This window comes from Arvicanthis niloticus, chromosome 7 (genome assembly GCF_011762505.2).
Source record: "Arvicanthis niloticus isolate mArvNil1 chromosome 7, mArvNil1.pat.X, whole genome shotgun sequence".
Taxonomy (NCBI): Eukaryota; Metazoa; Chordata; class Mammalia; order Rodentia; family Muridae; genus Arvicanthis; species Arvicanthis niloticus.
Genome location: NC_047664.1, coordinates 69,404,886 through 69,549,064, shown reverse-complemented (window position 1 = coordinate 69,549,064; position 144,179 = coordinate 69,404,886). Strand labels below are relative to the sequence as shown.

Sequence of the window (144,179 nt, the reverse complement as noted above, 5' to 3'; positions counted from 1 at the left end):
TGGGGGTCTTTGTGTTAGTTTCCACTTACTGCAAGGAGAAGCTTCTTTGATGAAGACTGAGGGATGTTCCAACATATTGGTATAGCAATATGTCATTAGGGGTTATTTTGATACTATGTGCAGTTAGCAGAATAATAATATTGGGTTTTTCCCAATGATCTTTGACCTATCAAGCTATAGGTCTGTGGTGCTTAAATAGTGTCAGATATTAATTCTCTTTTATGGAACAGGCCTTTGATCCAATCAGAAAGTGGTTGATTACCCCTATAATACTGTGCCCCTTGAAGTAATAATCCGGTAAAAGAGTTTGGGGATTTATTGTTTTTAAAATTCTAATTCAAAAAATAAGTTTAGTAAATATAAGCACTAGTACTTTTTCCTTACTTCTTTCCTTTCTATCTATCTTTCTTTCTCTTTTCTTTCTATTTTTTCTCTACTTTTTTGAAAACATTATCTATCAAGAGGAGATAACTCGCCAGAGCTGGTACCATTGGCCTGACATAGACTATTAAAGCTCCAACAAAATAAGAACAATGACTGTGCATTGGTAGCTGTTTGTGAAAGTTGTTTGCAGAAACTGAGCACAATAAGAACAGAGCCACATAGTGAGAGAGCTAGTGATTGTAGTCAAAGTGGGACTCTGAAGCATGTGAGAAGAATGTGTTTATTGAGTAGATTGAGATTGAAGACTACAGAACCCGTCTCTCCAGAGAAGAGAATAAAACAATGCAAAGGGAAAAACTTGGAGGAGACACTGCTGCCAAACTGGAACAGAGCATAATGAATGAATTCATGGTTTTATATATTCACATGCATGTATACATGAGCATATATACACGTGTGTTATAAGACAATGTTATATACCTAAATACATATATGCATACCTATGGGATAATAACACCCTCACTCCTTAATAACAATAATCATACTCAGTATCTAGATCTAAGTTTCTAAAAACCATTATCCACTAAAAGCAAAGAGGGATTCCTTGGTTGAATAGCTAATGTTAGAACTAGGAACAGGGGTTGGGAGGAGCGAACCAGACACAAGAAAGTGCTCAAAGAGTAAATGAGATGGCTAAAAAAAAGTATTTCTTAGAAGAATTCTGACTATAGGACAATTTATTCCATGACTCCATAGAGATATAGATAAGCAAGCAGGCACAGATAAGAGAAAGCTCTTTTGATCTTTGTAATGTTAACTAATAAGTATAAAATGAACAGAATTTAAAAACCACATTAGAATTAATGGTAGAATTAGAAAACAAATTGGTATAGTCTTTATTTCACTAAAACATATCAATTAATGCTAAAGAAAAAAAATTGGATGAGTCATGGGAATATACAAGACTGACAATGAATCTACATAAACATTTATTAAATGTGAAAAAGAAGTTGGGAGATTCTGCAGGGAGAAGGGTAGCAGGTGTCATTTCAGTCAAGCGCTCTGAGATAACATCACCTGTAATAATCTGTTCTGTTGCAAAATCTGTGCACTGCATACTAGGGTGAAATGAAAAGACTACAGTGCTTCGCTGACACTCTTGCTTGTAATGTGTAATGGAAATCTATTTTAAAAAAAATAAGAGAAGCACTAAACTCAGGTTTGACAGAAAGGTTGGTGAATGTGACAGCCACAAACAGAAGTTCAAAGCAGCTGGCACTTGGATATCTTTCAACATTTCCAAAGAGAAAGCAAAGTGAAAAACAGAAGAAAAGTATGTATACACACCCACAAACACACACATACAAACACATTGGTTACAATCGGAACTTCGCCTTGTTAAACCTGGTTCAATAGTGGGCTCTTTATGGGATGAAGTTTGGCTGCCATGACTGGCTATAACTTCCTTGCTGCCAGGCAGGTTACATTCTATGCAGTGAGTGTTAAATTATGCTGCAATTCACTGCATATCTAGAAACTTTAAGAGAGACAAACTTATAAATATTTGTGAAGACAGTTTTAGACCAAATTTAATAAAATATAACAAATTTAATCAGAAGAAATTATCAGGCAAATTCCAATCTGGGAGCAATCTACCCAGTAACTTCAAAAGCTGTTAAGACATGTAGACAATAGAAGAGCTAGGAACTGCCTCTGACTCAAAGACATAAAACAAGCTTCTTCAGTGTACAATCGACACTCGAAGGCTGGCACAGCTTAAGAAATGTAAATAATTTGATAATAAATAGTTTGATGATTGTCACATATAAAGTTAACTTGAATAGATGGGCTGGTTATTATAGGAAAATGTCCCTTTTATAAAAATTACATGCCAAAGTATTAATGTTAACAAAACATCATAACATAAGCAAATTAAACCTTCCCCCCTCTTAGCAGCACCCCCACCTACACACGTGCATGTGCGCGCACACACACACACACACAAACACACCTCTTCCTCCTAGCCTGGCTGGCTTTAATCCTGATCCTCCTGCCTTGACCTCTAAGTTCTAAGATGAAAAGCATGTACCATTATGCCTGACACAATTTCAAAATGATTACAGAACAGTGAAATCTTTGTCAAATTTCCCATTAAATAAAATGGCACAAAAGCTAAAAGTAAGTGAAATGTCCATCCAAGAGTAAATGAACAAACAAATTATAGTGTATTTATAAAACATGTATAGTACTTAATAAATAAGTGAAAAGAAATCACCCATGCATGCAGTTAATATGGTGAATCTCATAGATGTGATACTTAAGGAAATAAGACATGTATGAACAAGGTGTGAGGTGTATAAGGAATCTTTGAACAAAGAAAGCTAACTCAATAATAAAAGACAGTGAATCTAAAGAAGTGGCTCTAAAGAAGGAGGGCTGGGCTGTCTGATGAGCTACCAGCAGGGGCACACAGAACTCTCCTGAGTGATAAAGATATTTTCTACAGGAAGATGCTGTTAAGTATATGCATACTGTCAAAAGTCATAAAACTATACCTTTAAAAATGAAAATCCTGCTTTCTGTATTCTGTCCCTCTTTAAAACCAATTTTAAATAAATATTGCTCATAATCAAAAATGACAAAAGAAAAACACAGCAAAATTTTAAGACAATAATTTCTCTAAAGTTGCAGCTCTTCTCCTATGAAGGTATTTTCAGTAAAAAGTACTGAAGTGCCCAGTCATCTGTTTATTTACTAGAAGGTAATCAGCAAGCAAATGTAATAACCTGGTAAGTATTTAGTTTACTTATCTCTTTAATTTCATGTTACATATTTAATAGCATTCCATTGGAAAAAAAAAACCAGTTTCTAAACCAAACCGCTTCATTATGTAAATTTGTGTATTTAATGTGTTTCTTATCCTCATAGCTTTAAATTGTTTTAATTATGCTTTGTTAAAACAATGTTACGTGTTTTGAAACCAAGCAATTCAATTACTGTTATTATTGGCTTGGTCAAAAAAATAAAAAAATAAAAAAAATAAAAAAATAAAAAAATAAAAGAATCCTATAACCTCATGATCTATTATTATTTAAGATATCTTAAATAATTAATGCCAAAAGCTTTATGATAACTGAGCATGCTATTCTATTTCCTAAAACTTAAAGAATTTTAAATTGCTCTGACTATCTTTACAGAGCAATGCACCAAACATCCCAGGGACCAATGTTCCTTCTTTACAAAAGAAACATTTACTAACTTGTTTTTAAAAGGTGGCTCAATTAAGAGCACTGGCTGCTCTTCCCAGGTTTGATGGCACTAACAATCATCAGTAACTCCAATTCTTTGTGACCTCATACCTTCTTCTGGCCTCTACACACATGAGGTATGCAGATGTCCACAGACATGTGATAGCAAAACATTCATTTATTTAAAGAAACAGATACCTCAAAAATAAGCAGAAGGAAGAAGGAGGAGGAGGAAGAGGTAAAGGAGGAGAAGTAGAGGGAGGAGGGGGAGGGAAGGAAGAAGGGGAGGAAAAAATGGATTATGTGACCTTCCAAGGAAAAGACAAGGGCTTGCTTGCTCCCAGTGGGCCTTATATTGGGCAGTAATCTTTGAGTACCTTTCAGAGCACTGATTCTGGAGATCATGGCTCAGAGTTAATATTTTAGGTATAAACAGAGAACCCATACTTTTACATAATTCTTTTTGTCAAATTTATTATGGTGGGATGAAAGAGAAAAGTCTTTTAAGATTTTAAATATCAAACATTATGCGACAAAACTTTGTTTCCAAGTTCATGGGTGAATTCTCTGTGCCCTCAAGTGCCACATCTAAATTATTTAAAGGAAACTCAGCAAACAAAAGGTTTTCTTTTTCTGCAGACTTAATTATTTAGGTGTAAATGTTTCTTGTTGAATGCTTTGTAGCCATATTTTCTGTCTTATTGTATGTGAATAAAATTAGCATTAATAAAATATTACAAAAACAATGACTAGACATTATATGTTAAGGGACTGTCACTCTTTTCATCTTTATGAAATTGATGAGGCAGATATTGGCAATAATATGTATTTAAGTTTTTAAAATAAAAGTCTGCATCAATTATATGTTGTTCATCTGTCTCTCACCTTATATGAAAGCCAATTGCAATAAACGTTCCTCTGCCAAAGTCATCACTTACTTGCTAAATTTGCTGTTGCTAGCACAGGTTTCCATACCTATTACAATGCTTTATGTTGGTGATAATACAGCTACCAGTGTGGCCAATTACCTTGCAGAAGAGAAGACAATCTGTCATTTTATGTGAAATCCAGTGTGTTCTCTCTGGGGTAAAGCTTTGATTGCACTGCTAGAAGTTAATACTATGCTTGATTTGCCCCACAGGTGTAAGAACACACTACTCTGAAGTCTTAATAGAACCTAATTTTTGTCATTAAATTTAATTGCCTATCTTTTACTGGAGATTTTTAACAATTCCAAAACACGTGATCTGAATTTCAGATTTTGTTTCACATCATCTTCCTGTGGGAAAGAAAAGTAGATTAAAGAAGACATAAGGTCAATTGAAAATTTTGAAAACAAAATTTGATCATAAAAAAGACTAAGTAAGAAAAACAAAAGGTGGGGTTATTATCTTTCCGAGAGTTTCTCTGCTGAATTGAGTGAGATACTATGAACTAAACACTTCTATAAAGACAGTGACATTCTGTTATAACTTTATGGTTGTAAGTCAACAACGAACTCAATGTTAGTACTTTAAGGAAGAAATGGAGAAGATGGATAAGAAGCAAGATTTTTCTGTACAAAGTTATGTCATAGGCTCCAAAGGCAGCAACTCCAATGACTCCAGCAAGGATCTGGTGGCTTGCAGAGCTCTCTCTAAATCTTCTGACCTAATTTTCTGTTATTTCCTCTTCACTGTCTTCCCTCAATGTGCATGTAACTCATATTCCTTGGTCAAATTCTGATATAAGCAGGAGAAGCCCAAATTCACATGAAATTACATGTATAAAGAATCTTGTTATACTAATTTCAGTCAAATACCTCCCTATGGAGCCAATCAACTGTCAATAAAGCTCTCCTAGATATCATATGGCTTGAGAGACTACAGATGCCAAAAGTTTTCATGCCAAAGGAACAGTTTATTCACTCGTTAGCTGAACAGATATTAAAAATATGCCATCACATAAACGTGGGCCTAATCAATTTAAAAGTAAATAGTCCTTTCAATTTAGTTTATTTAACAACCTGCAGTCTTTTGTTGATTGAGAAATCCTTGTACACATGTAATGTGTTTTCATCAAACAATACCACTATTACTTCCCTATGATTCTTACTTTACCCATGTTCACCAGTTTTCCCTTGCATCTTCATGTGTTGATTCTTGCTGTTCGAGAGAGAGAGAGAGAGAGAGAGAGAGAGAGAGAGAGAGAGAGAGAGAGAGAGATTCTCTGCCAGAGGTTCTGAGTTCAATCCTCAGTTTCAATTCTCTTCCAGAGGTTCTGAGTTCAATTCCCAGCAACCACACGGTGGCTCACAACCATATATAATGGGGTCTGGTGCCCCCTTCTGGTGTGTCTGAAGAGAGCAATGGTGGTATACTCATATGCATAAAATAAATAAATAAAAATCTTTAAAAAAAAAAATCTTAGGGTAAACATTTCTGTATTGGCTGCCTTAATACCAACTCTTTTCTAATACATCTCCTTCTCAAACATATTTAACTCTGCATCCCTAGAATTTAAGATTGGCCTGTGTTTTTTATCAAGTCATGACTGATAAAAAGTTTACTTAGCCTGTTACCAAAGCTTTCAGTTTTACCAGTTGAAAAGGGAAGAGGTATGATCAGAATATAGTGTATGAAAAATTTCTTTCAACTAAAAGAAAAGTTCTCATTGAAAAAAAATAAAATTATTTGTTCTCTAGAGTCTGTGTTAGAAATAATTCTGTGGTTAAATTCAATGAATATTGTTGGTGTTTCATTTTCACTTCAAACATCCCTTCTGTTTGTGTGCAGTCTGATGACTTGATACCTATATGAAGTCTCCTTTGTTCCCCTAAGAACAAACTTTTCAAAAGTTTTCAAATTTCTACAATTTGTTGGTGATGACTTTTTTTTTTGACAATAATATACTATATTTTGAGCATGTTTCTCTTTAAAATCCCAGAATGTTTTAGACATAACATGTGGTGGTGATTAGAAATTAATTGTGAAGAATGATAATACACATGCGAAAATTAGGTATGATGTCCTGCCCATAACCCCTGAATCCAAAAGTGGAGACTGGAAAATCAAGGATTCTAGGCCAGCTTTGGCCATAGAACAAGATTGTTTCAAAGAAAAAAAATCAAAACCAAAGAATAATATTTACAGATCACAAACAGCTACTATCAAAAGAACTTTCTCTCTTCTCTTCCATTTTAGAAGGATCCTTTGGGAAAATGTATTCATTTTAAAGCCCAAAACATCTTTGCATCCACTTAAACCCTCACTATTCCTTGGGGACTGTATCTTTACGGTACAAAACATAACTCATCTTTATGACGTTCTTGGTAAATTTTGGATTTCATCATATCTGGATTTGGTTGATAGATTTGCCTTAGATATTGAGTTTATATCAAATTCATATTGGAACATTGGGAGAAATAGATACAGTATAAGTAAACCAAATACAATAAATAAGGCAGTTGGTGGGTCGTGCAATTGGGCAGAAGTGTTTGCATGTTGCATGAAATTAGATAGTTGATAAATAGTCTTGGAGAGCACATGCATAACTAAGCAAAGCCTCCCAATGAGTGGTCAACAGCAATAAGTCTTATTCACACTTCAGTAGTTCATCCAGCTTAAATTTGAATGGCCTTTGAATTCTAGCTGTTGAAATCTCTGTTTTCACTTTGAAACCAAAGGATAAAACTATGACTTTCAAACATTTAAATATACATACTCATTAATAGTTTACTATGCTCTTAGCTATAAAAGTGATTAAATCAAATCAACAGTAACTAAAAGTCATTTCAAGGACAGATACATGAATATCCAAGTCTTTCTTCAGGAAATCTTCCTGCAGAATTTTATACCTATCAGCTGCTTATGCTATTTTGTTTCAGCTTTCTTCAGTTTTAAGAGAAATTTTGATTTACACATATTGTAATTTTCTTAACTTGTTTTCTTATGATGATCAATGTCAACACTGAAACAAAGGAGACATCCAGGCTGTGATATCTTGAGTGGTAATGCATAGTTTACTAGCATCCAAAAGTAATCCCCAGCTACGAAAAACTGTTCCCACAGTTCACCTAGACATGCTATGTTGGCATGATTTTGAAAAACAAAAATCTGTTATTTCAGCTACATTTGGCTTCCAGTGTGTTGACATTAATCTTGTTGCTTATTCCTTTGAGAAGCAAAGTTATAAACTAAATCTTAATTTTATTTTAATATTTTTGAATAATAACTAATTCCAAAGCATTTTCATTTTTTAAAAAACCTAAAATGACTTTTTTTTTTTTTAGAAAGTTCAATGTCATCAAACAACTAGATTTTGTAGAAGCCCTGATTCAACTCTTGGATTATTTTCAGACAACTGCTTAAGGGGGAATAAAACAGGAATGAAAAGTAAGGCTTTTGTTTGCATGCTCCAAACTCATCTACAAATACAGAAGAAGAAGAAGGAGGAGGAGGAGGAGGAGGAGGAGGAGGAGGAGGAGGAGGAGGAGGAGGAGGAGAAGGAGAAGGAGAAGGAGAAGGAGAAGGAGAAGGAGAAGGAGAAGGAGAAGGAGAAGGAGAAGGAGAAGGAGAAGGAGAAGGAGAAGGAGAAGGAGAAGGAGAAGAAGAAGAAGAAGAAGAAGAAGAAGAAGAAGAAGAAGAAGAAGAAGAAGAAGAAGAAGAAGAAGAAGAAGAAGAAGAAGAAGAAGAAGAAGAAGAAAGAAGGGGGAGGGGGAGGGGGAGGGGGAGGGGGAGGGGGGAGGGGGAGGGGGAGGGGGAGGGGGAGGGGGAGGGGGAGGGGGAGGGGAGGGGAGGGGAGGGGAGGGGAGGGGAGGGGGGAGGGGAGGGGAGGGGAGGGGAGGGGGAGGAAGGAGGAGAAGGGGGAGGGGGAGAAGAAAGAGACAGAGAGAGAGACAGAGAGAGAGGAGTCACAGGAGGATAGCTGATCAAAAAATAAATTAATAAATAAAACTGAAACTTCCTTCAAAGCTAAAGCAGCACCCTCAACAAGCTGCAAATGTAACAAGTGGTAAAATTCTGAAATGAGGTCCTCTCTGCATATGAAGGCACCTTACTAAAACCTGCATGTTAATTTTATCAAAGCATGCATGTTTCATTCAAAACTCAGATTTCAAGTGTGTACTTCTTTTGCAAGGGAAAATCTTGGAACTATGTAGTATAGCTGTACAAATGCAGTCAGAGAAATCACATGGGGGATAATATCTACACGTGTGAATATTTCCATTATACTTTTTTGGAGCATTTTAGACATATAACAAAACAAAACTAGATGACGTACAAAACAGCAGTTCTCCAGTTTTGTTTCTTTGTTTGTTTGTAAAACTCTGTCTATTCTATTCAAATAATAATGATGGAAGCTGGAGAAGGGTTGGCAGTTAGTTCACAGCCCTTACTACTCCTGCAGAAGACCTGAGCTCAGTTCCCAGAATCCATATGGAGTCTTATAACTATTCGTAACTCTAGTTCCAGAGGAACAAATGCTCTATTCTAGTTTCTACTGAATCCTGTGTGTATGTGATGCACATCAACTCACATATGTAAACATGCATATACATAAAAAAGAATACACAAATGAATCTTTAATTATCTGTACTGTCTCTTACTCTCTGTATTAGAAATTCCTAGTGAAAGGAAAGTATCAATGTGTACTATAGCTATGAAAAAGAGCACTTTTGTTCAGCAATATACTCTGAGCTTAATTTTCATATTTTGTTATTCAACTATACATTTATTTGTGTTTATGACATATACATTTCCAGCTCCAAGAAAATGGAAGAGCTGAAATGTCAATCAATATATTTCAGAATGAAGAAAGTAACAGAAGAGATCTGAAGCCACTATGTACATTATACTCCTGGTAGCAGTTAAGACTTCTATGTGAAAGTCTAGAGTGTTTGTGTCTTTTGTTTTATAATATAAATGTCTTTAAGTCTGTTCTTGAATTGTTCAATAGTGTTCTAAGGGGAGTATTCTAATATTTTTCTCTACCTGCCTCCATTTTGCATCTCAACCAACCAGGTTTAGTATGTAGACTTCATTATTCCTATACAAAGTATCAAGTTGGCAGACAATTTTATTGAGAACAATAAAAACTCAATTTTATAAATGAGCTGTGTTTGGAAAATTCTAAGCAATGTAAAATAAATTCTCATGAGCCTTTGGTACAGAAGATGAGATACCATTGCAGAAGAGGAACAGAAAGCCAAAGGAACAGAAAGTTGAATGTGAGATTATGTCTCCTAAAAATATCAGAGAAACTACATCCATGAAGTCTAACCAACATGGCCAACTAAACAGGACACCCAACAAGAAATACCAATAAAGATGATGGCATGGTGAGGGAATTCTCAGGAGGCCTCCACCCTAGACAAACAACTTCAGGTAAATGAGGAATTCTGAGAGCAGCAGAAATAGTCTTCCCCTGTAATAGTCTCCCAAATAGTTATCTTAATCAACTCATCAATATGAAATTATATACATAGACATATATATGTATATGTGTGTGTGTGTCTATGTGCTGTGTGTCTGTGTGTCCTCTAAAGTAAAGGAGACCATAAATTTGATAGAGATGTGGAGGAAGAAACAGAGGATGGGCTGGAGGGGAAAGGGAGAAGGAAAAATATGATGATATTACATTTTAATTTTTAAAAAATAAAAGAAATATTTTAATGAAAAAGAAAAGCTCACACATACAATCCAAGTGGGGATTAGTCTCTTCTAATATAGGAGAGTAAAGACTTTGCTATCCATGAGGTTGACGTTTGAGTGGCTCTTTCCACTGTATTCTACACGTGCACTTTTTACTTTGTATTATTCTTGCTGCATTTCACTCTATAAAATATATGTGTCATTCTGAGGAAATTAATATACACTGTTATTCGAAGAGATTTCCATTGTTCTGAAGTAAAAAGGACATGGGATTTGGCATGTTCATTATTCTCAGAAGGCTGCACATTTTTAGCTATTTTCTTTTCTTTTTTTCTTTCCATTAATATATTTATTTATTTATTTGCTTTACATATCAATTACTGCCTCTACTCCTGGTTTCACCCTCACACAGTTATTCCCTTTATTTCCCTCTCCCCTTCTTCACTGAGAGGGTGGAGGCCCCTCCTGGGTATCCCTCCTCCACCAACTGGCACATCAAGTCTCTACAGGACTAGGCATGTTCTCTCTCACTGAGGCCAGACAAGAAAGCCAGTTAGAGAAACACATTCCACAAGCAAGCAAGAGTTTAGGGATAGGCCCCCTCTAGTTTTCTCAGGGGGAGGGAATCAACAAGAAGACTGAGCTGCATATCTGCTACATATGTGCAGGGGGCCTAGGTCCCACTCTTGCTCACTCTTCAGTTGTGATTAAGTCTCTGGGATGCCCCAAGGGTTCAATCTAGTTGATTCTGTTGGTCTTCCTGTGGAGTTCCTATTCCCTTAAAGTCCCTCAACCTTTCCCTAACTCTTCCATAAGATACCCTGGGCTTTCTGCAATGTACACAACAGAATACTATTCAGCTATTAAAAACAAGGACATCATGAATTTGCAGGCAAATGAATGGAATTAGAAAATATCATCCTGAGTGTGGTAACCCAGACCCAAAAGGACACGCATGGACATAAATAGTCACTTATAAGTGGATACTAGCCCTAAGCTATTGAATACCCATGCTGCATTCCACAGACCCAAAGAAACTAAACAAGAAGGATGTCCCAAGGATTCGTGAATCCCACTAAGAAGGGGGAATAAAATACTCACAGGAGGGAGATAGAGGGAGAAAACTGAGTAGGAGAGGAGACGGGAAGAGTGATGGGGTAGGGGTTTAGGATCAGGTGTGAGGAAAGACAGGAGAGAGGGCCAGAGAGCCATGAGAATGAATGAAAATCTGAAGCTGCTGAAGGTTAGAGGGAAGCAGAGCACCTCTAGGACATTAGATGGGATGGGAAAGGCTCCTAGGAGTCTATGAGGCTAACTTTAGCTGGAGTCTCATAGCGGTGGGGATATGGAATCTGAAGTGACCACCTCCTGTAGTCAGACAGGACCCTCAGTTGAAGGATAAGGATACCAACCCAACTAAACTTTTGACCCAAAAGAAATGCAGGGCAAAGATAAAGCAGGACTGAGGGAATGACCAACCAATGACTGGCCCAAACTGAGACCCATCCAATGGGAAGCTCCAATCCCTGACACTAATAATGATACTCTGTTATGCTTGCAGACAGGGGCCTAGCATAACTGTCCTGTGAGAGGCTCCACCCAGCAGCTGACTGACAGATGCAGATACTCACTACTTAGTTTCTTGCTTCAAACCTTTCCATGGGTCTAGCTTGTGAGGACAAGGGTCCTTCCTCTCACACTTCAGACTCACTTCCTAATGAGACCTCAGAAGCATTCTCAGTACTGCAAGCCTATTCTTAAAGGACTCAAACTCAGAGCATGTTTTACGGTGCCTTTTCTGATTCTATCGAGGGTTAATTACATGTGGAATGAAGATGAATAACACTGTGTCCATGGGTCTTGTTAATCCTAGTTTTTCTGAGTCATTAAGCTTTCTTCAGAACAAAACTGGAGAGAATGAATGGGGGAAGAAGAGCCTGAAATTCCTCAACTTGACAACAGATTTAATTGTTTGTATATCTGCAGCACATATCGAATAATTCACATTGCCACCTTCTGCTTTGTCATTGGGACTATTTGAATGTGCTAAAACAGAAAACAAAATTGTTTTCAATTTACAGATATTATAACAGATATTATGTAGTCAGAGTCAGTTTTCTTGGGTCTTCTATCTTTGTAGGTCTCCATATTTACCAGCTTTGGGGAATAATAAATGTAAAGATGCATCATGGTGCAATGTTGATTCAGCAAATCCTAGTGAGGAAAATGGTCTGACTCAAGTGTTCTGCCTATCAATTATTATACACAGATAAAAACACATTATTAAAAGAAACAAGGTAGCAGTCTCTTTAGATGTCATGAGTTTTTCTAAATAGTCAACACACAATGATATAAATGTATCTACAAAGTTCAATGTATTTCAAAATAGAATTCTACCTTATTTTGAGTGTTTTGTAATACTATTTCTAGAATCAGAGTCAGAGTTCCAATACTGGTTATATACAAAGCAATTTCACAATCAACTGTGCAAAGCCAAATTGCTTCTAGATCATTCAGAAATACAATTGAAAAAACATAATAATTCATCACAAAAGAACAAAATTGATTGTATAAAGTTAATTCTATCATAATGAGAATAGTAAAGTAGATTATAAGAAAGACTCCTGACAAATGTTTTAATTTCCTACATAAATAAATACAATCTTATTGGCATATATGTAATTTAATAAAGTTATTAATGAATAATTACTTAAATTATACTACACAATTTCCATTTCTTTTGCTTGTAGATGAAAGTGATGACTCAAGTCCTTCATATAAGAGATAACTAAATATATTACAATCCTCAGTACCAATATGGTAAAATAAAGTAGTAATGTTGAATTGTCATATTTCTGTAAGTTTTGAATTTTTGTGATACTCTTTCTTCCTAATTTGTGATTACTGGTATTTTTGGGTTTTTTTGTATTTTCTTTAAATCTGTTGACCCCCCTCACCTTACCACTCCTACTTTCCTCTGTCTCACTGATGCTACATTTGAACCAAACTTGAGAGGAGATAGTTCTGTGTGTCTTGGCTTGAAGACTGGAAAGTAGTGAAAAGGGGTGTGTGTGTGTGTGTGTGTGTGTGTGTGTGTGTACAGAATAGCCCAACTTTATACAATTTGTGCAAACACAAACTTTAGCTCTTGGCTGAAGACACATCCTGCATAGATGATACTTCCAGCATGATCGTAACTTTCTGTAGTTTTCACTTCCTGCTGTGTTGCACTTGCTGCTATGCCACCTGCCACCGTAGAGGAATCGACTCTACACTTCCTGTAAGCACACACTTATGTTTCCAAACTCTCCAAAGCATGATGCTGTATCAGCCAAATGCTAAGACTGTTCTCATCAGTTAAATATTGTGCTGAAAATCCAAATATTGTGCTGAAAACCCAAAGAGTTCTTACACTTTTAAGCTTTTCTCAGATAACCCATAGGTAACAAAGAAATTATAGCTGAACTGAAAAAAGAAAGAGGTTAATAGGGCTTTGATCTGATATAAAGTGAAATGTAGATGTAGGCTTAGAATTTTCAGAACCTACTTTAATTAGTGTTCTTAATTCTGTTGACCTCCCTCTAACCCACCATCCAAAGGCGTGGGAGAAAAGATAGTAGAGAAGACAAGGGAATGTGAGTCTGTTTAGAAATAGTTCTTTGTGGTGATTCCAATCTTTGTCAGGATGCCAGCAGTCCAGTTTAGTAGTGTCAAGATACCTAGAAGACATCTCACCATACCACAAGGACACATGTTCCACCATGTTCATAGCAGCTTTATTTGTAATATCCAGAAGCTGGAAACAACCCAGATGTCCCTCAACAGAGGAATGGATACAGAAAATGTGATTAATTCACACAATGGATTACTATTCAGCTATTAAAAATGAGGACATCAAGAATTTTGCAGGCAAATGGGTGGAACTAGAAAATATCAAACTGAGTGAGGTAACTCAGACTCAAAAGAATATGTATGGTCTGTACTCACTGATAAGTGGATATTAGATTAAAAAAAAAAGTACAGAATAGCTAGGGTACAACCCACAGAATTTAAGAACATTAACAAGCAGAAAGGCCAAATGAGGATGCTTCAATCCCACTTAGAGGGCGGAGGAAATAACCACAGGAGAAAAAGGGAGGCAGGAACCTGGATGGGAGAGAGGACAGGGAAGGGAAAAGGGGAACAGGATCAGATGTGGGGGAGGCAGGCACAGGAAAGAAGCACAGAGAGCCAAGAGAATAAATGAAAATAAGCAGCCTTGAGGAGTAGGAGGTGGGGTACTCTCTAGAAAATACCAGAGATCCGGAAGGTGAGACACTCTCAGGACTCATTGGGGGTGACCTTAGCCAAAATGCCCAAGGTTGGGGAAAGAGAACTCGAAGAGTCCACCTCCAGTTGGTAGGGCCTCAAGTGGAGGGACAGGGTTACTAACTCACAGTCAAAATTTCTGACCCAGAATCATTCCTGTCTAAAAGAACAGCAGGGACAAAAATGGAGAAGAGACTAAAGGAAAGTAGGTCCAATGACTGGACCAACTTGGGATTCATCTCATGGAGGGGTGGGAAGGCATGAAGGCCTGACACTACTATGCTGTGATGTGCTTGCAGACTGGAGCCTGGCATAGCTGTCTTTTGAGAGGCCCTACTAGCAGCTGACTTAGACAGAAGCAGATACTTACACCCAACCATTGAACTCAAGTCAGGGACCTCTATGGTTGAATTAGGGGAAGGACTAAAGAAGCTGAAGGAGAGAGCAAAGTGATCCCACAGGAAGACCAGCAGTCTTAACTTCCCCAGATCCTCAGAGACTGAGCCACCAACCAGGAACATACAGGGGCTGGTCTGAGGGCCCTAGCACAAATATCGCAGAGATCTGCCTGGTCAGGATTCAGTGGGAGAAGATGCACTTAATCCTTGAGAAACTTGAGGCCCCAGGGAAGGGGGGGGCTGAGGGGGAGCACCCTCTCAGAGGCAAGGGGGAGGAGGAATGGGATAGAAACTGTGGGAGGGGAACTGAGATGGGGCAACCACTAGAATGTAAAATAAATTATATTTTAAAAAAAAAGAAAGAAAGAAAAGGCAAGAAACATCTCAAGATCTACAGGTACCAGCAGAGAAATCTCAAGCACCACAAACAGAATCTGGTTTTGAAGAAAAGTGTTTATTGGGGTGTGAAGAAACACCCACATACAGGGGTCACACAGAGAGAAAATCCTCTGCATAGCTGAAACTCCAGTCTCTTCTTGAGGGCTGGGGGTTTTGAAGCCTCTGAAGAATTTTCTGCTCCTCCTCCTCGATTGATTTAGGGTTGGTCAATTTGAAGAGGATAGGATAGTTGATTAGCCCCAAAATTGTCTGTGACTAGTGTGACATGTCCTGATCTGGCCTTGAACTTGTTGGTCTAGTCCATCAACATGGACCTGCTGGTGGGAGACAAAAGCTAACAGGGGCTTTGTTTTAAGCTTCCAGGCTTTTGTCTCAAGCCAAGGAGGTCATGAGGAAGAAACTGGCAATCTGAGAAATTCACCACTTTTATTACCTAGTCATGGCCCCTCTCCTCGTCTGTCTTCTTACCAGGGAGTCTGACTAACTCCTAGTCTCCCAGCATCTTGTGGATGACTGCCCTTACTTATGTCTCTGCAAGAGGTCATGACTTTTGTCTGTATTTGTGACTGCCTTGCCTTACTTCCTGCTATATCTGCTCTCAGTCAGCACCTCAGTGCACTTTTTCTCTTAGTTGACAACCTACCTGCAGAGACCTCAGCCCTTTACCTGTCCAGCTCTTGCTACAGCACAATAGTCTCTCATTACCCTTGATCTCTGAAAAGCTGTCTGTGTTCAAGACTTCTTCCTTCCTGCAATAGTGCTATTTTGTGTTGGCAAGGAGAATCCGTCAGCCAAATAGTGACCTTTTGCCTTTGAGTCTGATGACAACAGAAGCTAAAAATGGGTCTGTGGTGGTTTCAACTTCTCGTTCAATGGAGTCATTGTTATTTTGGTCTTTGATGGAAGGACTCTGGGTCAAATTGCTAAGACAGCTTTAGCAATAGCTCAGTGTGCCAAGGAAGATCTAACCATTCTTCAGTCTCTTCATTATCAGACTTTGGAAAAATCTTTTGCATAAATTCTGCTTATACAAAATATAGTGCCATATGGTTATTTATAAAGATTTTTTTCTCATTTATGTTTATGTGTTTCTGTATTTGTGTGGGTAAAGCTAGGGCTGCATGCTGTGTGCAGGTACCCTGAGAAATATGAAGTGGGTACCAGGTTCTCTGCAGCTGGAATTCTAGCTTCCATTGTGAGCTTCCCAACAAAGGTACTGAAAACAGAACTCAGATCCTCTGGAAAAGCAGCAAGCACTCCTAATTGCCGCAGCATCTCTCAAGAGAACGCTTCCTGGGTTTCCTTTTCCTAAAGAGCACTGTATCTTGATAAGAACATAAACTGCTTCCCAAATCTCAAGTTGTTTCCCAGCTCGCTTGCTTGTTAAGTAGACAATTATTTTCTTTACACAAATTAAAATGTCATAGCAAGAGCAGTTTGATTGTCAATCAAATCAGTTTTCATTGCCTTCATGATGAATATGGACTCCTGTACCTTTGAGCTTTTCACCATCTGAACGAAAATGATTTTAAACTCCATATGGAAAGTATTAAAATACTCTCTATGCATTACTTAGTGATTTCAGTTTTGTGGGTACTATCATTACTTCTAGATGTATAGATAAGAAATGAAGGAAGATAAAGCACAGATGACTCCCTTATAGCTATCTCAACATGCAAATGTTGGCACTGGGGGATCCATATCAGACTTTAGAATCCAGAACCTGTCCTCTTAAGTTCTTTAATGCACTGCCTATCACTTTGATGCACATTTGGATTTGAAGCAAAGGTGAATGTTTGAATTGGCCCAGCCATTCTTGCAAGCACTTTGCTTTCCTCCTACTTGATTTTACAGCAGGCTAGGTCTTGACATCTGCACTTTTGCTACTGATAACCTAGCTATTATCAAAGACACTGCTTCAAGCTACATCAGCCAGCAAGGGCCCTCTATTTTGCTCCTTTGAGCATTCACTCTTAGTATGTCTACCACTTATCTGGCAGTCAATAATTTTACACAATTTATATCCTAGCTATCTGCCACATGCTTTATCTCTTCAATCACTGAGGAAACAAAAGCTGTGTCACATGTATCTTTGTGTCCCTTAAAAATTCTTGGTATGTTTCTTAACTGAGTGTCATATGGTTAAGCTTGATACCAAGAAGCGAAAGAAATTTTCTATAATTGTCACCATAATATTATTAGCAAATTTAAAATGCTTTTTATTCAGATTAGTGTATGTGCACTTTATAAATTGCAAGCCCTTCCTCGACCCCTAGTTGTACACACACAGGCAGAGAAGAATACAAGAAGAGAAATACAGATTACAGAACTACTTGCATATTTATAATAGCTCAAGGAGCCACAGCAACTACTGAAAAATGCAAAGAGCACTTTTACCTGGGGGAGAGAAAAAAAGTTATAAGTCTCTTTTCAAGGAATAAAGCATGATCTAAAAATGCCTAGCTAAAAAACAAAACTGGGATAAAAAAAATAGACAGATAATTCTGTCTCTGGGTAAACTCTATAGGAGACAGAAAACTCAAAACAGACATAGGCTTCAGAGAAATCAAATACCACGTGGTCTTCTGGGGCTAGCCCCTGAGACAGTGTAATACTTCTTCTAGGATGTCTGGCTTTATATCTTTACTTATCAGATGCAAACAACACAGAAAATATGGTAGTAGATGATTGACAATGTAGAAATTTTCTATTAGTTGTAATATTTCTCATCCACAGCAGCATTGTCTGGATTGTAGATAGGACCGTTTGCTTTCTAATCTGTGTGCCTTTGTTTTAGACATAAGGGTAAATATATAGACTAAAAGGTAACAACTTAAGGGCATGGAATTCTAAATGAAGCACACTGAGGAATCAATGTGGATGTTTTTCCTGGGTATCGATTAGCACTGATATTAAATTTCACTGTTATTACCTATAAGCAATGTTTTTCAGAATATCTTATATTCTTCTATGAAAGCTATATTTTTCTTCTCACACACCTTGTCACTAATTTGTGCATTTTTAATTTTCCAGTGTATTCTGTTCTATGCTTAACAAAAAGGTTTTGAAAGTCCAGAATAGAATTAGAACCAGTGTTACCATCACAATGTTCTTTCTTATCCAAGAGGGATGGTGCTTTAATAAATGAAAACTTCACTACAGCTGAAAACATTCTCCATCAGTGAGTTTACACAGTTTGCCAAATGATTTCCAAAGAGGCCAGGATCCTTGAAGAAAAGGATGCCTCCTTATAGTAATCCTTTGCAGTCACTTTCATCAAATGGAAAGCGTGAGCAATGAGACCATCTCTTTCTGAATGGGAAGACGAGATACATCTCTGGGAGAATCCTTGTAATGAAAACCCTATTTCCCAACATAGTTCATCCTCCAACTAAACACTGCCCACATTAGCCTACATTAGCTACATCAGCTGCTTAGAGCCTGAAAGGTGCTGCAGACAGCAGTGATGAATTGCCCTAAGCATTTTACCCACAATACTTTTCACTAATGCTATGACACAAGAGTTAGTTCAAGCTTTGTAAGCAAATTTACACTTCATGTGCTTTCCAAATTTGCAAAAGCAACCCCTCCCCAAGCTCTGGAATGCCTGCAACCAAAAAACCAAGAGAACCACCCTTGTTTGTTTACATGCTTCTGCTACATGAACACTATATATATGTGTGTGTGTGTATATATACATATACATATACATATACATATACATATACATATACATATACATATACATATACATATACATATACATATACATATACATATATGTATGTATGTATATGTGTGTGTGCATGTGCGTGTGTTTGTGTGTGGTGTATGTGTACTATATTGTGTAAAATATATGCATAGAGAGAGAGACAGAGACAGAAACAGAGACAGAAACAGAGACAGAAAAATACAGTTTTCATTCCCTGCAGGGATTTATTTAGATGCAAGAGGAATTAGAAAGTAAACTGTCTAATCTATGAGAACTAGATTCAGTGCACTGAAAATTATTCTGTAAAGTTGGATGTTAAAAGAAAGTTATTTTTGAATTAATAATGAATTAGGAAATAAAGATTTCTGGAGAAAATAAAATAAAATTCTGAAATAATATTGCGATGAGATAGATGACTTGCTAGATCCTCAGTCTTCATTTCTGAGGAAGACCAGATTGGCTTCTGTACCATGTGGGAGTTCTGCTCATGAAAGACAAAATTAAATCAATTTCTTCAACATTTACATAATTGATGCTAAAAATTTTTAGAAGGATCTTTGAAAGAGAAAATAATTTTTAAATAAACATGAAGTTATATTAGATTATTTTTGAAGAGCCTTTCTCAAATCTTTTGTTTTGTTTTGATTTAATTTGATTTGATTTGTTGCTTTTTAACTTAATGGATGAAGTCTAAATTGGATCTCACTATCATAAACCCTTTGGTGGTAACTAGTATTGCCACCCTTTAAAATCACTAGTTACAAAGAAGAGCATATGAAGTTTTAAGAGCAAAGAGACTCAGGATAAAATTCTATTTTTGTTCCAATTCTTTTGGTTGCATAGATGTTTAACAAATTTGCTGTTTGCCTGACGGATTTCCCAATTATGCTAGAAACATATACAGCTTACATGAACACTAAAGACACAGGAAATTAACTTTGATTTCAAGACTTTTCTAAATTAATTAACTCTCTGAAACACTGTTTCAGAATTGCACAATATGGATGGCTGGAGAGAGAGCTTAGCAGCCAAAATACTTGCTACTCATCCAAAAATCCCAAACTCCATTCTGAGCCACAGCTGCCACACCTGCCATACCTGCCACACCCTGCCATACCCACCATACCCACCACACCTGCCACACATGCTCACACACACTTGCCACACGTGCTTTATGCAAATACACACATGTATGCATACACATATATCTACATATATACACACATATATACATATATGCATACACCTATATCCACATACATATATATATACATATATACATGTATGTATATATTTATAAATATATACATGCACATATATATACACATGTATATATATGTATATATACATATATATGTCTATACATAAAATTACATGATGTTATGGAGAATAAGCAAGATACCTTGTAAATGGGTGCATACATGTGCAAGGTAAAGAATAAACATTAGTCCATTTCTTTATCAAACCAAAAATTATACATGTCTAGAGAATGATTTTTGTGTTAATACTGTAATTTATTTATGTATATGTAATGAGCTAGTTTCTGTGGATCCTAATTAATACTACATATAAAAATGTAGTTAAATATAGTAGTTATGATAGTCTTTCATTTCCATGTAATAAAGGAGTTTTAGTTGTCTAAACTAAGATGTCTCAAAAGTCTTATACAGATTGTCTCAGTCTCACACAAATCCCCTTGCTCTTTTCTAATGTTCCATTTTGATTGCCTCTTAGAAGAAGAGAAGGAGATGCTGGTTGTAATTGCAGAAACTGAACCAGTATCCAAAAAGGAAGGAAAAAAACAGGAAGAGAAAGGGAGTGAAGAGACAGAAATGAGAGAAAGGAGAGAGATAAGGGGGGAGCTTCTGCACCCTACTCTATCCCAAAATTCCTTCTGCATACTAGATGACTCACCTTCTATTCTACCCTTTCCTATAGGCTAGGAATTTTTAATAGACAGGTTAAACACACATAAAATGCACAAGATATTCCCTCTATAGAGAGGAAGGGAGGAACAGAGAGAGGGAAGGAGGAGAGCTGAGTAAGAGCTACCATTTCCTAGGAACTCACAGCCACTTCAGACACTGTGACAGAGATGGAAAACACATCCCATCACATCCTGTTCACCTCTTGTCAGAAGATAGCAACTCTCATCTAGCCATGTCTTGTACTCTCTCTTAATTCTGATCATATTTTAGTTCATTATTCTTTCTCATCCCCATGGGACCATTACTCTACAGCTAATTATTTTTTACTTGTTCTGCAACTTCAGGCAAGTAGAGTTCTCACTAATATGCTTTGTAGTGCATTCAACTCAGTGTTCTAGAGATTCATCCATTGTATGTCTAGAAATATAGTTCTGACTTTGTCTTACTAGATAAGTATGTGTGCTTCTACTAATATATTACAAATTGTTAATTAATCTTAGTATCAATAGACATTCTATATAACTCAATGTTCACATATTAAAATTATGTCCCTCTTGGGGATGGAGAGATGCATCCATGGTTAGAAGCCCATCCTGCTCTTCCAGAAGAGCTAGGTTTGGTTCCTAACACGGACAATGGTCTGCACCTCCAGACCCTAGGGATCTAACATCTTCATCTGTTCTTTGCAGGTACCTACACTTATCTACACCAACACATATACACATAATTGAAAAATAATAGAAATAAATATTTTTAAAATATCTCCCATAAAACCCCTGAGCTGTGTAGACTATGTTTTTATTTCTTTCAAATAAACAATGGTTATGATCCTTGAAAATTGAATGAGACTCTGCTTATCTTTGTTAGAGTCTGTCAAGTGTATTCTCTAGGGAGAAAACTCTTCTCAGCATCCATATCCATAGTCATCATTGAACTTCAGCTGCTTTGACTACTACATTGTAATTTTAATTCTTATTAATACAATGAATGGTATGTATTTTCTATGTGAGCTTAATCATTCATGTGCCTTCTTTGGTGAAGTGTCTATTGCAAAATTGTATAGTAGACTATCTTTTTATTTTGGCATTTCAAGGTTCTTTTATACTCTAGCTTTTAATTTGGGACAAATATTTACATCGTAAATATTTTCTCCAAGCTCTGCCTTCAATTTTCATCACTTATATGCCTTGCCAGGAACACGTTTTAACTGTCACTGGTTAAATATTAAGATTATAATACTGAATTAGTGAGCAGATTTGGGGACTTCCATTCTTTTCAGTAATATTATATTTTGGAACCTTTGCTTCATTTTTGAATGCTCTGGCTGCTGCAGTTCACAGACTATTTATCTTTGACTTTGTGGTACTGCAATGCCTTTGTGAGCTGTGTGCAGCATGAACCAAGAAGCTCCAAGATGAAACTTCAGATAAATGTAGGGGTCATTTCCTTTTTCTTCTCAGTAACTGGAACCCCTCTTGTTCATTTCTGCTATTACTTGCTCTTCAAGGCCTTGAACACATGTTTGTGTGTCACAATTTGAGTGTATATGTGGCATTAGCAGGAGGTCAGGTACATATAAACTTTCTCACTATTATAAGATGGTCACTGTCCATATGAGATGTTTAGTGCTGCTTTGAATATAGTTTCTCTGACCTCAGGATGCACATAGCTTAGTAATTTTCCAGAAGCACTGTGTTCTTAGTTTTTGACCAACAAGATTTCCATTGCCCATGCATCAGCTGTTTGACACATTTTTTTTCTGTTTCTGACTCATGCGTGTAGGTCCTCCTGTTGTACACTGCCCAGCACACTCATTGCATTTGTGTTATGGAGCCCATTTCTTTATATTTGTGTCAATTTGTCTTAGGGTTTTATTGCTATGAACATACACCATGACCAATGCAAGTCTTATAAGAACATTTAATTGGGGCTGGCTTACAGGTTCAAAGGTTCAGTTCATTATCATCAAGGAGGAAACATGTCAACATACAGGCAGGCCTGGTGCAAGAGAAGTTGAGAGTTCTACATCTTCACCTGAAGGCTGCTAGCAGAATACTGACTCCTGGGCAGCTAGGACAAGGATATTAAAGCCCACACCCACAAGGCCACACTTACTTCAACAAAGCCACACCTCCCAATAGAGCCACTCCCTGAGCCAAGCATATACAAACAATCACACCTTTGTTCCTTCTTTCTTGGGGTATAAGCTTCATGAAAACAGAATTCCTTTCTATCTTCCCCTACTGATTAGAGAGTACCCCAGAGGCATTTGTTGAAGTTTTGGAGACCAAAGTCTTTTGATGGTTATATCATAGGCACCATGGAGGTTGCAGTGATTTCGATGCAAGTGGCCCCATAGACTCGTATATTTGAATACTCAGTCTCCAGTTACTGAAATTGTTTCTGAAGGCTAAGAAAGAGTGGCCTTTGTTAAAAGAGGTGTGTCACTGGTGGGTTTGGCTTTTCAGAAGCCTATACTAGGTCCCATGTCTCTGTGGATCATATGTGAGCTGTCAGCTGTTGCTCCCGCATCATGACTGACTGACAGCTGTCATGCTCCCCACTACGATGGTCATAGACAAACCCTCTGAGACTGTAAGCAAGCTCCAATTAAATACTTAAACAATAGGTTGCCTTGGTCATGGTGTTTCCTCACAGCAGTAGAACAGTAACTAAGACAGAGGTGATTCCTTAAAATCACTAGTAAGGGAATCCATGGAGATACAAATAAGCAGAAAATAATTCCACAAAAACACATTTTTATCTACTCTTCTCATGTTGTTTTGTTTCATATAGCCACACTTTATGCAGTTCTTCTGTCTACCTCAAGAGCATAAGTTGATGCCCTAACTTTATGAGGGGTATTCCGCAACAGCGACACAAATAAGATGTTTACAAATCAAATATGTTTTTAATTAAACACAAAGTAACTTGAAATGTCTTTTGGCAAGCTGTGTGTATCTGTCTGTCTGACTGTCTGTCTGTCCGTGGTATATCTGAATGCCATGGCATGTGTGATGGTCAGAGGACAACCCAACCCCCCCATCTGCCCTCATCATCCATCTCATTTGAGGCAGAATTTCCTATTCAAGCATGCATATAATCAGGTTAGCTGAACAAAGATTCTAAGGACCCTCTCGCTTTTCTTTCACATCTCACTGTAGTGGCACAGAGATTACAGACGAGAGAACACTAGTACATCTGGCATTATGTGATTTGGGAGCATTTAAACTCTAGTTTTTACACTGTATGGCAAGTGCTTTATTCATTGGTCCACCTCCCCAACTATTATGGCAGTTTTTATATTTACCTCCAAAAATCTATCTGAGAACAGTGACAATGTATAATTAAAGTCATCTGCTCTGACACTATTGCATAACTTTAAAAAAAAAACAAATTATGACCTAAGAATACATACTACACTATACTTTTCAAAGCTGTATGTTTCCCTACAATTGAGCATGCATGCAAATGCATTATACATCTAAAGAGTTCTAATAAATCATCCTGAACAAAGAGATGACACTGCAAGAGGCACGAAGTAATTTAAGAATCAGACACATTTGGGGAACCGGACTTTGGATATGTTAAATGTTATTGAGTTCTCCATAATTTCGACTAGAAACCAACAACTAGCATAGGCCTTGGCCCATGATACTCTTGAAAAAATACATGTTTATTTAACAAAGCAACAAAAATGATCATAGCCAAAATTTAAAACAAAGGTAATTATAATATACAAACTTTATTGTTTAATCAAAAAACATGACTTTCTAAAAAAAAAAAAAAAAAAAAAAAAGATTAGAAGCCAAATTTTACCCTTTGTTTAATGAAATGAGGCTTTCTGTAGGCAGAAGCTCTAGTTAACAGGCACAATTCTTACAGCGCTGAAGACCATTCTCATTGCAAGCTGTACACTTCAGGGCTTTGAAAGCATCCGTAAAGCAATTGCGGAACACTGACATCTTGCTCCCATGGCACACAGAGCATGGAAGGAAGCCAAAGCCTCCACAGGAGGGACACTCATGTGGGTGCTGGACTCTCTGAAGAAGGCAACAGGAAACAGAAAAGAAGAGAAAATATGTTAAAACGCACAATTCAATCAGAACTATGAAATGTTGTGAGACCTTGGAATAAAGTAATCGTGGTGATGCACTTGAGAGTATCTGCCATTAATATTCAGGGGTCCTAGTGGAAGGACAACTGCAGGACTCCTTCACTGCCCTCCCTAATAGCCATCCACACCACAGGCTTGCTTTATAAAGCCTAGTCAATATTAGGCTGAGTTGGGTGGTACATACTTTCAAGAATTTCATCATATGAAAACATTTTTGCCAACTAAATATAACAAAAGATAATTATTTTCATGAGAAGAAAATACTTTTAACTTTACCTTCTGTATCTCCTATCACTTTTCTGTCTTATAAAACAGTAAATTCTAATAAAGAATTTAAAAATTAGGAAACTATGAGCTAAAATTTGAAGAAGCCACTGTCAACTGAAGATCCATCATTGCATTACCAATTTGAATAATTCCTAAATCTTTTCAAAGCACTTTCTAGTGTATCATTATGCAATATTTCCTTTTTCTACCCTCTCTCTCCTCTATAGACATCATCTCCAAGAAAGACACAATTCAAGCATCATTATCATCATTTTATACTTAAGGAAACAGAAATCAGTATCTTGAGACATTTATGCACATCATAAACTTTCTTAATAGCTATCAGCCTTTCCATCTCAAGCAAAGATAAAAGGTCTCAAATATAGAATAAATACAACCAGGCTCTGTGGAAGACAATGTTTTGTAAAATATTCACATTCATTTCACTTTGTTTCTTTGAACATGTAAGCTTTCTCAGAATTCACTGTTGGAACTCACCATGCCAGGAATGATTAGAAGCCATTAAAGAATGAACACAAACAAAATTGATGCTAAGTTCCTGACTTGCAATGCAAGAATTAACAGCAATGTTTGAAAAACATGGCTCTGGGAAGGGTTAGGAAAGGTAGGCAAAAAAGTACACATATGCGTGAGCACACACACACACACACACACACACACACACTTACAAACATATTTAAACCACACAGATACACACAGATTTGCATGGAGAGTCAAAATTACACATTAAAATCTCCAAAAAAATGCAACTAAAAAGGAACCTGAACTACCTGGATTTACCCTCCAATTCCCTACTGTCTATAGCTAAAAGAATCCAGAAAACAAATAAAGAAAAATTGACTTTGACTAAGTAATATTCAGAACATAATTTGGGAAGTAAACATTAGAATATGACCAACTACATTATACATCCTCAGATCTCTTTATATATATATATATATATATATATATATATATATATATATATATATAGTCTCCAAGACCTACTTATTAACTACCCTCTGGGTACCTGTTATTGTAAGACACAAAACCCATGCAATGTCTCATTTTTAACAGCACAGAATTACTTTTGATGTAAATTATGTAAACATAAATTGATGTAAACATCTACTTTTGAAAGTAGATGTTGCCAATATGGATGACACAATTTGGAAACTGGAAATGCCATCAAGGTTGAAGAGATTCAAAGATCTCCCAAACTGATTGGAACTGTTCTTTGCAAGAACTGATTCCTATAAAGAAAGGTGAGCTGGGCTTATTTTTCTTAATGTTAGCATGTCTTCCTAAATATTTGGAGGGAACAAATACACTTCAAAAGCTAAATATAGGAGAATTAGGCAGTAATGGTGTCATCACATTTCAGAAATAAAATGATTATGTTAATACATGCTTGACATCACTAAAATTGTGAAAGAAGGATACATTCAAAAATATCAAGCTGAGCTTGTTGGTACAAACCTGTAAACTCAGAACTTCAGAAGTAGAGGCAAGAGGATAAAATGTTTAAGGTCATCTTTGGCTGCATAGTGAGTTTGAGGCAAGCTTGAGAGATGATAGATAGATAGATAGATAGATAGATAGATAGATAGATAGATAGATATAATTTTATATAAAAATTGTATCAACTAGACCTAACAGATGCCAGGCCAGCCTATAGGTTAGAAGAGAAAGCTATAGGTCTCAGAAGTTCAGGACTCCATTCATTACTAGTAGAATATAAATTGATCTGGGTTCCTAATAGAACAAGGTTGTCACATATTGCAAATAAAATTAATGTTCAATTAAATTTTAATTACAGATAAATCACAAATATATATATTCATTCCTTGGACTTAATTAAAATACAAACCATTCATAGTTTATGTGAGATTAAAATGTAAACGGGCATCAAGCCTCTTTGGCAGCCTACAGGGCAGGTGCTCTCAAGCAAAAGGAGTAATGTTTAGAAAACAGTTGTTTATCAACCAATGTAAATTATTTGGTAGTTTTTCAAAAAAAAAAAAAAATGTGCCTCAGCATTTTCAGTGAAAACCACAAAAGAACACCAGGTGGAATTTATCTGAAGCTACCTCCCACTGTATCCTAGGATACTTGTAAATGATGAAATTTTAAAATAGCATATGTTTTTCCTAAAGCATATGTCTATGATGACAAAAACAGCAGAAATAAGCCATGGGATCGATTCAGCTGCTTAGACTCATTGTCTGTCTCTACCACTCAGTCTCCCTGAACATCAAGTTGTCAGTATATAGAACTCAAACTTGTAATGCAACAGAATTAGAATTTATTGCACATCATATACCTGAAATATAGCCTACAGAAGTACTTTTGATAAATAAAACTATCAAATGTTAAATCCACTAGTACTGAGTCTACTCTGACTTCATAATTTATGTGAAAGTCAAAAGTGATAAATTGTCTAAAAGAAAATTAACATATCAATACTGAAACCCACATTCTCATGTTGACAGAGTCACTGGTGTATCAAGGCCATCTTAAAATCCTGTCTTTAGAATCGGTGAATTGTAAGATGAGATCTTTCTTTGATTTCTCAGTTATTGACAGGATTCAGTGAACTAATCCACATAGGACACATAGAAGGCTGGCTGGCACACCATGAGGTTAGACATTGTAGCCCTTATTCTATTAATAAATATCTACCTTAAGTCATATTCACCAGCTGCTGTCTCCAGTTAAATTATTCAGTCATGCGACTCAACTATGTTCCTATCATGCTGGGCTATTTGGTTTAAATGTATCAATATTAGGCTTCTGGTTTAAGGGCTCGCCTCTGTAAAGGAAACGTAAATATGCCTTTGAGTCACCTGCTAATTCTGATGCTTTCAGCACAGTGATGAAAGTATTCTGACACTACTTCTATTATCATTTTAAAAATTAGCTATTTCAGTGACAAACACAAGGCAAGCCATGGCTTTTGTGTCATGTAAATCTGCTCTATTTGGCCAGTTACTCATGCACAGGGACACAAAGAATCCCCATCAATAAGTGCCAGCCATCAGCTTGCCAGAGAAATGTTCACTTAACAGTATACATGGTAATATTCTTAATTAGAAAAATGTACATTTATTTTCTGATTCCTTTCTGTTGGCCACATACAATATCTGAGCCTTGTTCCAGCCTTCACTTTGGATAACTGCTCAGACTGGGACTTGGACTATGAAGACCAGGAGCAGTTAATGACCATCATGTGGTACACAATAAAACAGATCAGAACTTCATAGGACCTATCTAATGTCTTACTTAGGAACAACCACTTATCCACCCTCTGGCATGTTCCATAAGAAACAGACCACATTGTTAGAATAGCTTATTCCCTACATCTAATACACTAGATAATTTTTCAGCTAGTCTTTTGTCCTGTCATGATAAAGCCATATGTTCCACTTACCTGTATGTCACTTGAATTGAGAGTCACAAAAGCCTAGCTTTATAATTAATAGCATAGGCTTTAGAGTCGGGCTGATCGGATTCTGGAATTAACTATTTTCTGTAACATCCTGAGAAAGTGATTTAGTCTCTTTCTGTGATTGCATTCCTTTAGTGGCATCATGGAAATAATTTAAAATCTATTTCAATCACTCAGTATATATAAAATGACAAGCATATTATTTGTGACATAATCAGTATTTAAATATTTCTGCTCTTGCGGATGTTTAACTCCTGCCAAAGATGGTTCAGATTTGAATATCGTATCCTCATCTACTTTGATTGATCACTTAATACACTCTAGGGCCTGTTTTTTTTTTAAGTTGGCTTTCATTAAATCCTAATTCCTCATGGGCAGAGTTCTAGGATTTCTTGGGTGACTATAAATTCATTACCAGTTTTACCCTTCAGACAAGAGGTCCAGCTGAATTGTAGTGCCTTAAAATTGTTATAAGAATAGAAGCCTAGGACACCATCCTTTTCATAATTAGGAATATTCTTAATATTTGTACATTTATTGCACTGATTGTAAAACAGAGACAAATTTGGAGAAAATGTTTCCTATAACGCAGAAAGGAAAAGAGCAGTTACATTAATCTTGCCTGTTGATATTAAATGGTAGAATAAAAGAATCATGGATACAAAGGAATAAATGTTGAGAACATTGAAGTTAATAATTCTCAAAGCTCATTCATCCTATAAGACTCTAAAAGACACTGCTAATGTGTAGAATTAAAATGCTTGTCTTGGGGTTTCTGTTGCTGTGATACATTACCATGACCAAAAGCAAGTTGGGAAGAAAAGGGTTTATTCGGCTTATACTTTCACATCACTGTTCAGTTTACAGAATGCAGGAACTGGTGCTGATGCAGAGGATATAGGGGTGCTGCTTACTGTCTTGCTTCCCCTGGCTTTCTCAGCTTGTTTTCTCATAGAACACAGGACCACCAGCCCAGGAACTGCACCACCTACAATGAGGTGGGCCCTCTCCAATTGATCACTAATTAAGAAATACCTTACATCCTGATCTTATGGAAGCATTTTATCAATTGAGGCTCCTTCCTCTCTGATGACTCTAACTTGTGTCAAATTAATATAAGACCATTTATTACAATGTTATCTACTGTAGCATGCTATTTCTATTTCTATTAGAATAAAAAGTTTAATAAAATTGTTTCCTTGGGAGGTGTAAACAAGAGAATCAGGAGTTCAAGGTTTTCCTCAGCTATGTCAGAAGTTGGAGCTAACTTGATTTAAATGAAACTTTCATCTCAAAAATAAAAAACCACATTCGTACTCAGTAGCCACTGGCAGCCAGGGGTTGCTATCTTGGACAGTTCAGTCAGAAAGTGTTTCCATGGAAGAAAGAGCTACTGAAACAGCTGCACTGGAGAGGTATACAGCTATTAAACTAAATACCTTCAGTGTTCAAATATCAATATAAAACCAATTCAGGTGTATTTTGTAATATTACTGCATAACTAAAATATGCTTAGAAAACTATATAATATTAAATAACATATACTATACAAATTGTATGGGTTAATAAAAAGATATACATTAACCTATATTAATGGATTTATTGAACTGAAGCAGTTTATAGGAACAAAATAAAGTAATCTGCCCACTTAAATATTTTTTAGTTGAATGAAAATTTAGACAAGCGAGTGCATATTCTCATTTGATACCTGAAGTTGTCAGGACTCCAAGGGATAAAGGTACATGTCAAAAGTCACATAACTGTCATTAAATCTAAGCTTCTGGCTAAAATTCTCAAATTTCAAACAATATACTTCAGAATTTGCAAATTGTGAGTGCTAAGGAAATTTAAAAATTCAGATCATGGCATATCCTGTTCCTACATCCCAGGAGCCCTCCATGTTCAGAGCACTTCCTCTCTGACTTTATTGGACCATTGTGGACAAATGCAATGCAACTGTTATTATTATGACAGAAATTATCACAAAACTTTTCTGAGTTATTGTTATATGCAAGCAAATCTTTGAGCAGACACTGTTGTCTCCCAAAGGGAAATGCTTGCAAATCACAGCTTTTCAGACTATTTGTCAAGTGAGTGAACATATTTTGTTCTCCTTCTGAGAAAGACTAAATATCAATAAAAGTGACTATTAAAATCAAGAAGAAGCTCATTTTGGATAAAATGAAAGGCTCAAATAAAAGGACAAAAGGTATCCTTTGGAAAGCACACAGTGTAAAACTTCATGGAGATAAGAAGGCAGGAAAAACTAGACTGTATTTTTAGAAGTGGCACTAGAGATAGACACAACAGACCTTGCAGGTGCTGAAGTGCAATGAGGAACTGAAACAATAACACTCTGGGTAGATACAACTTGCACACATGAGTGGTTCTAAGAGAGCAAAGAGGCCGCTTAGCTCTTTGCCTTGACTGATGTCAAAGGCATGGGAAAGAATCAAATATAAGGTAACAAAAGAAGAGCTAGAAAAAGCATGTGGGTGCTGGCCAGCCCTGTTCTCCTGGGAAAACTCCGGGTAATTACAAATGCATAATTTCCACTCTTAAAAATGTCTCCACCTGGATGATAAAGCATATGGGCTCCCTACACACAGAAAGAAACAGGCTGCTACAATCATTCGCCAGAGAAATGCTAAGGGTTTCCTGGTTGCACATCAATTTAATGCACTATATATTTGAATAATTGTGTCTCTGATGTTATAATTGTAAAATGTAAAAACAAAACTTAAAACATGTCTCATAGGAATAGTGTTCTTTTTGCCTTCATAAATATGAATAAGTCCATGGGAATAAGTGTGCTTTAAGACAATTGTCTAGTTTAATACTTCACCAATACTTCTCTTATAATTAGTCTCAGATAAAGCCAGCTTAAAAAGTTCACTTAATAGGATGAGGTTGTTAGAAGCATATGTTCAAATCACCCTACTTGGAGCAAATGTAATGGCAGGTGGTACCCAATTACAACTGTCACACATATACTGTTACATATTTGTATGAACACGGGATAAAAATTCAGCTAGGGAACCAATTACAGTCAGAATGTGCTAAACATTTTGATTACTAGAAATAAGTTGTTAAAAGCACAATTACCTCAATTTTGGTTAAAAGGTCTTGCAGTTCTCCTGATTCATTCATTGACAAAATTTTCTCAGCACCCTATTAACAAGAGGGTTAGAGAGAAAAAAAAATTAGTTGTGTTAGTATTTGAAACGCCAAAGTTATAGCCAGGAAAGGTTAACTCATAACATAATGAACAAAATCTTCTCCCCAGCTCTGAGTAAAGTTAAATATAAAGACCAAAAAGTTTTACTGTTGCAAACCCACTTTACTGTGAAGGGTCACTTTAGGAACTAAGGCTGTCAGTAGGGGCAAGGTTTGGGGCATACTAGCTGTCAAATCAAGTCCAGACAGGCATGCATATAGAACACACATGGAGCCTATTGCCAGATGTTCCCTCTGGAGAAGAGGGCTTTGAGCAAATCCATAGCCTGGATCATCTCTCCCTGCTCCTAGTCATCATGGATATGGCCCTTTTTAAAGTCATGAATGTACCAGCTAAAAATATAATCATCATTCAACCAACACTGTTGTAAGACAGAAAACTTCATCTCATTTAATACAGAAGCCTTTGCTGCTAGTTGGAATTGACCCTTAGTAAAATTAAATGACAACCCCAAAGTCTCCTACAGAGAAAGCATAAAAGGAGTTGGAACACAGGGATGGGAAGTTCCAGAGCTGATGTTTTTAGCTTTTAATACTTCCTATAAAAGCAAGAATAGAAGCTGTGTATGCATGTCCCTACACATTCATCATGATTCTTTGAACTATCAAGGATGCCTTTCCTCTCTAACCTCTTCTTAACATTCTTACACACCACTCTTCACAGTACAGGGAGAAGAGGGGAAAGTGCGAGTGACTATTACTTTTTTTTTTTTTTTTTTTTTTGGTTTTTTCGAGACAGGGTGTGAGTGACTATTACTAATTAAAGGCTGAATTCATGTCTACCTTGTATATAACTTCATAACATTGCCCCTGCATTGCTTAGAGTAAGAGCCGATCAAGTCAGGGAGGAAGATCATACCATAATTTTTTTTATTCCTACTTGTGGTAAACATTGCAAATATTCATTGAAAGAAATAATAACATCTTAGTTTACATGAAGATCAAAGTATATTTTCTGTGAACACACAAGAGCAATCCACTGGGAGAACTGACAATTAATACTAAAAGAATAGTATGACCAAACAGACAAAGGATGCAAATTTGGGCTAAGAATCTGGTTGCTGAGGCTGTAGATTGCCTTCAGGGGTTAGCGACATTGGTCTTTTCATCACTTCTTCAGGTCATGAAGAACGTGTGACTCATCTAAGCATGGACAGGTTATTTCCCCTTGTTGCCTAGGAACCTATAGACCTGTTTCATTTCAGTGTACTCTACCTCCTAACAAATATCAGCATCAGAAATGTCAAACCAATATATTAAAATCCACTACGGATGGATGAACACAGAGGCAGAAAATGCACAGAGCCTAGGAGGTAGGTTATATTCATTTATTTGTTAATAGTTTCACCAGGTACACAACACAGACAGATGTGACAGGCAACGTAACAACATGGGGCTTCACAACACAGACAGATGAGACAGGCAATGTAACAACATGGGAGATAGAAGCCCATCGCCAAAACCTTAGTGGCTGAAATGCAGAAAGAACCAGTAATATTTTAGCTTTGCAGCTTTCCATTTCCTTTCTTGACGTAACTAGACTAAAATGGGGAAATCCTCTGGGGAATTTGGTGCAAGAACTAAGGCAGCAAGGATAATATACAGCTCATTTTTCTCTAATGAAAGAAAATGCACCGCAAAGACAGCAAACAAAATGAATGCCCCATAAAACCTATGGCTGGTCCATTTCCTAGTTCTTAGCAATGCATTGTGACGCCGTCAGTTGGCTAGAACATAGTATGTGCTGAGAAAGGATCTAGTTAATTGCCCTTAAATGCATGGAATCCTCTCTTTCTTAGCCAAATAATTTCCAGAGCATAGATTCTACCCCACAGAAGAGAGCCAAGCTTTGCTCATATCAAGATTGGGGCAGGGATCAAGATTGGGGCAGGGCTGGGAGTGGGGACAGACATAATCCTTGAATAGGTGGTGTACCAAGTGCTCAGATTTTAAAAAGGTTTCCTAGTTACAGGGAACAGGCAGCTGAATACCTGCTTCCCTCCATCACCTGCTGCACCCACCCTACAAGTCTCCACAATGACTCCTTAACTGGTGCTCAGATCTGTATTATAAAGCCAGTTTCTACTCTCTGTACGAGGGGCTGAGGTGCAGCCTAACTGGACCATGTCCTTCCATTCTGAGGCTCAGAATACTAATGGCTGCTCTGCTCTTTGAGTATTTGAGTATCCCAAAAGTCTTTGCCACTCCCCTTTTCAGCCAAATGTATCCAATCTATTAATCGGATCACCAAAATACCTCTATGTCCACAACAGAGAGTGTACCACCTTAAACACTGATACTCTTGATAAATATCATTTTTCTTGTATTTGGCTAAGAAAACCAGAGTTTGCAACACTTCATCTATAACTCCACCATTTAATGACAAGCTACCAGAAGTTAATCCTATAGTTAAGTGGTCCAGTTTACCAAAACTTCTTGGATAACTTAAAATATTTGTTCTATGTTTTATAATTGATTCTGAGTCATTTTAATTGAAATGAATATGATCCTGAAAAGAGTGGTAATAGGTAAGAGTGGTAATATCGGGCACGCTATAGGCAGTTAGTCACTGCTGCAAAGTAATCACAAACTTAAAAAAAAGCAGTAAAGTTTGAAAAGAATTAAGAGTATGCACTGAGAAAGAGGGAGAGATGGGAGAGAGAGAGGGAGCAAGAAGACAGACAAACAGACACAGAGTCAGACTGACAGAGAGGCAGAGAGACAGAAGGACAGAGAGACAGAGAGACAGAGAGACAGAGAGACAGAGACTTTTGTTTCCCCTGCCAAACAGACTTGCTGATCACTGAGAAAACAGTATCCAAAACTCTTAGTCTGGGGACTATGAAACCCTGATGTGTTTAGGACTTGCTATTCACTGAATTTTCATGACTGGTCCTTTGCACTGCAAGGACTCCACATCAACTTGGGCATGCCAGAGGACTGAAGAGAACAACTTCAGTTTGTCCATTTTCTGCACTGTTACCCAGTTATTAAGACTTCATTATGTGCCAGGATAGGTTCTGCCTCATAAGTGTGTGTGTGTGTGTGTGTGTGTGTAAATATATATATATATATATATATATATATATATATATATATATATATATATATATAATGTATATATACATATTCATTGTGCAACATATGAATGCCTATATTATTTGAGTTTTGTTCATATTTACTTATTCATACCACGTCATCTTACTAAGAATACAACATAGCAGATCTATACCATGGCATAATAATAAAAAAATATATTTACTAATGTAAGAAGAAGAAAATGTTTCAAACACATCCCGAAATAATAGCTATGATTAAGGCTTACATTGGATCCTCAACCCGGTCCTCAGTTGGGGGGGGGGGGGGGCCACCAAAGTCTGTTTTAGCACAGGAGTCTAATCACCAACTCAGGTAAGAGATAAAACAGCTCATACAACAAGTAATATCTTTGCTTTACAATAAATTGTGCTTTCAATAAATGCTATTAAAAAAGCTTGCTCTTGAAGTCAGCCTGTAAAACCTTTAGCTTCCTGCTGAAAGGCTTCTTTTTCTCCTCACTCAGTTGACTCCCTGCCATGTGTTTATCTTTGTTTTGTCGCATACTACACATGCAGTGTTAAACAGTCTTCTCATGACTCACAAATCCCACCCTCAGCATGGCCCACAAATGGCAGCTCTGTTGGTTGAACAACCTTCCCAGTGGTGTCTCTTCCTACTATAATTTCCTGAATTGTTCCCCTCCCCTCTTCCTTAGACTTTTACACAGGATCTTCATCCATAGACTAAACTTTCTCTGTCCTCACTCACCACTAGGAAAACTGCAATACACCATTCAGATCTAATTAAAAAGGTAAGTGTAAATAAAGCATCCTTGAGATTCTCGGGAAAATCAGTCATCCTCAAACCACACTTGCCTCACTGCACACCAGGCTATGATGACTAGAGTGCTGTGACATCCTTAGGTACACAGTGTTCTCTGTACCATCAACAGCTCATGAATATTTGCTGTATTATTTATCTTCAAAACCGCATAGTAAATAGGCATTAAATTTTAAACAGCTGTTTCTTATCATCAATACTATCTCTACAAAGTTAAGCAAGCCAGGAGAATATCACATTGAGTATTTGTGAGGTGAACAAGACCATGATGATGTGGCCTCAGGGAAGAATGTCAGACAACCAGAGAAGCAAGCAGATAAGCTCTCCCAAGTCAGTCTCTGGGGAGGACCAGGTTAGGACTGAAAGATTCTGCCTGGTAAGGATTCCTTCTGCTGTGTAATCAGAACAGATGGCATGTTTGGCACTGAAAGAGCTCAAGTAGAACCAAGTTCCACGCCTGCCAAAATATGTGCTCAATTAGTGTATGTTGCTATGATTGCCATGCCCACTGGAAATGGGAGCTCACATCCACAATGCCTGGAAACAGGCCACCTAAGCTCTGCTGACAAAATTAGTATTTCCTCCAGGACTAAGCTCTGGATCTTCTCTGGTGTGTAAAATCTGTATGGCATCTCTGGAGTTCTGCATCAAACACTGAGACCTGAAAACTGTTCAAAACAGATATTGTAATATCCCACCAAAGTCAAAAGGTACAGCAAAGGCTCCTGTGGGCCAGCAGGTAAACTTAACTGCAAAATTAACTAAAATATTTTACTTATTAGGCAATTATGCAACAGAGACACTTGGGTGTTAGAAAAATGCCTGCCAAAGACAATGTCTTTGGCTTAATGTAATTAGGGTAGAATCACTATTTCCAGTGTAGTTACAAAGTATAATTTCCCAATGAGAGTAATCCTGACATTTCAAAAATGGAGGATCTGAGAGAGGTTATTTTCGCCGTCATTGAAAGTCATGTTTCTTTAAGTTAATATCAAGTTATATAAACTTGGTATTATTAAGTCAGTAAGTTTTCTGTTGTATTGTTTTGTTTTTGTGGCAAATATTGAGGATTGAGTTGACAAAAGCCTGAGGATTATTCTCCATAATGGATTCATGATTTTTGCTTGTTGCCTCTCCAAATTCTCTTTATGTACACTGACTTTTAATGCAGTACTTTAGATCACTAAGACAGTGCAGATTAGAACTCTAATAATTCCATTTACAAGTTAACTTTAACAGTTAATTGATGTGCTCAAAAAGTCTACATACTCATTAATAAATGGGTATAATGATGTTGCAGGGATGACATGAGACAATAGAGAAAAATCTCCACGTGTGAGTCACACTTGATTGGGAATTCAAATGTCTGTCAAGTGCTAATCACAGGAGTAAATTTCCCAAGAATTAAGGCAAGGCCCACAAAGGTCAGATCACAAACAAATAATGATAGATCTGTAGAGTCTAGAAAACTATTTTCTGTTGTGGTCTAGGAGTTGTTCCACAAACCATATGAACATTGATCTCAGTTAGATGGGGATGGTTTATTGAAAGCACACCCTAATAATGATCAGACCAAGACCACAAAAAGGTATCAAGAACCTAATTGTGCTACCAGTCTGCTCTCTGGGAAGGTTTTCTATAGGAAAACACAGGTTCAAAAGTTTAAAAGGCAAGCAAGGAAATGGTACTACATTTTAGTTTAGTAGAAAAAGTATTATCAGCTAACCTTTATGCTGAGTGGTCCTGAGTAAGGTAAGAGGGGTGGTGGATGGGTGGTGAACAAGGGAATTTCAGAACATTGAGATAACAAAGCATGAGTATTACAATCATAACTTTTTGGCTTATTAGTAGCGTTTTCTTTTTCAGTATCAGCTGCAAAATCAACAATGAGTTCATACACAGGCACAGGAGGTTCTGCCTGGTGGTCAGCTCTGACTCAAACCATAACAGTTCATATTGACCTTAAGCTTGATGGATCCTACATAAAGCTTTGGGAAATTTTTTAAGATTATCAAACCTCAGGACATATGGTACAATACAGAACAGAACAGAACAGGATATGTGAGCAGCATGACTTTGTTCTGAGTCAAGTTGTTTTTCTGTGTCAATGACTGGCAGGCATGTTATAGCAACAATAGGAAACAGCTGACAGGTATGAAATACAATGGCTACAGTTATTCTGTTTGGGGTTGGGAGATGGTAAACCACAATATTTTTCATTAAGTTTAGATAGTGCTACTATAGGTTGAAATAAGACATACTATATTGTTTTTAAAGGGGAAAGAACAGTTGAGCTTCGCATGTGCCTATCATCATGATGGAAAAGATAGTTCCATGGTTAAAAGCCCTTCTGAGAGCCCTTTGTAGAAAGCTTGACTCTCAGAACCTGTATGGTAGATTATAACCACCTCTAATTCCAATTTCAGAGGGTCGACACCTCCTTCTAGATTCCATGGACTTCTGCAGGAACATGGTGCACATACACTCACATAGGTACACACACACAAAATAAATGAATAAATACTTTTTATTATTTTATTAATTTACATTTCAAACATTATCCCTCTTCCCTTTTTCCCTATGCAAACCACCCATCCCATACCCCCTCCCCTTTCCCCTACTCCAATTCCTACCTCACCACTCTATCTCCCCCTTAAGCTGGGATATCAAGCCTCCACAGAACCAAGGGTCTCCCATCCCACTGATGACAGATAAGGCCATCCTCTGCTACATATGCAGCTGGAGCCATGAGTCCCTCCAAGTGTACTCTTTGGTTGGCGATTTCGTCCCTAGGAGCTCTGTGAGGTCTGGTTAGTTAATATTGTTCTTCCTATGGAGTTGCAAACACCTTCAGCTCCTTCAGTCCTTCTCCTAACTCTTCCACTGGGGTCCCTGGGCTCAGTCGGACAGTTGGCTGTGAGTGTCTAAAGAGAAGTCACATGAATTTTCAGCATTTTTCCCCAGGCTGTGGAAGTTTTCAGCTCAGTTGTAAGATGGCTAAAAATGTTGCTTACTACGGGAGATTTATCTAGCTTTTAGTTGGGATTCCCTGAAGAGTCAGAAACAAATAACAATCTAAGAACAATTAGTTAACAACATTGCTGAAAACTGAAAAATTGAGTCGATTGCTTTTCTGGAACAGTATGGGTATTTAATCAGTCAGCAGAAAAAAATATTTGAGGAAGGCTCATATGAGATAGTAATTGAGAAATATAATTAGTTGATCAAAATGTCAATTAAAATTCCATTCATTGGAAGGAATTCCAACTTGAATGGGTTCTCTTCCCAGATGAGAAATGAGGATATTTGAACATAGATTGGTAACTGAAGGGAGATCACTGCAAAGCTCACATTCAACAGACTCCTGCATGATCAAAGCTGTGAACAACAAACATGCCATACCCAGCTGCCACCTCAGAGGACTTTTCCATACCGCACTTAATGGCCAAAACTAAAAATGTAATACATTTTAAAGGTTTTACAACAGTAAAGAAGCATGGATTGTCTAATGAGAATTCTTTTGAAATTCATGGAGAAAACATAATCTAGCTTCTAAAACCCTAGCATGAAACTGATAGCATACACAATGGATTTTATTAAGGAATTTTTGATGGAAGCCCACAGTTCAGAAGCATGAGCAAAGCTTGGTAAATAGCAGGCCTGGTGATGCACAAAATGCCTGTCAGAATTGGAAAATTCTTAACGCAAACTGGGAAGTTCCTGGGCAAATTGTACTACTGTCCACTTTGTAAGATGGACCCACAAGAACAAGCTAAGAACAATTCAGCAACTACCCAAGCTATACTACAGTATAGATGAAATACCTGAATAAAACATCTTAAATGTGCTGGCTAGTCTTATGTCAACTTGACACAAGCCATAGTCATCCAAGAGGATAGAGATTCAATTGAGAAAAGGCCTCCATAAGAGCTGGCTGTAGGAAATCCTGTAGAATATTTTCTTAATTAGCAATTGATTAAAAGACCCAGCCTGTTGTGGGTGGTGCTAACCCTGATGTTTATCTGAGAGATAAATCGGTCTCCCATGTAGACCAAAGCATCTAGCTATGTAGCAATGTAAATGTATAATGAGGCAAATGCATACGTGAGCACAGATATATTTATATGGAGAGAAAAGAAAAAGGATATGTAGCTTGGATGCTTGCCCCACACGCAAAATATTTCATCCATTGAAATTCTAATCCAGGAGTTCTTGCATTAGGATGTAGAACCTTTGTGGGGAGATTAGGGAATGGGGGCACAGGTTTAACAAATGACATTAGTGTCTCTGTAAAATAGAACCCAAAAAGCTGCCTTGCCTTTTATACCATGTGAAGTTGAGGAAGAAAATGACAGCCTATAATGTAAGAAGATAGCCTCCAGCAGACGCCATGTCTTTCTGTGCCTCAATTTGGACACACCTCACAAACATGTTGTTATTGAAGCAGTTCACTTGGACTAAGACATGTGTCTATTTGAACATTTATACATGGATGCTTATGTATAGGTGGAAATAAAGTGATAGCCAAGATAGAGACAGATGCTTGGAGAGAGAAAGATCTGGCACAAACTCATGGATGCTTCAATAATTTAATAATTTATGTTAACATCAGGGTTAAGATGCAAAATATGATAAGTGTAATAACCTTTACAGAAAGTTCTCTCTATTTTAAGCTGTTTCCCCTCATCCCTCCAAGAACTCTACCTGCTAAAATGGTATTCTGTTTTGACATGAAGAAGTTATAATTCATAGAGATTAGATAAGCCCAGACCCTAAAAGCAAATCCTGTTTGTTCTTTGCTTCTGTCTTGGCCTTCATCGTCTCCGTAGACAGTTTACAACTTTAAAGTACAGGCTCTGTGATCCATCTCCTAGGGATTTCCTATGTTTAGAGGCTTAAAACAGGAGAATTTCTTAAGAATAGAGCAGAAGGGAGTTTGTTCAATGCCATAGGAACAGAAAGATCTTCAGGAAATTTTCCTGACGTTCTACAAGTACCATGTATTTAATCTACATTGCACTCTACAATAGTCTTTCAATATCTTAAGTACTAAAATTATGGAAACTGGGATAAAAGATATCTTTAAAGGTCAAGAGTTACAAAAGCATGTATTTTAGAAGACTGAACTACCAGGCAGCAAGGGCAAAATTGAAATTTAGGTGTGCCTAGCTTGTAAGCCCAGGCTTTTGTCCATTGAGCTTCACCTTTTCATACACAAATGTATGTAAAATAATGTCTGCCCTTAAGGATACTACAAGAAAGTACCATATTAACACATATCAATGCATAGTCTAATAAAGAAGACAATAAGTTCTTTACAAGTAATATACATTACTGTTGACTATTAATGCTATAATTATTACTTTTATTATAGCCACACATTAAGATAGTACAATATTATAAATATTGCAAAGTACACTATGGTGATACAGATCAGACTTTAGATTCTGTCCTTTCTTGGGCCTCATTGACACTTCACATTTGAAGTTACCAGTACTGAGTGGTAATACATGTTGTTTGTTAAAGCAGAATAGTCTTGTCCATATAGATCCATCCAGAAAGAAAATGTGCAGTTCCTTTATTTGGAAAATGAGCTAGCTTACTGGTTCTCAATCTTCCTAATGTTGTAACCCTTTAATACAGTTCCTCATGCTGTAGGAACCCCCAGCCATAATATTATTCATTGCTACTTCACAAGTGTATTTTTAATTGTCATCAATGTTAATTAATGTTAAGTCTTCCTAACAGTCACTTAAACCTTCATTTTACACTTCTACTTTCATCAATTTTATTTAATTGACATAATTATTGTTAATTAATTTACTTTTTAGTATCTTTTCCAGAACTTGGAACCTATCTCCACAGGAATGAAAACTTACAATAATAATATGAAGCTTCTTTATCCTTAAAGATCATGTTAAAAGTCCATTTACTCCAGGTAACAGTTCAGTGTGCTTGCAATATTATTTAGCTGTTTTATTTTAATATTTTACTTTATAAAAATCATCTATCTGTGCACTGGAGAGTAGCTTAATTGGTAGAATGCTTTGGGCATGAAGAAGGCCCTGGGTTCAATCCTCAGTAGTATTTAAACATGGTCGGATGTTCCCACCAATACCACCCTGCTCCAACCCCATTTTATGGAGAACTCTCATTCTCCATAAAAACCTATTTAAAAAGGATCAAAGATAAAAAGCAATATTCTCAAACCACAACAGTAAAGAAACTGGAAAGAGTAAAAAATATATTTGTAGTAGTAAAGATCAAATAAAAAAGTGGGTTTAAAGAATAAAAAGTTTAACTTAATTATTGAAAACCATAACTAATCAAGGAAAACTAGAATAAAAAATATATTAGTGATATAAAGTATCATAACCAAAACCATAGAAAAGAAAGAACGTTAATATAAAGAGAGCCCTAAAAACATTTTAAACAAAAAGAAAGTGAATAAAATATTTGAAAATATAAAAAAATAACGAGTTAAGATAGTATGAGACAGATAAATAAAAACCAAAGAATTTTATGATAGTGTATAAATCGCTGAACTTCTCAAACCCTAAAAACAGTCATCCACAGGAAAGAGGTCTGAACTTCAAATGTGAACACGCACATTGAATGAACTGTAGCTATACTAATGAAGACCCCATACTCGGGGGACCCTTCCTCAAGTCTCAGGAAATTGCGACCACCCAAAGATCACAAGAAACCATACCTGAATGCAATCAGCAGAGGTTTATTAGGAAAGAAGCCTGGCAGCCAGTGGTCTCACCACGCACTCCTGCAGGAGTGGGGTTGGACCCCAACATCCAGTCCGTGGAGCGTTTTAAAGAGAAAAACCACAAACCAGGGGAGTGGGGAAAGGGTGAGGGGGTTGCCAAGGATACATAACATAAGAATAGCGAAACATTCCAGAGAAACCCACCCTGTCATTTATCAACTATTTCAGATTAACTATCTTCCTGCTATAGCCCCACCTAGGTGGCAGCATCTTTATCAGTAGTCAGGAATGTGTCTTCCTGCCTTGGGCCTCTCCCACCCATAGGTGGGCCTATTGCTTGAGGCTTGAGGAATGTAATTCATCCAGCAAGTGTCCTGGGGTATGAAGGCCTGAAATCTTATTTTCAGCTCCTCGGTCTGGAATCTGCACTTTCCCTGCTCAGGTCTAAGGTGAAAAATCTACACATATTTCATAAAATGGCCTTTATAATTTTTCACTCTACACTATCAGATGCTCATTTGTTCACATCAGCATTCCAGTGGCGCACCTAGACTCATTTTACCTCCTACACTCAACTTATCAGTGAGAGTATTGATTGACATGCAATGTTTGCTTCTGATGAATCCAAGGAACTGATGTTGGATGGTTGGCATTTTTGCCTTCACTATGTCTGACATCTCACTCCCCTAGGGGTACTGTCCACCTTGTTCATTATTGGTAGGGTAGCCCTACAGAGCAAAGCAGGATTCTATAGCCTGGCTTCTTGATAATTTGTTTCAGACTCCCCTCCTACAGTGACACTTTTTCTTTCAGCAGCATAAAGCCAAACAATATGTAATTGTCAAAGATGATTGAACATTAATAATTTGTAATGCTTAACATTTGAGACCTCTAAAAAAGCACACAACTAAAACTAAGTGATACTAAATATTGAAATGCACCCCATCAGTCTTTCGATGGCTAATGCAACCTCTGGATATTAGAAATTAAAGACCCTGGAAATTAAAATATCATGCAACACAAACCACAAGTTTCAGTGGCTACCTTTGCCATGACACACAAAAAAAGTATAGTCTCTCTGTGTCTGGGATTATAGTCTGTATCCATAGGTACTGGAAGCAGAAAAAAGCATAACCTTTGCACATCTAGTTTAGCATCTAAAGAATTCAGTTGAAATACAAGACAGACAACACAAGTGTCCAGAAATTGTAAGCAACACATTTGAAAGTTGCTTGTAAAAGGAACTACTCCCAAGGCCTGCCACAACCCAACTGCAAACCCCCTTGTCAATACTGATGATCAAATACAGAACTTGAGCATGCTAGATAATCATACTGCAACTGAGATACACCATCAGTGCGTTCTTTTTTTAAGACAGCATCTTAATAAACAACCCAACATGTCAGATTCAAGATTGTTCTGTCTCAGCCTGCAGAGTACCTGGGATTATAGGTATAGGCCACCACGCCCATTAAAGATTTGTATTTTTAAGAGTCCACATTAAAACAGGTCTCCTTCAAAAAAAAAAAAAATGGCACATAATTCAAGTACTTTTCCTCACCATGAAGAGTAAATGCCACTGATAACCAAATTTAGCATTTTAAGCTGCATTTTTTTCAACAATAAAAATCTCAAATTACAGCCAGCTTCACTGAGTGTCTTAACACATGCCTGTAGGCCCAGCAGTCAAGATGGAGGCAGCAGGATCATCCTCAGTGACATAAAAAGTTCAAGTCTAGCCTGGGCTACAGGAGCCTCAGTCTCAATAAAACAAATCTCTTACTTTCTCTTTCTCTCTCTCTCTCTCTCTCTCTCTCTCTCTCTCTCTCTCTCTCTCTCTCTCTCTCTCTCTCTCTCTCTCTCTCTCTCTCTCTCTCTCTCTCTCTCTCTCTCTCTGTCACATACACACACATACACACAAATGAGATAAGTAACAGGAAGATTTGTGTGTGTGTGAATATGGGGGAGGGGAGAGAGAAACTTACAAGCTTTGCAAAGTTTAAGATCAGACTCTATGCTGAACTACCCATTCAGATGTGCTGAGCTTTACCTTCTCCCTCCCAAGGAAAATTCAATAATAAAAAGAAATTAAAGATAACCATACTTAAAACAAAAGAAAGAAGAGAGTAGAACTACTTCTAAACAGGTCCACAACCTCATTTCCTATTAACTTAATTTTTTTCCTACCTCTGACAAGAAAGGGAGGTTGGGCTAGAAGGGAGGTTGAACCGCTTAGGAACCCTCAATAACGTAGGCTTTGAAAAATCTAAGCCTACAAAGTCCTTCAACTTTTACAAAGGCAATAAATATTACACACTAGTTTTGCAGCTGGAGTCTCAGAGGCTATCATGTAGAGCACAGTCCTTTGAGAAAAACAGCCACTGTATTCATGAGGTCAGCTGGGCTCTTTGCAAGAGTCCATCACCAAGTTTTGATATTCCCTCCCAGGAAGATGGGTCAGTTGACCAACAGAGTTTTTAATCCCCCCTCCCAGCCATGTATATGCAATTATGCCCTAAGACACATGGCCTACATTTTTGGGAAGTCATCAAGTATATAGTCTGAGGAAGGTTAAAAGAAGAGGGCTCTAGTTTTGTGGGTTGGGAAATAATCATGCTGGTTATAGACTTCATAGTGAAGATGTTTTGGGGTCACCCATACTCTTGCCAGTAACCCTTTATCCATATTCTTTAAGTATGCCAAATAATCTCATTGGTCTCCAGGGTAAATTTCAGTGGAATTTTACATTGGTTTGTTCTTGGGATCTTATAACAAAGGAAGATTAAACATCTGTTTTGAAGGGTCAAGTAGCCTACTAGACAGTCAATGAACAGAAAGTGAGAAAACAAAATCGAGAATAAGATTTGCTTAGTCAGAACCTATAATCCTAGCTTAAGATCTCAACTATGCTTCTTTTTATTGGATGTGCTTTGTAAAACAACAACAAAACAATAGAAACAACAACCAGTCTTCATTTTTTTATGGCATCTCCATATATAAAGAGACTCTGCAGGATTAGTCCTAATCCTGCAGAGATTTGGTGCACCAGGGTTGGGGAATACCCAGGGGGACCTTCTCCTCTTAGAGGAGAAGGGGACCAGGGATGTGGAGAAGTACCCTGGGGAGGGAGGGGGACAGGGGAGGCAGTGTTTGGTATGTAAATAAAAAATAAGAGAGTCCATTTTTAGTATAAATGTAAATTTATCCTGAAACTTCTACTCTGTCAGTTTCTGCATTTTTATTTATAAAGCAAAGTTCTCTTTGGACATATAACTGGGTAGAATGTGAAGACTACTTCAGTGTATCTGAAAAACGCAGATCTGGAAATTATAATTCTTTTTTTTTTTAATCTTTTTTCCCCTTTCCCCATTCCACCCCTGAGAAACCCCCTTTCCCTTACCCTTCCTCCTGCTTCTATGAGGGTGTGCCCCCCACCCCCACACTCCCATCTCCCTGCCCTTGAATTTCCCCACACAAGGGGCATCCATTCTTCACAGGACCAAGGACTTTCTCTCCCACCGATGACCAACAAAGCCATTCTCCACTGCATATACAGCTGGAGCCATGGGTCTCCTCAATGTATGTTTCCAGGCTAGCTGTTTAGACCCTGGAAGCTCTGGTTGTTGGTATCATTGCTCTCTCCATAAGGCCACAAGCCCCTTCAGCTCCTTCAGTCCTCTCTCTAACTCCTTGCTTGGGGACCCTGTGATCAGTTCAATGGTTGGCTGTGAGCATCCACCTCTGTATATGTCAGACTCTGGCAAAGCCTTTCAGGAGACAGCTATATCAGGCTCCTGTCAGCATGCACTTCCTGACATCCACAACAGCGTTTGAATTTGGTGATTGTACCTTGGATGGGTCCCCAGGTGGAGCAGTCTCCTCCAGTCTCTGTTCCACACTTTTGTTTCCTTATTTGCTCCTGTGAATATTTTGCTACTTTTTCTAAGAAGGAACAAAGCACCCACACTTTGGTCTTCCTTCTTCATGAGCTTCATGTGGTCTGTGAGTTGCATCTTGGCTATTGCAAGCTTTGGGGCTAATGTTCACTTATCAGTGAGTAAATACCATGTGTATTCTCTTGTGATTGGGTTATCTCACTCAGGATGATATTTTCTAATTCCATCCATTTGCCTAAAAATTTCATGAATTCATTATTTTTAATAGCTGAGTAGTACTCCATTGTGTACCACATTTTTTGTATCCATTCCTCTGTTGAAGGACATCTGGGTTCTTTCCAGCTTCTGGCTATTATAAATAAAGCTTCTATGAACATAGTGCAGCATGTGTCCTTATTATATGTTGGAGCATCTTCTGGGTATATGCCCAGGAGTGGTATAGCTGAGTCCTCAGGTAGTGCTATCTCCAATTTTCTGAAGAACCGCCAGACAGATTTCCAGAGTGATTGTACCAGGTTGCAATCCCACCAACAATGGAGGAGTGTTCCTCTTTCCCCATATCCTCGACAATACCTGCTATCACCTGAAGTTTTGATCTTGGCTGGTGTGCGGTGGAATCTCAAGGTTGTTTTGACTTGCATTTCCCTGATAACTACGATATTGAACATTTTTTTAAAGGTATTTAAAAAATACCTTTTAAAAGGTATTTAAAAAATACCTTTTTTCCACTGGATGGTTTTAGCTCCTTTGTCAAAAATCAAGTGACCATAGGTGTGTAGGTTCACTTCTGTGTCTTCAATTCTATTCCATTGATATTCCTGCCTGTCTCTGTATAAGTACCATGCAGTTATAATCACTATTGCTCTGTTGAACAGCTTGAGGTCAGGGATGGTGATTCCCCCAGAATTTCTTTTATTGTTGAGAATAGTTTTCACTATCCTGGGTTTTTTGTTATTCCAAATAAATTTTAAGATTTCTCTTTCTATCTCTGTGAAGAATTGAGTAGGAATTTTGATGGGGATTGCACTGAATCTATAGATTGCTTTTGGCAAGATGGTCATTTTTACTATATTAATCTTGCCAATCCATGAGCATGGGAGATCTTTCCATCTTCTAAGATTTTCTTTAATTTCTTTCTTCAGAGACTTGAAGTTCTTGTCATACAGATCTTTCACTTGCTTTGTTAGATTCACACCAAGGTATTTTATATTATTTGTGACTATTGTGATGGGTGTCGTTTCCCTAATTTTTTTCTAAGCCTGTTTATCCTTCAAGTAGAAGAAGGCCACTGATTTGTTTGAATTAATTTTACATCCAGCCACTTTGCTGAAGTTGTTTATCAGGTTTAGCAGTTCTCTAGTGGAAGTTTTGGGATCACTTAAGTATACTATCAAATCATCTGCAAATAGTGATACTTTGACTTTTTCCTTTCAAATTTTTGTCCCTTTGACCTCCTTTTGTTGTCTAATTGCTCTGGCTAGGACTTCCAGTATTGAATAGGGAGAGAAAGAGAGAGCAGCTTTGTCTAGTCCCTGATTTTAGTGGGATTGCTTCAAGTTTCTCTCCATTTAGTTTGATGTTGGCTACTGGCTTGCTGTATATTGCTTTTACTATGTTTAGGTATGGACCTTGAATTCCTGATTTTTCTAGGACTTTTACCATGAGGGGGTGTTAAATTTTGTCAAATGCTTTCTCAGTATCTAGTGAGATAATCATGTAGGGTTTTTTCTTTAAGTTTGTTTATGTAGTGGATTACGTTGATGGATTTCCATATATTAAACCATCCCTGCATTCGTGGGATAAAGCCTACTTTATCATGATGGATGATTGTTTTGATGTATTCTTGGATTCAGTTTGCGAGAATTTTATTGAGTATTTTTGCATTGATATTCATAATGGAGATTGGTCTGAAGTTATCTTTCTTCTTTGTGTCTTTGTGTGGTTTAGGGATGAGCACAACTGTGGCTTCATAGAAGAAATTGGGTAGTGTTCTTTCTATTTTGATTTTGTGGAATAGTTTGAAGAGAATTTGTATTAGTTCTTCTTGGAAGATTTGATAGAATTCTGCACTAAAACAATCTGATCCTGGGGTTTTTTTGGTGGGGAGATTTTTATTGACTTCTGCTATTTCTTTAGAGGTTATTGTATGGGGCTGTAGCTCGCACATGGGCATGGGTCTTGTTGAGAGGAGTTGTGGTTCCTGCATGTCTGTCATGGCTCAGGGAGGCAGAAGCACAGGAACTTGACTGAGTTCACTCTGGGCAGACGCTGGGCTGAGAAGCTGTGGAGCTCCATCCAGGCATGGCAAGGTCTCAGCCTGAAGTCCCACAGGGGCAAAGCACTGGAGTGGGGGGGTCTCCAGGCCAAAGCAGCTGACCAGGAAATCGGTGGTCTCTGTCCTTGGGCTCCAAGAAATCACTGGGAGCTGCAGAAGAACTGAGACAGAGGACATATGGGCTAGACCGGCCTGCAGCTGGGAGGGACGAGAGGGAGAAAAGCTCTGGTGGTGCCCCACAAGGTGAGAGACTCTTCTCCACGGCCCCAAAGACACAAGGAAGTCCATGGTTTTAAAAGGTTTATTGTCATGGCAAAAAGTGGATGAGGCTGTACCCCCGACCCCAGATCTCAGGGCAGACCTGAGTTAAATAGGGAGAAAGGAAGGAAAAGGGTCTGGGAAGGAATGCTTAATTGGCTACGACCTCTGGCCTTTAGGTATCTCATTAATATGGAGATCTCTTGAGGCTCTGAGGCCTGTAGTCATGCCCTCTACCTGTGCTAGGTGACACAAACCTCTCTTTGGAGGAGGCTGTAGGGTCATTGCCCTACGTGACTGAAAGGCATGAATCAATGGATGTCAGGAGCCTGGAGTCTGGGAGTGTGGCAAAATGTATGTCATCCCTTGCAGGGTGGGTCTCTGGCCATCTCTAGCCAGTACTCCACTAGAAACCAAACTATCCTTTCATGGTTCCACATTATGGGAATGTTTAGATGGTTTATCTGCTCCTGATTTAACTTTGATACCTGGTATCTGTCTAAAAAAATGGCCATTTCATCCAGATTTTCCAATTTTGTTGAGTATAGGCTTTTGTAGTAGGATCTGATGATTTTTTTAATTTCCTTGGTTTCTGTTGTTATGTCTCCCCTTTCAGTTCTGATTTTATTAATTTGGATACTGTCTCTGTGCCTTCTGGTTAATTAAAATAAGGATTTATCTATCTTGTTGAGTTTCTCAAAGACCCACCTCCTGGTTTTATTGATTCTTTGCATAGTTCTTTTGGTTTCTACTTGGTTGATGTCAGCCCAGAGTTTGAGTATTTCCTGCCCTCTACTCCTTCTGAGTATATTTGCTTCCTTTTGTTCTAGAGCTTTCAGGTGTGATTTCAAACTGCTCCTGTATGCTCTCTCCAGTTTTGTTTTGTAGGCACACAGAGCTATGAGTTTTCCTCTTAACACTGTTCTCATTGTGTACTGTAATGTTGGTATGATATGCCTTCATTTTCATTAAATTCTAAAAAGTCTTTAATATCTTTTTTATTTCTTCCTTGACCAAGTTATCATTGAGCAGAGTGTTGTTCAGTTTCCATGTATATGTGGGCTTTCCATCGGTTTTGCTTTTTGTTTTGTTTTGTTTTTGTTTTGTTTTTGTTTGTTTTGTTTTCTGTTATTGAAGACCAGCCTTAGTCTGTGGTGATTTGATAGAATGCATGAGATTATTTCAATCTTCTTGTATCTGTCACAGCCTGTTTTGTGACGAATTATAAATTATGATTCTTAAAGACCATGTTACAAACACATTAATGAGTACTAAATTGAGAAAATTCAATCGTTTAATATAAAGTCATCAAATGGAGACTAGCAAAAAAAAATTAGAGGGTTGGCAAGATTACTCAGTGGTTAAGTGCTTAGCATACAAGCATGACAACCACAGGGGATTCCCGGGACTCATATGGTCTAGTTAGAATTAGCTGTCAACTTGATACAGCCTAGCATTATCTGAAAGGAGAGGAATTTTGTAGTTCTGTTTGGTTGGTGTGATGGCTATTCCTGGTTGTCAACATGACTATATCTAGAATTAACTACAATCCAGAAATTGAGTACACACCTGTGATCCAGATCTTGAGGCTGGAAGACATAAGCTTCTAACCCAGATCTTGACATGGAGATCTTGAGTTACAGTGGCCATGAAAAGCTTAGGCCCAGGCAAGATAGGAGAAGATGTTAATCTCAAAAAATAAGGTATAGAATGGTAGAAAGGTCACAGATGCAATTCCAGCCTTCTTGTGATCATGTTGCTTCTTTTAGGAACTACTGAAGCCTGAGAGGGGCAGTTACATCTTTTGAGCAAGTCTCAGACTCAGAATGTACAGAAATTCAAAATCAAATGAATTTTAATTAAAATCTGCATACTCAACTCCATATTTCTATAATTCTCTTCTGCTATGAATTTTTGTTGATGTTTGAATACTAGTCAGTGCCAAGGACCAGCCTTGGCTTGGGCTTCTGAGATAATGGTTGTTTGAGAGTGGTGAAACAAATAATTCAATGTCAAATCATGGGTCCAAGGGGATGGCCCAATGTCTGCTCGAGATGCTCCCTAGATAGCGCTCTGTAGGTATCTCTTGGCCCTGTAGTCTGCTTGAGACAGCTTTTAAGACTGCTCTCTCTGTGTGTTCTGCTCAAGACAGCTTTTTCTTGCTCTTCTGAAAAAACCACCTGGTTGAGACAGCTAGCTTTCTGATAGAGACTGCTTTCTCTGGTTGAGACAGCTCTCCCTGCTAGCAAAAATTCTAAAAGCTCTCTTGATAGCTCTTGGGTTTTCTGACCAAAGTCAGAAAAACTGTTATAGAAAATTCTTGGATCTTCCAACCAAGTCAGAAATCCTGTTATAAAAAAAAATTCTAAAAGTAGTTCTTGGGTTTTCTGATCAAAATCAGAAAGCCAGAAAAAAAATCTAAAAGAGCTGTGTTTGTTCTTCAGACAGTCTTCTTTAGATTGTTGTTAGAAAACATTCTAAAACCAGGTGTGTTTGCTATCTAAGTCATTCTTGAGATTTCCGACCAAAGTCAGAAATGCTATGAAAAATTCTAAAGAGCTGTGTTTAATCTACGTGAAGTTTTCAACCAACATCAGAAACCCTGTTAGAAAATATTTCTGAAGAGCTGTGTTCACTCTCCATAGATCTCTAGACTTATCAGCTCTTGCTAAAAAATTTCTTTAAAAGAAAAAAAAAAAAAAAAGACTACTCCTTTCTGCTAGTTCATCTCATGCAAACCAAAGCCCAGGTGTTTTCATTTACATAACAATTCAGTTATTTACTCCAGGTTCCTTCTTGACCATGAATCAACAGTCCATGACCTTAGCCCCTTGACACTTAGAAAGAGCCAGCAAGTAAAGCATAAACAATAAGATATCTTAGAATTATCACCCTGGAATTACCATTCCTACCATGCCTAGATATACAGATCTGTCCCAGGCTGACCCTTGAAATTGGGAATCTGCCTGCATTTGAATCTGCTTGGTTTTGTATCTTTCCGACAAGGTGGCTCAAAGTGCAGCTCCCTCTGTTCCTTTAAATCTGCGAAGCTCCTTATGCAATTTATATTGCATCTTTATATTTTGCATAGTTGAGAAATTAAATATTTTTGAATTCATGTTTTCAGCATCCCTTCCCACAGCCTTAAGGGCTGTCCTGAAGGTCACAGTGTTCTACTATTTTGCTGAGACATAGACAAGGTCTCACCTCTCAAACTCGTACTATCTCTGATTATCTAGAATCATTAACCTTGGCTGAGAGGGCAAACTTGAAAAAGGAACATGAAAATATGTGCACGGTTATACAAACAAATTTTACACCCACAGCAACCATCAACATTGTGGAGGTCCATGCCCTGCTGTCTCTGTTCCAGGGACATACTGTCCCTTGCATGGCCATGCCAGACTGGGCAAGTCAGGGCACAACCTGTGTGAGTAAATATAATTTGGGCTCAACAAAATTAGAATTTGCCAACCTGCATTGTGTATGAAATAAATTTCAAATATTTGAAATTTCTCATAAATGGGAGAGAAGAAGGATAAATATAATTTAAGTCTATTACTTGACATTATCTACATAAAAGGCACTGGGCCAACTGGTGATCATTTTCTCTTAATATAGAGTGCTTGTACATACATATTGCTTGAAGTATAAACTACATACAAGAAAGTTGAACCGAAAGATTGCCAAAGTGTCTACTGGCTACCCACAATAGGAATCTAAACTAATGTGCATGGAATTAGGGAAAGGAAGAGACATAAACAACATTCAGGAAGATGTTAAGTACTTATGATTTAAGAGATTGTGACCAAAGATGTTCATATTATGATGAGGCAGAGATGCAAGCCTTATATATTCACATTGTAATCTACTGACAGTCCGCTAATGTACTGACTTAAAATTTGTGGTATTTATTGATGATTATACTTTTATACAAGCAGTATATTATTTTGGCAACTTCTGTAATTGCAATTTTGTACATATATCACAGAGTCATTTTTATAACATCATAATTAAGGATGCCAGCTCTCTATAATAAATCTACACTCAGTATTTCTGAGTTTGCTTTATAAATTCACAAGGAAGGGGCTATTTGATTACAATTTGGGGACAAAAAAATAAAACTTGATCCAACACAAAAAAAAATCTATAGGCTTACTAGAATTATATAGTGCATCTTCAAAATACACAGAATATTATAGATCAAGATATCTTCCCACACATTAAAAACACAAGTTAGAACATCTAGGATGAATTATTCTCTAAGAAACTTTAGGTCAAAGTTAAAGATGAATTATTAGAGTCATAAAATCACACTGGATGTTGAAATTTATGGCTTTGCTTTGTTCCCTGTCATTTTGTAACCAAAGCTATTTCTACCCTGCCATAATGTATACTTTTAATCAGACAGGATTAGCCACAGCAGGGCAAACCACAAGTCACGAGAACAGAGGACTATAACTCTATTTATGTTAGAGATGGGTTTCTGTGGTGCTACATCTAAATCAAGATTTATTTATCAAATTAAATTTCTACTTCTCTTTCTTGGCAATTTTTCTTCTAAGGAAATCATTTTGACCCCCTAAATTTTATCCTTAAAAACATAATTCAAAATGTGTGATTTGCCTGTATACTTCTAATGCAACAAACAGTAGGCAAAAAATAAATAAATAAATAAATAAATAAATAAATAAATAAAACTATGTACTCCTGATTTATTAAAAAATACTCTCTTGGATAAAGGAGCACGATGAAGAAATCTAAAGGCCTGAGCATGTTTCATATTTGAGGTGTCGTCTGCATCTGCTTAAGACTGGAAGTAACAGTTAAAGCCTTTGTCTACATCACTTCCCAGTACCATAGTTTGGTTTGAAGCAACTCAGGGTCTGCACAGTCAATAAAACTTTGTCATGAAATCCTACTGACAACTCTTCTAATTCTTCAAAGATGATGTTCTGTTTGATTGATTAAATTATTTAGAGCTGTGGTTATTCTTCCTCTCCTTAGATGAGAAAGATCATCAAACATTTGAAATGTCATTGCCTAATTTACTAATTCATTTTATTAATGTGGAGAACAGCATACATATACTATGAATTCACATTCAGATTCTAATGCACTTTCAGTTTAACAAGACTCATACTACCTGTGGCTTTTCCCCAATGTTCAGCTGTCTGCTCTGTGCATGGCTGTCTCTTTCCTGAGCAACTATGGGAACCTAGCGCTGCCTAGTGGTCAATGATTAGTAATGATACCTATTTCTGGCAAAGTCTATAACAATAGGAAAAAAATTACTCAGCACACTGTTTCTTTCCTCTCTAAACAAAAGAGTTATCCCCACAAGAAGCACCTTAAATGAACCATCTCTACATTTGAAAACATACATGTAAAATGTGTTTAAAATTATAATAAAATCATCTTGTGTAAATTGTCCCAACCAGAGACATTGAAATGCATTGCTGAACGGCTTTTGTGTGCACGTGTTCTCATCTGTTCTGTGTTGTTCTGAGAACACAATTCCACAGCAGCAATATTTTATATCCAGAATTATCTATGAAGCAAACCACTGCTGGAAATATTAATGTCTAGCAACAAGAAATTGTTGGTACCAATTTTGCTTTGGACCAAGAACATGATGCTGGGGATTAGGAAGGACTAAATAAAACACTGAAATATTTTTATGTATATGGCCCAGATATTCATAAAGTTCATAAGACAAGTGAAAGACTGAGAAATCAGTTGGAAAGTGCAAATGCAGGATTACCCATCTGCACAAAAACACAAGAAGAACACTGAGGAGCCATGAGTCATAGCCCAAGAAACTATGTTGTGATTCCCAAACATGCCCTCTCCTTGTGGGATCCCCTAAACTATAAAAACAAACCCAGAAGAATGTGTGTGTGTGTGTGTGTGTGTGTGTGTGTGTGTGTGTGTGTGTGGACAAACAGTAGTACAACAGAGGCAGATTCCTGGGCATTGATTACTAGTCAACCCAGCCTATTTTGTGATTTTCAGGTAAAGAAGAAACCCTTTCTTAAATGTGGACAATGACTAAGGAATGACCCCCAGCACTGACATCTGGCCTTCACATGCACACATTCATATATTTGGAAACACAGGCACGCCCACACGCAGGCACACAAGCACTCATTCACTCTCAGATGGAATGACAGTAAGAATGAAACTTTGTTTAAGACAATAAATGTAAGTGGATAAACTCCCTTGCTGAAACATAAATGTTTACAAGCTATGTCAGTAATATAAAATACAGGATTATTTTTGTTCACAAACGAAACTATTAAATCCTAATTATAAGCAAAGAAATACAGGAATAATTAAACAAAACCCATAAGTTAAATGTATTAAAATGAAACACAGACAAATTCAAGCCAAAAACATTAGTTGACTAAAACTGTTTATATTATAATAGTAAAATATTAAAGCAGAAGGATGGGAGCGTATCAACAAACACATCAGCACACTTTTAAACATATGAATCTCAACTGATAAAATCACACCAATGCATTTGATAAAAATATTACATTACGGCAAGAACAAAGTATGTGAGTGATGCAATTATAAATATAACTTACAGCAAGATGTGGAGGTGCATGTCTGTTTTCTCATCACTCAAGAGGGGGAGGTAGGAGGATTGAGAGTTCGACTACCCTTGGCATGCAGTATGTTTGAGATGAGCTTGGACTATATAGATCTCTCTCAGTACACAAAATAAAATAAAGATATAATCTAAGATTTTTATTTATGTTCACATCTGTATATACAATGTAAAAGGAATATATTTTTTGCAAATGACCATGAAAGTTCTATAAAACAATCTTATCATAGTTTAGACTGCAACAAAAATATCAATAAATTAATAAGGACCCTATGGGTCCTTTTATCTGGCCACGGTGTAATAAAATTGTAAATAATGACTACTAAAAAAAAAAACTATTCACTTTCTTTGAAAATAATCCATTCTCTGAAAAACTTTTATAGAAAGGAGAAAAAAATCAAAATCTCTACTGACCCTAATTACAATGAAGATTAAGATGGGACAAATCAATTTCATTTGTATCATGAAAGGTGTTTTAGAACATAGATTCACATCAATGAGTTTTCCTTTCTTAGAGCGAAAAAGTGAACTAATATAATTCAAGAAACTGCACAGTGAACATCAGAGGTATCCTAGCAAGACAAGAGGCAGAAAATAATAAAGGCTACAATAGAATCAATTAATTACAAAGCCCAAAATTACCTTATAACTAATCCGTACTGGGCTTCCCAGAAGCTATTGAAGTTTTCAAATAATTATTTTCTTTAATTATTAACTAAAAGTTTTGTACAATACTGAAATCATTTAGCAAACAATAATACAAATATGGCAAAGTGTACTATATCTACACCTGGTGTCTGAATTTCTTTCACAAAGTGTCCTATACATAACAGGAAAAATAGTGTTTTTACAGACTTGAGGATCAAAGGAACTCTCTAAGACAGTGGTTTTCAACATATGGGTTACAATCCATGAAGAGTCACATATCAGATATCCCACATATCAGATATTTACATTACAATTCATAAGAGTAGCAAAATTACAATTATGAAGTAGCAACAAAATAAGGACTGGGGGGTCACCTCATCATGAGGAACTGTTAACATGTCACAGCATTAGAAAGGTTGAGAATCACTGTTCTAAGAGATTAGAAGAAGCATCATATTTGTTGACATGGAGAAAAAAATGTGGGAAGATAGGAAGAGGGGTCAGCAAGAGGGCTCAGCTGGTGAAGACACTGCCAGGCCTACGAATCTGCATTCCATCTATGGTGGTAGCCCAGTGGTGGAAAGAAAGGGCCAACTCTCACAAATTGTCCTCTGAGCCCCATGCAACAACATTAACATGTATTCCCACACACAAAATCAATCTCTCTACTTAAAATCAATGTCTCCACTGTGGTGATGAAGCTTGACAAGATGAAAACTAGTTGAAGGTCATGGGGACTTCATGAGTATATTGATGCTGTACATGGGAGTCAGTCTGGTCTGTTAAATGTAGATTAGCTCCCTGGGAATTGGGTCATTATCAAAAGAGAAAGCCTCTCCCAAATCTCTTGTATTGAATCTTGGCATGTAACCCTTCCACATGTGCCTTGGACACAGTGATGACTCCACCAGATATCCCTTCACTAGAGTTGAGCAGGTGACAGGCTTTTGAACTTCTAGAACTGAAAGCTAAATAGACTTCTTTTCTTCATGAGGTCCTCAGCTTCAAGTGTGTCTTACCAATGGAGTGGGGTAGACTATATTAGAAGACAAGGCTGTGGTGTGTGTGTGTGTGTGTGTGTGTGTGTGTGTGTGTGTGTGTGTGTGTGTTCATGTGCCAAACTGTCTGTATGTCTCTGTGTGCATGTATGTGTGTGCATGTATGTTGTATACATGTATGTTGGTGCATAAGCCTGTGTGCATCCAGAGGATGGAGGAGGGCATTAAGTGCCTTACCCTATCATTTTCTGCCTTATTTTTTGGAGACAGTGTCTCTCACTGAACCAGAAACTGGGCTGGTGGCTAGCAAGTCCCTGTGATCCTCCTGCCTCTGCTGCCGGCATATGTACTCCTGGCTTTTTACATGGGAACTCTGGACCTCAGCTTAAACCCTCTTAGGTCCTCAGTTTAAACCATTTCACCCATCGAGCCCTCTCTCCAGCCACTGAAAACAGGACACATAAGGAGATAACTGGACTAAATTAGTTCATAAGTTGGACATTAACCCAATGACATTAGTGTTTTTATAAGAGAAAAGAAAGACAAAGAAAGTGTGTAAGACACCACAAGAAGGCAGCCATCTGTAAGCTGCGCATAGAGGCCCTGGCAGATACCAAACATGATGACATCTTAGTCTTGGACTTTGATTCTCTAGATTTATTGTTGAAGCCACTCAATCTGTGGCATTCTGTTCTAATGTCCCTAAATTACAAACACAAGAATCATACGAAGGTGGTGAAACTGGCAATACAAACACCAACAGTAGTGCAATCCTGATTATTCTACAATGCCCAGGCAAATGATTTTTTAAGTACATAGTTTCAAAAAGTATAAAACCATTTGAAAATATGTTATCATCTCAGATCCTTTTAAGGCTATTCACAGCAGATGGGAAGTAAGGGGGGGGTCTGTGTCCTGGTATCACTTTCTAGCACAGTCTGGATAGATTACACACAAATAAGGCCTGCCTGCTTCATGTAACACAGATAGCTCATGACTGCCCCTTTTGTGAACACAGAGGCAAAGAGTAACACACTCACTTGCCTCAGTCCGTCCCACAGAAGGCTTGCTCTATCTGCAGAGCAATGGGTTCTGAAAGAATGATTAAATTTCCTCTCTCTCTCTCTCTCTCTCTCTCTCTCCTCTCTCTCTCTCTCTCTCTCTCTCTCTCCCTTTTTCTCCCTCTCTCTCTCTTCCCCCCTCTCTCTCTGTCACTTATCTCATGGCTCTGACCAAGTTCTTGACAAAAGAAACTTAATAGAAGCAAGGTTTATTTGGCTCCCAGTTTCCGACAGTTTCAGCCCATGGTTTCAAGAATGAATGCCAAAGGGCTGAGTCAGCCACTGAGGGTGCACTACAGCTGTTCAGATGACAGACCAGCCAGCCACTGTGCATCCGAGTTGTACTGCCGCTGTTCACATGACAGACACACCAGAATCAATGGAGAGGATGAGAAGACAGGCTAGGCTATAACATTCAAATCTCTGCCTAGGTGAGCCTAATTCTACCACATAAGCCCCACCTCACTCCAAGGCCTCAAACCGTGATCCTGTGGGGAGTCCCATCATAACTTGATCACATTCTGATAAACATTAAGTTGCATATTGACATTACATTGATCTTTTCAGTCTTGGTTCAGACTTCTAGTAAGTGAAGACCAAACACCTTACTGTGACTTCTAAATTCTCCAAGGATCCTGTTTTTGTACAGTGGGTTTTCATGCACATATTACTTACTAACTTCACAAAATGTCAAGTCACTGAAGAATGAAAAAAAGTGCAGATAAATGGACTCTTCTCTTCGGATACAAATGAAACTAAACCTTTTATTCTGTGATTATATTAAGCTAATAATTTTACTAAAGCAAGCTCTTTTTTAAAATATATTTAATGACCCTGAAAGATTATAGTGAAAAATTGCTCTTTAACCGGAGTCTTGTTGTCCCTAGAGCAACTGAATGTGGCAATCTTCACAACAGAGCTTATTTTCATTTTTAATTGTACCCTTTGTCTAGAAAATGACTAGGATTCTTTGTTCTTCTGCATCAGTGCTTGTCAGTGAGAGAAGGGAATTGATATATTTCTTATTCTGACTTGTAAAAATCATGGAATGTCGGTCTTGTCCTATTCCCTCCTGTGACAGAGCTCAATAGACAGTGGAAGGCATATTCTCAGTGGACACCTTGATGCGAAGAAGACTCTAGCTCCCCTGGTCCCCAGGGTCCTGCTTCACACACTCATTGGAATCACTCAAGGGAAAATCTGAAGGCTGAAGTTCACGCCTAGCTCTTTTCAAGCTCCAGAGCACAGCACACTCCAATGAATGTCAGATACCTCATGATCTCAAAGAGAATGTGGAAAGGGACTCCAGAAAAAAAAAAAATTACCGAATTGCTAGATCTTCCATCTTAGATTTCATTGCCTAGATATGTCCCAGTGCTAGTTAGAGAGAACCACAGATCTTTATTAATCAGGCGCAGCAATAATTGTTCTCTCCTGAAAGTCCATGCTAGGAAAATTAATAGTGGAGAACCAGGAACACATTACCACCCACTCATTACAATCTTATGCATGTTCCAAAGCACAGCCCAAGTACTACCTCTTTCTTTGAATCATCTTTAATGTTCCTAGTTAAAGTATGTATCTCTCCTTCCTCTTTCTAAATACTTAGTCCAATCATTAATTTAGTCCTTACCATGCATAGCATAGCATCAAATGAGGCAGCATGTGTTCATCACCGCTAGCACTATATGCTCTTTTAATTTTTAGCCTGGATTGAAGGAACTGTGTGTTTAAGTCTTTGGACTAACTAAAACAATTCACAGTGCCATTTACACAGAGAGAGCTCACTATTCGCTCAGTAGCTAGACAGCTTGTTATTCCAGGCTTTCGAAATGATTAATTTTAAGGTACAGTGTAGACTGTGCAAAAAGAAATATGTTCTACTGAATGTAGCTACTCCATACAGAGGGTTACCAAGTGCCAGAGAGACTCAAATGACATAAAATTTCCAGGAAGAGGTTCAGACATTTGGCTTAGTGTTTTTCTTCATGTTACTCCTTTGAACATTTTTGTTTATTTTTAGCCTTTAAAGGGGAAATATGTAGCATACAATAAAGTATGTAGAATGAAAGATGCGATTTACATTTGGGGGAAAATTTGAAATTCCTTTCACTTCCATCATGGCCCTCCAAGGAAAGGAGGAAGGAGCTATTAGGGTACCACAGAGATTAATTTAAAAAGAAAAACTCCTCCTCCAGGTTTCCTTAATGCCTCAAATGGGCAAGATGAGTCAGGGAGAAGAGCTGAAAGTCAAAACAAGTGGATGTACACACTGACCTCTGGAGGACATGAATATTAGCCCCTGCAGGTTTCTTACAAGGTCCCATCTAAACAAGAAGCCCCACAAGGAGCCCATGGACTCTTCTGCACCTGTGGTTGACCTGACAGTAGACTCCATTTTACTCATTACACTCATCCTTCTAATCTGATACTACCCAGTTAAGACATATGCCTAGGTCTTTTTAGCTTAATTTTTTGTTGTTGTTTTGTTTTTGTAGATAGAGGTATTTTGAGTTGAGCTCAATCAAACTGGGAAAACAAGGTGTGATTAAAAGCAAAACAAAATCACAGCAGAGTACATGCTGGTCCTACCTGAGCAGAAGGAGGCCTGCAGCTGGACTCAACCATTTCAATTTGTTAAATCTCTGATCAGCTCAATTGTAATCATGTATAATATCCCAGTACCAACTCTGTTTACAGAAATGAGTCCTAAGGGCCAGACACTCTCTGAGTCAACACACACACTTTCCTTAAATTGCCAGTCAGAAGATAAATAAATGATATAAAAGTTTGACCCAGAATGAAGCCCCAAGTTACAAAATAGTTACTATATTTTAAAGGTTTTAAATAGTTTAAAATTGTTCTTCCTAGTCTGATTTTTTTCTTTAAAAAAGTCTGGATTTGAAATTTTAATTATAATTCATATATTTAAGACCTTTATTTTTGATTTGGGTCTAAAGAAAGATATATTATAAATGATTTATCCTATTTCTATTTTCTTAAATATGTAGTGTTTCTTATGTTGTGAGAGAGCCCTCTGGTGGCTGAGAAGGCACTAAATCTTGGCTCATTAGAGCCCAAATTGAGCTCCTAACCAATAACACTTTCTTCATTGAGATACTGACTTTAAGTTTGTTTGGAAATGGATGCCTAGGAAATTTTCCCTATTAATTTTCATCTACCTTACTCATACTCATGAATTTAATGAAAGAAAGTGTCTGGCACATTTTGCATAAAATTTTAAGAGTAAGATAACACTGAAAATCTACAGGTATATTTCTTCTTCAGTCAGATTGAAAATACTATTAAGAAGCACATGATTTGGTTTCTGAGGGGCTCTATTATATGGTGTGACATGTGCCTTTATTAATTTGCAGCCCAATTTAAAACAGATATGACTATGTTAGATTTTTTTGTTGTTGTTGTTGTGGGCAAATCCAGGGCACCAACTTAAGCCTGAGGCTTTCACACATTCTGTAGAGTATTAAGACATGGACCACCAGGCACTTCACAAGTATCCAGCCATGCAGAGAACTACAGCAGTAAGAGGAACAAAGTAAGAGGCTACTATGACAATGTGTTTCAAAGTACAGAATGATAGAGAAAGAAAATTACACTAAAGAGACACTGTGGTGTAGACTTAGATTTTTCAAAACCTACTTTAATTAGTGTTCTTAAACACTTCAATCTCCCTTCTAGCCCACCAACTGGAGGTAGCAGACAAAGAAGGTTAATAGAAAAAGAGGGTTGTGGACCTATTTAGAAGTAGTTCTTTGGGGTGATTCCAATCTTCATTGTCAGCAGTCCAGTTCAATAGCAAACACCAAATGTGAATCAGTAGCAATGACTCAATCCAGCAAAAACTGCAAGGGCTCCACTAAATTTGCACGAGTCAACAGAAACAGCAAGAATCAGTCAGAATACTATGAGAAGTTCTTTGATGCTTTTCTCTACTAAATGAAGACCAGGGAAGACCCGAGTAGAAGTGAGACCAGAGAAGCATTGCAAGTCATGGCAATGCAAGGGTCTCCTCTCATATCCATGGGGTTACATTTATATTCTTTCTAAACATCACTCACCCTCTCAAGCATCTGCTCCAACACAACATCATATGCCCTTTCATGTGTCTAATTCAGTAAAACATCCTCTCATGTGTCTGCTTCAACAAAACATTCTCTCACAAGACAGCTTCCAGGAAAAAAAAACCATCAGGTGACACAACCAAGTTTCCAAAGAAACCAGAAATTTGCACTGCAGTGTGGGTGAAGGTGTTCCCTGTCTACTGGCCTCAAAAATTCTTTCAGTTGGTGTTAAGTTTCAGGAGCAAATGACTTAATTGTGCATTAACAGGTTTCAGTGTTCTTACTGCTCTGACTTTTCAAAACAGTGAGTTGACTGAAGCAGCATATGTGATCATTTATGATCAGAATGTAGGCAGTAGACTGCAGACATATCTCAATTAGTAAAGAGCTTGCCATATGTGGTGGCTTGAATACGAATGACCCCCTCCCACCCAAAAGGCTTACACACTTGAAGGTTTAGCCACCATGGTGTGAACTGGAACTGTTTGATAAGATTAGAAGGATTACGATATATACGCCCTTGTTGGTGGAAGTGTTTTCACTGGTGATGGGACTTTTAGGTTTCAAACGTCCATGCTTAACCAAGTTTCATTCTCTCTACCTATGAATCAAGATGTACCTCTCATCTTTTCTCCATCATCTTGCCTTTTATGTCTACTGCCTTACTCTCTGCCATGACAATGGAATGAGCCTCTGTAACTATAAACAAGTCCCCACTTACATGCTTTCCCTTGTAAGAGTTACTATGGCCATGGTGTCTTTTCACAGCAATACAAGAGTGACTAAGACACCAGGCAAGCATGACAACTTGAGTTTGAGCCTCGTGCCATGGTGGAGTACACTCAATAATATCAACACTGAATAACAGCAGCAAATACCTGGAGCTCACTGACCAGCCAACCTAACAGAGTTCCCAGAAAGTAAGAGAACTCATGTCAATAAAAACTAGATAAGACGCATTCCAGAAGAATGGACACCAGAGGTTGTCCTCAGTCCTCCACTCGCACATGCAAACATGTGTACTTACACACCAATAAATACAGAGACACACGCTAAAATCAGCGGGATAAAGAAGTTTGCATTTCTTCTATGAGAATAAGACCAGAGTGAAAAGGTAATAAGCAGACAAAAGTGTAAGGTTTAAAATGAAAAGTTGGTCAAGGCTACAGAAGGATGCTGTTGGTAATGTTATAGAATTGAAAAAGTAGAAAGTTGGTGTTGTGTGGGTATAAAATTTTGAGGAAAAAAAATGGTATCTTGATTTACACCCACAAAGCTGGGTTTTTAGTATCGAACACAAACACACTTTATGGGCATATGAGGGTGGAGGCATTTTCAAGCCTCATATGCTTTGCTCATTCAAAAGTATCTAGTCTTTCAACCTGAAAATGTAGAGTACCAGTGGGCATATTTTGATCCGTCAAAAGCCTAAGATTAGATAGAGCAAAGCTCTAATTTGTGGCAGATATGACCACAAATGTGCGCATGCTTATTGTATGCTCAGAGACATAACATATTATAGTGCAGAGAGTCCTGCTGCAAAGAAGTACAGTCCATTTCCATCTTCAATCTGGACTTGATTGCAGGTCTTACTCAAATCAGTGGAAGAAGACCATAAGCATCATACAGAGAGCTCAGATGTGCTTGCGCACTGGGGCTGGCCTTCTTTTCTTCTAGAAAGCCCTTTACAGAATTTAACATGGAAGAACTGGTTGGTGAGAAGTTTGGGAAAGAAATTTTAGGATTTTCCACAAAAACTAAGAACAGAACTGCCATATGATCCAGCTATACCACTTCTGGATATGTGCCCAAGGACTCTGCACTTTACCCCAGAGACACTAGCACCTGATTGATTGCTTCTCTATTCACAATAGCAAGGAAACAGACTCACCCTCAGTATCTCTCAGTAGAAAACCAGAAAATGGAAATGCCATACCTATATTCAGTGGGAACTCAGCCAAACAAGAAAAAATGAAATTGGGAAATTTTCAAGAAAATGGAAGGACCTGAAAACATTTAAAAGAGTTAACCCAAGCTTAGAAAGACAAATACTATATCTTCTTACTCATGTGAACTTAGCCTCAATCTGTTAAATATGTGTGTTCAGATAGGAATAAATGTGGACCAGGACAGCAGAAATTGCTCAATATGACTTGAACAGAAAAGAAACTTTAATGGAGATAGGGCAGAAAGACAATGGAGGAGATTTAAAGAGAATGGTGTGGGTGGAGTGGTACACATAAGAAGGGACAGTAACATAGAGGGAAGCCAGGGGATATAGTGGTACAATCAACTCAAATTAAATATATATGGAAACACCATATGAAAAACTATCATTCTGAAAGGAGAGGGACAACAACATACATACAAAACCTTCAACCCAAAATGCTTGCAGGATGCTCAGGGATCAAGAGACAGCACAGGCTAAGAGAACGGCCAACCAATGACAACTGGAGGAACTGATGCAGAGGCCATGGAGGGGTGTGACTTACTGGCTTGCTTCTCCTGGCTTACTTAACTTGCCTTCTTATAGAACCCAAGATTACCAGCCCAGGGATGGCACAACCCACAATGGGCCCTCCCCACTTGATCACTAGTTGAGAAAATGCCTTACAGCTGGATCTCATGAAGACATTGCCTCAAAGGAGTCTCCTTTCTCTGTGATAATTCCAGTTTGTGTCAAGTTGACACACAAAAACAGCCAGTACAATTGACCCCTTGTCAACTTGACACACAAACACATCATTATTAAGCCTCAACCCTTATTTACTTATTCATCCCCAAGATCTAAATAACTTTAAGAGTCCCACAGCCTTTACAAATTATTACATATTAAAATTTCAATCCTTAAAAAAATTCAATCCTTTTAAAATAACCAATCTTTTTTTAAAATTCAAGGTCTCTTTTACAGTTTAAAGTCCCTTCACTTTGGGCTCTGCCAAAATACTTTCTTCCTTCAAGACGGAAAAATATCAGGGCACAGTCACAAAAAGCAAAATCAAACTCCAAACGTCCAATGTCTGGTAATCACTCATGATCTTCTGGATTCCTCCAAGGATTTAGGCCTCTTCTCCAGCTCTGCCCTTTTTAACACACACCTTGTATTCTAGGATCCAGCTGCCTGTACTCCACTGCTGCTGCTGTTCTTGGTGGTCATCTCATGGTACAGGCATCTCCAAAACACTGCTGTCTTTCGCTGCAATTAGGAAATAGTCTCTCATAGGTTCTCCTCATGATGCCAAGTCTCAACTTATTTGCATGACCTTCAGTCCTGGGCCATCAATTGCAACTGAGGATGCACCTTCACCAATGGCCTTCCATGGCTTCTCACAGAGCAGAGCCTCAGTTGCTCTTCATGACCCCCTTCATGCCTTCAAAACCAGTACCACCTGGGTAACTCTTACACATTACCAAGTCCAGCCACAGCAGGACATACAAACTTGGCTATCTCTGGAACACAGCCTCTTTGCCCTCTCAGAAAACATTTCCCAGAAGATTTTACCTCAATGATGCTGGTTTCTTCTTAGTCACCACTAATTTCTTAGCTCCAGCTAACCAGCATCAATACCCCCAGTAGTGGAAAGCTTTCACTTTAGTACTTCTGGTAACTTGTTAATCACAGCTGATTCTTCAGCCCCAGCTAATCAAAACCACAGAATCTTCACAATCAAAATAGCAACATCCCTGAAAAGAATTTTTAATATTTCCTCTGAAATTCCACAAGCTAGGCCTCCATCTTCTGCACTGTTCTCAACATTATCTTCCAAGCTCCTACAGAACATCCCACAGAGATCTTAACACCCAATGGCTCTTCTAGCTCAAAGTTCCAAAGTCCTTCCACAGTCCTCCCCAAAACATGGTCAGATTGTCACAGGAATACCCTACTTCTGGTACCAATTTGTCTTAGTCAGGGTTTCTATTCTTGCACAAACATCATGATCAAGAAGCCAATTGGGGAAGAAAGGGTTTATTCAGCTTACACTTCCACATTGCTGTTCATCACCAAAGGAAGTCAGGACTGGAACTCAAGCAGGTCAAGAAGCAAAAGCTAATGCAGAGACCATGGAGGGATGTTACTTACTGGCTTGCTTTCCCTGACTTGCTCAGCTTGCTTTCTTATAGAACCCAAGATTACCAGCCCAGGGATGGCACCACCCTCAATGGTTCCTCCCACCCTTGATTGCTAATTGAGAAAATGCCTTACAGCTAGATATCATAGAGGCATTTCCTCAAGGGAGGCTCCTTTCTCTGTGATAACTCCAGCTTGTGTCAAGTTGACACACAAAACCAGCAAGTACAATAAATAAATAAATTTATTAAATTTGTTAAAGTTATTAAATTTATTTAATAAATCAATAAAGCAATAAAATGTGATAGATTGAAACCTTATTGTTAACACTTGATTGTTTAATATTGCTATGGTCCAAACATATAAAATACATACCTGAAAATGCTATGTAAATAAAACACATTACTTTGTATAGTTAACATATGCTAATGCTAATAAAAAAATTAAACAACAAAAAAAATAAGATACCATTTCATGGAGGCTGAATAAATCAGTAGTTAAGAGTAGCTGTTGTTTTTGCAGAGGACCCAGGTTCAGTTCCAAGCACCCACATAATGGTTTATAACCACAGTAACACCTGTTCTTAGAGATCCTATGCCCTTTGCTTACCACTATGGGCACAAGGCACGGATGTGGTGCACATACATGTATGTAGACAAAACAGTTATATTCATAAAACTAAATAAATAATCTTAAAACAACAGTTTAAAAGATGTTATTTTGCAAGCACTGGGATTGCAGTAGTAGTAATAGCAGTAGTAGTCGTAGTAGTCGTAGTAGCAACAGCAACAACATTTTTAAAAAATAACTTAAATGGTAATGATATAAAGAACTTGGAACCTTGGTTTGTTATGAGTGGTAACGTATGCAGTACATTCACTATGTAAAAAAAATTCACAGACTCATTAACAAATCAATTATGGAACTGCTCAGGGGAATGAAAAAGAATTCTGAGAATGAAGCAAGAGTAGACAAGAAGACATCCAAGGTTTCATCCAAATCTGACTCCAGATTCCACGTGAGAATTCTGTGCGCATATTTCCCTTCACAAGACTTAATAATTAAGTTCTTCTGTAATTTCATTTGTTATCTATCAGATCAGTTTCCAAACTTAGGCACAATCTGAGAGGATCTAAGGGACGGGAGATATTAATAGGACTTCAGAAATGACGAAGTTCCCTCTTTTCTTACTCGAGGACTAGTATTAAATTTATTGTATTTATTATTTTGTCATAATGCCCCTTATGTTCATTCTTGTTTGTAGCCTCATTGCAATATGAAGTCTGTTGATTTCCACTGCAGATTTGTTGATTGGTCCAGACAAGTCATGAATTCTAGTCCATTTCTTAGTGAAACATCTAAGATTACCTATGACTAAGATATTAGATAGAACATAATCTTTTAACAAAATTATATATGATGCCAAAACACCAAAAAGAATTGCTTAAGCCAGTTCTAAGCAGAATGTACCCCCACTACCCTACAGGAAACACTGGAAATTTTATTTTAATTTAAGTGTTCCATTGCCCCCAGCTTTGGTTTTTAGCTTATTAGAGTCAAAAAACTGAAGAAAATTATTTCTATCCATTCTTCCTCTCTTGTTCATGCGCTCACTGACTTCTCTTGGAAGAACACAATGAATTCAGCCAACAGCACCCACTGGGGCTTGGTGGTGATGGTAGACTATCAAGAAAATTACCAATTACTGCCCTGCTCTCCCTGCCCTACCTCACTGCCCACAGTCTGTCTCCATTTATCTCTGTCCCTGTCTCTCTTTCTCTAGCTATTCCATTCCTGCCTCGTTAAAGAAAGTCATACTATATGTATGATTCCCATATCCAGATTCTTCTCACTCACCTAATTTCAAGCTAACTTAAATGGATTCAAGTGACTGTTTAAAACACCACAGATGTTAGGAGAGTCACCAACTTACTAAGGCAGCAGCCAAATTTTCCTCCCTAAAAATTAATGTTTTATAATCTGCCAAAAAACCCAGCAGAGGGCATCCTTCCATTTCAGATCCATGAATCGTGCAGAGAAAAACCATCTTAGTGCAATGTAATTCCACTGATGCTTTTTCATCTAGGCTCAAACAACAGCTGCCTGGGTTTGGAGGAGAGTGGTTATACAAGTTATTCAGGACCCGACTCACTCCTTCCAGGTACAGAGCAGCATCTTTACAATCTAGAAGCAGCAGAATCACCCCTGTGGCCGTTCTATCCTAGATGCTGAATGTGTACATAAGGAGATCAGAGAGAAGACTCACTGGGAGAGAGCCAGGATCCTGACCTCATTTGTAGCGGTCACCTTCTGTCCCTCCAACTGAAAGAGAAATGATGGCACAGGTATCACAGCCTGGTGCATTGCCTCAGAAGCATGCAGAAATTAAGTATTATGGATTCTGAGTGAAACAGAATGGATCAGGAACAGCATATGAGTGAAGCTCACCTTATATCTGAGGATGCTCAAAGCTGTCCATCCACATTAACTATAGATGCGCAAATAAGTAAGGAAGGAATATTTTACATGAGCAAAAAACTTCTCTAGTTAAAAGGAAGTTTCCATCTATCTTTGTTTCCTGTTGTTTTCTGGTCTTGTGTTTTAAGATGGAGTCTTATGAATCCCAGATTGGCCTCAAACTCACTATGCAATTGAGGACCTTGAAATTCTGCATCCTCCTGCTTCCACCTCCCAAGTGTAAATGCTAGAATTTCAGGCATGAACAATTATACTCAGTTTATGCAGTAATGGGGTATGCCTTAGGGCATTTGTGCATACTAAGCAAGCACTCTGCCAACCACATCCTCAGCCACAGTCTGTAGTCCTTGTAAGTTACGTTCTCCGGGTGCCTGAAAAGATCATATCCTTTGTTTATAGAGGAAGTCAGGGAAAGAAGAAATAGATGTAAGGAAGCTGCATAACCAACTCCTGTAGCCAATTTAAGTTCACTGGAACATCTCCTTCATGTGAAGCCCTATGCTAATTGTTATTACAACACAGTAAAATCCCATTACTCAAGGGAGACTTACAGAAAGCAAGAGTTTGGAAGGTCAGACAAAGCTAACCTAGACTCATTCCCCTTGGTCAGCTATGATACTTGGATACAAAGCTTTTACCCATCAGAGCAGGTATTTAAAACAAGGCTGCCTGTGTCCATCACTTGCTTCTTATCCAACAGCTATGGGAAGGCTAAGAGTCGAGTATCCTAAGGATCAGACGTATGCTAAACAGAAGGCTGAGAAGGCAATATAAAGTATCATCATCACTGCCCTTATCTTTAACACTACTCTCATGGCCATAATTATAGTTTGCTGGAACCTAAGAGTGCATGCTGAACACCCAGGTAGAAGATCAATACTTCAAGTCATAATTCCTCTATTTCAAAATGCTGTGACTTTTCAGTTCTGATTAAAATAAAATTGCATGTCACCTTAGCTATATAATCATGGATTCTTGGCATTTACCTTCCCCTTGGATAACAGGCTGCCTTTAGAAACTATGGTTACAGACAGTCTAATAGACACAAGTTCTCTGAAACAAAGCAGACATCTCCCCTGATATAGAATTTTTTTCTCAATCTCTCAATGTTAAAAGTTGAGATCAGATGCTGAGCATGATCAAGATCCAAGCATCCTTCTAAGGTTTTAAAGTCTTTGATCTCTGATAAGGGGTCATTTGGCTGGCTACACTACTCGGTGGTTGCTATCTCTTTAGGCTTTTCTCATTCTGGGGTATCTTACCCAAGTGTGTTCAGAAATCATGAGGGTTTAAGTACACTAACAGTGTTAATCAAAGAGCAAAAGGAGGCAGGCTTGATGCTCTTCTGGAAATTGGGTTCTCTCTGCTTATCACTTTGTGTAAATCTATGTCACACTGCCATATTGCTTAACTCAAAAAAATTATATTAAACAATAATTGGATAAAATTTCAGCTCCAGACTTCAGGCATGTCATCTTTGTGTCATTTGGGCCAGAAATTATTTGATTATTTGAATATGGAGAATTAAAATTTACAAATTTTTCTCTTATAAATATTTAATTTGTGATTTACATTGAAAACACAGTTTTATCTTGGGTCAGTTTCTAGAAGTCAAAGTTAACTGAGCATGCCAGGCATGTACTGCTATTCAACAAAGCAATTTCACACTGACTTCATCTCACTGTCATTCTGCAAGGATGAACCACATAGCAGGACATCGTTTGGAAAAGAATTAAGAATCCAAGCCCTTAGGCCTGAGCTCATCCAAATACCAAATGTCTGAGTCCTCACGCCCCAGCTCATCTTTTCATACAATTCATAGGTGGGACATATGCAAAGGTAGTTTTCTCCTGTAGTATACTTACCCCAAGATAATGGCCATCAATGAAGACAACAGGGAGGGAAGGGGCTTCGGAGACTCTCCTGCATCGTTCATCCAACTCTTTGCCATAGTCACCATTTAGAGCTATGTTTTTCTCTTCAAATTTTACTCGATGGTTTTGGAAGATCTTTCTAACCAGTTCACATCTCTCAAAGGTCGTCCTCACCACACGAAGGCAGGTTGTATAAATCACCACACGGTCAAATTCCAGGTCAGTTGATGGCTGCTGAAAGGAAGACATTAAAGACAAATATGTTTGCTTTACTCTCTTAGATTTTATTGTGTGTGCACAGTTTTCATTAACTTCTTTGGATAAATGTCTCATACATTAAAGACACTCACAAAGGTTGAATGAGTACTTTGGAAATTCAGAGTCACATGTTTCTAAGACTGAGAGGTGCTCTTCAGTAGGAGAATGGAAGAAAATGGAAGTTTTCTGTCATGTGCAGAATCTCGATTTATTATATATGTGTGGTTATTTATTATATATAAAGGGCAAAAGAGATTGCAGGTGAAGATGGAAGATGACGTAAATATATGACGTAATATATGACGTAAATGCATAAAGGACTGCTTTGGTAGTGAAGGAGACACAGAACACAACAAGCCCAATGACCTGAATTTCATCTCAGGAACCACATGGTAGAAAGAGAGAACCAACGCCTACACATTCTCATCCAACCTACACATGGGGGCATATGTACTCAAAATAAATGCTTAATTTAAAAGGTGTTTGGGGGAAGAGAGAAAGAGAATGTGTAAAGAGATCAATAAAACAGGTTACGTTATATGGTAACATTAAAAATAAAACAGTAAAAAATTAAATCTGAAACAATGAGACATTTCAAGAAATTTAGCAAGAAATAACAATATGATTTAAGTGGTGCATTTTGGTTGTTTTTCTTTTTAGTAGCATGTGAAATAAGTTTAATAATGCTGATGACTCAAAAAGGATACCATGCAGTAAAATAATGAACAGTTGACTTTTTATTATGGAGATATTGTTCTATATCTATATTGTCTCTTAAAGCCACTAAGGAGAAAGCCAAATAACTGAAAATTTGACGATGAGATGCTGCCACAAAATATGAATGGCTACCATTTAAGCAGTTGGGAATTCTTAGACTTTTGAGGCACAGTTTCCTGTGACTAATAAACCCTGAACTATGGGAAGGTTTTGAAGCTGAATCCACAAGCATAGCTCTTGTGAATGTTATTTCTGAGTGGCAAACCTCCAATGTGTAGCAAGAAGACTCTATCACAAGAAGTAAGTATTGAGAGGTGCAGAATGGGAGTATATAGAAACCAGCTCAGAGGGCAGAGGGACTAATTGAATAATTAAAAATACAATAAGTATTCAAACATACCGGAAGAGAGGCAAGCAATATCCCCAAGTCAAAGTGACAGTTCAATTTAATAATCTTTTCTACGCTTTCTGATAAACCAAATGCCTGTAGCCACTTGCCTGAGATCCCTGCCTATTAAATTAATTGTCTTAAATAGTTTTATCACACTGATAATGTAAACACAACAGGGTTATGTCATTTAAAGCAACCACATGACTCTTAAACCTCCCATGAGGTAAAAAATTAAATTAGAAACCATTCCAGACAACTGAATGCTAAAACCAGCCAGACAGAACTTCACTACTTTGTATTCAAAGAAGTCAGACGAATTTTTCAAGGTACAAATGGAAAAACAGTAATAAAGAAATCCAAAATCATAAGAATGTCAATAAAATAGTCTCCTCTCACAGAAAGAAAGAATTTTTTCCTTGATGATATATATGATAAAGATAGAGGAATGACCTACTAAGTCAGTGTTCCTCACAAGTGCATGGCTATGGGACCATTCACTGGATTATGAGAAACCTTCAATGGCCACATCACCAAGATGTGATTCCTCTGAAATTGAGAAAGATTCCTGTTGGAAGAGTTATGTGTGAACTTGGAGGAGGCATGATCATTGCATTGTGTGCATATTATCAAAGATTTTTAAAAAATCAAGATATAGTGATGACTTATTTCTCCAATGGAGTATAGCAATTAAGCTAAAAACACAGAAGCCTAGAAGGAATGAGTGATTTAACAACTATGAAGGAAGGAGAAAGAGCAGAGATAACAAGAACGCAGGGAGAGTGACATCTAAAAGATTAAATGGCTTCATGAAGTCTCTGGGTTATAGGCATGAGACCCTACTGATGTCAAACATAATTGTTTTATACATACTCTTAAAATTCTTAGTTTAGGAGATCATCTGATTTGTAAATGGTTTTACCAAATTAAAAATCTTTTAAAGGGCTGGAGAGATGGCACAGGGGTTAAGAGCACAGGCTGCTTTTCCGGAGGACCCTAGTTCAATGCCCAAAACCTTCAAGGAAGTACAACTGTCTGTAACTCCTGTTTCAGGAGATCTGACACACTCACACAGACACATGCAGGCAAAACATCAATGCACATAAAATAAAAATACATAATAAATTATTATAAAAATGTTTTATAAGCCTTCATAGACCAAGTATCTAAAAGTTGAATATGGTGTATGTTAAATTTCTGTCACTATTAACAAATGCCTAAGGAAATCATCTTATCAAGAGAAAAGCTTACTTTAGCTCACAGCCTGAAAAGTTTCCATCCAAGATTAAGAGACTTAATTGCTTTGGGCCTATGATTGGCCTATGGTGGGGTTCTGTGGTGCAGTAAAAATGCTTACTTTTGAAGCAAAGAGGAGGAAGACGGTCCATGGTTCTACCCATAACAATGCTGATGGCACACTTCAGTGATCAAAGGCTGCTTTCCAATCCTCTATTTTACATATACTACTACTTCCCAACATCTCCACTCTTGTAATCAAGACTTTAACACATGAACTGTTAGGGAGCATTCAATATATAATTTCTATCATAATATAAACCACTAGAGTAGAGAATGTATGGCCTTGTCAGTTAGATATACTTGGGTTCTAACTCAGGCTCTCTGTGTGTGCATGGGAAGCAAATAAGTTAGTAAGCCATTTTCTTATCTCTAACATGTAATAATAATGGCATTATTATTTTTTTAATTTTCTGGTTTGCTGAGAAGATTAAGTAAGAGCGACTATGAAAACAGCTAGCAGAAGCTTAAATGGTAGCTCAGTGGTTAAAGTTAAAGAGGAAAAAAAGGTGGGGTAGTGAGAATCTTAATTTTGGTTTCTTAAACAGAGAGAGGGAGAGGGAGAAAAGGAAGAAGGGAAGTATGGAGGGAGGAAGGGAGGGATGGAGGGAAGGACAGAGGAGAGGGAGAGGGAGAGGATATAGGAATATGTCTTTGTTTTAATCCCAGATGAGGGACGGGCTACTTCATTTTATCCACAACAAACTATGACTTGCCTACTGCTCTAGCAAAGGCATGGTTTCCAGCTGCAGATAGTTTCTTCAATTGTGTGGCATCTGGAATTCTGGGGACTTTTCAAAGGATATATAAATCCTAGAGCTCCCATAGAAGAGGCCATTTGACTGCTTAGTGGCTCTTGGTTGCAGTTTGTTGCAGTTTGTCAAGTAGTCATGTGCAAAGAGATGAAAAGAAGAAATTAGATATCCTGATCTTGAAGATCAAACTTGCCCCAAGAAACTCAAAACCCCTAATCAGCAGTAAGTAGTCTAATGATATTACCACCCCCTTTCTCCTTTCCCCTTTCTTCTTTCCTTCCCAGTGTTAGGGGATTGGAAGGGTGGAAGAAGAGTGATAGAGAAAAATGAATGCAAAAAATAACACATAAACTAGTAAAAGGTCTGGTTGTGGGGGTGGGGTGGTTATAATTCCCATATGAAATGTTTAAAATTGAAAACACACAAAATGTTAGAGAAAAATGAAGGGGACCAATGACAAAAGCAAATAATTTCTACATTTTAAATTCAGGTACACTCAATTTAGGACCTAAGCAGGTGCTCTTGGGTCAGCAGTTCCTCTTCACATTCACGGTCATAGAAATGAAAGTAAGAGAGCCACTGTATGCACTACCACTACCATCTTCAGAGGCTGGCCAATGCTCTCCTTTAACTAATCACAGGAGGATCCTTGTTTTTCTTCCTTTATAATTAGGCTCTCATTTCTCTCTTTATTCTGATTTAATCCCTTGTACTAGTACCTCTAACTTTGTGTTAAGTAGAGACATCAAAAAGGATAACTTCACCACATACAAGACCTTATTGAGGGGAGAAACATTTGTTGTGATTATGGTTGTGGTTCTTTCTTCTTCTTCTTCTTCTTCTTCTTCTTCTTCTTCTTCTTCTTCTTCTTCTTCTTCTTCTTCTTCTTCTTCTTCTTCTTCTTCTTCTTCTTCTTCTCCTCCTCCTTCTTCTCCTCCTTCTCCTCCTCCTCCTTCTCCTTCTCCTCTTCTTCTTTTTCTTCCTCCTCCTCCTCCTCCTCCTCCTCCTCCTCCTCCTCCTCTGCCTCTTCCTCCTCCTCCCCTCCTCCTCCTCCTCCTCCTCCTCCTCCTCCTCCTCCTCCTCCTCCTCCTCCTCCTCCTCCTCCTCCTCCTTCTTCTTCTTCTTCTTCTTCTTCATTGACTGCAGTGTTAGCTGTGAATCTCTTAGGTATAGTCTTGGCTATGATAAAGATATTGCCTTTTGTAGTAGGTTTTCTTTGAAGCTTTATCATGAACAGGTGTTGAACTGGATAGTTATTGGATCTGTTATACCACCTGCTCCTTCTGATAGAGAACTTGGACTTATATCCTTTTAAAATAACTGTCTTTCGTTCAGTCATGAGAACAAACAAACATAGTGCTATCCACAAGGTATGTATTATGGTATGCAATCACAAGAAGTCCTTAGCAATATGGCTTACAGTCTGAAATAACAGTATACATAAGTAAATGTAGAGTTGCAACTTGCTAGGTACAATGATAGAAATGCTTAAGTAGCTAGAAGAACAGTGTACAGGATGTTTTCTATGTTTGCTTTAGAGGTCCATTTCTGACATTTGTGTTGATAGTGAAAGGATAAGGCTAGGTAAAAATCCAGAGGAAAATACTACCTACCAGTGCAATGAGATAGGAGGAGCTTGGGATGCTTGAACCACCACAAATGCCTTTTCTTAAAACACAACTAAGGGGAAATTACATGTTACTACACTCCTCTAGCTATGTTTGAAGGCCAAGTGTCTTGTATTTTATGGGCAGTTTAAATCTCAAGAGCCTTTAACCTAAGAGGAATATGATATCCATAAAGGATGACGGAAGTTGCAGTGAATCATAATAACATTTCAAAAAGATGAATGGAGAAAGGCCAGTGACACCATTTCATAAGATGAGTGACACACAAATGTAACCAGTGCTAATGGTGGCAGAATCTAAACAAATAGTTTGCCCAGAGTAATGTAGGCCACAATCTGAATAATTATATTCAACCTCACTGCCAACTTCTTCTGTCTGAAAACAAAAGCTGAATGAACATGGGATAAATTGAGGTTAGGGAATATGGTTATATATTAGAGTAGAATGCGAGGTATAATTTAGAAGTATGCCTGCCTAGGGGTAGGAATATTATGAGTGAGTTTTGAAATTTTTCTCCAATTTTATAATATGAATTTTAAGTAATAATTGTGTTGACAAAAATTGTCTATATTTGATTCATTTTTCTATTCCTCAACAGATTTGTCAAAGCATCTGGCCAGAAATCTAAAAATAGCTTCTCAGTGGTACACTATCTGTTTTCTCCCTCCAGAGGGTTACCATGGGAATAGCATGAGGATAGAAAAGCTAGAAGACCCTGGAGCAGCATAGATAAGGCACTGCTGGGAAGTCTGCTGATCTTCTGAGAGAAATAAGGGCAAGTCTCTCCTCCTTTGTATGGGTTACAAAGATGAGTCTTTCAGATCCCTGAGAAGTTCCCCACAATCTGTAGCAAATAGACAGAAAGGAGGGAAACTCGTATGAGTGAGTCTGAGGGGCTGTGAGTCGGCCTGTGTGCCCTGGCCATGCAATAGCCACTGTGAAATGGTATCTGCATCACTACTCATCTTTGGGCATTCTGAAGCCTCCACCCCACTGGAGCAGCCCTCGGAATTAGTCCCCATCTATCCCATTCAAGGGAACAGTAGGATACAGGCTTAGCCCCTCAGCCTAGAGCAAATCTAGTGGACTGTTTACAGTAGTTGTCTGTTAGGTCATAGCCAGGGTTGGATAGGCTTCTTGATACAGCCTTCTAAGCCTTGCTCAAGTGTACCTCCAAGGCCTAAAAGCATCCAGATCTAATCAACTACAGGAATTCTAGTGTTGACAACATCATCATTGTAGTCATTGTAGTAGTAGTAATTAATAATATTACTAATAATACATTTAACATATCTTTGAACATCAGCGGCAGACACAATGCTAATAATAAATTTCCATGTATTTAACTTTCAGTGTAATTTCCATGATGGTACTGTCTAAGGTCATGAATCTAAATTCTAAATCCAGAGAGGATCCTGATTAGATGATAGAGTTACATAGATTCAACCAAGTCAGCGTGGAAAACCAGATAATTGCCCTTCCAAAGTCTGGGAGCTCCCCAGCTCTTCACTGAACCCTGAGCCTCACTATTGTGTCTTTTTCCTTTTCATGCCGAAGTGGCTACTCACTCACACTCTATTGTCAGACTCCACTTCCCATGAGGTAGACTGTGACTTAAAATCTTTGCTTCATTACTAAATTATATCCCACATTTAGCAATAAGTTATATAACACTGGGGTACAATTTTAAGATGTGTGTGTGTGTGTGTGTGTGTGTGTGTGTGTGTGTTGTCATATGTCTTTTTTAAAAGACTCCTTTGAGATAAGTAAAGTGGGGAAATCTTTTGTGCTCCTCCTGAAAGCAAACAGGCCAAGAGATTAGCTTTGAATTACATAGCACATCAGAAAACACCCTGGGACCAGACCGAGATTTCTCGATGACCTGACAGGCCAGTCTTGAGATTTTAATCAGCAGGCCAACAGTGGAACAGAGCTATGGCTTCTGAAAGTGGCAGGACATTCTTTATCTGTTGATTGCTCATTTTTCCTCTCCATGAGACACTGCAAATACTTGTAGTTAGTTCAATCTATGTTAATAGGTGCATCTTACCATTAATCACTCACCCTGATTCTCAATGGTGTAGGTATAGCACTCTTAAGGAAACTTCTCCACATTCCTCTGTGAGACACAAATGGTTCTTTAAACTTAGCCCTGCCTCCTGCTTACAGCATCTTAAGTGCATCTCTGAAGACTTCCTGCTTATTATTTCATTGTCATACATGATGAGAGTTATGACCCAGACTTAACAGATGAAGAAATCTAGGCCTAGGTTAATAGGCTTAAGGAGCTTGGGTAATTCAGAAGAAAGGAATCAAGTTCCCAGCTGAGTGTGTGTCCTTTCTGGAGCATGATACTATACGATCCTGCAAGTTATAAATAACCAAAGAAAGATACTGTTCTAGAACTGAATGGCAAGTTATATCAGGATGTGATTGTGACAGGGACAATCCTGGAAATGCCTGCTTCTCCCTCCACTTTCAATCCTTAGTTAAATGTCACCACCCCCAGGCGACATTACCAGCCCCAGGCAGCATCACCATCCCCCAGGCAACCATTCCTCCTTATACCATTGACAAAAGCCCCTCTGTCCTCCTACCTAATCTTCTCCTTTAATAGGCAGGACTATGGAATATTATACAGTGCACACTATCTGCTCCCTACCAGAACCTACATATAATCTATAGCTCTACTAAATCAGGGACTTATGTCTTTCCTAAGAACTAAGAACCAGTAACCCAATCTGGCACATAGTAGGTGCTCAATAATAATTTGTATGATTTTCTATAATTTAGACAGATTTTGTTCATTTTCCTCTTAGCAACTAAATAATCTTAAATATACTCAAATATTGTAAGTCCCTTACTCGTAAAACTAGGAACCTGGGTTCTTCCGTATGAGCGTTTGTGAGGTAGAACTCTTTGACAAATGAAAAATAACAAAAAAAACTGGTGCCTAATAAACACTCAGCAAAAGAAGTGTTGCCCTGAAAATCTCGTTGCTAATATAGAATGTCATTGACATATCAGCTTCATTACTACTTTATAAATTAATGGTGACAAGTAAAGACAAGGTCAATGTACACTTCAATGGCAGGCTTTTACACCATTATGCAATTATTACAAGCCAAACCTCCCACTAAGAGCAACTGTTATTCATATTTTTTTAGGCATGTGAAAACAGTCAAGTCGGAAATTTTTATCACGTGTCACAAATCCTTTTCTCAGCGACTCACTTTGTGATACGTAGAAACGAGCACGCACACTCTTGCAGGCGAATGTTTCTATAAAGGGAACTTTCTGATTTGTTAATTTCCCAAGCCTGTATAAGGAAAATGTTAATGAATTCCCAAGAAATTGTCGATTTGTTCAGATTGATTGCTGGACTGGCCGAAACATTAACTGAGAAGTCAATGCTATCCTTCCCTACATACCAAAATTAAAATGACTGTTCAGAGAAAGCCCTCCGGAGACACTGCTGAGCGCGCAGCATGCTGACCGCGGATGAAGAAAGAAGCCTCCTTCCCCAAACAGAAAGCTGGCGGCTGTCAGGCAGGCAACGTAGCTCCGGCCTTCAGCACCAAGCTAGCTCAAGGTTTCAGGTGAAAAACTAATCTTTTGAAAACCCAAAGAACATGGCAGCAGGAATGATTTGCTTTCCAGCTTAGAGCAGTAACCGAAGCTTGACCCAGCTGCCCCTTTAGAGGGCACTTGTCTCCTCATGCCACCTTTCCTCTTATTCCTGTGTATCCAGACAATTCCAATCGCTGGCATTGTCCACAGCAGTCTTTAGGTTTGCATTCATCTTGTGATATCAAGGTTACCCCATGCACTCTTTCACATCTGAGAAAGGAAACAGACCTACACAGTCTAATTATTTTGGAACAATCTTTTCTTTGTTTTTGAGACAAAGCGTCACTGTGTAGCTTCTCTCCTTTTTCAGCCTCCCGAGTGTTGGATATGGGCACGAGCCACCATGCCCTGTTAAAACTTGTGTGTCAGAAACAAATGCTGTGCGCTGGGAAGAAACCCATCTCAACCACAGCTTTGGCAATTAGCAGCTATGATCATTAAGTTCTTGTCCAGGGGATAACCAGAAACCTAACTGATCAACTTCTGTCTCTGGGTTTGTATACAAAGATGTTCCTAGAGAAAATTTACGTTTGAATTTAAAAGAGTATACAAAAGAACAAGTCGGACACCATGAAGTCTGTGGGCAGGGGATGGGGCTGAGCAAGGCAGAGAGGTAGAGGAAGGCTAGCCCTGTGCTACTTGACATCCGTCCTCTTTTCCTCGTGTGTGTGTGTGTGTGTGTGTGTGTGTGTGTGTGTGTGTGTGTTTGCTCTGAAGGCTATAGAGAAATACAGTTGCTTTCAACTGTATTGAGGTTTTCCTGGGTCTCCAACTGGGCAAAACTTAAATAGTAAGATTTCCCAACTCCCTTAAGTCCAAGGCTAACATCATAAAAACCCCTTGCTAGACATAAATAAATATCTTTCTGTACAGAGATAGATCATGGCTGTGTCTTGGTTAGGGTTCTACTGCTATGATAAAATATCATGAGCAAAAACAATTTGGAGAAGAAAGGTTTTATTTCACCTTGTAGCTTATATTCCGACATCCAAGACAGGGCAGGAACTTGAGGCAGGAACAGCTGATGTAGAGGCCATGGAAGGATGCTGCATACCGGCCTGCTCCTCATGGCTTGCTCAGCCTGCATTCTGATGCGATAGGCCATCTTCCCAGCTAAGGTTTCTACCTCTCAAATGACTCTAGATTGTGTCAGGTTGACAAAACAGCAACCAGCACAGACAGATGCACTGTTGCTCCTGTTCCTCTGGAGAACTCTAATGGAGCAGTCACATGAGCATGACAGACAGTTGACTTCTCTAGTATTGAGGTTTCTCCTCTTTAATATAAGGGTCACAATAGTCTAGCCTTGAGAGAACTGTGATGTCCTATGTAAAATGTACCTGGCCATGCATTATGAACTATAAGACATTACAAGCATGCCAGTGTCATTATTGCTCAATCCTATGACTAGGTGACAGACTGCTACCTAAGTCCAAAACCTCTTCTTCAAAGGAAACAGTGTTCCTATAAAGCCTCTCTTCCCATATGAACAATCTCACTTCCATTTGAATTTTTGCGAACACTATTGATTGGTGCTTGAGATTTTCTCATCTCCACAGATAAAATCTGTCTCAAGGGAAGTGCCAAGATAATGACATTCAATAGCATCCAGTCCCAAAATGCTGGGCTCTCAACAACAAAAGCCAGACAGTAAATCAATCAGGTGCATCCTGCAAACAGAGATATTTCTTAAAGTCTATTTTCTTCTCATCCTTTGAAATATGCAATTTGAAAACACTGGATGATAACATCAGAATACTTAGCTAGAATGTCCCATGCTAACCATGGTATAAGACCCTGTACTTTTCCTTAAAATCAAAGCCTCCGCACATATGCAGCAAAGGGCTTCCTTGTCTGGCCTCAGTGGGAGAGGATGTGCTTAATCCTTTAGATGCTTGATGCACCAGGATAGGGGGATGCTAAAGGGGCCACTCACTCAGAGGCAAAGAGGAGAAGAAATGGGAGGAGAAACCTTGTGAGAGAAGACCAGGAGGAGCAGCATTTGGAATGTAAATGCATAAATATATACATACATGTAAATCTATATATACATGTAAATATATATACATGTAAATATATATGTGTGTGTATATATACATATATAATATATATCAAAAGAGTCCTTTCTTTATATCCCCCCAAATAATCAAACAATGATAAATGAGCATGTCCTCAATTTTCCACACCAAGGAAACTGTTTGACTAATCAGGTAAATGTAGCAATTTTCTTTCTGTGCATTTGAATGAGACAAAAATCTACTTTAGGGACTGCAGTGCCTCATTTTAGTTCATGCTTTCATGAAGCATGGTGAAGAGAAGTGATATCAGCCTCTGAGGAATTCCCAGAATAGATTGAGAACTAAAAACAAAGCCACTGAAAATTCAAAAGTTCAGAAAACTGAACCTAGCCTCAGGCAGATTCCTCATCCCTAGCTCCCTCTTGGGCTTCTGTATTTAACTCTTCTGTCCTTTGGACACTGTGACTGATAATGGTCCCAACTTCAACTAAATGTATTCATTCTCTGATTTTCATATTGCACATGATAGAAGTAATTAGTACAGAGCATTACGGGAGGTTAGAATTGTGTGTGATAAGTGTGTGTTTTAGGAGTTGGCAGTCTTTTAATGCTATAAGACAAGAACTCTTAATATCTTAACTTCAAAAGAGAAAACATCGAGTCACAGCATAGCATGTTCTGCCTAAAGCCACTAGAAAAATAAGAACCTGTTACTTAATCCAAAGAATAGAATTTATGACTTTATGTGAGCTTATGAACTATTTATTGATGGTGATTGTTTTTATATCCCATTTTATTTGGTAAAGAGTATGAAATTAGAAAGACCAATACAGGATTTGTGAATGATAAGCTTTCATGGATAAAGGTTTTAAATAACATATTGATTAATTACATGACAGCAAATAACTATAAGTTTAATGTCCTAGAAAACAAATACTATTTTACAAGGCTAGTGTCAAAAGTCTCCCATGAACAAATATCAAGGTGCCAACAGAGCCACATGACCTTCAAAACCTTACTCTGATCCTTGAGGAGACCGAGTTCCCTGACTCGTGATTCCTCCCACCGCCCCCCACCATCACATCTTCAAAGCATTTGACCACAGTCTAGGCTGCTTCTGTGATTCTGACCCTTCTGCTTCCCTTTTGAAACTACCTTGTGATTATAGTGGCTTCAGTTAATAATCTAATACATTTTTTCTCATTTAATAGTCTTAGTTTCTTTATAACTTGAAAATATTTTGACTGAAAGTTAACCAAGTCATAGTTTCTAGATATTATGAGACCGATAGCTTTCAGAACACAATAGATAGCTGCCATCCATCTGCCTTCCACAAGCAAATAGATAATTTCACAAATGATAGATAACAGATAAAAGATTAGATGATCTATAAATAGAAGATAATGATGATAGATATACATACATACATACATACATACATACATACATACACATGTACATATTGGTTGATTTTAAAATACCAGCTTATATGTATGTGAATAAAAAGACTTCAAGTTATGCAATGTTAAAGCCAAAGAGAAACCTGAAGTTAATCTAGTATGGTTCAAGCAAATATATGGCAGTGTCAAGAACACTTAACCCTGTGGTTGCTAGCCTAGCCATCTTCATTGTTATCCACATAGTTTAAAACTACAACCTGAGCACAAGCAGAGAAGCACAAAACATCTTGCTTTTCTAAAAACCTTCGTAAAATCATCTGTAAGATGCTTCTTCAAACTGATAGTTAAGAAACAGGAAAGATATAGGTGCAAAGCCAGTGCCCTAAAGAGAAGGAGCTGGTGTGTCCTTGACAGCTGGATCTGACTCCTGCCCTTCACACATGCAGAGAGAGAGACAGACAGAGACAGGGTCAGAGACAGAGAGACAGAGAGACAGAGAGACAGAGATTCATATCACTAACCAAGACACAGACTGATACAATACCCAGAATTCTACCAGAGAGAATAAACTTTACAGATTGATCTTGTTCTTCATAACTCAAAACAAAAACAAACAAAACCTACAACAACTTTCCAGGAACTGCATTCTCTGAGGGAATGGTATCCGCAACAGTTTGTACACACTGGGGACATAGATGCACCTCTACACTCCCATGTGACCAGGACATAAATATAGTGAGCACGCACCTCAGACTTCCTTCCTCTTTACCTTCTGATGGTCATACCAAGAATTCTGAACCTAGAGGGAGGAAGCCCATTGTGATTCCTACCACTAGTTCTCTCCGTAAGAGAAGCCAAAACCAGTTGATGTCCACATTTATACAATAAGTAAATTCTACCTACATGCTCACCTTATCCACCACACACAATTAAGTTTATCTTTTAAAAATTTGACATAACCTCAAGACTTGGAAAATCTAAAGCCAAGCTTTTACAAATGTCCGTATTCCTTATTATCTTCTCTCTCTAGCTTTGAACTGTTTATCTACTGCTAAGTAAGGAAGCCACCTCCATCCAGTCTACTGAGGGTACCACTGGATATGTCCTGATGAATACTTTCTCCTGTCCCTATGCTTGCACCGTGTCACAACATACAACGCTCAGGTCTCATAGCTCCTACTGCCTGGTGCCTAGACTACTGTATCCTATTTGCCTTGTCTAATTCAAGTTTCTTCCCAGTATATTATCTTCTTCCTACCAATATCAGGATATTCTCTAATGTCCATCCTATAAAATTTAAATGTATGTATATGTACATAATATACATACACATACATATATGTATGTATACGTATACATATATATAACATGTTACATATATATTCATATAAATGCCAGTGAAATTTTTTTCTAACTCATTAACAAATTTGTTGTAATTTTGCTCTTATCAATACTTCAGTAAAAGAAAAAAAGAGTAGCCCCTATTCCCTGCCACATAAAATCTGAACCACTCAGCTTGGCTTATAACCTTTCCCAAACTTCTTCATTTACCCTTACCTTTATGACTTCAAGCATGTTCTTACTCTAAAAAATAAGATTAAAAGGGTTTTTGCCTTACCACTATTGATACTGTGGACCAGATAATAAATATTGGGGGACTCAGACATTGTCTTGTATATGACTGGGTCTTCAGCAGCATTTCTGGCTACCTAATAGAGTCCAATAGCAGCATCCTAGTGGGGAAAGACAGTCTCCAGGCATTGCCAAACGCCTTTCGTGAGCAATCTGCATCAGGTGTGACCCACTAACCTGAAACAGTGTGTAAACATGTGTGCTGAAAGAACGTCTTGGGAGGGAATGTGTGACCACCATACTTGTAATGAGGCCTGGGCTCAGTGCTCCACAAATATATTCCTTCTTTCACTTTTCAATGCCTTCAGCCATTTTGTTCCCCAGTCACCCCATGGATGCTGATTAAACATGTCACGATCATGATTCTATGGAGATCCTGACTTGGCAGCTTTAGGAACAAGCCCAGGGCCTTTTTATATCTAAAGACAAGAATAACTGATTGATCATGAAAAACTGAACTCCTAAGATTTCATTTTCAGTATATTGTCTTTATATTTTTTATATCCAAGTCTCTTTTTGATGATAAGGACAGTGGCCATTTATGAAGAAGCAATAAATATCATCAGTCCCTGTGCAAGTAATTTCCTGTTTTATTGCAACTCTCTGATGGTGGTTTCAGACTTTGAAAAAATGTAGAAGCTGAGATTCAGAGACATAAAACAATTTTCTCTGCTTCACATAGCTAACATGTGGGAAATGAGAATTGAATTTTGCTACCTTTATCTCCCAACCCAATAATGGGATGCTATATACACACTTGACAAGTCTCAGCCCTTCTATTAAAGACACTGTATTTTTTTACTTCCAAAGTCCCTCTCACAACCTCCTCTTTAGTCTCTATTGGCTCTTACATGGTTTGATTATTATTCAATACTGAGGCTTATATCCAGGACCTTATACATAGTAATCAGGTACTTCACCGCTAAAATACATAGCCAGATACTATGCCATAAATAATGTTCTCTTATGTACTGAGCAGATTGTACTGAGTCAAATAGCCAATGTCTTTTTTTAGTTGTTATTACTATTACTATTTGTTATGTATGATTTTTACTTCTAAAATAAAGCCGTGAATGGGAAGTAAGAAAGTGTGGCTAAATGTCCTTCTACAATTTCTGTAAGATGCCAAATGCATCTCTGTAGCTTCTGAAACATGGTCCATGAATCATGTCATCAGCAAACCTGGAGAATCTGTCCCAGACTCAATCAGAACTGGTTCTGATGCAGTTCTACCTCAGTAAAAGTCCCTGTGTGTTTCAAATACACAGTGCAGACCACTAGCAATGAATTCAGACGTTTCTCTGTTTTCTGGCAATAAAATAGAATGTTCTCTTTGTGCCTTGTAGAGAATAAGTGAACATTCTACAGGAAGTTTGCCTGTTCCTATGACTGTCAGGAGGGGTAACTTGCCATGTTCTCCCCCCTCACTTTCTCCTCCTTTCTGAAGTAAACTTCCTAATTCAAACCTCCTGCAGAGGTGACCATGAGTCAGGTTCAAGTGCCCCACACTCTACTTTCTTGATTCTATTTTTTTTAAATGTGAAGGAACATAGTATGCGACTTCACACACACACACACACACACACACACACACACACAATTCAGTTCACTTCACAGCCCTCTTATTGGAACTCGACCTCAGAGTGCTCAACTTTTCCAGCTGAATCTGTGGCACATTGCGTCCAGTTTACCAGATATAAGATACTAAAATTGTCTTGTTTTGCTGCTAGCTATATTTTATAAGAGTGATTTCATTGTTGTCTCCATACCAGCTACCAGAATAGCTTCCTCTGAAACACTGGAGTCCCACACAAATAATGTCAGCTTTACTCCCTCTCTGGAAGGCAGAGCAAGAGCACACTTTGAATTGAAACATCCTAGGACTTAGAAAGGATGTTCACAAATTGCTTTAGGCTGTGGGTATGCCGCAGATTCTTCAGACAAAAGCCTCATTCTCTTGCTAGCTCCCAGACTGAGCCCACCCCTAACCTAAAAGAAAGATGAGGAGGGTGGTGAGCGTGTTATCAGGTATCTTTAAAATGGTGCCTGAAAAATGGTGACTTTCAACAGTGAAGATGCTTTTGTCCCACTAAAATTTCCATCCTTTCTTGGCAATTTTTACCATTCCAAGGGGTTTGTCAGAATCATTGGAAAGCTAATACGGTCAGGAAATTAAAATTAAAAAAAAAAAAAAAAACTGAAGACATTTCTAGAATGTAGTTAATACTGTTAACCCATTTATAGTAATATTGCAGTTGCAATCTGATCACACAGATTAGTTATGTTCCATGTGAAATATCAAATGAAGTCACAAACATTACAAATCATAATTTGGATTTTCAGCCCCATCTCTAATATTTAGAGAGCTTGAAGATGCTTGCTTCTAGTCCCACAACAGTGAAAAGTAACTTCTTTGTGAGTCTGTGAAAGGACTGAGTCTACAGAGCAGTCAGAGGTACCCAAGTCTAAAATCAGATGCAGAGACATGTACCTGAGATCTTAGCTACAGCAAAAGTCATTCCATCCACAACTGACAGAAACAATTGAATTTCAATATTTTATCTATTTTCCACTACTGTAATTGTCTTAATTTTTATTTATGTTTATGTATATGTATATTTGGAAGCAGATGTGACATGCACACCATGTGACTGTACAGGTCATACATGTGAGTGCAGGTCAGTACCCACACATTCGAAGGCCAAAGCACAACTTTATGTGTATATTTTTATTGCCTTTATCTTATGACCTTGAGACAGAATACCTTGTGGAAGCTCACTGTTTTAGCTATGTTGGCTGACCAGTGAGCCCTCAGTCTCTACATGTTACAGGCACATGCAGCCAGGCCTGGATAGTTACATGGGTGCTAGGGATTTGAACTCAGATTCTCATGCTTGTAAAGAAAATGCTTTTACCCTGCTCACCTATCTTCTACCCCCATTGCTATCATTTTTATATTTAATTAACTTCATAATAAGTGATGTAAACTGAAGGTAAAAATTGAGCTTCAGGAGTCAGTCCTCTCCCCATACCATGTAGGACCTAGGAATTGAACTCAGCTCCTCAGGCTCAGTAGCAAGTACCTTTACCCATTGTGTCTAGAATAACTCTACCATGCTATAGAATATCTGAACCTATTCTTCTCATCTGATTGTATACTTCCACTTACTGCCCACTACCAATCCTCTCATCCTATATTCTCTTCCTACAGGGAACAATTTTTTTCACTGCAAATTGAGATAAAATTAAAACAGGGTAGAATCAGATAAGAATAAATAATTCTTTCATCAGTCTTCAAATCAAACTCCTCCTTCCTTAGATTAGGAAGACAAGACAGATCACTTGCCCTTCCTATTACTTCTCCTCAAAGACTAGGATGGAAGTTATTGGAGAAATGCATTCTCTTTATCAACCTTGGGAGCTGGGCTCCCATTAGTGTGATTTTCATGGGCAATTAATTCCTGTTTTACTCAACCTTGGTTGTAAATGTAATTCACTACATAAAGGAAAATCATCACTCATCAAATAAAAAGTCACCACCAGCAGGAGGATGGGGTTAATGTTCTTCTGAGACCCTGCATAGCACAGTGCCTGATAGAGATACTATTTTAAAATGCATAACTCATTGAATCTCCATCCTGTTCTGAGTGATGCTGACAGTACCACACAGTCCTTCCTCATTTGATGATTCTCAATAATGATGATCAAAACACTGTCTCTGCCTTTGTAAGCCACAGAGAGCCTTTTTGATCCATACTAAAAATTTCCTTGTGAATTCTGACATGCCTTTTAATAGTCCAAGTTTCCATAGGTGACACTGAGTAGAAAGGATGTTGATGACCCGTCTTTCTGTCTTATCTTAGGAGCTAATTTTCAAAAGAATAGTAGAGACTTAGAGGAATGAGCTAGACATTATAGACATGTAGACATGATAACACAGTAATCCCTCTGCTCCAGTGCTGTCCTTGATGCAGAAACAGCACTCTGACAGACTGGCAGGGCATTATTCATCTGGAATGATAACAACATGAAGGGCTTTCTGGCCACACTTGCACCATTTGTGTATTTGACAGAATGCTGACCTGGAACTGTCCCAGTTTTCCTTGCGACTTCAAGGCGGGGATAAATGAGCAGATGCCAAATACTGCTTATCCCTGAAGGAAGTCCTTGGATGTAATGGTTGTAATGCATAGGAAAGTGCAACCAAAGCCCCAGGAGCTTCTGAAGAGTGCAGATACCCAGTCCTTGACAATCCTCTTGAACCAGGTCTTGCATATTAGTAGCATCTCCCAGGGAATTCTTAAACACACTGAGGAATCAAGCTACATCGTCATTAAGCTCCCTCATCTACAATGGATAAGAAGGTTGAACCAGAAAATGAAGAGCAGAGAAACTTCCCTGGAATGTGCTACTGGAGGACACAGCATCTTTCTGTCCTATACCTAGCTATAGTCAGAAAGGAAGATTGAGAAATTTGGGTGGCTTATTTCTCTTTTAATTGGTGAAAAATCAGAAAGCAAGAGGCTGGTCTAAGTGGCCATGGCTGTGTAATAAAGCTGTCGTGATAGACAGAAAACTGCACTCAAATCAATTTTAAGTATTAATGTGTGGGTTTTTTTTTCTTGTGGATTAAATACAAGCCATGAAGCAGAGAGCATCCTGGAGCTATGTGAATCTTGCCCAAGTGAGACGCACTGTGGAGATACATTCAGAGATAGGTTCTAGGGACCCACATGGAAAAGGTCAAAGGTGGAATCAGTGCAGCCCCTGGTTGAGGGTGAGTCAGAGATCCTAGAATAGAACTTACTGTCATTATACCGCAAAATAGAGTCAGTATTAAACTAACCCCCAGTGATTTATCAGACCTATAGATTTATTTATCTTTCAACCTTCTTGAAAGAAGTTTTTATTTTCAGTAGATGATGATTAACAGAGGTCCAACAGCTGCCTGAGATGCAGAGATTAAGAGGTTGAAAATGCTTAGATGTACAGGGAAACTATGTACCACAAACCCTCTTCCATGTCTCAGGGATGGCTATAGAAAAGGGAGCAGAAACGTAGACGTGTAGATGACCACGAGGAAACATTGTGTCCTGGACACAGCAGGTTAGCCACCTATATGAACTCACAGTGATTGGTCCTGTACTTGTAAACCTTACAAACCAAACCAGACCAAATCTGAGCATGGAGAGGGGAGCTGAGCACACACTCCTACTCTTAACAAGGAGCTATTGACAATTCTTAGCTTCTAGGCATGGGAGAAACAATTTTTTCTAAAAAAATATAGTCCCAAGTCAACCATTCTTCAATGGAAGGCCACACATTAAAAAATATTTAAGCAGTACAAATTTGTCTTGAAAGATTTTTAAAACGTAGTATACAAGGTAGTGTGGCCAGAGAAAGAGGAATAAACCTAGACAGAGTTGGGGGAGGGGGAGCAAATATGACCCAAATTGGTATGAAACTCTCAAAGAAGTAATTTTAAAACTACAATATTTTAATTGCTCAGACATATTTTAAATACTGTCACCACAAAACAAAATTAGAAAATTAGGTAGTACATGTTACCTAGCATTATTCAGCTATGTCTAAAAAAGTATGTTGTAAATAATAAATAGATCCAGTTTTGTCAGTTACTAGCTTTTTAAAAAATCAGTCACTGCAAGAATCCAAACAGAAGATCACATATAAACTTTTAAACATATCGTATGCCATGAAGGGCTGGTGAAATAGTTCAGCAGGTAAGGCTCTGAGTTTGGATCTCCAGCATCCATTTGAATGATTGAAATCCAAGTGCTCAGAAGAAAAGAAAAGGATGCCTGACACAAACTAGCTAGCTACACTAGCCAAATGAGTGAACTCCTTGTTCAGAAAAATGTCCTCCCCCAATAAATAGAAGTCATTGGAGGAAGATACTGGACATTAACCTCTGATTTTCACATGCACACTTGCATGGGCATCTATGCACATGTACACACACACACACACACACACACACACACACACACATTCTTGTGCATTTGCACATACATTTGCCCCTACACTTGGAAAGAGTCACACACACACATGCATGCACATACATACATACTACGTATACACATGGAAAAAATAAAAGTTTCTCAAGAAAGGCAGAGTCATTTTGGAAAAGGTAAAAAAAGAGAGATTATGTATGAAATGCTTCTTCACCATCTAATAACAAAAATCTAAAGAGGCCAGAGAACTGCTAGTGTGGAGTGGCAAGAGAAGATGAAATAACAGAAGAAATCCTCAATCCTTCCATCCCACCATAGGTTTGATAGACCACTAAGGACCCAAACTAAGTCCAGAAGAAATTACCTTTGAATGAAGGTCAAAGTTTCCACTATTGTACTAGGTTATTTATTCATTTCTACCTCTTCAACTGGGCCTTTAACCAAAACAGAAAACCTAGACCATATTAGGCAACACCCCATCACTATAAAAAAAATCCTGAGATAATTTATAAACAAGTTCCTTTGAACTCAGTTTTGGAGATTCAAATTCATGATCTGTTGGGCCTGTGAAAAGTAGAAGATCATAGTAGAAATAAATTGCGAAACAAAATCACCCACTCATGGCTAAGAAGCAAAAGGAGGAAGAAGAGCCAGTGTAACACAATTCCCTTTGGGAGGACATGCCGTCAAAGAGCAAAGAGGCCTTCCACAAGACTGTACTTGTTCAAGGTTCTACTTTCTAGTAAAGCCAGTGGACCTCTGAGGAGCTCTGAGAAGCATGTAAATGTAGTACTTTCTGCAAGAGATGCAGCTATAATGTCTGCTGGCTGCCAAGGAAGCCAGCCAGTGCTTCATGAAGGATCACCCAAACAGGAGAGGCAGTGGAGAAAACACTCTGGAGAGTTCTTAGCTTACTTTACAACATGTGCAACTCAGTCCATGTTTTTGTTTTTCACTAAAGAGAAGGGACCAGACAGTATCTTATTCTGACTAGTGCTGAGATGCTGTCTTCCCACCTTAGCTTTGTCTGGAACAAGACCACAAGAGTCAATAATAATGCTCTCCTGCTGTCCATTCAGCTTGTTGAATATTCAAGATCACTGTAGAATAATCAATCTAAACAGAGTCCCATTTCCTTAAAACATTGCTGGCAAACTCCTCATTGTGCTAAAACCTCCATATGCATCCTGAAATATGGTGAGATGGTTACAGCTTCTCTTTTCTTGGTGATGTTCCAAAGTCATGCTGCTGCTACAAATTCTCAAGTGTTTGAGGTAGTAGGATACAACCAGGTGATGAACATTTCAACCTAGATAACCAACTTCACACCATCACTGTCAATCAAGTTTGCATTTTTTCCAATGCAAAGTTAGGTAAGAGCACCGGTATTCACATAGCATTCTTGGGGGAAATTTTTTAAGTGTTTACTTTTTTTAAATGTTTATTTTTAAGAAGGCTAGTATAACAGGGAAATGTTAATATTTCACATATTCCATGTCACACTCAAGTATAACCCTTGCTACTGAGACTGTTGGCTACTTTAACTCTTCTGCTCAGCTTATTGAATCTTGTTCAACTTTAAGTGAATTTCGTGGATTTATCAGCCTCTGATGATTCCTAGCTGAAGAAAAGAATGGAAAAAATTTATGTAGGATATTTTTATGTGCCAGGGGGATATGCTAGGTCTTTATGGTTTTTCTCAATCTTCAAAGCGTATAGTGAGGAATGTTAGCTAAATTATACATTTGTATCTTAAATTTATTGTACATCTATTATATTCTAATAACTACCCCCATCTTGGTGTCACAGAAGCAAAAATATCAGACAAAAAACATCTACCATATTTTTCTAATAAGAAGGTCACCATCTAATAGATATTTGGAGCATTTCTCCAAAGTTTGTTCAATAATAACAATGAGAAAACAACATCCACTGAACAACTTCTGGTAGGAAGAATCAGAGGAAAAGAAATACCATCTCTTCTGAAAGCTAGAAAAAATAATTTAAAACATTGTATCCCTTGGAAGTATTTAGAAGGTCTATTAGTGAATCACAGTGCTATGAACTTCTTCCAGCCATACTCCTCCATTGCTGTCCTTGCTCAAAGTCCTTGATCACTTGCCTCCCTTGTGGGGTTGTAAAATTGTCATGAGGCTAATTAAATCTTGTATTTTCACTCCTGCCTTTTGGCATCTAGATGTAGGCCCTATCAAAACAAGTTCTCAGATGTAGGCCCTGTCAAAACAAGTTTTCTCTCTCTCTCTCTCTCTCTCTCTCTCTCTCTCTCTCTCTCTCTCTCTCTCTCTCTCTGTGTGTGTGTGTGTGTGTGTGTGTGTGTGTGTGCCTCTGTGTTTCTGTCTATCTCTGTCTCTCTTTTTCCTCTCCTCCTACTTTCCTTTCCTCACTCTCCTCTCCCTCTCCCCCTCTCTCTCTTGTCTCTCCCCTCTCCCATTCCTCTCTTTCCTCTCCCCTCCCAATCCCCTCTTTCCTCCCCTCTTCCTCTCTACTCTCCCTTTCCCTCATTCTACTTTTCCCTGTGCCTCTCTCTCCTTCTGACTATGTTTCCAATCATTAAGTTTCCAATGAGGAAAAGGGACAGGGGTGGGCACAAATCCAAAGAATTCCTTCTCACTTGTTAGTGTGAAGAAGTCAATGGACTTCAAGGTTTTACTTATACAGATTTGACAATGTTAAAAAATGTTAGTTATGCCTAAGAACATCGTTTTGAGATGACCATTTTAAAAAATTAATTATATTCATATGGTTAGAAAAACAACAACAAATGCACAAATAAAGAATATTAAAAGCAGTAAGGGGAAAAGGTCAAGTAAGATATAAAGGCAGACATATCAGCATTACACCAGACTTCTCACCAGAGACTATAAAAGCCAGAAGATCCTGGGCAGATGTCATACAGCCTCTAAGAGAACACAAATGCCATCCTAGGCTACTATACCCAGCAAAACTCTCAATTACCATAGACAGAGAAACCAAGATATTCCATGACAAGATCAAATTTACACAATATCTTTCCACAAATCCAGGCCTACAAAGATTAATAGATGGAAACGTTTAACACAAGGAGGGAAACTACACCATAGAAAAAGCAAGAAAGTAATCTTCTTTCAACAAACCAAAAAGAAGATAGCCACATAAATATAATTTTACCTCTAACAACAAAAATAATAGGAAGCAACAACCACTTTTCCTTAATTTCTCTTAACATCAATCGATTCAATTTCCCAAATAAAAAGACGTAGACTAACAGGCTGGATACATAAACAGACCTAGCATTTTGCTGCATACAGAAAGCACACCTCAGTGACAAAGACAGACACTATCTCAGAGTAAAAGGCTGAAAAAAAAATTTCCAAGCAAATGATTCCAAGAAACAAGCTGGAGTAGCCATTCTAATATCAAATAAAATTGACTTTCAACCAAAAGTTATCAAAAAAGATAAGGAAGGACACTCATAATTATCAAAGGAAAAATCTACCAATATGAACTCTCAATTCTGAACATCTATGCTCCAAATACAAGGGCACCCACATTCATACAAGAAACTTTATTAAAGCTCAAAGCACACATTGCACCTCATACAGTAATAGTGAGAGACTTCAACTCTCTACTCTCAGCAATGGACAGATCATGGAAACAGAAACTAAACAGAGACATGGTGAAACTAACAGAAAGTTGTGAACCAAATGGATTTAACAGATATATAGAAAACATTCATCCTAAAAGAATATACCTTCTTCTCAGCACCTCATGGTATCTTCTCCAAAACTGAATTGGTCACAAAACAGGCCTCAACAGATACAAGAAGAAGAATAATCCCATGAATCCTAACAGATTACCACAGGCTCATCTTCAATAACAACAAAAACAACAGAAAGCCCACATACACATGGAAGTTGAACAATGCTCTACTCAATGATAACTTGGTCAAGGAAGAAATAAAGAAATTTTTAGAATTTAATGAAAATGAAGGCACAACATACCAAAACCTATGGGACATCATGAAAGCAGGGGTAAGAGGAAAATTCATAGCTCTAAGTGCCTACAAAAATAAACTGGACAGAGCATACACTAGCAATTTGATAGCACACTTGAAACCTCTAGAACAAAAAGAATCAAATACACCCAAAAGGAGTAGAGTTGAAATAATCAAACTCAGGGCTGAAGTCAACCAAGTAGAAACAAAAAGAACTATACAAAGACTAAAAAAAAAAAAAAAAAAAAAAAAAAAAAAAAAAAAAAAAAAAAAACAAGAGTTGCTTCTTTGAAAAAACAACAAGATAGAAAACCCTTAGCCAGACTAACCAGAGAGCACAGAGACAGTATCCAAATTAACAAAAATCAGAACTGAAAAGAGAGACATAACAACAGAAACCACTGAGGAAATTACAAAAATCATCAAATCCTATTACAAAAGCCTATACTCAACAAAACTGGAAAATCTGGATAAAATGGACAATTTTTTAGACAGATACTAGGTACCAAACTTAAATCAGAATCAAATAAACCATCTAAACAGTCCCATAACCCCTAAAGAAATAGAAGCAGTCATTAAAAGTTTCCCAACAGAAAAAGCCCAGGACCAGAAGGGTTTGGTGCAGAATTCTATCAGACTTTCAAAGAAGACCTAATACCAATACTCTTCAAACTATTCCACAAAATAGAAACAGAAGAAACACTGCCCAATTTGTTTTATGAAGCCAAAATTATGTTTATACCTAAACCACACAGAGCCAACACAGAAAGAGAACTTCAGACCAACTTCCCTTATGAATATTGATGCAAAAACAACCATAAAATTCTCACAAACCGAATCCAAGAGCACATCAAAACAATCATCCAGATAGTTATATATACAGAAATTCATCAAAGTAATCCAATATATAAACAAACTCTAAGGGAAAAAAACCACATGATCATCTCATAAGATGCTGAGACATATTTGACATTTGTAATGGCTTACCATAATCACGTCATGATCATTCTTTAGCACTCTGAAATGTTCTCTTAATGACAGAGAAATAGGTGAAGACTACTGTGACGGTCTGTAAATGCTTGACAAGGGAGTGGCACTATTAGGAGGTGTGGCCTTGTTGAAGTAGGTGTGTCACTGTGGGTGGAGGCTTTAAGACCCTTCTCCTAACTGACCAGAAGCCAGTCTTCCACTAGCTGCCTTCAGAAGATGTAGAACTCTCAGCTCTGCCAGCACCATGTCTGCCTGGATGCTGCCATGCTCTTGCCTTGACAATACTAGACTGAACCTCTGAACCTGTAAGCCAACCTTAATTATATGTTGTCCTTTATAAGACTTACATAACATGACAAACAAACATGACAGCAAAACTGTACAAATGAACTCACAGTGACTGTGATTACAGGCACAAGAACTTCAGGAGATCAAGCCAGCCAAAGTCCCTGCATGGACAAGGGAGAGAGTCATTAAGTCCCACCCCTATCTGAAGACCCATTGACAACTGATGGCTAGTAGGCATGTCAGTTTTCTTCAGGGATGTGTCCTGAGAGGCTACCCATGCTGTAAAAGATGGTCCCACTCCTATGCACACACAGGAAGCATCAAGTAGACTCAGTGGGCCTCAGTGGGTTTGCAGGCAGTGGGGGGTGGGGGGAACATGAAGCTGAGAGAAAAAGTAGGGATAGGGAAGAGGGGAAGAATTGGAGAGGTAAGAATGGGGGTGAGTGTGATCAAAGCACAATATATGTGTGAGATTCTAAAAGAAAGAAAGAAAGAAAGAAAGAAAGAAAGAAAGAAAGAAAGAAAGAAAGAAAGAAAGAAAGAAAGAAAGAAAGAAAGAACCTACCCTGGCTCTCCTATCGTCATGAATTTCTCCGTCTGGGCAAAGACATGAGCCTATGCAAAACCTGGACTCTCTTTTTGCTCACATTCTGAGTGTGAATTCTCCTGCCTAGTGGTGTCAGTCTTGCTTCCACAACCTACAAAGACTCCTCTTTTCTCAGTCTATTCCCCATGGGAGTACAACTTTTAAACTAAGAGCTTGCTGTGTGGAATGCATAAGAAGAGGTGAAATAAACCTTGAACAACCTGGTGGGGTGGTGGTTACATACTGTTGTTGGGAAGTTCTGATCACAGGAGACAGACCCAAGACAGGAAAGACCTCCCAAGGTCTCCCAGATGGAGAAAAAGGCAAGGAAGGAACTATTCATCGTATGCCATCACATTAGCAGACAAAATCCAAGAACCTGAGGAACTGGAGAATGCAACCTGGTTTTGCAAGTCAGTATATCATATAATTTTCATGATAGAGGCAAAGAACAATCTGCATTTCATAGTTTGTTGCCTTGGTATATAATTCTGTAATGTATTTAGACATCAATTTATTCTTTCATTGTTCCCTTGCACAATACACTCCACAGATGGTAGGGATGCATCAGACAGAGCTGGCCAAGAAATGAAGGAAAGATATCCATCACTTTCATTCAGTTTTCTCTTTCTAGCAACCCAAGCATAGGAAGCTAGGAAAGGGAGTGGGGGTAGGGAAAGGCAGCCAGTATGTCCCAGAGGCAGGCTGCCCACTTACTTGTCTCTGCCTGCCTAGCCATTCATCTATAAGCAAATCAACCTTTCAATACGAGACAAGTGTGGAGTCATGATGGTGTCTGTTTGAAATCTTAATAAGATAAAACTTGGATGAAATATGTGAAAAGACATACATTGGAAAAGTCAAACCCTAGAAATAGTAAGACAGAGCAGTGTGTTCCAGAGGCAGATGTTGAGGAAGGTGGCCAGTGGGGAGGGTGTTTGTCAAAGGATATAAACATGAGAAAAACTGTAGGAATAAATTTGAATAAATTTAATTATATTTATATTATAATTAATTATAATTAAATTTAATTATATTTAATTATAATTAAATTTGGAAAAATTTAATTATAATGCTTAGTGACTACAATTAACAGGACACATATACCTGAAAACATAAAATACTTAAAAATTGTGGAGAGTGCATTGTAAGTATTTTAGCACACACAAAGATGGTGATTTGAACACAAGGCAATACATTGTTCATTAGTTTTACTTAGCCATTCAATAATATATAAGCACACATGTGTTTATATACACATGCATGTATCAAAATATGAGATTCCATAACTTAAGAAAGAAAACCATAAATATGTGCATTTTGTTAATAAAATAAATTTTTAAGTAGTTGGAAAATAAAATCATTGTTTGTGTCTCCCTAAAATCGTAGTGTTAAGTAAACTGTCTAAAGATAAATTGAATGTATGTGTGCATATGCCTCTGTGTGTGTGTGTGTGTGTGTGTGTGTGTGTGTGTGTGTGTGTGTGTGTGTGTGTTGCCAAATTTGTGGTAGACAATCCCTTCTGCCCTCCACTGGAGCATTTCCTACAATGAGATTTTCAGTTGCCAGAAACCTAATAGAATCCTGGATTTGCATATTTGGAAGATCTGAAGAGAAAAAGGGAAGCCTAAAATGAGGGCACAATGGATTCTTTATAGGAAACCTATTGGTATTCATTTTCTGGAATAGAGATGAGAAGGGAAATTGGTGCTGATCTGAATTGTAGATAATCCTACTGCAAAGTAGGAACCATCAACCGGTCTCTACTTGCTGAGAAGTTCAAAGGTAGAGAGAAAACCAGGAGGGAAGAATTATCAGTGGTAATTATTTGAGATAAGGATTCAATCAGGGTTAAAGATAAAGTGTCGTGTAGGAAGTTAGAGAAGGGTGAAACATGTGAATTCTAAAAAATTCTTTTTATGAAATTTGATAAAAATAATAACATATGTAGTATGTATAATTTTTAAAAATATTTTAAAGAGATGAGGGACAGAGAGGGAAAAATCTAAACCATGTAGGATTTCTCTAATTTGATGGGAGCAGAAGAACCTGGCTTATGCTATGCACAAGTGGGATCTGCAGAAGAGTCTCTGCTCCCTGTTATAAGGCAGTCTGCCAACCCCATGTGGTATGTTTCTAAATACTGTCTTCTCTGGGCATGTTACCACACATTTCGCTGCTGTCTGCTACTTGCATGAGACACACTGTGTCAACATACACGTCATACTCTCACACTTGGCTCTGTATGCCATTTTTCCCTCCTTGGACCAGGCATGATGGTATTAGTAACTAATTAATTGTCACATTAGATCATCATAAGCTGTGAAACAAAAACCTTCCAGGGTGAATGAGTAATCATGTTATCAGAAAGATTAAGAATCCTCTTCGCTGAGCTAAGTGCACATGGAAAGTTCTTGCTGCTTTTGCCCCTCCCCCTTCGCCTTGGGAACTGCTAACTCCAAGGCATGTGGTCCTGAGATCCTTCATCCCTGTGCCTATTGTCTCAAAACACACTCTCAACCAGTAATGCTGAGGAAGCAGATTATGGCAAAACCCTACTAATTAATAATTAGCAGCGTCAATACCTTACCCTCTCATCACATACCAGCAAAATGTCTTTCTCCTCTTTCAGGGGACTGGGTTCTGTTATCATATGCCACAAAGGCCAAGGTGCTTTGTGCATGACAAAGTCCCACAGGCATACTGAAAATATAGTTGGTAATTATGCAAGTGCAACATCTTCTATTATAATATTTGACTTCTAAGAGATATCCAAATTATTCAGTTGATTTTCAAGTCTGTAGTATAAATGGATGTAACAATTATAAAAAAACAACCTCTAAGAATTTTAAATTTTAGTCTCTAAATATAAAATAAAACATGAGTGCTAAGAGCTGACCTCTTTTCCCAAGCACATTGTTGAATGTGGTCATGTATCCACTGACCCGAAAAGTGGCACTGTATTATTCTAAGAGGTTTAATATGATGTACAAAGAACTAAACCATGGCCTGATGGGCTTCTGTGCCATCCAAAGGCATCCCTTTCACATCATGAGCTCTCCACACAAGGTAGAGTTCTGAGGGACACCAATACTTTTATGTCTAGAACCCCAATGTCCTAGGATAAGAGGAAAGGAACTAAATTACAGCATACATTTATAAAAGGACGAGCAGAAGCAAGATTTTAAAACACTGTATCTGAAAAGCTGGACGATAGCCTCAAATTCAAGCAGGCATGGAAGAGAAGTAAGCAGTAGAAACACGGGCTAAGTCCAGAAAACAACAGAGACTGGAGGAAATCCTGCGACCCTCAGACTCACAGTTTGAAAGGTGATAAAGAGTCAACGTGGACCAGCCTCTACCCAGCTCCAGCTGGTACCAAATGAGAAAATTCTGGCAGCCTTATTTTGCCATGTTCCATTTTTGTCAAGAGATGAGACTAGTCTGAATTCTACATAAAGTCTCCTGATTTAATATCATTGGTAACTATATAAGTTGTTTTTAGCCCACATATTTTCAAATGGTCATTGGATGTTATGAAAATGGCATCTTAATGAGCTCCCAAGTTGAGCCTGAAATAGATTCACTCCAGCATGCAATGTGTATAGAGGGTTTCAGGAAGAAACATCTTCTAGGACTTTCTCCGTATGAGTAAAATGGGACACCTGCTGAGAAGGAACTCTTGTGCCAAAATGGAAAGGTTGAAAATGACAATTTATTGCAGAAATAATGAAAATCGGCAGGGATCAGGACAAACACAGTGTAAAATTATTCTGTCAACATTAAGTACAAAAACTTCAGCAGAGGGGCATGGTCATTTTCAGGGCAATGTCTGATAATCAAATGCAGTGATTCAGCATAAGATAAGCCTTTGCAGTTGTGGGAGGAAGGAAATGGAGCAAGACACTAAAGAGGAAATGATCCTGAAGCCAATACTACAGACTGGATGTTCCCTAAAAGACCCCAGTGTTAGATGCATAATCATGAAGCAGTATTGGGAGGTATTAAAGTCACAAGGGCACTTTCCTCACAAATAAACGAATGCCATAAGAAGAAAATGGCTTTCAGAAATGAGTTTACCCTTTTAATGTCTTCTGCCATGTAAGGAAGAATGTTATTCCCCAGTGATGCATCCAGAAGATACCATCCTGGAAATGCCAGTATTGAATTTTTCTGCTTCCAGAATTGAGAGAAATAATCTTCCACTTTTTATAAACTTCTTAGTCTTTGGGACTTTATTGTAGTTGATTTAATTAAACAAAGTTCCCAATGAAGAAGTTTTGTACGCTTAGGCATTGCTTCTCAAAGTTTTGTTTTGTAAAGACCTGGCCTGAGGATCTTGTCCCAAGTGTACATTATGATTCAGTAGGTATGAGTGATGCCAGGAGAGCCACATTTCTAACATCTCTCTGGTGGTACTGTTGCTAGTCCCCTCTCCTAACTGGTTGAGAAGCAAGACCCTATATTTTTACAGGAATGTTAGTGCTTTGTAGCTAAAAACAGAATTGTTTGACCAATAAATGACCAAGCAAAGCTCAAGAAATACAAAAAGACAGTTGTAGTCTTTGCCCTTCACAGTTAGTGTGGCAAGGACAATACCTACCAGGTAAGTTTTTTGAATAAATGTTATGTACACATAGTAACGGATCCAAAATCAGCCAACATGCAGATATCATTAGGGGGTGGCTTTCGTAGACTCTAAAAATGCCATGTCTCCCAGTTAAGTTCCATTTCAGTTCTTAGACTACAGAATGACTAAACATTCGTGTGAATGTTTTGTGTCTTCTCTTTAGGTATCCAAATATTTTCTTCTTTCCCTATTGCAGAATTTGGCTTGGGCTTAATAAAACCCCAGGTGATCCTGGTCTACCCAGAAGTACCAAAGTCACTTTCTAATTTTCTTACCTACATTCGTCAGGTGTGCGTACACATAGCTCAGAGGACAGCCTGTGGGAGTCCGTTCTCTCCTTCAACATGTGAATCTCTGGGATCTAAAATTGTAGGGTTTGGTGGCAATCAAATCCCCCAATGAGTGCTGGCCCCCAAATTTCTTTTCTTCTAAGGAAGACTCTTTTACAGAGCATTCATTCACCCTAAGAAACCTGTTAACCTTCATCCTGGCTGGCCAGCTGCTTTTGGACATTGTGTAATTAACACGAGTGCCTCTGGCTTCATTTGTCACTCTCCCCGATGTAACAGAGAGTAACCATCATGTCTGGAATTACTGCCCATTAAATTCTCACTGGTGAGTCTCAGCTAAGCTGCAGACACACAACATTTTTACTGGCAATTCATCCAGCCCTTCAGTTGGGATTCATTACACTGCAGGAGCTGTCTGCCTGGTGTGACAAAACAATTTTCATTCATCATCTGCGAGTGTGAGATTAATGAAAACCACGGTCTCGCAGGAATGAAGTACTAAGCTCACATGTCAACGTGGCAGAAATTGGGACACAGTTTTTCTTCTCTCCATACTGCTTTTAGTAGTGAACTAGACCAGAGTTTGATTAATACCAAGTATAGCACTTTTACATAGTGTGTATATTTATGGTATATATACCACATATAGTACATTATAGATTTCTGTGTGTGTCTGTTTGTGTGTGTCTGTGTCTCTGTGTGTGTCTGTGTGTGTCTGTTTGTGCCTATGTGTGTGAGTCTGTCAGTGCCTATGTGTGTGTCTGTGTGCCTGTGTATATGTGTCTGTGTGTGTATGTGAGTGTGTCTGTGTGTGTCTGTCTGTGCCTGTGTGTGTGTCTGTGAGTGTGTCTGTGTGTCTGTCTGTGCCTATGTGTGTCTGTGTGTTTGTGTCTGTCTGTGCCTGTGTGTATGTTTGTGTGCCTGTGTGTGTGTCTGTGTGTGTCTGTGAGTGTGTCTGTGTGTGTCTGTCTGTGCCTCTGTATGTGTCTGTGAGTGTATCTGTGTGTGTCTCTCTGTGCCTGTGTGTGTTTGTGTGCCTATGTGTATGTCTGTGTGTGTCTGTGTATTTGTGTCTGTCTGTGCCTATGTGTGTGTTTATGTGCCTGTGTGTATGTCTGTGTGTGTATGTGAGTGTGTCTGTTTGTGTCTGTGCCTATGTGTGTGTTTGTGTGTCTGTGTGTGTATATGGGTGTGTCTGTGTGTGTCTGTCTGTGCCTATGTGTGTGTCTCTGTGTGTGTGTGAGTATGTGTATTACATGCATTAGGAAGGTGTCAGCAGCCTCCAAAGGCAGGGAATAACTTCAAATTCCAGCCTCATATCAGCCCTATTTAATGAGAAAAATTTGTTACATAAAATTATGTACTTAGACCCTAAAGCAACCACATTAGGGCAAAACATTACAGAGAGAGAGATAATAGATCTTTCATCAGCATGCACAGTTACATATTGAAAGTCTCCATTTAAATGTTAAAGATCCGAAAGGCAGAAGAGGTCTGAATAAGGACCACCTAGGCAGCTCTGGGAATCTCAGATCCATCCAAAGACCAAAGACGTGGTAATGGGGATGTGTTGGATCCGAGTCCATTATCTAACCAATGATGAAGTCAGCAGCAGTAAAAACAAAGGTACACGTGACCTTCTGCACAGAGCAAAAAGAAGAAAATACCATGAACTTCAAACGACCACAGGACCGAGCAGCCTATCACCCTGGCTTGGTGTCTAATACCATTCGACACTGAACATAGTAGACTGAATCATGGACTAGCCAGGAAAAATACCAAATAAACCTGTAACAATCTTGTGTCCCAAAGTACAAAGGTGCTCAGAAAATTGACAGGGACACATTGAAAAGATACCAGAACCTGTTTTAAGGCACTTCCACATGCCAAACCTGGAACACTTAGAAAATTAACTAAAGACAATGGTAGATTATGACCCAGTGACTAGAACCCACAAGTACATATATTGATAAGTAGATAGATAAATGAAGCTGTGAAAGAAAGGTAAATGGTGTTTCTTATGGAAAATACAGCTACTATTGATATATTTTGAGGAAAGTTATCATTTTAGAAAGCTTTGAGCCCACTATAGCCCAGGCAACCATCACACTTATAGCAATCCTGTTTCAGCCTCCAAAATAGTTGGAATTACAGATCTGTACCACTAGGCCTGACAATTTTGCAAATATACTTCAAAAAGTTGATTCAGGTTTAAATCAATTACTGGTTGTAAACTTGTATACAGAAGTTTGATGAAGATAAGTACATGTGTGTGCACATATAAATGATATTTTGATACATGATTAAAGTATCTCCAAAAATTAACTACAGTGGAAAAGCTTACTATACAGGAGAGAAAAAAAATAAAACGTCATAATAAAGTGATTATGATTAACCTCGTCAGCTGAGATAAAATAGAAACCACATGTCTTCAGATATGTTCTATGCAGAATGCAATTTCCTAGTATTCTACTCAAAACTGTGTAACCTAACTCTACCTATGATAAAATGTCAGAAAAATTCAAATAGAGTAATTGTCTATAAAATCTTGGGGATGTCAATTATGTCAAATAAAGCAGAAAGCCACAGAGCAACTGTCTCAAGGACACGCATCGGTCTTGTATTTGAATTATGGTATCTACACAGGCGTGTGCAGCGTTATTATTTGGCATTTTTTATTTACTCGCCTTTCTCTTGTTTAATAAGCCTGTGCACCACAGGTAGTCCTCTTGGTGTCTGAGGTTCTCTCCACCACCGCAGCCTATCAATCCAGCCAGTCCAGATGCTGAGCACTTGGCTCTAAGGACCTCCTGTTACTACTCTCGAGTTAGAGCCCGTGCTTTGTGAGTTGTAAATCGTATGACCTCCTAGGTTATAACTTTCTACTTTAAAAGATTACATTCTTGAGCAGTTTCTTTTTCTAAAATGATTTAAGAAGAGTAAATTCTCTTAAATCTTTGCACAAATGGAAAATACCTCTTCTATTTTTGGTTGAGAGCTGAACTTTCTACTCAAATCTACCATTTTTTTTATTTTCTGTGACTGTAATTTAATTTTTATAGCAGGCAAATATGTGTACATATCTATTCCTAAGTACAATCTGTTCGTTATGTATAATGTTACCTGTGTGAATAGTTTCAGGGCTGATTCTTTGCCACTAGACAACCAACTTGAAGACTGAAACTGCTAGAAGAAAACAGGTGACACCCTACATATAGATCTAGGAAGGACTTCCTGAGCAGGATTCTATTTGCCCAAGAATTAAGGCCAACAGTTGATGAGTGGGAAGATGAAGCTAGGACGCTTCTGCACAGCTCAATCAGCTGAGTGAAGAGAAAGCCCACAGAGGGAAAGAACCTTTGCCAGCTACACATCCGACAGATGTTTAATAGCAATAGCATGTTAAAATTCACAAAAGCAAAGACTCTAAAAATGAGTCTAGGACATGGAGAGTTCTGAAGAAGAAGAAGAAGAAGAGGAAGAAGAAGAAGAAGAGGAAGAAGAAGAGGAAGAGGAAGAGGAGGAGGAGGAGGAGGAGGAGGAGGAGGAGGAGGAGGAAGAGGAGGAGGAGGAGGAGGGAAAGAAGGAGGAGGAGGAGGAAGAGGAGGAGGAGGAGGAGGGAAAGAAGAAGGAGGAGAGGAGGAAGAGGAGGAGGAGGAGGAAAGAAAGAAAGAAAGAAAGAAAGAAAGAAAGAAAGAGAAAGAGAAGAAAGAGAGAGAAGAAAAGAAGAAGAAGAGGAAAATGTGAAGATTTAAAATTCTCAAAAACAGTTTTTATCACCACTAACAATTGGGAAATTGCAAATCAAGATAATTTTAAGATTTTATCTTAGCCCAGTTAGGATGGCAAAGTTCAATGGAACAAGTGACAGTGGATGCCTGAGGGGATGTGAGGATAAAGGACCTTTCATCCACTGGTGATGGGATTGCAAACTGGTGCAGCCACTGTGGAAATCAGTGTGGGGAATTCCCAAAATCATTTTTTGAAGAGCTGTCTACTTAAGGTATAGTTTAGATGTGTCCAATCAAGTACTTCAAAATAAACCAAAAGAAAGCAAATTTGTTAAAAAGTCAAAACATGATTATCAAGGACCAGAAATGTAACAAAAGCAAAACACTAATCACATGGAGCCAGAGTTCTGAAGCCCTGGGCCAAAGCAGAATCTGTCTGGAATGAAGGTAAGATAGAGTCCCTGAGCCTGCTCAGTGCCTAAAAGTCCTATGTGGGTGCGGAAAAAAAAAAAAAAAAAAGGCACAAGCAGAACCTAGACAAGAGATTTGCTTGCTTTATAACTGTATCTAAGACATACTCCCAAATCACCATAGAATGAGTCTGAAATCACCACTTGAGATGTGGTTTCAGACTGGATGAGCATACCAAAAACTGATAAATGGGAAAGCAGATGGGGAAGTGAAAAATAAGGCCCCATCAAAGACAAACTTACAAGCCCTAGAGTCAGCACCTGTAAAGTGGAAATGTTAGCACATCCAGAGATCCAAAGGCGCCCTCGTCCATTTCAGATCCCCCTGACCTCCTTGGTCTCCCTACTTGATTCTTTTCCTGTGGTGCTCAGCTATGCATGGATCATGATCATCCTTAAGCAAAGAACCAATTATACAGTTCACCCCAAGCCTACCTCCAACATTCCTCAACACAGGAGCTACAGGTTTGCATTGCTGAGCCTAGTTATTGATATACCTCATATCACTAAGGCTATGGGACCTCTACTTCGTGGCACGAGCACCACATGGTCCCCAGTGCTCTGTATATAGAGACGATAGTGGCAAGGTACAGAAGAACGCTGAGGATGCTGCTCGGACCCTATAGGTCACTCACTGTCCCAGCTGATGAACAGAGCTGTGAACTCTATACCCGAAAACAGTCCCTGACTGCCACCTCAGTGTAAAGTACACCCCAAACACTGGAGTTGTGTGCTTTAGTCACAATGAGTTCTAGCCTTCTACTGCTTTTTGTTTCACAAAACAAATTCACTTATTTACTTAACTCTTTTGAATTACAATGAGAGCATATCGAAGTCCCTCAATTTGTAAAATGAAGAATGGGTTCCAATGGACTATCTCTACATTCTTTTGATTACAAGTTTCCTCCCCACCTGCAAAGTATTCCTTTCCCCAGAGAATTTTACACACACCCTAAGGCTAGAACATTTTCCCCAAATCCCCAGGAATCACCTCTATTGTTGATATCCTTAGTTTGAACAGGACACTAAAATGAAAGTTCTGATAATTACACCAGAAGACTCACTAAACAAATAATTGCTTAGGAAAACTATATACACAATCCCGTTATTGGCTCTATCTGACCTTTGGGGTCTTTGCTACAAATTCAAACATCTTTCTAGTTTTATCTACTATTTCCCACACAAAGTTTGCTATACATAAACCAATTCTCTCCTGGCACCTAAACATACCTTATCACTCTGCTCCAGACCTGCTTTCCTTTATGTAAGGAAACCAAACTGCTATACCAGAGATTGTACTAACCTGTACAGAAGTACTAATTGACTTGATCCTTCCAATAACTACATGGATTGAGTGTAATTACTAACTCCAACTTGTAGACGAAGTAACTAATATTTGCTTACAATTAAAGAATGCACAGGATGTGACATGGGTTTCAAACCTAAGATTTTTTTTTCCAGTCACTGTGGCAAACCACTAAATATACTACCCACTTCAAACCTAATTCTATCCCTGAAAGATCATTTCAGTTGTCACAGCAAATGTCCTTTCTACTTATTTCCATAGTCACCAATATATTCTTATAGCATTTTAGTTGAGCAACTCCCTTTCTTTCATGATCACTCACCATTTTGCATTTTATCTTTCCAATTCTTAGGAGCAAGAGTCTGTTATTCTCATTTATTGCTGTATTGTCTGTTGGCTACATTGCATTGTCTTTGTTTTGTTGATTCCATACTGTAGCTGCCAGCGGCCATGGATGAACTAGGTTCACCTGAAAGGGGGGCTGGAAATGAAAAAGGGGGGATGGAGAGGCATGAAGCCAAGACAAAGTTTTCTGATCAAGGCTCGAAGTTTAATATTCAGCTCTTCTAATTTAAAGGGAAAGCCCCACCGAACCCAGAGATGGGTGAGAGAACCCATCCGTTGTCACAGTAGGAAAGTCTATTCTTCTAAGTTCCTGTAGCAGGTTGTAAGTGCAGCCAAGGTGGGTAACTCTACCTTGGTCTTATTATTTGGTCTATTGTAGTAAACAAGGTCTTTCAGGCCTGCTCAAGGCTGGGGGTAGGGAACACCATGCATCAGAGGCTTATTTAAATACGTAGTAGATTTTTTAAAACATAGTCATTCAATCATTTTGAAAGGACTTAGACTGGTTTCTAATTTTTTGGCAACATACGAGTTTAGCTGTCCATCAGCAATATTAAAATACAGTCTTTTATGTGGTGCACAATTACTCATAGGACATTCATTATATAGTCAATTATGTGTCCTAGCCACTCAGAATATGAAATTAAAAGGTACAATCCCTCCCAGATGCTGGCCAGGCTGTGTAGCAAAGGAGTGTCTGTTTTGGAGCTATAGATGCAGAAATAACAATTTTTGCAGAGTGCTGTTTTAACGAATCCAAGACACCATGGAAGCTTCCAGCAGAGAATTCCATTAGAGGTTAGTTTAAAGTATTGAACCATGGAAAATAAGTCAAAGTTTCAAGAAAAGCCATCACCAGGCACCAAAACAAAAATTATGCTCAACTGATGAGAACATGGAATAGAAACTGGTCAGGTAGGGCAAAGACCCAAAGTAGCAGTTCAGTTCTGAGAATGTCTTTGCTGAAAGCCAGAAATGCCAGAAAAGATTTCTGGTTCTGGTACCCTTGCCTGCAAGGTATAGATGAGGACATGACCAACCAATTGAGAGGAGGCAACTGGACACTTTGTGGTTGGGCCATGTCTCAGTTAGGGTTTTACTGCTGTGAACAGACACCATGACCAAGGCAAGTCTTATAAAAGACAACATTTAACTGGGGCAGGCTTACACGTTCAGAGGTTCAGTCCATTATCATCAAGGTGGGAGCATGGCAGCGTCCAGGCAGACATGGTGCAAGAGAAACCAAGAGTTGAGTCCTGCATCTTCATTTGAAGGCTGTTAACAGAATACTAACATCCAGGACCAAAATACTAGCATCTAGGACAAAACTCATGCCCACAATGACACACCTGCTCCAATAGGCCACACCTACTCCAACAGAGCCACACCCTCTAATAATAGTGCCACTCCCTGGGCCAAGAATATACAAACCATCACAGGCCATATGGACTGAAGAGCTCTTCCCAGTCCCCATCATTTTATGCCCCAACTTCTGTGATAAGTTCTTTCAAAAGGCCCCAGACTTGATGCCCTATTTGGTAAGGCCTGTTCCCTGCTGTTCAGGAGCTCTTCCTCCAGGCTACTCTCCTAAACTCCTAACAATGTGTCTACATTAAACGTCTCCTCTGAAACTTACTTTCTTTGGTCCATGAATTTTATTCTTTGAATTTGCAAGGTAAGAACCTCAAAAACACTTAAAGTTATGGTGGCTTTGGTGTCCATTGAGTTATCCAAGATTCAACTCCCTCAAGATAACTCTAGCTGAGGCAAAAGGTCTTCCTCAAACTCAACGACAGCCCACATTTCCCCTTATCAATATGAGATGGCGTGGTACAGTTAGGAAATCTTGTCTGCATTGGTGTCTGTAGGCAGTAGGGGTTAGCATGTCTAGAAATGAGACTGAGGGAGTTAAAATAGGAAACCATAAGAGCTTCCTATTATCTCCTCCTTCTCTCTCCCTCCCTCCCCTTCTCCCTCTCATGCCTTTCCTATCCCTGTGTGTGTATGTGTGTATGTGCATGTATGTATGCACATGTGTGTGCTAACCCCATCTTTAGTTCCAGCTCGCATCTTCAACATTTCATGTCATATTCCAGCCACAACTTCAAAACACAGTTTCATATAAATGTAAAATCACTTTGTACAACTAGAAACCTCAGTAAGAGCTTGTGCTGCCCATCACTGCTTTCTGCCATGTTTTTTTTTTCCCCATTTCTCCTGAAGCTACTGTAACCGAAGCCTACTGAGTGTATGCATGTGTTTAGCCGACAAGGGTGGGAAGATTTAGTCTCTTGAAGAAATCCTGAATAACATATAGTGCTGCTCCCTTTTCCTTGATGGCAAAGATTCTGAAAAGCATTTTGACAGTCTCAGAGTGCCCCAGTGGTCCCAGTTCAGAGCCTAGATATCCATGACAGTAAATCATGTACCCATGCCTTACCTTTCTCTCCTTTTTCCCCACACTCCTCCAGACCCTCACCTCTTGCTCCAGGGTTGCTGCCTCAATAAACTACCTGAGCGCAAGTCCATATTTCATACTCTGCCTCTGCGAGAAACTCAGGCATCTACATCACACTAAGACATTTGATTTAAATGTAAATGCTACGCAGAACCAACAGCTCCACTTCAGCAGAGGAGAACCGAGATTAGACTCTGCAATCATCTGAGCTCAGGGCAAGACTGGAGGCTTGAAAGGGAATGAGAGTTTCTCTCTATGCCCTGCAAGGTAGACAGACACCTACTAATCAAACCCAGGAGGCAGATGAATTTTTTAATGAGAAAATAACAATAATGACTCTAAAAATTGACTAAACAGATGGCACTTTCTGATTGCGCTTTTTGGAAAAGGGAAAATGCTGGCAGTAGCCCTGGCTGGAGAAATTGTTCATGGATGGGGTAGGGTTTTGTGGGGATGGGGAAGCAAAGAACACTATTGCTCTTCACCTTTTCCTGTTTTAACAAGCTTTTTAACAGTCCTGCTTCCACAGTTCTGAAAGCTTTGTGCAGCTAGGTACACGTTAGGGGGCTCAAAGAGAGCTAGGAGTGGGTTCTTCTCCTATAACAAGCAGCCGGTGAAAGCAAGCACTGGAACTGCCAGGGAAATGGGATGTAAGCCATGTCTTTGGCCCTGGAAGCATCTGTGACATATTAGACTGTCCAGAAGGTCATTTAATTGATGACCACTAAACCTAGTTCCAGGAGGTCTGTAAGATAATAAAAGAGAATGATGCTCTTCTGTGCAGAACAAACACATGTCACTGCACCCTTTTATATGAGGCAACTTCAATAGGCCTGTTGATCAGAAAAACATATCTTACGGAAGCCATATATTCCAAAGACTTTATAAACAATATAAAGACTTCCTACACAGAGGTTGGCACAATGGTTCCCTGGCCCATTGCCCATTTTCATGCTTGAGAGTATTTTCTGCAGTAAATGTGCTGGTCATGGACCACTTGAATCTCTTGAAGATACCTACTTTATTCTCTCTAGCTATCTTCTACTCTTCACTCTGTGTGTCTCTTGAAATTTTTCAACAGAAATCCCAAGAATCAGGAAGCTAAGCTGGGTAAGGTCAAAGATCCCGTGACAATAGCAAATTGCTTCCATCAAAGAGCCCCAAGTTGTAGCACTTTCTGATTTCTGTGGTGTGAAACTGCTACCATGGCCAATTAAAAATGCCATGAATTTAACAACTGATGTCTGAGTTTCTTAAGGACCAGGTCTCCCCTTTTTCTTTTTCCTAAAGTGAATTTGCCATTCTCTGCCTTCCAGTGCAATGTATCAGCTAGAGATCCAGGCATCCTGAGCCTTCATCTTTCTCCCTGAGCACCCATCTCTTGTTTCCAAATGACGTAACTTTACACGGACAGCATGAGCATGCAGTGGACACTGGTTTTGTTCTTCATTCTTCCCAACACTAAGCTGTTGCACCATCCCCAGATATTCTCAGCCACCCCTCTCTCCAGACAGAGATGTAGTTCCAATTGGGGATATTTCCTGCAAAAGGTCTTTGTGGGAAGCATCAGCCATAACATAAGCCATGGCGCTCACACTGGCCCTTTAGCAGCAGTAACATTGTTCTAATAAACCCCGGGGAACAAGAAAACCTAAGGGTCTGGATGATTTGATGAATAAATGTGTTCTCCAGAACCTGAGATAAACCCAATACGAATCATAACAAAAAAAAAAATAAGAAGAAGTTTTCACTCCTACTGAAGTGTGTGCAAGTCTAGTGACATGGGGTATATATGATGGAGACATTTCATAAAAGCAAAAGACCAGTTATCAGGTTTTTAATTTTTACTTCTAAGGAAGAAGCACAGTGGATGGTGAGATGCTTGGGGTTTCAGAGTCTATGTATCAGTGGAATGGAAGGCTACTGGTTCTGGTGGAAGATCTAAAAAGAAGGATTTTAACAACTATTTTGAGGCATAAGGAGCCCTGAATCTAGTTTGTACATCCCGGTATGTCTTACGATACTCTATCTGTAGTAAAGAAAGACACAATTTGAAGTCTCCCTCTAGTCTATCTCAATAGGAAAGTCATAGCCACAGCTGGGCAGTGGTGGCACATGCCTTTAATCCCAGCACTTGGGAGGCAGAGACAGGCAGATTTCTGAGTTTGAGGCCAGCCTGGTCTACAGAGTGAGTTCCAGGGCAGCCAGTGGTATACAGAGAAACCCTATCTCGAAAGAAAAGAAAAATAAAGTCATGTCCACAACCTTAGACCTCTGGAGCTCTAGGACCATAACATAAGCAAGAGAGCTTTCACACTGGAGAAAAAGCTACTGGCATGGCCTGAGCTCTAGTAAATCTGAGCATCTACCATACTCAGCCACCCAAATTCCCCTTCAGCTTCCATCAAATCTACGTGGGCACACTTAAAGTCACAAGGTCAGGTAGGCATAGTAGCAAATCATCACAAAAAGAGAGGGTCATTTAAGATCAGACTCTAGGAGGTTCAAAGATTCAAGCTATATAAACAGCAAGGGACATTTCCCTGCCACGTACCACACCATTCAGCCCTGCCACCAAACAGCTTTAGAACAACACCATGAATGTGGATCAAGTTGCTGTGTCTGCATGGAGAAGATACCTGGGGGAAAGAGGCATTGTTCTTCTGCTTGACATTTATAGCTAATCAGGTATCATCACATGGTGATGTGTTGCAATAGCCACATAGCATTCCCAAGTCCAGTAACCATAGGAACCATTCTCCATCACTCCCTAACATCCACCCATGGAGTTCTGCTTCACAACTATGCATTGTTAGAGTAGTATAATTCTTTGTTCCCAGAAAGGAACTATTCTTCTATATAAAATTAAGAAGTTTGGTAAACTGTAAACTCCAGTGGATATCCTGTCACCTGGGGCGTATCGTGACACTGAGCCAGGTGGTATAAAAAGGAGTTGCAAGAAGCTGTAGAGATGACTCAGCACGTAAGGATACTTGCTGTTCTTTCTGAGCACCTGAACGTTGGTCCTCAGTACCAACGTGTATAACTCAAATTATAGGGGATTGGTTGTCCTCTTCTGTCCTCTGTAAGTCCACACATATGTCACACACAAACTTATGCGTGCACACAAGTGCGTGTGCACATGCACACACACACACACACACATCTCTCTCACATACACACACACCCACCACCAACAACAACAACGACAACAATAACAACAACAACAAATCTTTTCAAATAAGTAAAATAAAAAGGAGTTTCCATAATAACAAAGGCAATTGACCCTGACTGTTACAAAAATACACAACTATTCTACATAAGGATCAGGGAAAAAAATATTTGCCCCTTAGGTGCCTCACTTGGTTCTCAGAAAAATTTAAATAATGATCAAATACAGTAACCACTGCCAGATGAGGGTATGATGCTAAGAGCTCAGAAACTACAGGCACTAAGAAGACAGGATGCTCCAAGATGAGCACGAAGTCCTAACTTCAGGGTTAGTAAATAAAGTAAATAAAGAGAAAGAGTTGAATACAAGTTATGACTTCAAGACCAACAGCATCTTAGGAACTATAATATATTCTCCCAGCTGTGGCAAGGATCTACCAGAATGGAACACACTTAGTGTAAGGAAGCAAGTGAGCCAAGAGGTGAACTGTGGTGACGTCCTTTGAACTGACTGAGCTACTTCTCAGCTGCCATGAACACTGACAACTAAAGCTCACACCCAGGAGCTAAGGGCAGACAGACAGATGAAACGGCAGCCCGAACCTCCAAGAAGGTTGAGTTTGTATCGTCCAGAATGCATGACCTGATGCTGGTGCCTGGTCACTCCTGGCTCAGCATCCTGGCTGCACTAGCTGCTTACTGTACATCCTCTCTTCTTGAGAGTGTCCCTTACAACCTTCTTTTCACAAGAATCCTATCTCCAGATCTGTTTGTTGGGAATGTTCACCCCTACATCCTAGCCTCTTTGGTACAGAAAGGTACTCCTGTACCAAGTGTCCTAGAGAAAGATAAATGTAGTCAGCAAGCCAGCCACAACCTTTTTGATCTACAGTGGTGTCCAGCCTGCATTAGCTGCTAGGGCAGTGTCTCTCAATCTTTCTAATGTCTTTAATGCAGTTCCTAACACTGTGGTGATCCCCCAAGCACAAAAATTATTCCTGTTGTTACTTTCTAACTGTAATTTTGCTACTGTTATGAATTATAATGTAATTATGGGATATGCACCATATCTGATATGAGACCTCTGTGAAAAGGCCATGAACCACAGGTTGAGAACCAAGGCCCTGGGGCAATGGTGGCACAAAATTTGTGGGAACCAACCAATATTGGATTTTACTTAAGGCCTACTCCACAAGTTGGAACCTATACCTGATACTGCTTGGGTGACCAGGAACCAGAGACTAGATAGGCTAGAGGTTTAAAGTAAAGCCAAATACTATTGGCAAAAAAAAAAAAAGTAGTACTAAAATTACCCCTATGATTTTCTGCTGTACTTACAAATCTGTGCTTTATTCAGCCATCATCAGAGAAGCTTCTTCCTGCAGCAGATGGGAACAACAGAAACCCACAGCCTGACAGTACACAATCACACACACACACACACACACACACACACAGAGAGAGAGAGAGAGAGAGAGAGAGAGAGAGAGAGAGAGAGAGAGAGAGAGAGATATTTAAATACATAACTCTAAATGGAATGTCTCCATCAAATCCCTCCCCTCAGAGCTCAGGGAACCCTGTAGAAGAGGAGGCAAAAAAAAGAGTGTAAGAGCCCGAGAGGATGGAGGACACCAGGAGAACAAGGTCCTATAAATCAACTGAGCAAAGCTCATATGCACTCACAGAGACTGAAGCAGCCACCACAGGACCTGTACTAGGACCGGTCCGGTCTGGTTCTGCACCAGGTCCTCTGCGTATATTATTATGCAGAGGATTCTTATGGGATGAATATGTGAAGTCTCTGACTTTTGTGCCTGAATGAAAAAAGAAATGAAAATGGAAGCACATGACTGCTACTAGGTATGGTCGAGGAGGTTTTTCAGGGATATGAAGAAGAGCATAGCCAGAAACTGAGACACTCTGGGAGAGCCCAGAGTGAACATGGCCCTGAGCCAGGCCATGTGAAGAGAGTTGGGGGAGGGGAGAGCCAGAGAGAAAGTAGATGAAAAGGCCAAGTAACCAAAATAGCTGGGTTTTATAGGGAAGGGCAGCCAGCCCCTGGACTGGAGAAGTATAGGTTAGGGGCAGGATATGCCAGTCATACCCTGTAACAGGTAGGGACTGAGGGATGCTGGGGGAACCTGGCAGCCAGGTACATGTTGGTATGTTAAATAGGCACCTCATTATTTGTCTTGGGGTTGAACCCTAATAGTCCCCGTAAACTAACTTCCATCTGTTTGTCTTGTCTAACTCCAAAGGGTTTTTTTTTTTTAATTTATTATTTATTTGTTATTATCCCTTAGAAAACTCTTTTCTAATGAGAGACAGAAAGGATGTAAATTCAGATGCAAGGGAGGTGGGAAGGAACTGAGAGGAGTAGAGGGAGGAAAATCCAGAATATATTATACAAGAAAAAAAATCTAGTTTCAATAAATGAAAAAATAGATACTTTCTCACACAGGCATTCAATAAAAGGGTTTTTTTTTTTTCTTATTCCTAATATGGTAGTGCGCTTTCAAGTAGTTAAAAAAAAATGGTTTGTTTGTGATTAGCAGAACCAGAAAAGCCTGAAGAGTTTATTCAAGGCCTCTGTGAGAATGAATCTGCCAGGCTCCGCATGCAGAGAGCTTTCTAGCATTGTTCTCAGACATGAACTGACTTCCAGCCCAATGCCTGCAGAGGTCCTGAGGGGGCTGGCTTCTGAGACAAGGGGGAAGGAAAGGCTGTAAGAATGAACACCATTGCTGTGCTTCATGCTTTATTTTTGATTTGCATCAGGAAGAAATAAAGCCTTGTTATGTGGAAGCTGCTTGCTCCAGGTCAACATGCAGCAGTAATACTGCAATTATAATATTAGAATATGCACACCTGTCAGTTAAAAAGCTCTGGACCCGGAGATGGAGAGAGAAGATGATAAATGATAAATACCAACACACAAATGGCAAAAAAAAAAAAAAAAAAAGTCAATGAAATGATTCCTAATGAAATTCTGCTATACTCATAGGGCAGTGCCTAGCCCAGTCCTCACCAGAGAGGCTAAATGCAGCAACTCATGGAAGTAGATGCAGAGACCCACGGCCAAGCACTAACCGGGGCCAAGAGAACTTCACAGAAGACTGGGAGGAAGGATTGGAGGAGTCAGAGGGCTCAAGGACACCACAAGAACACAGCCAGCAGAATCAACTAAGCCGGGCTCATGTGGGCTCACAGAGACTGAACCAACAATCAGGGAGCCTGTATGGGACTGACCTATGTCCTCTACATGTGTGTTATAGTTGTGTAGTTTGGTGTGCCTGTGAGGATCCCAACAGTGAAAGGGGAATATCTCTAGCTCTTTTGCCTTCAGTTAGGACCCTTTTTCTCCTACTGTGTTGCCTTATCCAGCTTTGATATGAGTGTATAGTCTTATTGTAATTTGTTAAGCCATGCTGGCTTGATATCCCAAGGAGGCCTGCACTCTTTTCTTTATTTCTTTCATTTTCTTTCTTTTTCTTCTTTTTCTTTTCTTTTTTCTTCCTTTTTTTTTTTTTTTTTTTTTTTTTTTTTTTTTTTTTTTTTTTTTTTTTTTTAGGGAAACGGGAAATGGATCTGGAGGGAAAGGAAGTAGGTGGGAGGGACTGGGAAGGACGGAGGGGAAATTATGGTTGGCATTAATGTATGGGAAAAGAGTGAGAGAGAGGGGAGGGAAGGAGGAAGAGGAGAGACAGAGAAACAGAGGGAGAAAGAGAGAGAGAACAAAGAGGAGGAGGAATACTGAGGATGTTTCTAGACTTTTCTTTTCCTAATAAAACAGTAACTCCTGGACAGACTATTCTTATTTGCCCTTGTCCCTTTCTATTTCTTATCTCGTGTGGGCTTTCCAATCCCTAAGGCGATGCCTTACTTGTTTGTGTAGTACATACATACACTAAGGGTCACAAAGTATAATATAAGCAAAAGAAAGGCCTGCTAAGGAAAAACTTCTGATCAAGAGAATTGGCTCTCTGCCCTCGTAAAGACTTAACATTCCAGCTGCTGGTTCCGTCACTTTGAGAAAGAGACCACCCCTGAAAGGGATGCTCACTTTAAGCTATGCTAAAAAGATGGGTGCGATAATTAGTCCTTAAGAACTGTAAGTCTTCTTCCCCAAATCCCCATATCTGTTGCAGTAGCTGACGGACCACACCTATACAAGATCAAAAGTCTGTCCACTTCCACGAATTATTCGGGAAAGCATAACTTCCACTTTTCCTCTTTCTTTTTTCTAAGAAAGCTTTCCCTGACACTTTGGGCCTTTCCTCTATCTGGGCTTCCTTCCTCTTTCTTAAAAACCTTCCTCCCCACCCTCCTTGTGGCTGTTTGTCAGGTTTCTAACCTCCATGCCAGTTTAAATGGCATGTGAGTTAGGTTTTTGTTTTTTTTTTTTGGTTTTGTTTTTGATTTTCCTCTCCTCCATTCTCCTCTACCAGGAAACAGCTTAAGTGCACAGCTTGCCTGCCCTGTTTTTGTTTGTTTGTTTGTTTGGTTGGTTGGTTGGTTGGTTTTGGTTTGGGTTTTTTTTTTGCATTTTTTGTTTGTTTCTTTTTTGTTTTGTTTTTGTTTTAGCACTAATGAGACTGTCCTTGGCCTTCCATTTGAGCTCACTCTTAAATTGTTTTATAAATGTGGCAAAGATGTCCAGGAGAGCAGGCTGATTTCCCCTGTTCCCCTCTATTAAGTACAACCTCAGAGAAAGTCAGGCTGTTTATCACATACTAATCTACCAAATAGCCTTGGCAATGGCTACTTCCAGACTTCCTCTGTAAAATGCCAAGTGCTGTATGTTTTAAGCCCCGTCTAGTAGTGTCCTCTGTGGCTTGGAGCTAAAAACATTTCCAAGAGAAAAAACTAAACCTGGGTCAGTGTTTAAAAAGCATGAGATATCAACCCAGAAGACAGTGCCTTTGCCTCTACCCAGAAAGTGCAGGCTAGGCCTGGGTGACAGGTGTGAGGGAGGAAAGCAGAGACACAAGGCATGTGGGCGGCTGGCTACACTGGCAGACATTCCACCAGGTACCACAGCAATGGCAGGGACCAGGGCCAAGGCAGGATGTGAAAAAGAGGAAGTGGCCTCAGAAAAACTGGTTCTTGTGGCATCTGAGCCAAGATTAGAGATAGCTGCTGAGACTCCCAGAGACAAGTGCCTTCACTTCATCACTCAGTGGCACACTGCTTCCCATGCAGACTCAGGTCTAAAACGACACTGTCTGGGATCAACCAAATCTTACTAAGATTTACACAGTTGGATCAGGATGTCCTACCTCTGTCCCCTAAAAGCTTCTGTGTTCATATTATGTTTTACATTATCAATGTGTGATATTTTTCATAAGAATAAACTAAGATTCTCTCAGAATAAGAATTCTCTGTTATTAATCTTTGAACTTTCATTGCTTAGTGAGGTTCTTTTCAACCCATAATATTAATATTATTTTTAAAACAGTAAAATATATTAGTAATATACATTTGGAGAGATTAATTTTTGATAATATAATATAATTTCATAACTTCTCTCTTCCTTTTCTTGCCTCCATACCGTTCCTCCTCTCTTTCAAATTCATGGCCCATTTTTTCTTTAATTTTTGGTATATACATACATATGTATATGTGTATATACTTATGTATATTTCTAAATAGACCCAGCTTAGTCCGAATATTACTTGTATGTATGTATATTCAGGGCTGATCATTTGGTATTGGATAAATGACTGGTATGTTTTTTCCTAGGGAAACACTATTTCTCCTCCTCTCTGCATTTTAGTAGTACCTTAGGTATAATTTAAAGAGAAATTATATAAATAGTAACAGTATTGACTGGACACTTACAATTAATTGAACATTGGGCAAAATTCTTGTTTTAGAGTAGGTTATTAATATCATAGAAAACAGTCGCTACAACTATCTTCTTTTTACCAATAAAGAAACTGTGGTGTATAAAAATGTATTTCTCTAGAATACATAGAAAAAAAAAAAAAACATAGACTCCATCTGAAACCAGGCCATGTCCCTCCAGAGCACACTGCCGTTACTTACCAAAGGAGGAAAAATAAGCACATTAATCATTTAAGATACTACTAGAGAGTAATCTGTTTCTTCTATTCCTTTTCTCACAAGGAAAGATGGCCCTTTGGTTCCCAAACCCTTGAGTCTTCTCTTGCTTCGGAATAATAGTTAAAGCAATGATTTCAAAGCCTGGGCTGGGAGGTAATGAAATTGAAGAGTTCTAAGAGTTAAGACAATCCAAATTCGGGTATCTTAGGAGACAGGTGGTGGGAGAGCTTCGGGAAATGCTTACAACACAAGGAATGCATCACAGGGTTAAGGACGGTGATGGAGACATTAGGGCCTGTGAGCCAGGACCATTTTAGATCTCCTAGACCTCTGTTGTGTTATTATCACTGAGTAGAGAAAGTACCTGAAAGATTATGAACGAACATTCTCATCCACTCTGAAAAATAGAAGCTAAGCACTGCTTTAAATCTGATACAGAAAAGTCAAGTCAAATAATGTTCTGTACAGGCACTAGTCACCAATGTCTAACAACAGAGAGGGGAAATGAGAGCAAAGAACTTATTTAATCAGTGTGGGCAACTACTTCATTTATCCAGTCCTTGTGTCTAATTCAGTTCCCCTTTGCTTCCATCATAAAGCCCATTCTTTGGGGGGTCGTTATTCCATGCCCAGAAATCCTTCCTACAATATAAAAGATCATCTTGGAGAATGTCAACTCGTAAATTAGGCAGGGAATACTGGCTTCTCATAATGATTAAGTAGAAACCTAGGAGATGAAAAAAAAAAGGATAGATAAATAATATGATATAGATAGATCTATAGATTTCATAATTTCAGAACAGCCTTGAATGCTGGGGCTAACAGTTTCCTCAAAGCTCATGCAGAAGAGGAATCAGAAGGATGCAAGAGTCAGAGGAGATGGGTGGCTATAGGAATTTATGACTGACTCACAGAGACTATGGCGGCAGGCACGGGTTCAAGGTTGATGGGATCCCAGCACTTTGAGAAGTAGACACAAGGTCCCATCCCTAACAAAGTGCTCTCTATGAGTCAACCACTCACAAATGAAAATTTAGTTGAGTCGCAATGGGTATACAAATCACACTTAAGGACGAACCTCATGTTCAGTAGTAAATGGCAACACAAAATAGTATTTTTAGAGGTTTTGTTGTTTATTTTATTGGTTTTGTTTGTTTGATTGATTATTGTTTTGTTTTGTCTCATAATGCTTTGTTTGGGCTTTTTTTCCCCCTTACTAGTCTTTTGTTTATATATTATGGTTTCTGATTTTATGTTTTTATTAGTTTTGTTTATATGACTATGTATATTTCTGTATGGATATGTTTCTTTTGCTTTTTCTTAATTGTTTTTTATTTTTAATATTTGGTCTGTTTTCTAAAGAGAGAGAGCAAGAAGGTGTGGAGTTAGATGGATGAGGCTGTAGGAAGGATCTGTGAGAAAATGCAGAAAAGGAAACTATGATTAGAATATACTGTATGAAATTTTTCAATAAAAATAGAAAATGTGGATTAATTAAGATAATCTATAAAACACTGTCTCAAATTTCCACTTTTTTTTTAACTCTTCAGTATAGTTAGAAAGGATGTGGAATCCCTACAGAAGATTGATTTATGATATGGTGTGCTTACAAACGGGGGCCTACCATGATTGCCCTCTGAAAGGTCCAACAAGCAGCTGAAAGAGTCAGATGCAGATATTTACACCCAACCAAATGGACAGAAGCTGGTGACCCATGTGGTTGAATTAAGGAAAAACTTGAAGAAGCTGAGGATGAGCGTGACCCTATAGGAGAACCAGCAGTCTCAATTAACGTGGACCCCCGAGATTGCTCTGACACTGAGCCATCAACCAGGCAGCATACACAAGCTGATATGAGGCCCCCAACACACATAGAGCAGAGGACTGCTGGGTCTGTGTTCAATCAGAGAAGATGCTCCTAACCCTCAAAAGACTTGAGGCCCCAGGGAATGGGAAGATCTGGCAGGGTGTAGGTGGGGGTGGGAATAGGGGTGGGAACATCCTCTTGGAGATGGTGTCAGGGAGGAGATATGGGATGTAGAACAATCAGAGGGCAGACCAGGAGAGGGATAAAGACTAGACTGTAAAAAAAAAAAAAAAAAAAAAAAAAAAAAAAAAAAAAAAAAAAAAAAAAAAAAAAAAAAAAAAAACTAAAGAATTTTTTTTAAAAAAAGACTTTTTTTTTAAGAAACAAAAAAAAAAAGAAAGAAAAGTAGCAGATGAATATATTACTAAACCTGACAAAAATTCAAAGAAGTAAACCTTGAGCCTATAGGTTCCTTCTACTTCCTTTGGGTTGCACAGGAAGCTGCTTGAGCTACAATTCCCTACTTCCAATTCTGGGGCTGACTATTGCCTCAGTGTGACTCAACAATTCTTCCTAGAAATCACAGCTAGCATCCTCAAACTCCAGAACCAGGATAACTATTCAGAATGCTTGAAACTGAGTGATTTATTACAGAAAGCAATGTATTTGGGCTTACGTTTCTGGAAGCTGGAAAGTCCAAGACTTGACAGATGAATCTAATGACAGTTTCATGCTAGTTCATAAGATAGGAGAAAATGGAAGGAGAGAGAGAGAGAGAGAGAGAGAGAGAGAGAGAGAGAGAGAGAGAGAGACTACTGTGATGGCAGATTACTACTCTAGAAAATGACTAATTCACTTTAACATGCCACCTCCAAGACCAAACCAACCCAGCCTATCATGAATCTTTCAATACTGCCATACTCAATAACTAATGTCCTAACACATGGAGGTTTTAGGTAGCATGTTGATATCATAGCATCCCCACACATACCTCAAAAAAATGTACTTTTTACAACACGAAATACCTATTCCTTCTAAATTATATCTAAGCGGTAATTTATTTGAGTCAACTCAAAAGTCCAAAGTTCCATTTAAGACTAAAGGCAAATGATTTCCATTTAAAAAACCTGTAAAGTCAGAACAAGCCATCTACCTCCGAAATGCAATGAGGAAACAAATAACAGATACTACCATTCTAAAAGTGGGAGATAGGAAACCTTGAAAAAAAGAAAGAATGGGAGCAGGAAGAAGAGGGGAGGAAAAAGCAGAATAGGAGGATGAAGAGAAAGAGGAGAAAGAGGAGGAAGAGACTCTTAAAAAGAACAAGTAGAAACAGGCCCAGGATAGTTTAAATATTAAGAAAAGCTGGAATGCAACTAGTTTTTGTTCCATGTGATACCTCCTAGGCATACAGAGTTTCCCTGCCCCTACGACTCAGTCAGTCTGTGATTCAGATCTCTTGGGTTGGCATTTCACACCAGTGCCTGCAGGGTTCTGAAAGTAGACCTTAAGCAACGGACACTCTACAGTGTTGCTGTCTCTATGGCAAAGCTCTACTCATGATATTTCTCCAGATACTGCCTTGTAGGGATTCTCTGGGCAATCTCTTCCCAATGAGGCAGAGAACACTGGCTGCCTGTGCCATGTCAGAACTGTGGAGTGCTGTACCAGACTGTAGGGAGTAGAGCCCTGAGCTGAGCTGGATGAAGAGTCTACAGAAGTTTCTTAAAGAACCATTCTGAACTACAAAACCATTGGGGAGGTATTGAGAGAGGCAGCCAGTAAGATTCCTGAAATGATTCCACTTTTCCATTATCATGATTAACATCTACCTCTGTGTTCATGCTAATATCTTCAGGAACTTGTTCTTTTGGTAATACCCTTGTTTTGCTTTCTCAATTTTTTTTAATTATTCATATGATCAGACTCTAATTTTTTTTTTTTTTTTTTTTTTTTTTTTTTTTTTTTTGGTTTTTCAAGACAGGGTTTCTCTGTGTAGCCCTGGCTGTCCTGGAACTCACTCTGTAGACCAGGCTGGCCTCGAACTCAGAAATCTGCCTGCCTCTGCCTCCCAAATGCTGGGATTAAAGGCGTGCACCACCACCACCCGGCGTGACTGTAAATTTTTGATATCACTTTTATTTTCTTTTATTTTGAATGTTTTATTTTAATCATAAATCATGCCCTTTCATAACTCCTTTACCCTCTTAGTTCTCTGTAGACAGTTAGAGGAAACCAAACCACACCATTCTTTGAGGGCTTCATCATCACTTAGAAGTATTTTTTTTCTTTCAGGTTGTGCTATCCATAAAGTCCTCAGGAATGAACCTACTTCAGCAAACTCCTTAATCCTTCATAACCAAGAGTAAGCTTCATCCTAGTTCTCAACAATATGGCCCTAATTTCTATCTAAGACATCATGAGAATAACCATAACTCTTCCTTATTCTGTTGCTGGCCTGATCAAAACCACTTAATTAATCTCTGGCAAGTCCCAGACTTTCCAAAACATTTTGTAGTCTTCTAAGGCTTCTCCAAAACTGTCCTTAAGAGCTCTGAATAGTCATTCCAACATGTGTTTCCAAACAATTCTATCCCTCATCTCTTACCAAACTACAAAGTTATTTCATGTTTTCAGATAAGTATATAAAACAGCTGACTTTCTCAGGACCAATTTTTTCTCTTATTCCACCACCTGTCCCTACTGTAAACTAAACTATGTAGTTTATGAAAGAAAGTTTTGCTTGGGCTCATGTTTCTGGAAAATTCAAGGTTGTGTGGCCATATCTTTTGAGATCACATGGTATGTTGGAACCCAGGGGAAGCTGGAAGGAAAGATGGCACGTGCACAAAAGAAGAAAGCAAAGGAAATGCCTGTGATAGTTAACCAATTTCTATGATAGAAAAATTTATCCATTTATGAGGGTTCAAACAACTCCTAATAGGGCCCATCTCCCAACACAACACGTGCATTTCCAACACATGACATTCAACAATATATAGTCAAGTATTAGCAGTGATACACAAGCCTGCAAGAACTAGTGACTCTTACTCTTAATAAAATTTCTGCCAAAGCAAGAGTAATGCATAAGAGTCATTCTTAAACAACTTGATAAGGGTACTGTGGAATCCCTGGGACTGATGTGGACTTTGTCAAAGCTGCTGTTCATTAGTCTCTCTTCCTCCCATGATTTCTTCTTCCCTCCCTATTAATTCAGTTTTATTGATGTCTAAAAGTTGCTAAGAAATATTAGAGTCCATATTGCCAATATTTACCTTTAAATCCATTTCTTTTTACTCCCAAGACATTTGCTGTTTTATTCTTATAATACATCCTAATCAAAATTACCAATATGGACCAACAAATGCCTGGAACATAATAAACACAGAAAGAAAACTAACAAGTGTATAGAATGGAAACATAGGTGATTTATTCTATTTAAAATTTTAATTTTATGAATTTGATCACCAAAAAAAACCATACAAATTAGTTAGAAGAAAAACATTAGCCTTAAACTACACTGATAAAGATAATAGATTGGCTTCACACTACCCCAATATGATCAGTTTCAGTAGAGTTGACCATCATAGAATGTTGACACTTAAGGTCTCTTCCTGCAAAAGTTTTTGCTCTGAGAAATCATATATCAAGATATGACCTTAACATTGCATAATTACTCATATTAGTCATTTAGACACTGGTTGCTTAGGGAATAAGGGCTCTACTGCTGAAATCCAGCACAGACAGATACATATGTAACTTACCACTTGTAAAACTCTGAGGAGGATACTCAATATTCTTTTGCTGTTCAACAAACCACTCAAAGTGAATGAAATAAAACATGTAGGTACTTCTCACTCATGAGTCTGAAGATTACTGAGAATGTGGCTGAACAAGGCTAAGCTCTACAGGGCTGGCTTCATATTATCATATTTGTCTCTCTCATGTTTCTGAGACAACTGGATTTTCCAAACATGTTTTTCTCATGATAATGGAAACAATGTAGAAAATAGGAGTGAAACCATTCATGTTTGCTTTGATCTACTGAGTGGGACATATTTGTTACTATCTTATCAGATAATACCTATATCAAAAGTTTAGAAATGCATTCTGCTCTTGGGTAGCTATGATACATGTATGGCAATATAACACCTCTATATGAAACAAAAAAATACTATAGGATAAAACATTAGTCTATCACACAATCTTGATATCCTCTGGACAAAATTACCTTTGTATCAGAAAGAGTAGGCAGAATAGTAAATGACAAAATGCCCATATCTTAATCTTCACAACCTGTAAGCATGTTCTTTTTCATGACAAAAAGATTCTGTAGACACCGCAGATCCATACAAGTGGCTGTAATAACTCCTGGTGGCTACCACTAAATAAATAAATAAATACCCACAACCTAAGAGGACAAATGATTTATTTCTGAGGTTTTCGTCAGGATTACCTGTGTTTGTTGCTTCCAGAGTCCTGTTTAAGAGACGATCATAGAAAGAAGCAGAGGTAAGAGTGAATGCCTACACTCGTGATAGCGGAGCAATGAAGAGAAAGACAAGCATCGACACGAACAAAACATATACAAAAAGTTAAGCTCTGTTGACTAATCTATCCAGGTATTTAGTTTCTTTCTAATGGCACTAACCTTAGCAGCAGCCACACCTTCCATGGCTCCAACTCATAAGTTTCTTTTCTTTCCCAACTTTAAGTATCTGAAGTCTTTCTACTCTGCTCTTTTGTCTTCATTCTCACTGTAAATCATCTTGAAAGTAGCTTCAATCCATGGACCATTGGCTTTGCCGCACCTCAGCCAGTGATAAGACAAATCATCATGTTGGGAATAATGCAGTAGAGCAAAGAAGCTCACTTCATAATGATTAGGAAATAAAAGAAAAGATCATAGAAGTGTCAGGCGAAACTGAAACTGTAAAGTATTCCTGGTAACCAACTTCTATAAGGTTCCAGTCCCAGGTCAAAGAGCAAAGAAATGTGGGCACCCTCTGGAAGCTGTAAAAGAAAAGTAACATATTCTCGAGATCTTCAGAAGAGGTGCTAAGCCAAACCTTTGATTTAACCTTGTAACATGCAGGCTTTGGATCACCATAACTATAAAGTAATGCCCCTGCATTGTTTTAAACCACAAAGGTAGCAGTGATTAATTTCTGCACCAATAGAAGACTAGCATATTGAGGTGAATAGTAACTATTATTCACCCCTTGTTAAACATAGATGCTATAAGCCTCAATTCTTATATAATCAGCTTGATTGATCTGAGTGCCAAAGTTGCATCTCTCTAACAAGGAGGAAATCATGAGTCTTAGATCAATGTATACATATATGTTTAATTGGAACAGGTTGAAAGAAATTCAGGAAAAAAATCTTTATTACAGGGGAGGTAATGACTTCTTCCAGATGCCATGCTAGCATGGTGCTAATAGTTGTCAAAGAAGGTACTTATGAAATTCCCATGAGGCCTATGTACTAGCTCCATAGTACCAGAAATATGCAAATAAGAACGTAGGCTCAGTTTCATAGTTTAGTACTGGGACTCTCCAACCTCTTTTTGCTTTAACCCATGAAGTCACTTCTCTCAATCTCTAGACCCATCAACTTCCCTTGGGATTACAGCCCATCTGGCTCTCCTCGTCATTACACCTAAGACAACCCCACAAGTTTCCCATGAGTTTAATGCTCAGACTCTCTAGCTGCTCCTTCCCATTTCCCAAAAATTATATGGGATAAATCAACACACTGTTTTTCACTATTTTATTCCACTTTGGACTAACCAGGCTTCTATAGATTTTCCATGTAGAAACATTATAGTCCAAGAATTTTATAATACACAGGAAAAGAAAAGAGCAACTAAACTTTTTCACAATTCCAACTTGTTGTTTAAAAATTGACACTGAATACTGCTATTGTTTATTAAATTTGTGGAAGTTACAAGAAAGATTATAATTTATTTCTCTTCCAAGGAAAATATTATAAGGTATAATGTGTCAAAAGTTGGGCAAAATAATGATTATTGGAAAAATAAACAAGAAAAGAAACTTCAAATCATTAGTGTATTTGTGCACATAAATAAATTTCTCTTAATTGAAATTTTCTGCATATTTTATTTAGTTCATAATTTGTAAATGTCCTTTAGTCAATAATGACTCAGGCATTGGCATATTTATATAAGTCTATAATTTTATAGAATAAATGCTTATATTATTATTCTTATACAAAATTTAAAATATATCAGAAACTCTTCCAGCATGGGAAAGCCATCAAAAAAAGGCTGTCTTGCTCAGCTGTTACACTGCTTGCTTAAAGTCTAGAATCATATGTCCAGTCTTCCAGTTCACTGATTCTTCCTTCAGCCTTATCGAGTCTTCTGTTGAAAACTGTTGTTGAATTTGCCAGTTCACTTATTGTATTTTTTACCTCTAGAATTTTTATTTTGAAATGATTAACTTTTATTTCTCTGTCAAACATCTCATGTTGTTCATGAATTATTTCCCAAATTTCACTGAGTTTTCTGTCTGTATTTTCTTGTAATTCTCTGAACTTCTTTAAAAGGACGATTCTGAATTCTTTATCTGTCATTTCATAGATCTCCTGTTCATCTTGGTCAGTTTCTAGAGTTTTCTTGGTTTCTTTTGATGGTGCTGTGTTTCTCTGATTTTTCATCATCCGGGTGTCTTTATGCTGATGCCTGCTTATTTGATGAGATGACGGTCTCTTTGAACCTTTGTTGGCATTCTTCGGTGGCACTAGATCTTTACTAACTCTAGTCTGGGATTCTGGATGAACAGGCTGGTGGCAACCCAGACATTGAAATTTTCCAATAAGATGAGAAAAAGAAAAAAGAATGAAAAGGAATGAGGAAAGCTTAAATGGTTTATAGTATAGAATCTAAAGAGCAAAGATACAAGCTGTTAGCATTCAACAAGGAAGATGGATAGAAATAGAAAGCTTACTTATAGACAGAATGAAAATTTCCAAACCTGCAGAAAGATATAAATATCAGGGTACAAAAAGGAAAAGGACATCAGTCAGATTTAATCAAAATAAAAGCACCAGAAACCATATTTCAATCAAACCATCAATGTCCAGACTCTAAGAGATGGTTCTGGAATTGCCAACATAAAGAAGAAAATACCATACAAAGAACTGTCTATGTATCAAACATTTCAGCAGGAACATTACATGGAATGAAGGATGGATTACACACTCAAACTACTGAGGGGGTGATGGAGCCTTGACAACGCAAAACACTACAATCTGAATGTATGTCATTCGGATATAAAGGAAACAAAGACTTTCTCAGACACGCAACTGAGAGCTCATTGATGAGCTTGTCCTGTAAGGAATACTAGGGGCAGTGGTAAATGTAAACACTAAATCAAACTTGGAATTCCCTAATGTATTCTACATTAAATTAAAAAAACAAACTTATTAAAGAAAAGGAGGGTCACACAAGCATGAGGATGTATGTTCTATCCCAGCACTCATAAAAAAGCCAGTCATGGTGGCTTCTACTTTTAGTCCCCCACCTTGATAGGCAAAGGCAGGTAGTTGTCTGAAGTTCATTGGCCAGCCAGCATAACCAAATGAGTGAAGCACTGGTCCCATTGAGAGATTCCATCTAAAAAAAAAAAAAAAAAAAAAAAAAAAAAAAAAAAAAAAAAAAAACAACCAAGATGGATAGTATGTGAGGGAATACCTAAGGTTGAACTCTGGCCTCCACATGCCATACATGAACACTTGCAAACACATGTATATGTCTGTGTATGCCTGTATATGCATACCTCCAATAGAAAAATAATCATAACTACAATGATTCATTAAGAGATACACAATATGAAGTGTTATAAATTATATAACATCAAAACCTCAATGTGATGAAAGCAGTAGAGTGAAAATCTGGAATATTTTTATGATCATAGTTAAGTTGCTACTAGATTAGAATGTCTGTTTTAACTACATGTTTTTGTAAGTATCATAGTAATGACAAGGCAACAACCTATAATGATATATGAAAAACCAAAGATTAAAGGGTTAAAAACATACTACTCAAGAAAAAAATCATGTAACCACAAAGAAATGTCAGAAACAAGCATAAACCAATTCAAAATAATGCACAAGATGTCAGTGATAGTTCCTTGTCTGCCAATAATTAACTTGAATATAAATGGGCTAAATTCTGCAATTAAAAGGCATACAATAGTTGTCTGGATTAGAATACAAAAACTAAGACCCGATCATTTAGAATATGAATGAAACTTACTTCTTCTGTAAAGAAATGTCAATGGAAAGTTAAAGGATGGAGAAAAATATTCCATACAAATGAAGACTAATAGACAGCAAGGTAAGCTGTATTTTCAATCAGATAAAGTAGACCTTACCACCAAAAATTTTAAAGAGATGCCATGAAGATAATTGCATAACTCAGAGGTCACTTTAACAAGATAACAATTGTAATGTATACAATTGTAAATGTATACACACCTAAAACCTGAGATCTGGAAGTATAAAGCAAATGATAACAGATACGAAGGAAGAGTTAGGACACATTAAATGATGATAGGGACTCCAACATTTCATCTTTTGCGGTGCACACAGTACAGATTGTTCATGCACAAAATTATCATGAAAACATACTTAAATTGTACCCTAGACAAAATGGACCTCATAGATATTTACAGAACATCCTATTTAATAGCTATGCAATACACACCCTCAACTCCATGCACATAAAACACACATACCCCAAGCTAAGAGTTATCTATATGTCAGTGTTTGTTACAGCACTAGTCAGAACAGCTAAAACATGGAATCAATTTAAGTCATCACTAGTGAGAGCCCTTCAGGTTAGCTTAAACTGAGCTAAATACACTTACAAACACCACATGACCACATGCATGGACTTACTCTCTCTTCCAGAGAGTAAGCAGTTAGCAGACACTGGAGTGGCTATCAAGTATCGATGAATGTGAAGCTGTTGGCCAACGAATGCATAATTACAGCTAAACGGAATATGTTTAAGTGGCAAGACTAGGCATTAGAAATAGAATAGGCAATAGAAATAGAAAGTTGATAAGTAATTTCATGTAGGAAGGAAAGGCAGGAGGGAGAAGAGAGAAATGAGGACCAATGCTCACTTATTTCCCCTTTGGATGATGAAAGCATTGTTAAATAGTTTGTCAATAATGAATGCACAGCTTAGTAAACTCACTAAAAGGACCTGATGGGACACTGTAAATGGGTGGATTATGTTATATATAATTTATGTCTCAATAAATGTCTCATGGAAGCAAAACCAAGGTTATACAAGTTAAATGTCATGACAATAAAGAAGAGTCTCACGAAATGAGGGAAGTGGGAGATACTGATGGAGTTAAAGGTTTCAACCAAATTCACAGAAACTGTATCCAGTTTCAGATAATTAGTAAGTGCTAGTTATCTGAAGACTTGTAGGATAAGAATTAAAAGTCGTTGTTTCACAGATCAATCTATAGTCCTTAGTTTATAAAGTAAAGCTAAACTAGAAAGAAAAAGAAAAAAGGAAGAAAAAGACCAAATGAGATGATTATCTACTAACAAAAAATCAAAAGGAAAAAAAGATAAACATTCACAAAGTTAAGAATGAACTATTTAAGAAAAGATTATGTCAACAACAACAATATCAAAGCAGACTCCCTTGGAAGTGGAAAGTGAAGCCAGATTCATAGATGAATTCTTTCAGATCCTGCTTTGGACCATCCTCCACAATACAATGCTGACAATTAAGGACAGGCCCTGCTTCATAGTAAGGATGCAATGAATGTCTTTACATTAGAAATAAATAAATAAATAAATAAACAAACAAATAAACCTGTAGCAGAGAGAAGAATGGGACAAGCTAGCAGCACTCCTTCATGCAAACTCCAGCCCTAGGCTATATAGAAAATCTCCAAGTGAGATGGAGCAGAGAGAAACAACCATCAAGTAGATTTTATTTAACTCACTAACATTTTCCAGAAAGTAGGTGTTCATGAAAATAATTCTTAAAAGTCATTCTCAAGAGGAACATAATAATGATTATTCTCCAATTTTTTCACAATATTTTGAGTACAATAAAGTATAATTAAGATGATCACTGAGGTTCTGCACAGTGTCTAATGTTATCAAGAGTAAAGAAAAAGCTGGGCAGTGATGGTGCAGGTCTTTAATCCCAGAATTTGGGAAGCAAGAGCAGGTAACTCTATGAGTTTGAGGCCAGTCTGCTCTACACAGTGAGTTCCAGGATAGCCAGAGCTACACAGAGAAACCCTGTCTCAGGGGGTGGGAGGGGTGGTTAGAGAAAAGAAACGTTGACCATGGGACTCTACAGTCTATCAGTCTAGAATTCTTAAGTTATATATCATCAGTGCCAGCTCATTCTGGAAGACTTGTTTTTTCTGGGTTTTGGGCAATAAGTCAAGAGTTTTCTTAGTGTAATTGTCTGAAATATTTGGGATCATTATCTGATATCCTAGAGTTCATGACTAATTTCTGATAACTAAAATGTCTGTAGCAGTTTTTCTGGACAAATGACATTTTAAATTCTACAAATTAATTTTTCTTATATATAAAAAGGAATTTCAAAATAACTAATTTGCTAATTTAGTAGTACTTTGTAAGATTCCTGTGAGGAATTAATATATCAATATACATAGGTAATGTGAGTAACACCTGGTATTGAGAAGTTATTTAATCGTTATGAAGTATTATTACTGAAATAAGACATCAAGAGCACAGAGTCATCTAGAGCATTCAGGGAATAATAACATATTACCAGACCTACATCCATAAAACAGAGATAAATAAAAGTGTTTCCAGGAACCTCTGTAACTATCATGCATTTGGACTTAATGGACAAGTCTGAAAATCAGACTTTCTTGAGGCAAAACCTTGAAATCTCATGACAATTTAATCAGGTAGAAACAATGTCTTTGATACTTTTTAACATATTCCTAAAACTGAATAAATTCTATCCTCTTTCTACAGACCTTCCCTAGATAAAAACCAAAGAAATTTTTAAAAATGATGAAATTTAAAAGCTTACAATGAAATGATAACATTTTTATATTTGGTATTAGACCTTTAAAAGAGGAAAAAACAAATTGTAAGAACACATGTATTATTATCTTTGAACAAGATTTGATCTACAACAGTAAAAACATGCATTATCAAACAGTAATGAATTGCATGCATTATAATAATAATATTCAAAAGTTATTATAAAAGACTAAGGATGAGTTTTTTAATTATCACAGGGGACTTAACAATAATTTTCTTGCTTCTTTAATAAGACTTTTTACGTAAAGGTGATGTACAAGAAAGCCTTGTGAATGATGCAAATTACTATGCCAACATAACACTTTTGTGTTTCAAAACTTTAAAATGTTTCTAGGTACAGCTACAATAACAAGATATTAATTTATACATGCTGGCAGAATGTATGTATTCAAGATCCTCTTTTGGAGTAATTTTATTGAATAATCTTTAATATAGATAAGTGGAAATTAAAATTATGGCAATTTAAATGATATATTCTGCTAGAATATACTAATATAGCTTAAGGATAAGGTCAAGGAATGATACTATCTAAAATGTATACCCATAACAATATACTGGCAAGCCTAAATAATCTTCATCACTTGTATCACAGAGCCCCATGGAGACACTTTAAAATTACAGCTAAGAACAAAGGGTATCGCAACTTAATCCAGAAAAACTGGGCCTTAAGAGCTGTCTTTCACACAGCACTCTAATGATTTGTTTTCCAGTTGGTATGGCTAGCTTTGGTGTGGGAAAGACAAGGAAGAAGGAGTGGGGTTTTGTAAATTTTTCTAATAATTGGGAGTAAAATCACAATACTAGATTTAAAAAAATCCCTAGAGTAGACTTGCTAGCGTTCAAGAGGAGCACACACCTTAGACTGCACTGGAAACACCTGTGGGCCTGACCTAAGTCAACCAAATAATGAGTTTAGCCATGACTAGGAAACATGGCTCATCTTCAGCTCCCAGATGATCTTCCCCGTAACCTAACCTGATCAAGATCTCACCTCTGTGCATGTCTCCTTCATTTTTCCCATTAAATATTGACAGCATAAGCAATGGGAAGGAATCTTACTTTACCCTAGGAACCCAGGTAAATTTACATTTTATGCAGTTAGTGAATTATTCTCAAACTTTGACAAATATAAGAATAAAAAAAAAAGCTTCCAACAAAAGCAAACTCCAAGCTTTAGTCTGAGAGGTTCTAACCAATGTATGTTTTCAGGCTAAACTACATTGTAGGTTTTCAGATTTCCAGGTTAGCCTCAGTGAGCCTTCTCTTCTTGATATTTATAGGGGGCATAAATAAAAAGTCAGCCCTGGATTTGAAGATCTATAATGTAGACCAACTGAAGGTACTTGAATGATTCATCTGGACACTACTCCTCTGCCAAGTCCTCCTGACAACCAAGTGAGCACAGTTTCTTTGCTTCCTGTAGCTACTGCCCATCACCTTGATCAATATTGTGTATCCTCCATTATCCCGCATTCTGCAGTATAATTAAGTAACACGTAGAATAGAAACTAGTTCAGACATCCACTTTAGAGGCCAGCTTCTTAGTAAGTACTACCAAAAGGTTAAAAAAAAAAAAAAAAAAAAACGCTTTTAAAATATCATCTAACCAACTTGTACAGTTGAAATTTTAAGAAAGTTATGCCAGTATTTTATGACACAGGACTAGCCACACAAGGAAATCATAGAGAAGAGGCCAAGTGTCTCACATGTCCTCTGGATGTTTTTATCTTTATTTAGCACTTCCCGTCAAGTTTCAAATTGAGTGCTTTAAGATTTTATAACCTAAAACAGGAAGAAATGTCTGTTTCCTCAAGCATAGTTCCTTGTTCACCAGACAGGCTGTATATTGAAACCTTAACCACATGCCCAAGAAACTAGCCACTCACTTTTCCCTCCCTGAAATAAATCACTAAGCTATGGTGACATGAAGGAAGTTTGCTGCTTACTTTGCAGAAGTTATGGAAAATACAGACCCAGGAAGTCACACCTGGCAGTGATAATAGGTGTGATGGACTGTTTAGCTGCCACTGTTCCCTCTATGCTTCTCCAGTACTATGAGAGATCTGTGGGAATCTGTTCATCTCCATCATAGCAGGACAAGATACAGTATACCCTTTGTGATGTGCACGTTCTTGATCAAGTATCAAGGAATCAAATCTGTTCTGTCTACACACTGCTCCCTAAGCCTTTTGCTCCTATTACACAGAAGCACTGTTCTTACAGTGAAATGAATGGGGCCCCTTAGAGTATGACATGTGGCAGTCTTGGTGCAAAGTCAAAGCTCCTTCAACCTGTGTTCCCTGGAGAGACCAAAGAGCATTCATTTTATGATAATGATGATGATGATGATGATGATGATGATGATGATGATGATGATGAGACTAAAGATAATCCCAAACTCTGAGATTGCCAATGCTGGTTATTTTAAATCATGGGATAGATGAGATTGTCAGAAAAGCTTTGCCGGGATTTATGCTCCTAGAATTGTTCACCCAGTTATGCACAGAGAACTATGAAAGTAGAAATTTAAGATAATCTAGTTGTAAAGTTTGATCTTGAAGTTTCCTTTGCCTCTCCATTATGCATTTGTGCATTATTATGGTGAAGACGGAGGGAGGAAACTAGAGTTTCTCTTGTAGGCTTTGAAGGTTATGTTCTTTATTCATAAGTGACAGTTTTTTGAGAGGTTGATAAACAAATGCAAATCAAAGCACTAAAATTAAATGGCAGCTTTATGAACAAACCATCAAGCCATGTAGCAATTCAAGTACTGAGAAGCGGAGTTAACCACAGGAAATACCCACATTTCGAACCTATTGTCATACAGAAGCTTTGTCAATACCTTGATAGATCAGAAAGAAATTAATATGTAGGTCTTGTAGAAATGCTTCAAACACTATAATCTGCTGTCTTCTTTCTTTGTTAAGTAACAAAGATCCTGTGCTAGTCATCACCCATCAGAGGAGACCACTTTCCTGTCAGAAATTTGGTTATGCAAAGGCAGTCTAGTTTGCAAAGGACAATGAGCCTATTTTTAAATAGGTAGCTGTTCACATGTCTTAGATGGAGAGTGTATCATGAAGTTTGGAGGAATGAGATGTTGACTCTATCCTGGAGAACTGAAAGGGGTGGAGATGGTGGGTGAGGAACAAAGCTCAGAACAGGAAAGTGTATAATGACTTACCTGTAACACTTTGCTCAAATTGTTAAACAGAGCTTGGCCAGCACTCACTTTGTATTTGACGCCTCTGACTGTACCATTTTGCTTAAAATGGTTGACTCTTCTTGTACCAAAAGCCTTCTCAGTGGCTGTCCTGGCTAATACCAGCAGGTTATCCTGATCTTTCTCCTGTTCGTTATCTTCTGATCCAATGTGGCCATTTTGATGTCCCTCAGAGTCACTTAGCCCATCTATTGCACAGACACTAGCACATTCAGAATCCAGAGAGCCTGGTGCTTGTCCATCTTCATAGACCTCTTTCAGAACTCTCCCGCTGTGAGATGAGGCAATCCGAAACCGGACTTTCCGTGGCCTGTCACTTTCTGGCTTTGTCTCCCTTCTTAGCATGGTCACCTCCACCCATATGAACAGTTTACACCATTATGGATCTGCTGTCAGTTCATCCCCTTGCCACAGCAACAGCAGAGCTGAATTCCAGAAATGGTAGCCCTCCTGTGACAGCGAAAGAAAAGAAGATGCCTAAGGACATGCAGTGTGCCTTGGCTATCAATAATAAATACGCATGTGTGCTATGGTTACCATTAAACTAAAACCTGCAAAATGATCCCAGTCTTTAAATATTAAACATCCATGGTGGACTCTGACAGAACAAGTGCAAGAAAGTGGCCTGAGATTAGACAGAAAGTAGGTATGTGACAAGGACATAAAAGGCTCGACATGTCAAAGCAAATGATACATGTTGAAATGGTCTTAGCAGAAACAACTCTGTAGTTTACTGTCTAAAATAGGGGTCAGAAACAAAGTCTAGAATCAAATGTGCAGGATACGGTTACCCCACTCTCTGTTAGTTTCTTTGCCTACTCTCTCCAGATGATCTTTCAAAGGGCAGTGAGTGTCCTGCCTGCCTGCATACAACCAGCAGTGTTAATTCTAGTTGAGGAGCTGATTTGACTGCATCACCATTGCATAAGGTGAATTGCAAGACATCTTCATTCCATGGTACTTTGCCAAAGGCAAGTTTTGGACACAGTGAACGAGAAAACTTCAGTATGGTTGTGTTCCTACTTCTGTGAATAGGGGTTGTTCTCTTTGATACAGGGAGGGGTTTGGAAAGAAGGTGTGGAGCAACAAAGGATGAATGGAAAATCCTCCAAGCCAGCCAGATCAGCCACAGAGATCCAGGTGATGAGCACTGATAGATGCTCCACCCAGTCACTCCCATATAGAGAAGGTCCTCTATGCTTGCTCGGTGTGTTTTCTATCACTCTGGCAAGCAGCCAAGGAGCCTTTTAAGTTAGTACCTTGTGTTAAAAAAAAATGTTGTTAGTGAGTATGGTAAGCTATCTGTATCCCCAGCAGAGAGGAGAATCCCACATTGCATTTGATGGTCAATATTTGTAAGCTTTAGTCTGTCTCTTTGTTTATATCATTTTCAAAGTTCAGAAAATACTCAATAGAAAAAGTTGAAGACAAAGGCACTAATAGTCTCGCTGGACACATTGAAAAAGTGTGCATGTTCCAGTTCATGGAGTGGAGGTGGTCCGATGCTTAACTGACTTGCTTGGGAAGTCATTTCTAAGGATAAAAGGAACAAAGCACTAGCATCCACCAGTAAGATTGGCAGAAAGTAATTAATCCCTTATAGACCAAGGTAGTTAATTAAGGCAGAGTCTTCTGTCTGTAATCTCTGAGATCCTTAGAACATATACCGAAGCAGTATGACCCTATTTTCATATTGGATGGTCATGTACAGATTGTATACAGCCAACAACAGCTGCTGTGAGTTCATAAACCCAGAAGTCCAGCCATGGCCAAATGATGCTGTCTTGCTCCTGTCTACCAACCTCTAGTCATATAATCTTTCTTCCCCCCCTCCCTTTTCTGCAAAGGTCCTTGCATCTTGCAGAGGGCATGTGGCTAATGTACTCTCTGCACTTTGACCAGTTGTGGGTTTCTGCTTTAAGTACCATCATCTACAAAACGAAACTATTTTGATAAGGTCTGAGAGCTGTACTAATCTATTTGAAAAGAGACATGAATTTATAGGGTCGTTTGGTACTATGCCTGTTTATCAAGATAACAGTTAGTGTTCACCCTTGGGGCCTGTGAGCTCCCCAACCTTAGGTTCTTAACCAGATTTTCAGTACCAATAATTAAAGAGCTATGGACAGATGATGGCTTCTTGGGAAAGGAGATCCAGTCCAGTTTTCTTTAAAAGTCTGACCCCTGTCAGGTCAGTCATGCTGCAGTTGGGTGGCCACACACTCAGAAGAACATAGACAGCACTAATCTGAGTCAATGAGTTATTATGTTTAAAAAAAAAAAAAAAGAGGACACAGAATTAGTGGGGTAACAAGATGGTGGTGGATTTGGGAGGAGTTAAGGGAAAGAGTTGGTAAATATCAAAATGCATTGTATGAAAGTTCCAAGACTTAATAAAAATATTTATTATTGAAGAAAAAAATTACTCACTAAAAGACCAGAAATAATTCACTGAGGCAGTCAGAGTCAAAGTGAACTTTACAGTCATCTGTCATCACTACTTTGCATATGATTATGTATTGAGAAATTATGTCATGTGTTTATAGTGTAATGTGTGAGCAGATATGTTATGTGCACACATCTACGTATAATTTTTATGTATAATGCCATAGAGTTTAATACAAATTCATTTTGCATTTGCTAATTATCTTACTCTTTCATCTAACAACACAGCTCTGTCATTAACTCTAAGACACATGAATTCAGTTTAATTATGCTAATATTCATTCCTTTGCCATTTGCTACTGCATATTCTGGAAAATCTGCTCATTGAGGTGTAACATGCCCATTTTTTTGGTATCATAATAAATATTCCTTTACTAAAGTAATAGCTGCTAGCTCTGAGTCTACTGGACTTTCGGTTCATCCTTAAAAGGGAGATGACTCACTTAAACTATTCTGTAAAATATTATACATACATGTGCATCTAGGTACAAATAACACATAAGTTTTGTGTGTATATTTAAAATGTTCTAAAATGTTTAGTCCTAATGAAATATCTCTACCTTTCACACAGATTTCTCACATAGTAATCTGTACTATGGTGAAATATACACTTGATGTATAGCATACCCTTAATGATTATAATGCATATTTGTCTTTAGCTAAAATAAAATTAGACTATTGTGTTTAGTAGATAAATCTTTGCAGCCTTCATTCAGCCAGAAAATAGGTATCTTAAATGCTGCTCAAATATAAAACCTAACATAGATGTTGTAACTACAAATATGTAAAATTATTGCGTGTTTTCTTAATTTAAAACCTATCTCTACTTAGCACAGTGTATTTTGTGTGCATATGAACTTTTTTCCCTTGAAATAATTTAGCTTCTTGCTTTCAATATCTTTCTCTACATATGCAACCGCCTTCTGTTTAAAATTGCCTACTGGACACTCTGCCGAAGAAGTAGCTACAACTACCCCCTGGCCTACTCATCATCCATCTTGTAGGATTCGTTCATTGTTCATCACCTTTTAATGTTTTGACAGCCTTGGGTGCTCCCTCATCATGAGTTTCTTTTACTTCCTTCATATGTACACTTGTAATTATTCATTTAGCAATATTTATTGAGCACCCTACCAAATATCATAATTTTGGGGTCTAGTCTACACTGCTGAATAAAATTAGATCTATCCCTGTCTTAGGGTAAACTGATATAATACAAAAATGAAAACAGAATGGAAAATGTGAGACTGATTACAAAGAATACAAAAGTGGAGAGAATGAGAAATGGCCTAGTAAGAATTTGCCTTTAGACCAAGAGGAAATGATATGCCTTTAGGAAAAGGAGGCACTATGCTGGAGTCCACCTAAATTAGGAGATACTGATGTGTGAAAACATGAGAGGCAGAGATGGAGGCTCCTTCAAAGCTGTGGACAAAATATGTAAATGTTCTTGAGGAAAAAACCAATTGGCTTGTTTAGAAAATTAAAAAATGTCAGAGTGGCCAAAGACAATTATGACTTCCATTTTACAAAATTCTTCTATAGCAGGACTCTCCCTTCCTGGGCTACCCTTTAATTTCCTCTTTAAAACTTGAAACTATGGAACAAGTAATATTATCAACACAGGAACATATAAAGTGTTGGTATGCTTCATATCAGTCACATATATCCATTTAAAGTAAGAATTTATAAATTATAAAGGCTCTGGAACTGTGACACATACTATTATTCATAAATCCAATTTTTAAATATCCTTTCTTCATTTAGTAGTAGAAACACTAACCTAGCAGCTAGATCTAAGTCTGGACATTTCTTGTTTGTGTTTGTTTTGTTGGTGGAATATGTAACAATGTCCTAGTTATAGAGAAGATACAGTATCAGAATTGAACTTGTCCTGCTTTCAGAACCTTGCCTTTCACCACTCTTCTACGTCTGGCTACAGTTTTGTGTGATGCAAAGTCATTTTAACCGTGTTCCTGGATGTGGAGTGTAATTCTTTTCAATGCCCTGCATCGCAGTAAATGCTTCATCCCTTGTGTGCTGCTGACTTTCAGGCTTCACATTCACCAATCTGATTTTTGCTCTTGAAAACACTAGTAGTTGGTCACTAGCCATGAACTAATTATGAGCTAGAAGCTCCAAAGCTGGGAACCAAACCTTTGCTCTTCATAGTAATCTCCAGTATTTATTATCATAACAGAAAGCTAACACAGAAACAGAAAGCAATTTTCCAAAACAGATTTTAAATAGATGACAGCACTGAATGTGGCATCTTTGGAGGCCAAGTCCTTAGAGTGTCATTTTGTTTTCTGTATTTAGAATGGCCTTGTACAAAGTGTAGGATTTTCAGACCTTTAAGGTAAAATGAGAGTACCCTTAGAGAGTATCCTATTGATAAACTTACATAACAGAATCTCCTACTTAATACAGACTTTATGTGTTATTTTATGGCTGACTTTTTTTAAATCACTAAAATTTAAACATCCATAACCCTGTACCAGTAAATGACATAAATTTAAAAAGAATAACGCCCAGACCCTAGGTTATTACGAATTGTATTTCCCAATTGCATTGTTCTCTTTTGTTCCAAGAGCATGATGCTAGAATGGTGCCCCGAGACATCCTAATTCTATTTGCCTATCCTCGTTGCCAAGGTAACAAGCACTGTTGATGCTGCTGTCTGAGAAGAAGGTTAAAATTGGCAAGAAGAGGCAAAACAGACGCAGCAAGCCAGAGGAAACCTGTGCTCATTTAGAGACTGAAGGTGCTTTTGCTCCTCTGTTGGGATTGCAGTTTTGATTCTACAAATAATTGAAAAGGAATTTTTTAACAAAGGAGTGAGAGATATCCTAGAGAAGTCAGTAAGAACAAAAGTACCTCTAAAGAGGATGCATGATAGAATACAATTTATAAGTTTCCTGGCTGGGAAAAACCTATCACGTCAAAAATATGCTGTCCAGTCAAATGTCCCAAACTATCAATTATGCAATGAAGGGGGAAGGGACACAAAGCACTAAGATGTATTTTTTTGACATGATCTTATGAATTAAGTCTACACACTTTCCAAAGCCTCTGTGCATGCAGAACTCTACTATAATCTGACTTATCTGGTTTAGATCTTTTCTGTTGGCATATAGAATTTTTTTCATGAATAATTTTTGCCAGTCATACCAAAAACAGTAACAGTCTATGACCATTTATGTTAACTACCCACAATGTGAAAATATTCACCAAAGATATTTTTGTTTTTGAAAAAAATGCTCACTTTCAAGAAGTAGGGAATCTGAAACTCATTTGTCTCATTTTTGAGTTGATAACAGAAAATTGCTCCTCAGGTCCACTTTTTCTCCTCTCTAATTTATCCTTTTATTTACTAAGCCATTTATCTTAGTGCATTCAAGATTTCATTAGTTACTTCTAACCACAGACTTATTCTCAGGACTACTCCAAGACTGATGAAAAGCAGATCTCCACTCACACACAACCATTAGGAGAATACTTACTTCAGTATTATGTGGAGGTGTGAAAAACTGAAAGAAACAATACTACCAAATACTGTGTAGAAATTGCATTCAATGAAATGAATTTATGCATAACCCAGACATATACTTAATACATAGCACTGGCTATAAATAAGGTAATTTAGAAATAGAATAGCTTCTACAGACCACAACATGGTGTTTATGTAGAATAAAGAGAGTGTGTGTTCAGAGCAACTCTCTATATTTCAAGCTGGTAATAATAAAGTGTATAAAGTAGGTATTCATAAAATTCAGAAGCCCAATAGTATTGATAATAGAGAACAAAGGGGACAGCCTTGTATAGATCACGAAAGAGAACAGCACAAAGAAAAGAAATCAACTCTGTCACCCTAATGCACACAGAAAATAAAAGTGTGCTTACTTCATGACTGAGATGCTATGCTTCGCTTTTTCAACTGAATTCACTCTATCCTTATATTTAATAAACAATGCGTGGTTATTCCTTAGAATTTTTTACTATCATATATACAAAAGTATAATTTACAAACATTAAAACTTACCCTTGTAATACTATACATTTACAAATTTTTAACAAAAGTTAAATTTTTAAGTGACTTACTCTCTGTATGAAACGTATAAGGTTTGTTTACTTTCTTGATTGCTTGTTTGCTTATTTTTTTCATTACACCATTACATTTTTTTCATTAAACAGTACTCAAAAACTGTTATTTATATCAGCTTGTATTTTATTACTACATCATTCTATTTTGGATCTTAAAATTTTATTACTTCAATAAATACTTCCATAGATACAAGGAGGAGGACATTCTTTGTTTTGTGAAACAATTACATAGAGAGAAAATGTATTGTTGGCAGTGAATGAGCAGCAGAAGAGATGGGAAATCAGGACATCAAAAGTTCATTTTCAAATCAGGATATTTTCTTCAATTAATTTTAATTTCTAGGCCTTGTTTCTGGCTATCATTTGTCCCATCTTGAGTGCATAGTATGAAAATATTTCACATATTTAAAACTATTCCTTTCTAATGAGGATAGCAACTTCTAATTCATTCATAATTTTCTTTGTTCTACCTGCCATGGTAGTTTCAAGAATCCAGAGAAGCTCTTAGAGAAACCAGGACCAGAGACATGCAACCATATGAGCATAAGACATAAAAGTAAGGGCGAAGAATAGGAAAAATGATCCACTGATATCCAGCTGACACAATATAGTTATTGTGGTCATAGGATAATATATGCAACATAAGGTCAGTCACCCAGACAGTGCATGATAGTTCATTGGTTGCTGGGATATTGTCCCCAACTATGCCGCAACAGCTTGTAGTCTAACATAGAAATCAGATCTCCCTACCCAAAATAAATTAATTAACACTCACCCTTTTGAATTAAAGAGTCCTGTCTGCCTGCCCAACTTCTGTCAGTATCCTTCTTCCCTCGTGCTTGTATCTGCTCTGAACTTACCAGTGGAGACTCAGAGCTGCCAAGCAGACAGCTTCTATTGTTTAATTCACTTCTGTCAAGACAGGAGATTGCAATCAAGCCTTAATAACATTCTGTAGCTTGTGGAGACATTAGCTGTCCCAGAAGCCCAACTAACTTATCATTCCAGGCATGTGTTCAAAATGGATCAAAGTCTTGTCCAACTTAGCCTGCAAACGGTGCGTATTCCAAAGGAGTCTGAGCTAGTGGCCTCAGCAAATGAATTGTCACCTGCAGTCCATTCCTTCATTGGGTTTCTTATGCCTAGTAGAAATCTACAAACATCCTCACTGATCCTCTGTAATCTCGAAGATAACCAAGGGCAGTTGAAAATATCACCTTGAGAAGAATTTTTTGCTTGGTTGTTTTGTTTTTTGTTTTTTAGTTTTGTTTTCTAATAGCATACTAGGTTCAGTTAGCACTAACCATCTGCCCACGGGTGTTGGAGCATCCATTGAAGCATGGGAAACCTACCAGTGGCCACATTTTTCGCCCCCTAAGCAGTTACCACCCGCCAATAGCTCTGCGGTGACAAATGAGACCTGGAGATTATTGTTATTTTGAGGGTATTTTTAGTTTCCTTCTTTCTACCCTGTCATCTAGGACTCCATGCTTTCCAGGAGACACAACTCATTACAAAGGGATGGTGATGAATATTGCATTCTTTCTTGCTGACCTTTCTCGGAGGCTCTCTCACAGTGTGTCTCATAATCAACTTAATGGCTACATCTGCAAAACAACTCCCATACCTAAGGCTCAGGATCTTTGTAGAAGAGCAGTTGGAAAGACTGTCAGAGCCAGAGGATCCAGGGATCAACTGAAAGATTGTATCTTCTAGCAATGTCAGGAGCTACACCCCAAACATTTCATTGACATAACTGTGTAAACACAAGATGAACAAGGATAACAGATTTGCTAAAGTGGACAGAGGGAAAGCCCAGGAAGCCTCAATCCTATACTAAGAACTACAGGCAACTAGGGGACACTGAAAGAGAGAGAAATAGCATTATCCAAAGAAAAGCACACCTATTAGTTATCCAATAGCAATTGGTCAGTCCCGGAAACAAATACATACCAATAACATTATTCAGACTGAGCAAGGTCTGCTTGTGTCTTTAGGAATAAGTATGTATATACATGTATTACAACAATTAATGGAAAAGGGAGCCATGAATCTTAAAGAGAACAAGAAGTGGTATCTGGGTTTGGAGGGAGGAACATGAAGGGAAAATGATATAATTAATTATGATCTCAAAAGCTAAGTGAACTACTTTTTTAAAAATAAGATTTGATGAAAAGAAGGGAAATTTCATTCTAATCAAGTAATGTTGCTGGCTACAAAATCGCATATTCTACCAGTGATTATTTGCAAACTCAACCATCTGTTGTTACCTGAAGCACAGATGTTTCTCAAGGTACAATAGCAAATTCAAACAAAAAGCTAAAATAATTAGTAGGTTGGAAACTGATTTAAGTGGGGTATCCCCAAAAGATATATTTGTTTGTAGAAACATCTGTGGTGTATCAAGCCTTCTTTTGTTCCCTTTGCCATTGGAAACTCACACTTCCACATTCCACCCACTAAATAATCATATTGTCTTTTTATGATCTGAGGCTGACACAACTCAAAATGTTCCAGCTCGTTTCTGCCATTCTGGTTGTAGAGATTCTGAATAAAA

At 38.1% G+C, this 144,179-nt stretch overlaps 1 protein-coding gene across 1 annotated transcript; it reads right to left on the bottom strand.

Moving 5' to 3' along the window:
• Window positions 1-24,837: 24,837 nt before the first annotated feature.
• Window positions 24,838-135,517, bottom strand: Grxcr1 (glutaredoxin and cysteine rich domain containing 1). The gene is made up of 4 exons (XM_034509447.2): window positions 135,035-135,517; window positions 70,922-71,164; window positions 31,947-32,012; window positions 24,838-25,052 (listed from the first exon to the last, which is right to left on the bottom strand). The coding sequence occupies exons 1-4, from the start codon at window positions 135,416-135,418 to the stop codon at window positions 24,873-24,875; spliced, it is 873 nt and encodes a 290-aa protein (XP_034365338.1). The 5' UTR covers window positions 135,419-135,517; the 3' UTR covers window positions 24,838-24,872.
• Between the last annotated feature and the right edge of the window lie 8,662 nt (window positions 135,518-144,179).

Coding starts and splice junctions, on each gene's coding strand:
- Grxcr1 (XM_034509447.2), bottom strand. CDS start 135,418: ATGCTAAGAAGGGAGACAAAGCCAGAAAGTGACAGGCCACGGAAAGTC. Junction 32,013..70,921: donor TTGATGGCCATTATCTTGGG/GTAAGTATACTA, acceptor TCTTGTTAATAG/GGTGCTGAGAAAATTTTGTC. Junction 25,053..31,946: donor ACCTTTTAACCAAAATTGAG/GTAATTGTGCTT, acceptor TGCCTTCTTCAG/AGAGTCCAGCACCCACATGA.